The following is a 123,695-nucleotide window of genomic DNA, read 5'->3' as shown; positions in this document are numbered from 1 at the left end:
AACATAAAACAAAATTGCACTGCCTTAGTTGTTAGTTGAGTGACTGATGGGTGGCTTGTGCAATATGTGCATGCAGCGTGTAGTATGATATTTCCATGTGACATGCCCACTGCGTGCACAGGCTACCAACAGAAATGCCACAGAGGGGCCAAAAATACTTATAACAATGAAAATACATAGTGTGCAGTCAAATCGGGTTTCGGACCCCGGACCTATAAACACTGTTATTATAAGCATTACTACATATTATGATTACGACAAAGAGATTAAAGAAATTATGCAACAGAATCACAAATAATAAAATTGGATAGATTTGTAAACAAAGGAAAAAAAAAAAACCCAGGCCCTGCAGGCTGCATGGGCCCCGGGAATTTGTCCCAGCTCTCCCCCCCTCTTGTCGGGTCTGTCAATGATATTGATGAAGGTGTAGCAGGATTAATTTCCAAGTTTGCAGATGATGCAAAGGTTGGCAGGGTTGTTAATGACAGTAAAGACAGTATGCTACTGCAACACGATCTAGAAAAGTTGAACAGATGGGCTGAGAGGTGGCAACTGAAGTTACAAATGCAAAGTACTGTATATGGGTTACTGCTAAACCCCAGATTAACACACCAACTGTGCAGTACTAAATACTCAGGTAGTGGAGAATGAAAAAGACCTGGGGTAATTGTGCAGGGAGATATGAAGTTTTCTAAGCAGTGCAGACAAGCTGCAAGAATAGCTCATGGGGTTTTGCCAATGAAATATATAGGAATTTTGCTAGCAGGGATAAGGAGGTGATTATCCCCTTGGCAATGGGCAGGCCACACCTTGAGTATTGCATACAGGTCTGGAGGCCTCATTTTAGGAAAGATGTTGAGCTACTAGAATGAGTACTGAGAAAGGCAATGAGATGGGTGAGTGAAACAAAGGGTTGCTTACCAAGATAGGCCTTGAATGGTTTGAGCAAGCTCAATGCTGATGGGATTCTTCCTTTTGCTCAGATTCAGCACCTGAGGAAAGACAGTTGTAGAATAGATGTGCAGAAATTTGCCTTTAGCCAGTGGGTGGTTGATTGCTGGAACAAGCTTCCATCTGTCGTGGAAGTTGACTGCTTAAACAAATTCAAGGCTGAACTAGACAAACTTTTGGAATGAATGGATGGGTGAAACAGGAAGGGTTTTTTTTTTTTGTGGCTGATGCTATATAAGCTTGCTATCTTGCATCATATACCTCTACTAATGCTAATGCCAGAAGAATCAAAAATAATATTTAATAACTTTGCTGGAGAAATATGACTGATACTTTTCTGTATTTTTAGTATTAGTATTAGCAATGGCCACATGGTGCAAGGAAGCCTATCGCTTATGCTGCACCAGCAAAAAAAAAAAATAATAATAAATAAATAAATAAAATAAGAAGAAAAATTTTAAAAAAATAATAAGTGAAAAGGAAATAGACAATCTATGAGTTTCCCTCCTCCCGTATCCAGCTGACCTTTGAATTTCCCCAAACTGTCAGCCTCTACCGCCTGTAGGTAACTTATTCCAGTAATTTATAAATCGTTGGCTAAAATAAAACTTCCTGCAATCCAGTCTAAACCCCCCTCCCCATAATTTGAACTTATGGCCCCTAGTTATAGAATCATAACTGTGAAAATTTCATCCTCATTCATTTTACTTATGCCCCTCAGAGCCTTAAACACCTCAATCAAGTCTCCTCTAAGGTGCCTAGTTTCCAAGCTCTGCAACTCACATATTCAAAGTCTTCCCTCATATGGACGTCCTTTTGCCGATCTCACCAGGCAAGTTACTGATCTTTGGACCCTTTCAAGAAGCTAAATGTCTTTCTTTAAGTGCGGTCTCCATACTTGAACACGGTATTCCAAATGTGGTCTAACAACGGTCTTATATAATGGGATTATGAAGTCCTTATCTCTACTAGCAATTGTTCGATAAATCATCAAGTCCCTTTCCTCCACTACCGGCTTTAGTTCAGCTCCACCAAGTGTATAAGTTATTTTGGGGTTACTGTTCCCAAAGTGAACCTTACACTTTGCTGGATTAAACACTGACCATCCCTGAAGTCTATCTAGGTGACTCTGAAGAAGCTTTGCTTGGCGATGATCATGAACTACTCAACCAACCTTTACATCATCTGAAAATTTAGACATCATGCTCTCTATCCCTTCATCAATGTCATTTATGAAAATCAAAAGCAACAGTGGTCTCAATACTGGTCCCCGGGGAACCCCAATTTTTACATTAACCCAATCTGAAGTATAACCATTTATCACAACCCTTTGCCTCCTTCTCTGAAGCCAATCAGCTATCCATCTAAGGATTTTTCCCTGTGATTCCAACCTGTTCTAGCTTATAAAGTAACCGCTCATGTGAGACTGAGTCAAATGCTTTGCTGATAAACAACATCCAAAGTATTCCCTAAATCCAGCTCACGAGTAACCCTGTCAAAATAGCTAACCATATTAGTTAAATGTGATTTTCCCTTTACAAAACCATGCTGAGTATCCTTCAGAATTCCATTTCTATCTATATGGTCCTGAATTCCACCCTTGATCACTGTCTCCATGATTTTCCCTACTACTGAAGTTAGACTAACCGGTCAGTAATTTCCCACTTCACTCTTAGAACCACCCTTATGAATTGGAGATACATTGGCACGTTTTCAATCCAACAGAATTACTTCCGAGTCGAGCGATGCTCTCTTAATTAGCCTCAATGGTTCAATACACTCATTTGCCACCTCCCTTAAGATTATAGGGTATATGCCACAAACCCCAGGAGCCTTACTTGCCTGTGGGCTTGAAAGTTTTTTTTTATTAAATATGAAGTGAAATTTCAACATCATTAATTACATTTTTTTAAACTTCACTCCCATAATTTTTCATTGACACAAAGGGTTTTTCTTCTATTAGTATCAGTAATGGCAAATGATGATGCAAGAAAGTATGCTTATACAGCATCAGCGAAAAAAGAAAAAAAATCCCCGCATGACCTGTCCATCCCCTCCAATAGATTGTCTAATTCGTACTTGAATTTATTCAAACTACTCACTTTTACGATGGATGGAAGTTTATTGCAACAATCAAGTACCCACTGGCTGAAGGCAAACTTTCATACATCTATCCTGCAACCATCTTTCTTCGATTTCAATTTATGTCCCCTCATATGTCCTTTGTCTCAGCAAGAGGAAGAATGCCATCATAATCGAGCTTGCTCAATCCAATTCAAACCCTTTAAACACTTCAGTCTCACTAGACTGCAGTGTGCAGAACTTAAGCCTTTCTTGGTAAGATATCCCTTTGCTCCCCTCACCAATCTCACTGCCTTCTTTGCAACCATTCCAGCAGCTCTGCGCCCTTTCTAAAATGAAGCCTCCAGACCTGTATGCAGTACTCAAGATGCAGCCTAACCATTGCCTTATACAATGGATAATCAGCTTATCCCTGCTAGCAAAATTCCTGTATATCATTGACAAAACCCTATGAGCTGTCCTGGAAGCCTGTTTACATTGCCCAAAGAACTTCACGTATACAAATATTCCCACCCCAAGGTCTTTTTCATATTCCACTACCCTGAATGTAGTACCACACAGTTGGTATGTTAATCTCAGATTATGCTACCCATATGCAGTACCTTGTTTAAACGTGGATAACAATTTGAAACTCATTTAGGAATTTGGAACAATTATTGCCATATTAGCATCATGCATCTTTCTCAACTCTAGCATCATGCATTTTGGTAAATCTCCTCCTACCACACCAAACATATTCCATCCCATACCCCCCTTTGTCTTCTGACAAAAAGGCCTTAGAAGAATCTTCATCGACAGTCTTGATACCAAGAAGTTTCCAGGCCCTAATAATATTCCTTCACTTGTTCTTAAAACCTGAGCTCCAGAGCCTAATGCCAATTTTGTGTTGCCTTTGTACAGTCTCTTACTCAATTGGTATTTTTACCTTCTGAAAAAAAAATACCACCTTCTGGAAATTTTATTAATATCTAGCCAATTCCTAAAAAGGGACAACAGAACCTTCCATCAAATTATCATCCATTGCACTTTAACTCTTTCCAAAGTAATAGTAAAATCTGTCAATAATGTTTTTTTATAAGAAGTTGCCTACAGAAGAAATAGCAAAAGAAGCAGTGCCTGGTGCAGTGCACGAGGATAAAAAAAATCCAAAGGGAGAATCAGAGTAGCCAGCTGCCTTGCTCCACAAATTGTTGCTTTTTGTCATTGGTAAATCAACTAATCCTAGAGTTTTTAAAAAATATATAAATTGTTCATTTTTATCGTTTACTACCACTAACAAAAATCAGCATGAGTGACTTTGCATTATTGACAGAATGGTTTTCGTGAATTTGTAGAATTTTTAGTTTATTTTCAAAAAATAAACTAAAAAGGCTATCTTGTTTCTGCACAATGCTCTTTCATACCCCAACTAGACTTCCATCCCTTGTCGTGGAAGTTATAGCCTAAATAAGTTTAAGGCTCAGCTGGACAGGTATTTCGAACGAACAGAGGGGTGAAGTGGAAGTGGTTATTTTCTATTTATTTATTTTACTTTATTTATTTATTTTTTTTTTTTTGGCTGATGCTGCATAAGCTTGCTTTCTTGCATCAAATGCCTCTACTAATGCTAATGCTAACTATGAAGAACTTAAAGACAGGGAACATAAATGTCATGTTTTCTTCACACTGAATATAATATTCTTGATTCAGCCTATGGATCAAGAGGAGTTCTAGAATGTCTAAAGAGACAGCACAGGCAAAAGCTTTTGAGTTCAAGTTTGGAAACAGTAGAAGAGACAAATATAGTGTCTTATAGAATTATTAAAAGTCATAAATGTGTTTACAATATAATACTAGCATAGAATGAAATTCTTAAGTTCAGTATTTATTATAAGTCTTGAAGAAAAATGTGGCCCAAGGTTGACAACACTAATACAAGGGAAAGTAAATAAGTATTTACTCTCACCTAGAAATATTTGAGTTAGGTATTTGATATTACATGCTCGGTGCAAGCCAAATGTTACCAGACTTGCCACATGGAGCACTAACCACATGTAATATAGAAGTTCACCATTAGATACTGCTGAAATAATTCATTGTGAGTTATTGTGGTGAGTTCCACAGTGTGCTTTTGTGCAATTGGTGTTTAAGTGTGTCCTGCAATTTTTGTAGCAGAGTAAGATGGCAGGTGTTGAGGAACATGAATTTGCAAAAATTTTGTCATAAACTTGAAAAACACCTTTGGAGATTAACAAAATGCTTAAACAAGTGTTTGGTAATGATGTTATGGGAAGAACACAACTTTTAAATGGTATTTGCATTTCCAAGGCAGTCAAACTTTGGTTAAGGATTAGGAAGTGTGCTTAGGTCATCCATTGTCAAGTCAGACTGATGAAAATGTTGAAAAGGTGCATCAAGTCATCCATAAGGACAGATGGTATACAATTAATGATACTTGTGACATTCTAAGCCTATTGCATAGTACATGCTGATGCATTTTAACTGAAAATTTAAACACGAGATGGATTTGCTACAAAATTTGTGCCCCTTATTCTGAGTGACAAACAGAAACAGAGCTGTCTTTCTGTGTGCAAGTACAGTACAGACACTTCCTTTCCAAAGTTATAACTGAATGAAAGTTGGGTTTATGGTAATAAACCAAAAAATGTAGCAGTCCTCTCAGTGGAAAAGCCCATCCCCACATCCAAAAAAGAGGCAGGCAGGTCACACATCACGAGCATTCTGTTTTCTTTGACAATGAGGGAATTATTCATCAAGAGTTCCTTCCACCAGGAAAAACTGTAAATCACCAGTTAAACATCAGAGGTCATAAAGCATTGAGGGAGTATATTAGGAGAAAACACCCAGCCAAATGGTGCTCAGAATTGGCTTCAGCATCACAACAATGTGCCAGTCCACATGGCTTTATCTGTTTTCTTTGACAATGAGGGAATTATTCATCAAGAGTTCCTTCCACCAGGAAAAACTGTAAATCACCAGTTAAACATCAGAGGTCATAAAGCATTGAGGGAGTATATTAGGAGAAAACACCCAGCCAAATGGTGCTCAGAATTGGCTTCAGCATCACAACAATGTGCCAGTCCACATGGCTTTATCAGTCAGGTTTTAGCCAAGAACAAAATGGCGATGATCCCACACCCTCAATATTCTCCTGACTTGGGCCCCTGTGACTTCTTCCTGTTTTCCCAAAATGAAAATTCAGTTAAAAGGATGAAGATTCAAAGACATCACTGAGATTCAAGATGAATTACAGAAAGTGCTAAACAGCATTACAAAACCGAAGTTTTGTAATGCCAACGTTCTTCGTCTTCCCTAAAATGAAGAAACCATCAAGGAATTGCAGATTTCAGATTGATGAGGAGGTAATGAAGTGGAAGCCTGGTTTTCTGCTCAGAGTGAGGCGTAGGCCTGAAAGAGCTTATCACCTTCTAGATCACATTTTTCCCAAGGGTGGGAAAAATGTGATCTAGAAGGTAGCTATATAGAGAAGGATAAAATTGCCAGCCAAGTTTCAAATCCCTAACTCAAATAATTCTATTTATTGGCTGCCCTTGTAAAAAGTTCTGAACTACAAGAAGATAATGAAGAACATAGTTTATTAACTGATTTCAGGCAAATTGAAAGTTCCAAAGATTTACACCACGAAGACGTACAACAATGGATTTAATAATGTTTTCCAACATATCTGATGATTTGTTGGAAAATGAAATTATGGATGATGCAGAAATCATTTGTACTGTGATGAAACAGATGGCCCTGAATAAGAAAAAATATTAGCATTATTAAGAGCAAAACAGATGCATCTATGTGTACGAAAATACTAGGAGTATAGTGTAAACAAATGTGGTACTGGTTAGGTCATCAAACAGACATTGTAGGGTTATTGGAGACTTGGTGCCACTCAGACATAACAATATAAAACTTGAATATGATGAATACAATTGTATACAGAAAGAATGGAGGGGGGTTCATTTCCTGTTTAAGAAGCACTTAGAAGCTAAGACAGTGCACCCAGGTGACATGGTTGGTCAATGCAACATTGAGTAAATTTGGTGTGATGACTAATGACTGTGATGAGTATAATGAACAACTATACAGATAAACACAGTGGGGGCCACTAAATCAGAGTGTCTTATAATGGGGCATTTTAACTTTCCAGATGTGGGATTTACTTAAAGTTGCAACTTCCATCAAGGACAAAGAGAAGGGCTTTTGTTGTAGTAAAAGTGACTACAGTGGCTTCAGACAGTTTTTAAATTCTATACAGTGGGTTTGTTTGTTTGTTTGTTTGTTTGTTTGTTATTTGGTTTTTAGGAGCATTAGCAACTAAGGCCATATTGCTCCAGGGATATGCGGTGGTCATTCCCTGACCTTTCTGCATCCTCCGTATTCGGTGGTCACGGGCTCGAACCCCGGTCTAATCAAGAAGCGTGTGCTACGCACTGCTGCTCCTGTCCACCTGGCTACGGAGGCGCCCAATACAGTGGGACCAACTGATGATGTTGCCAACTGTAAATTCTAAATAGGAAGCAATATTAGAAACTATGTAGCTTTTTCTGCCAGCCAAGTGATTGTCAAAGACTTAAATGGATGTCATATGAACTGACGAGACTAGTGGCAGAAAATAAAAATGCGTGGGATGCATATAAGCTTTTTTTATGGGTGCAGCATATTGTTTTCCGAGATGTAGCATGTATTCAATATTAAACATTATTTTAATTCCTCTCCATTTATCCAAGCACTCAAGTAGATTTTCAACTTTACATTTCTTCCATTCCAAATAAGTCTATAATTTCAAGATTCATTGCCTGTGACACCAGATATGAGAAGAGGCTTTCCTTGTTAAATATAAAAAAAAACCTTTAAAATGTTATATAGCAGTAATTGAAATTGCTTGAGAAACACCTAGAAAACTTGTATCAGTTATGTCACACACACAGCTACAAAAAAAAAAAAAAAACACCTTATCATATTCATGTTATGCACAGACTTAAAAAAATTGACAGGGCAAAACAATTACATTATTGTGAATGGTTTCATTCATTCGTTGACCAAAATGGGAGTAGGCATGCTGGATAATACTCTCTTTAATTATAAAACATGGTTCCAGCTAAGCTTTGTGAACAACCAAAGCAAAATACAGCATAGTGAAAATCCATGTGTCTCCCATAAATTTCCAAAAAAAACATGTAAAAATCTGGGTTGAGGAAAGCAAAGTCCAGCAACTTGCCTGGCCTGCCCAAATTCCACACCTAAATCTCATCAAACTGCTTTGAGATAAATTTTAATTAACAAATATGTTCCTCTTCGACAACTGACAACTACAATGAAAAAGGAATGGACACAGATTTCTGCAGTCTGCTACAAAGAACTGCACATATTCTGCAGTAGATTGGTGCTGTCGCTAGGGCCACAGGTGGGCTAACACCTTATTCATTTTTGCATTAAAACTTGGGTTTTTCCACAGATGATATCCAAATACTTTTGATAGGGTGTAGTATATATTATATTGTTTTTTAACCCATTCAGACGAACGGGTTAAACAATTTACCCATTCAATGAAACTAAACTTCACTTGTAATGTCTATACCAATTTAAAATTACTCACAATATCACATTCTTCTCCTTTGGTGTAGTGCATTAAGTTATTAACTGTTATATGTGACGATGCAATGAGAAGGAAACTTAAAAATTTTGCATCCTTTCCACAGTTTGCACTTCCCCTTCATAATCCATACTGCTTTATTGCCCATGAAAAGCAGTCAGCACCAAGTTTCAAGGCTGCAAAAGACAGGCTAATGCTTTCTAAGTGCCAGAGACATTTCTGCTGGGCACAAATGTCTCTGGCACTTTAAAATTTAAACCTATGTTGGTGTACCATTCACAGACACCTCATGCTCTCAAGGGCCTAAACAAAGCCACATTGCCAATCTACTGGAAATGAAACAGGAAGACTTGGGTGACACAAGAAATCTTGGATTGATACACAAACTATTTTTGCCTTACTGTGCTCCATTTTTTTTCAAGAGAATGAGCTACCAGCCAATGCTTTTCTTCTCTTGGACAATGCTCCTGGCCATCCCACAAACCTTACTGAAGTCAGAACGTCTCTGGATGTCAATGTTGTTTACATGTCACCAAACAATTGACCAGGGGGTAACAGCAACCTTTAAAACTTATTACCTCCACCAAACCTTCATGGAAATGGTGAGAGTTTAGGATAGGTGAGACAAAACTATCAAGGATTATTGGCGCTCATTCAACATCTTGAAGGGCATTAATAACATCAACACAGCTTGGGAGGAAGTGTCAGTGAACTGTTTGAATGGAGTGTGGCACAACTTCACAGGATTAGAGCAAGTGGAGAACACTGTTGAAGATGTTAGCAGGCTGGCACAAGAGGCAGGATTGACAAGGTTGAACAAGGCTGAAGATGTAACAGAGCTGTTGGATAGCCAGGGACAGCAGCTTTCCAATGAAGAATTGGCTAAAGAACTAAGCCAACAGAAGCAAGGAGTAGGAGAAAGAAAAAGATGAAGAGCCTTCTCTAAAATCAATGAATACAAGCAATCTACAGCACATCCTTTCAGCTATGGAAACCCTCACTGATGAGCTCTGTGAGATTGACCATGACTGGGAGCAAAGTGCAAAAGTGAAAAGGAGCGTAATTGTATCCATTAGCCTTATTCTGAGATTCTCACAGAAAGAAAGAAAATCTCAACAGTCACCACTGCATGTGTTTTTCAAAAAAAGGGAAGATCCTCAACCATGAATTTCGTTAGAGAAGTAAAATCTCTGATGAATGCCACTGTCAAAAAAGATTTATACACTGGTAATTACATGGACCTTACAGTGGTAATTACAAAAACTTTCGATCTGGGCTTCAAACATCAAAATACATGTAAATTTTTATTTAATTAAATTTAGTTTGGTTATTTTATATTGTATTACATTTCATTGATTTATATTCATAAAAATACTGTTTTTACATTCAGAGCATTAATTTAAAGCTCTGAGCTTTAAATATAATAATATTATGTTACTTATGTCAATTTTGAGAGGGGCCTGGAACATAACTCATTGACTTACATTATATAATTAGGTTCATTTTACACTGGTTTTTTTTTGCGACAGTTCCTTTTGGAATGCAACCCATTGTAAATTGAAGGCTACCTGTACCGAGATGGTCTATCATTGATTGAGAATAGAATAATCCAAAAATGCTACTATAAATAAGAATGTGTTCAGTAACACCAAACAATAAACACATTTGTTACATTTGTTAGCAGAAAATTTTTGCTTTTTAACAACTCACACATCTGGTGCAGACTGTTAAAGATCATGTACATGGATTTGTGCTCATTCTGAATCAATACAGTTTGAACAGAAGTCTGTCAGTTTATAAATTTTTAGTACTAAACTAGAAAAAAAAAGCCAAAACTTTACTGAATGCATAAATTTCATATTATCCCGTAGAATTTGTTATACAGGAATACCTCCCATAGCATTTTTGAACAGCGCAGGTTTCGCTATAGCGTGGTTTACAAATTGAAAAAAAAATTAACTGCGTTACGCACCAATACATTTGACATGTATGTATGTATTATAATGCCAGCACGTAGGCCAATGCGTTATGGATTCAAGGCCACGCTGACTGTTGTCGCAACTCCCATTATATACGGACTCTGCTAGCATTCATACATTAGTAAACACTCTAGATTCCGAGCGGTGAGGTCGTTCACTGTGTGTAAGCTGTACAAATATTTTTTGCTGTGTATTTTTATTAAAGATTATTTTTTTTAAAAAGTTACATGTTTATACGCAAATATGAGTGGAAAGAAGAAATGTAACGGCGCTGAGAGTTCTAGATCTAAACATCGAACGAGGTATGAAAGTAAGGCAGGCGTTGCAAAATGACATTCTTTGTTATAAAGAGATGTATGCAGATAAAAAGAAGAAAAAAAAAACTGTGCAAACTAAGCTGATCAGTTATTTTTCAAAATAAAATAACAGTACATACTTCACTTATATTCTTTTGGTATGTACATACTACAGTAAAAATCATTTGTGCTGTACTTACTAGTATTTTTCATTTTTATCATTTTAATTTCTTTTTTTGCAAAAACTTCGTGTGCATCAATTTATGATAAACAAACACCTATATATTTTTGCAACTCGACCCATATAATCAAATTGTTGGAACGCATCACATTAAAATACATACTAATAATACCTCAACCAGCATGGTTTCGCATAGCGCGGTATTTTTTTGGCACGAATTCCTGTGTACAGGAATACAACAGGTATTCCTGTACACATAAAGACAAAAAGATATGCTATTGGCAACTTTTAACAGTTTTATTATGATAACATCTTATTCTGTATGTTTTTATCACAAACAATGAACACACCTAGCAATGGTGGTATTTCAAGAAATAAATTCATCATGGTAGAAATTTTGATTTCAGTATGTAAAACTACTAGTGAAAAAGCTGTCTTATGAGTTCTTTAATTTAAAGCAGACACAACTGTATGAGAAAAATTCTTCTTACAAGAATAGATTAATTCACATGATGCAAAAATGTATAAAAAATTCTTAAAAATAAAAGGTTCATTAGCCAAAAATAGGAAACTATTATGTAATAAAAATTCTTTAAGCAGAATTATCAAAAATTAATTTAAAAATTAAAATTTAGACCCCATTTCAGTGATACCATACTAAATAATAATTATCAGTTTTTGAAAGTTGGAAACTGATGTAATTATTGCTATAAATTTAAAAATTTAAATATATATTTAACGAGTAGTAGTATTAAACTGTGCATAATACTCTTCAGAAGGCTGATTAGTATAAACTATGTTATTAAGGTAACTTTTCTTAATTTTCTGTTCTTTAGCAAGTTCATAGTTATCTTGAAGTCTTTCTCTTTCCAGCTGTTTACGTTGTCTCTCTAAATCACGCTGCAAAAGAAGTGCTTGTCTGGCTTGTGAAAGACGCAAGTCATCCCACTTCCTGGCTTCTATTGCTGCTGCTTCTCTTTTTCGCTATTAAAAAAAAAAAATAGGTCTTGATATGTATTCTTTGAAGCCTAATATAAAAAGTATGGAATATAATGGCAAAAATAATAGCAAATAAAAGCTGAGTAAATAAAAACATAGTACATTCAAAAATTTCCCAGAATCACATGCATGCTAAGTAGGAACTAGCTTGACCATTTCATTTGTGTGTGACAGCTGACTGCTTGCAGAATGTTGCAGTTTAAACAGCATGTTGACATCAAGTTCTTTAAACTTGGGAAAAGTGCCACAGAGATGATGCAAGCATTAGAGAAAGTTTATGGAAAAGGTGCAAGCATTACAGAAAGTTTATGGAAAAGATGCAAGCATTACAGAAAGTTTATGGATATGATGCAAGCTTGTTGTTGTTTGTTATTTGGTTTTTAAGAGCATTAGCAACTAAGGCCATATTGCTCCGGGGATATGCGGTGGTCATTCCCTGACCTTTCCGCATCCTCCGTATTTGGTGGTCACGGGCTTGAACCCCGGTCTAATCAAGAAGCATGTGCTACGCACTGCCACTCTTGCTTTGAAGAAAACAGTAATTCATAAGTGGTTTAATTGTTTAATTGATTTAAAAACAGACAGGAAACACTGGAAGATGAACCTCACAGTGGACGCTCTTCGACCCTCACTGTGAAACAAAGAAAATGTCAAGAAAGTGAAGGAACTTGTGCAAAATGACGGATCAATGACCTGTTACGATTGCTTGTGAAGTTGGACTGTCTGTAGGCTCACTACACAAAATCCTAATGCAAGATTTAGGGATGCATTGCGTGTGTGCAAAGCTATTTCCACTTTGCTGTCAGACAAAGTGGAAATAGCTTTGCCATCATGGTTCTTGGCTGCAAAAAAAAAAAAAAAAATCAGCCAAGCAGCAGCTATCCTACTCCCGTGATCTTGTACCATCTGACTTCTGGCTGTTCCCTAAACTGAAAATGGGGCTTCTGGTTATCATTTTGCTACAGTGGAAGACATCAAAGAAAACGATGAAACAGCTCTACATGCATTAAAAAAACACAAGTTTAAAGAATGTTTCAAATCTTGTGAAGGCTGATGGAGTGAGTATGTGTGCAGAAAGAAGGTACTTTGAAGGCGATTATGACAGTAAGCCCAACTGTTCACTCAATAAAACTTTTATAGTAAAATTACGGGAACTTTTTGAACGTACATCTATGTCCATTACCAATATTGGAATTGTTAAACCAAAGATTTGAGCAATGAAGAAATTAAGTTCCAATTTTATATCAGCAGATACATTCAAATATAATCATTTTTGCAGAAATTTGATAATGGTCCCAAATCAGAAACCTTGACTTTCTGTATAGAGGGAAAGTTAATAACTATGGATCCATTTTATAAATTATTTTCATTACATTTTATTAATTAGATAATTCAATATTTGAAAAAAATGAAGACATATGTGGTGTTAACTAAAGATTAACAATTTCAACTAACACTTTTTATACCACCTGGGAATTTTGCTACCAACTGCAACAGAATGATGCTTGAGAGGTGCTACAGCTAACTGCAATCATGCTGTTTGCTCAGCCTGAACAACAGAAAGCCGACCGAGCTAGCCAGGTGGGTAAAGTGCCTGCATGGCAACCCAAAGGTCACGGGTTCAAATCCCGCCTCGGGCTTGAATCAAAGTACTGCAAAAACCTTGGGAGGTGCACTATGGCCACAGAAGCCAATGCGCCAACAACTACCAAGAAAAACCAGAAAAGGCTAAAGAGAGAAAATGAAACTGAAAGCCAATACTCAAAACAGAAAGCACAACTGTGTACAGTCCTGCAATTGCAGCCAGAATAAGGCAAGGACTTCAAACATGTGCAAACCTAAAGGCAAATATCAATCCCCACTTCAGGCAGAAAATGAGGAAAATAAAGATAACAAAAGAAGGAACAGGGAAATGCAGTAACCTTTTCATCAGGGTGGCATTAGCCACTGTAGATACCAAATTTCAGACAAGGTCTGCTTATAAGAAAGCGATCTAGCCACAGATGCCCCTAAATAACTGAAAAAAAGACTGACAGTCAAGAACCACATGTTTAAATACAGAAGACCTGAAACAACTCAGAAAGTGAAAACAAAAAATTATGTAAACAAAACTAAATGAGTAAGCAAATTGAAAAGCAAGGCAGAGTAAAGTTATAATTTCAAATTTTGGAAATTAACTAAATAAAAATAATAAAACATATAAGAATGAAATTGAAAGGCAATGCAGTGCAAGTGCAACCAGAATAAGGCATGGACTCGAAACACATGCAAACTTAAAGACAAATATCAGCCATCATTTCAAGCATAAATGGGGAAATTATGAAAGATAAAAGACTTTGCAAAACCTGAAACAACTCAAAGAGAAAGAGAAAATGGTTTAAACAAAAGAAAATGCAAGAGCAACTGTAAAACAAATCACAGTACAGCAATAAAATTAAAATAAACTCAAAATCTGGAATTGAAATGGCTGAAAAACAAAGCCAAGGGCCTCCATACTGGAGAATATGAGATAAAAAGGAGAGGGCTAAAGAAAACAAAATTCCTACAATGCTAAAATAGGAAAAGGACTGTGTGTGGTCCTCTTTAAGACAATATTTGAAAAAAATGAGGGCATACGAGGTGTGGCAATAAAGTTCCTGAACTGGTGCAATAAAAAGAACACTTTTTGCAATAAAAAGAACTGGCGCAATAAAAAGAAAAGTGAAGGAGTTCAAAAATGGTTTTATTTTTATTCAAAGTAATCACCACCTGATTGAACGCACTTGTTACACTGTTCTAATTGTTTCTGAAAAGAGTCAGCGAAGGTGTTCAGTTTTCAGTGGTTATGTTTTTCTTTATGTCCTCAACATCTTGAAATCTCTTTCCTTTAAGGGCAGTTTTCACCTGGGAAAGAAGTCCACTGGTGCTAGATTGGGAGAGTAGGATGGATGGTTGTTGATCTACACCATGCCATGCCATATTTCATCAGAAATGTTTTCACAACAAGTGCAGAATGGGTGGGGGCATTGTCGTGCAACAAGAACCAGTTGCCTTTCTCTTGAAATTGCACTTTAATAGTCTTTGAAGTAGCATAGAATGCATAACATAGAATGCAGCATTGACTCTCTGTCTCCCCCCTTCAGGTACAAATTCCTTGTGAATCACACCATTTTTCGAAAAACATGATCAGCATCATCTTGAACCTGGACTTCTATAAACAAAACGTTTTGGATCTCTGTGATGATTTTGAAGTGTATACTGCAAATTCTGATGCTTTTTCTCTGGTTTGTACTGAAATGCCCAACACTCATTTCCAGTGAAAATACAGTCAAGGAAATTAGGATTGTTTTGACAAGTCCAGATAAAGTCTTTGCATAATGATACTCTGTTGTTTGCGCTCATCCATGAGGCTGTGCAGCACATATTTTGCATAGACCTTCCTTTTCCCTAAATCATTAACCATCATTCTGGGGATCAAACAACGATCTCTTGCCAAAATTTCGTAAAATTTTACAACTCTGTCCTCAGAGGTTGACGGATGCCCATTTCTTGGATCTTTGCAAACATCCTAATGTCCATCTTTGAACCACTTACACCATTCAAACACACTGGTACAGCTTACTGTTCCATCACCATAAACAGTTTTTAACATTTCATACATTTCTATAGCAGATTTTTCCAGTTTAAAGCAAAATTTGATCATTTGTTGCTCACTGCAAAATGATGACATGGAATGTTAGCGCTACTAATGAAACTGATCATTACTTGACATCTGTGAGACTACAAGACAATGTCTGTACCAGCATATGTTGCAGGAAGTTTGAACTACAACATACGACTTCCATTTATTTTCAAATTTATTGAACATGACTGCAACAGCACCAGTCTAGCAACTCTATACATGGCATTAACAACTAGAGCTTAATTACAGCTAACACTCTGTTGTAACAGGATGATGCTTATGAGGTGGAACAACTACTTACAATCATGCTGTTATTGAGCAGCCTCAACAAAGAAAAAGGCTAAAGAGAGAAAAAAATAAAAATAGAATGAACCTGAAAACTGATATGATAAACACAGACCTGTAGATTTTGGATTTGAAAGGAAACCTACATCTCTGTAGAGTCCTGTACAATGCAGGTGCAACAGCCACAATAAGCAGTCAGCTTTCAACTTCATTTGAGATAAACTAATAGACCAAATAATTGATTTACAAATGTCATTTTCACTTTGTCTAAAAGCTGACAAATGAGGGCTGACAGAGCCAAGTGGTTATCATGGACAACAGTAGCACTTGCATTTATGTTTGGTTTGGATTATGTGACTGCTAAATACAGTTAACTGCATTTTTGTCAGACTAATTAATTGTAAACACCTGCGACTTATGTGGTCATGCTGTAGTACAGATAGAGTGTCATGTAAGTTTGGTATTTAAAGAAGTGTGTGTTGGCATGATGAACTTATGTGTCAGCTCATAAAGATTTTGTGAAAACATGACTTAGGTTCCAAGCTTGCAAAACATCAGCTTTTAAGTAACTCTTATCACCATCAAAAGAATCTTTACAGAACCAATTGATAGCTAAAGCTTTATGTATCAATAACTTATACTTTTTGTATACTTTGAATGTAATTTGATTACTAAGATTTTAATTTCAGTTTTCATCATTAATCTTAATTCTTCATATTCCTCGAACAACATGGATTCAGAGATGACTCTAAAAATATATAAACCCTTACTCTTTCAATCATATGATTATTCATCATGAGACTTCAGGCATTTCTTATAAATATTACATGGCTTTAATTATAATGAAACCATTCCCTTATCTTCGTATTAAATGCTCTTTATCATAATCTTTCCTCAATTTAATATCCACGCAATTGAGGAAAGATATGATAAAGAGCATTTAATAGGAAGATAAGACAATGGTTTTATTATAATTCAAGCCATGTAATATTTAAGCCATAATGAATTAAGATTCAGCTTACAACGTGATTTTAGGTAAATCCTTATTTAGCATTAGCAGAGGCATATGATGCAAGAAAGCAGCTTATGCAGCATCAGCCAAAAAAAAAAAAAAAAAAACACTTTCATTTCACCCCTCCGTTTCTTCGAAATACCTGTCCAGTTGAGCTTTAAATTTGTTTAGGCTATCAACTTCCACAACAAGGGATGGAAGTCTGTTCCACCAACCAACTACCCGCTAGCTAAAGGCAATTTTCCGCACATCTATCCTACATCTGTCTTTCCTCAATCTGAATTTATGCCTTCTCAGGTGATTATTCTGAGCAAGAGGAAGCATCTATCCTACATCTGTTTTTCCACAATCTAAATTTATGCCCTCTCAGGTGATTATTCTGAGCAAGAGGAAGAATCCCATCAGCATTGAGCATGCTCAAACCATTCAACTCTATCAGATCGCCTTGCCGGTGCCTAGTCTCCAGACACTGTAATTTGCAAAACTTAAGCCTTTCTTTGTAAGAGAAACCCTTTGATCCATTCACTAATCTTGTTGCCCTTCTACTCGTTCCAGCAGCTCTACACCCTTCTTGAAATGAGGCCTCCAGACCTGTATACAGTACTCAAGGTGTGGCCTGACCATTGCCTTATACAAGGGAATGATCACCTCCTTATCCCTGCTAGAAACATTCCTGTATATCATTGACAAGACACTATGAGCTACTCTTGCAGCCCATCTGCACTGCTCAGAGAACTTCATATCTGCCTGCACAATTACCCCCAAGTCCTTTTCATTCTCTACCACTGTTAGGGTAGTACCACAGAGTTGATTCATCGCTTTGGGATTGCTGTTTCCCATATGTAGTACTTTACATTTGTCAATGTTAAACTTCATTTGCCACCTCTCAGCCCATCTGCTAAACCTTTACAGATCCTGTTGCAGCAGCATGGCGTCAGTAGTGTCCTTAACAACCCTGCCAACTTTTGTATTGTCTGCAAACTTGGACATTAAGCTTGATATAGCATCATCAATATCTTTTATAAATACAGAAAACAATAATGGACCCAATACTGAACCCTGAGGGACTCCACTAATAACATTAGTCCACGATGAGCAGTGTACATTGATTACCACTCTGTCTTCTCCCCCTCAACTACCCCTTTATCCATTGCAGCAAATTGCCTACAATGCCGCACTGTTCCAATTTGTGCAGCAGTCTTCCATGTGCAACAGTATCAAAAGCCTTTTTAAGATCCAAATATATAATATCAAAGTTATTCCCTGCATCCAGTTCTTTTGTGAGGATATGCGGCGATCATTCCCTGAACCTTCCGCATCCTTCATATTTGGTGGTCACGGGCTCGAACCCCGGTCTAATCAAGAAGCGTGTGCTACGCACTACTGCTCCTGCCCACCTGGCTACGGAGGCACCGACTGCATCATAGTATCCAATCAAATTGGTCAGGCAAGATTTTCCCTTAACAAAACCATGCTGTGTCCGAGCTATAACTGAAGTCTTGTCTAGATGATCCTGCAGTGCTTCTTTAACCAGTGCCTCCATTAAATTTCCTGGAACAGAAGTTAAACTCACAGGTCTATAATTACTTGTGTCAGCCTTTGATCCCCCTTTGTGAATTGGGGTCACATTTGCACATCTCCAGTCTATGGGTACCTCCCCTGAGTCCAAGGAAGCTCTCATAATTATATGGCTAAGGGTTTGCTTACTTCCTTTGCTGCCTCCTTTAATATAACTGGTTAGAGCCCATCCACCCCGGGTGCCTTTCTTGTGTTTATCTTCAACAATTTCTCCTCCACTTTACTCTCAGTTATTACAAGATTATCTAGCTTACTGTCAGAGTTGAATACACCTCTGGCATTCCCCTTGCTGAATAACTCATCATGTGTGAATGTCGATGCAAAATTTTCATTTAGTTTGTTAGCTACCTGAGCAGGATCATCAACAGTTGAACCATCCATATTAAGTGGACCAATCTGATTCATACCCTTCCTTCTAGAGTTTACATAAGTAAAGAACTCTTTGCTGTTTTTCTTTGCATCCTTTGCCATATTTGACACAAACATGAAATCCACAACTTTTCTCCACATGGTTGCTATCAGTAATCTCCCACCTGTAAAGCTAATAGCCATTAACTGTATGGTGGTGGTGATAAACTTATGATAAGGAATTTGCATGAGTGGCTTCTAGCATTTCTATAGCACATTACAAACAGATCACTTACAGAAAAGATGTACAAAACAGAGAATCCTGAAAGTATGAGATCCAGATCAGCATATGAATGTAATTTTTCTGAAATTACTTTCATAAAATTTTTATGAAAGTAATTTGTATGCTGAAATGGAGAGATTATCAATATGCTGAATGAGGAATGGTTGTGAGTGCAAAAGACTAGTCATTTTACTCTCCTGACCTCAGTTCAATTCAGCAAGCATGGAATATATACTGGAAAGATATATTTGCTGCTCAATTAACACAACTGTGAATGCCCTCAATAAAAAATGAAGGATTCTGCAAGATCTCAACAAAGGATTAGTTTATTGACTGACCAGTTTGTCACAGAAGTGCAAAACATCTACAGGGATGGGATACACTTAAATAGAAAGGGTGCAAGAATATTTGCTGATGCTATAGATGCAGTGTTAGGTGGATCGCAAAACTGCTAGCTTGGGGGGGATACAAGGACTCATAGATTAACAATAGTCCCTGGCAGAGGTGAAAGTGATTCTTGCACTGCTTCTATTGGAATGAGCAGCAGCCTGGAAAACAAGATGCAGGATATTTCAGAGACTGCTGGGAGTCATTGTGGTATAAGTAAACACATGGGTTGTGTTAGGGTAACTAAGAATAGACACAGGTGCAGGTATACTTGCGTGTACACCAATGCTAGGAGTTTAGTAAATAAATTTGATGAATTTGAGGTATTGCTCAAAACATCAAAGGCAGATATTGTTGGGATATCAGAGACGTGGTGTCACACAGATATAAGGAATGCCGAACTGGAATTTGGGGAGTACAATGTGTACAGAAAGGATAGATAGGATAGAAAGGGAGGAGGGATTATGCTATAGTTAAGAAACACATTAAATCCAAGGAAGTAAAGCCAGTCAACATCACTGGACAGTGCAGTATCGAGTCAGTTTGGTGTGACATAAGCATTGGGAGATCAAAATTGAGAGTAGGAGCGTGCTATAGGCTTAATGACGCTGATGAGTATAAAAAGAAACTGTACAGGTAAATAGAGTAGGCCAGTAAATCAGAGATTCTTATAATGGGGGATTTTAATTTCCCAGATATTGACTGGAATTTGTGGGTTGGTCACTCACACACTAGCAAGGCTTTTGTGGATTTATTGGATGATTGTTTTCTACATCAGCATGTTCGGGAGGAAACTAGAGGGAGTAATACTCTTGATCTGATTATCAGTAGTGATTCTTCATGCATTAAGAATCTGCAGATAAAGGAACCACTAGATGGCAGTGATCACAGTGTGCTGAAGTGGGATTTACTCAAAGAGGTATCTACCATCAGGGGTAAAGGGAAGGGTTTTTGCTTTAGTAAAGGCAACTACGATGGTCTGAGACAGTATTTAAATTCTGTACAGTGGGACCAACTGATGATGTTACCAAATAGCAAATTCAAAATGGGAAGCATTCAAAGAACTTATCTTGGAAACTACTAGGCTTTACATACCAACTAAGAAATATTGTTCAAGGTTTAGGCCTAAATGGATGTCAGATGAACTAATGAGACATATGGCAGAGAAGAAAAATGCATGGGATACATATAAATTAATGGGTGACATGGAAGACTATGATATATATATAAGCTGGTCTGTAACCAAGTCACAAAGGAGATTAGGCAGGCAAAGGCAGATTATGAGAAATTCTTGGCAAAGGATGCAAAGAAAAACAGAAAAGAGTTCTTTACCTATGTTAACTCTAGAATGAAAGGGATGAATCAGATTGGTCCACTGGATATTGATGGTTCAACAGTTGAGGATCCTGCTCAGGTGGCTAACAAACTAACCGAGTATTTTGCATCTACATTCACACATGAGGAGTTATTCAGGAAGGGGAATGCCAGAGGTGAAGTAAACTCTGGCAGTGAGCTAGATGATTTTGTAATAACTGAGAGCAAAGTGGAGCAGAAATTGTTAAAGATAAACATAAGAAAAGTATATGGGGTGGATGGGATCTATCCAGTTATATGAAAAGAGCCAGAAAAGGAAGTAAGCAAACCTTTACCCATTAAGAGAGCTTCTTTGGACTCAGGGAAGGTACCAATAGACTGGAGATGTGCAAATGTGACCCCAATTCACTAAGAAGGATCAAAGGCTGACACAAGTAATTATAGACCTGTGAGTTTAACTTCTGTTCCCGGAAAATTAATGGAGGCACTGGTTAAAAATGCACTGCAGGATCATCTAGACAAGACTTCAGTTATAGCTCGGACACAGCATGGTTTTGTTAAGGGAAAGTCTTGCCTGACCAATTTGATTGGATACTATGATGCAGTCACAAAATAACTGGATGCAGGGAATAACTTTAATATTATATATTTGGATCTTACAAAGGCTTTTGATGCTGTTACACATGGAACACTGTGGCACAAATTGGAGCAGTGTGGCATTGGAGGCAAATTGCTGCTATAGATAAAGGGATGGTTGAGTAGGAGAAGACAGAGAGTGGTAATCAATGGACACTGCTCTTATTGGACTAATATTATTAGTCGAGTCCCTCAGGGTTCAGTGTTGGGTACATTGTTGTTTTCTGTATTTATAAATGATATTAGCATTAGCATTAGTAGAGGCATTTGATGCAAGAAAGCAAGCTTATGCAGCATCAGCCAAAAAAAAAAACCCACTTCCACTTCACCCCTCTGTTCGTTCAAAATACCTGTCCAGCTGAGCCTTAAACTTATTTAGGCTATCAACCTCCACCACAAGGGATGGCAGTCTGTTCCACCAACCAACCACCCGCTGGCTAAAGGCAAATTTCCGCACATCTATCCTACATCTGTCTTTCCTCAATTTGAATTTATGCCCTCTCAGGTGATTTTTCTGAGCTAGAGGAAGAATCCCATCAGCATTGAGCATGCTTAAACCATTCAAGGCTTTATACACCTCTATCAGATCACCTCGCTGGTTCCTAGTCTCCAGACACTGTAATTTGCAAAACTTAAGCCTTTCTTCGTAAGAGCACCCCTTTGTTCCATTCACTAATCTTGTTGCCCTTCTCTGTACTCGTTCCAGCAGCTCTACATCCTTCTTGAAATGAGGCCTCCAGACCTGTATACAGTACTCTAGGTGTGGCCTGACCATTGCCTTATACAATGGAATAATCACCTCCTTATCCCTGCTGGAAAAATTCCTGTATATCATTGACAATACTCCATGAGCTACTCTTGCAGCCCGTCTGCACTGCTCAGAGAACTTCATATCTGCCTGCACAATCACCCCCAAGTCCCTTTCATTCTCTACCACTGTCAGTGTAGTACCACAGAGTTGATATGTTGCTCTGGGGTTGCTGTTTCCCATGTGTAGTACTTTACATTTGTCAATGTTAAACTTCATTTGCCACCTCTCAGCCCATCTGCTCAACCTTTCCAGATCCTGTTGCAGCAGCATAGTGTCAGTAGTGTCCTTGCCAACCTTTGTATCATCTGCAAACTTGGACATTAAGCTTGATATACCATCATCAATATCATTTATAAATACAGAAAACAATAATGGACCCAACACTGAGCCCTGAGGGACTCCACTAATAACATTAGTCCACGATGAGCAGTGTCCATTGATTACCACTCTCTGTCTTCTCCCCCTCAACCACCCCTTTATCCATAGCAGCAATTTGCCTCCAATGTCACACTGCTCCAATTTGTGTAGCAGTCTTCCATGTGCAACAGTATCAAAAGCCTTTCTAAGATCCAAGTATATAATATCAAAGTTATTCCCTGCATCCAGTTCTTTTGTGACTGCATCATAGTATCCAATCAAGTTGGTCAGGCAAGACTTCCCCTTAACAAAACCATGCTGTGTCTGAGCTATAACTGAAGTCTTGTCTAAATGATCCTGCAGTGCTTCTTTAACCAGTGCCTCCATTAATTTTCCTGGAACAGAAGTTAAGCTCACAGGTCTATAATTACTTGTGACAGCCTTTGATCCTCCTTTGTGAATTGGAGTCACATTTGCACATTTCCAGTCTATGGGTACCTCCCCTGAGTCCAAGGAAGCTCTCATAATTATGGCTAAGGGTTTGCTTACTTCCTTTGCTGCCTCCTTTAATATAACTGGTTAGATCCCATCCACCCCGGGTGCCTTTCTTGTGTTTATCTTCAACAGTTTCTCCTCCACTTTACTCCCAGTTATTACAAGATTCTCTAGCTTACTGCCAGAGTTCAATACACCTCTGGCATTCCCCTTGCTGAATAACTCCTCATGTGTGAATGTCGATGCAAAATATTCATTTAGTTTGTTAGCTACCTGAGCAGGATCATCAACAGTTGACCCATCAATATCAAGTGGACCAATCTGATTCATCCCCTTCCTTCTAGAGTTTACATAAGTAAAGAACTCTTTGCTGTTTTTCTTTGCATCCCTTGCCAAGGATTTCTCGTAATCTGCCTTCGCCTGCCTAACCTCCTTTGTAACTTGGTTGCATATCAACTTGTATCTATCATAGGCTTCTGTGTCATGTGTTAATTTGTAAGTATCCCATGCATTTTTCTTCTCTGCCATATGCCTCATTAGTTCATCTGACATCCATTTTGGCCTAAACCTTGAACAATATTTCTTAGTTGGTATGTAAAGCGTAGTAGCTTCCAAGATAAGTTCTTTGAATGCTTCCCATTTTGAATTTGCTGTTGGTAACATCATCAGTTGGTCCCACTGTATAGAATTTAAATACTGTCTCAGTCCATCGTAGTCGCCTTTACGAAAGCAATAACCCTTCCCTTTACCCCTAATGGTAGTTACCTCTTTCAGTAACTCCCACTTCAGCACACTGTGATCACTGCCACCTAGTGGTTCATTTATCTGCAGATTCTTAATGCATGAAGAATCACTGCTGATAATCAAATCAAGAGTATTACTCCCTCTAATAGCCTCCCGAACATGCTGATGTAGAAAACAATCATCCAATAAATCCACAAAAGCCCTGCTAGTGTGTGAGTAACCAGCCCCCAAATTCCAGTCAATATCTGGGAAATTAAAATCTCCCATTATAAGACTCTCTGATTTACTGGCCCACTCTATTTCCCTGTACAGTTCCTTATTATACTCATCAGAGTCATTAGGCCTATAGCACACTCCTACTCTCAATTTTGATCTCCCAATGCTTATGTCACACCAAACTGACTCAACACTGCACTGTCCAGCGATGTCGACTGGCTTCACTTCCTTGGTTTTTATGTGTTTCTTAACTAATAGCATAACCCCTCCCCCCTTCCTATCCTGTCTATCCTTTCTGTAGACGTTGTACTCCCCAAATTGCAGTTCTGCATCCCCTATATCTGTGTGACACCACGTCTCTGATATCCCAACGATATCTGCCTTTGATGTTTTGAGCAATACCTCAAATTCATCAAATTTATTTACTAAACTCCTAGCATTGGTGTACACGCAAGTACACCTGCACCTGTTTCTATTCTTAGCTACCCTAACACAACCCATGTGTTTACTTGTACCGCAATGGCTCCCAGCAGTCTCTGAAATACCATGCATCTTGTTTTTCAGGCTTCTGCTCATTCTAATAGAAGCAGTGCAAGAATCTCTTTCACCTCTGCCAGTGGCTACTGTCAATCTATTGGTCTTTGTCTCCCCCCAAGCTAGCAGTTTTCCGACCCACCTAACACTGCCTCGATAGCATCAGCAAATATTCTTGCACCCTTTCTATTTAAGTGTATCCCATCCCTGTAGAAGCAATCTCTCCTGTTAACAAGTACAGTCCAGGCTGAAAAAAATTCTACCCCTTGAGCCTTGCACAATCTTTCCAGGGCCGAATTGATCGACAAGGCTCTCATCATATACTCCCTCCTATCGTGTCTGGGCAGAATTGCAGACACTTTCAAATTCAACCCTAATTCTCGGCTTTTGTTCAACAGTGACCTGTACTTGTTAAGTAATTCTGCCGGTCTCCTACTCTTAATATTATTAGTGCCAACGTGTACAACTATATCGCCTTTTGTGCCCTTAAAAGATGATATTCGCTCTACAACGTCATCAACCTTTGCCCCTGGCAGACATACCCTGGTCCTGTTCCACCTATCTTTTTTACAAAGCATGTTCCCCGTTTCCCTGACAATAGAGTCACCAACAACTACTAGTTCCTTCGGGACCAGCGCATTCTGCCTTGGGGGTTGTCTGTGTCACACGATGCCCAAGTGCAAGCTCTGGCGTTGATGTGGGCAGCTGAGAGCTTGATGGGCCCCTCAATTCAGTTCCTTCGAGGGCATCCACCCTGTCCTTCAAGCTCTCATATAGGCCCACAAGAATGCCGAGTTGTTGCCTGATATCGATACACTCCTTGCATCGCGCACACACAAAGACATCCCCCTTGGCAGTATCATGTCCCGTACCCGATTGCTCTGCAAACATCAAGCAAACAGTGCATTTTATAAGGCTGTGAGTCAGAGGACAACTGCCCCCCTCAGTTCTGCTCTGAGCCACAGCGCTTCCATTAGCTTGAGCCTTTTGCTTTGCTGCTCTGGTCTGAGTCATGATTCTATTAATTAATTATAATTAATTATGTTAAGTTATTAATTATGTTATATATAATTAATTATATTACGTTTGTAATCTAAGTCGTTATATGTATTTATTTAAACGTACAATTTAACTGCTAACGAAGTTCAACTAACGCTATCTAGTACGGCATACAACTATCGTATCACAATGGTGGGAAATTTACGAACGGTATCGGAGGTGAAACACGTGGAAACCTTTACCGATACTTTTATGCAATTACAAGGCCGAGTAAAGAATAAATACACCAAGTTAATCAGAAAATCACAAAATAATGTTATACTACTAAATTTAAATCAAAGTTTTAGAAAAACAATAATTTCAAATCAATAAATAAGAAAAATCCACTTAGCGGCTTGGAACACGACCGTCTCTAGTCAGCAGAATCAAAAGGGATACGATGTGTAGAACCTAACTAACCAACGGTGTCAACATATTGTTGATGGTATATCAAGCTTAATGTCCAAGTTTGCAGACAATACAAAGGTTGGCAAGGTTGTTAAGGACACTACTGATGCTATGCTGCTGCAACAGGATCTGGAAAGGTTGAGCAGTTGGGCTGAGAGGTGGCAACTGGAGATTAACATTGACAAATGTAAAGTACTACATAGGGGAAACAGTAACCCCAGAGCAACCTGTCGACTCTGTGGTACTACACTGACAGTGGTGGTTGTTGTTGGTTTTTAGGAGCATTAACAACTAAGGCCATATTGCTCCGGGGATATGCGGTGGTCATTCCCTGACCTTTCCGCGTCCTCCGTATTTGGTGGGCACGGACTCGAACCCCAGTCTAATCAAGAAGCGTGTGCTACGCACTGTTGCTCCTGCAGAAGGATGTAGAGCTGCCACTGACAGTGGCAGCTCTACATCCTACAGAGGTGCCACTGACAGTGGTAGGGAATGAAAAGGACCTGGGGGTAATTGTGCAGGCAGATATGAAGTTCTCTGAGCAGTGCATATGGGCTGCAAGAGTAGCTCGTGGTGTCTTGTCAATGATATACAGGAATTTTTCTAGCAGGGATAAGGAGGTGATTATTCCCTTGTATAAGGCAATGCTCAGGCCACACCTTGAGTAAGTACTGTATACAGGTCTGGAGGCCTCATTTGAAGAAGGATGTAGAGCTGCTGGAACGAGTACAGAGAAGGGCAAAAAAGATTAGTGAATGGAACAAAGGGTTGCTCTTAAGAAGAAAGGCTCAAGTTTTGCAAATTACAGTGTCTGGAGACTAGGCACCGGCGAGGTGATCTGAAACTCATTGGTGAGGTGTATAAAGCCTTGAATGGTCTGAGCATGCTCAATGCCAATGGGATTCTTCCTCTTGCTCAGAATAGTCACCTGATAGGGCATAAATTCAAATTGAGGAAAGACAGATGTAGGATAGATGTGTGGAAATTTGCCTTTAGCCAGCAGGTAGTGGGTTGGTGGAACAGGCTTCCATCCTTTGTTGTGGAAGTTGACAGCCTAAATAAATTTAAGGCCCAGCTGGACAGGTATTTTGAATGAACGGAGGGATGAAATGGGAGTGGGTTTTTTTTTTTTTTTTTTGGCTGATGCTGCATAAGCTTGCTTTCTTGTATCATATGCCTCTACTAATGCTAATAGTTAACATCTAGTGGCCAAAAGAAACCATACGTTGTACCAAGCATGCACCTTCATGATGCCTACATGGGTTACTATACATTGCACAGTTTGTATTTTTCTCACTTTCACTTATCGGTTATTACTGTTAGTTTTCTATTGTCTGATTTTCCATTGAATAAACTGAATATTAGTCCAATCTTGCAGAATGGGGTTAATCTTTGAGTTATCTTCCAACTTTTAGCTATATGCAGATTGTTTCAAAACTATGTGTGAAAAATTCTCTGAGGTATACTAGAGTGAAAAATAATAAAGAAAAGGAAGTCATATAAACATGTATGTGTGAAAATGCTTCATTTCAAAGTTATTACACATGAAAGTTATTTACGATAATCGCTTAAAGTCAAGTCTAGAATCCTGGTTTTATAAGTTTTAGTTTTTTCTGATGGAACAGACTTCATATGGGATATTCATCAATTCACACAACTTGCATGAGTAGACAGAAGAAAATTTGTAGGGTCTAATGGAAAGGGCCCACTAAGAGCAATTCCCTATTAAAATCTGGTGGTGGTGGTGGTGGTGCAATCAGTTAATTAGACACCACTTGTTCTTCTACGGCAAGTGACTGGCCAGACAATGATATTTTAATGGCCAGTAGCATTGAGGCCAATAAGGGCTGACCTCAATGCTACTTATCCCCTCAGATGAATATGCACGGAAGGCTCTATTGACAACTTACTGTGGTTAATTTAAAGAGCCTAGAGTATGGAATGGTAGTTCCAGATATCACAGAACTGCAGTGATGAATATAATGTGGCTGTGAAACAACCTGCACCAGAAAATGTGGGAATGTTAAAGCACATTCAACAGTGACTAAATTAGCAGCTGAAGTTTGTGTTCAATTGCAAAGTCATCAAACAATAATTGTAAAATGAGTACACGAACCTTAAAAATTAAAGATTGTTATGTCAGAATACTTTTTTTGAAAGTTTAATGTAATATCTCTGAAATAAAGCATTTTTGGACAGTGCACATTTATATTACCTTTTTTTTTTTTTTCCTTCTTATTTTGGGTGGCTTGCATTACAGATCTCTATGTCCAGAAGTTTCTGCACATAATTTTTAAAACAACTTTTATATAATATTCACAATTTAACTAGGTAATATAATTAAATTTCTAAAATTAAACTATTTTAGATAGACAAATATCAATACAGAAAGGAAATAAATAACATTAAAGATCATTACTTTGATGGCTCCTTCCTTTTTGTCTGGTTCATAAGTGCCATTCACACTAAAGTAACAAAATAATGCAATATACTCTGAAACACAGAGAGAGAATATTATTTAAATTAACAACTCATGAGATTTTCTGTTTTTACCTGATTCTCAACAATCTGATCTTTCTGTCCTTGATAGTATTCATCTTCCAAATGTTTCTTACTCATTCCTTTCCACCTATCAGGAACAACACGATGGCTACCATATGCACTCTTTGCTACATCAGGATTTTCTGTCAGCATATCTCCATAAAAATTGTTGTATATTTCCTGCAATTTCTCTATTTGTTCGGCTATTTTTTCTTCATTTCTTTGTTGCTTTTTCTCTTCAGCCTAATGTAGTAAAAACTTTTTATGAAGGACAAAACAATTTTATTAAGTATATTTTATTTTTCACATTTCAAAGTATTCATTTAAATCAATAGCTGTTAAGCCAATGAATTTTCAAATAAAAATCACTAATTTTCAATTTTTATTGGTGGAATGTTGGTTTAAATGTTATTTAACCCAAGTAAATATGATTATGAATTATTGACTTTTGATCTGCACCTCTGATTTTGTTTTGTCTGTAAAAACATCAAATCTCAGTTTTAGCCATTCTTTGTATGCCTATATGCCAATTCAATAGATTTTTAAGCCTTGGTTGAGAATGCCATGATTGGTAGCAAAAATGAACATTACAGGTCACAAAAATTACTTCTACAGGGAGGATGTGGATGTCTAATATTAATTTATTTTTGGTTTTGATTTCATATCTTACACATTATTGTTTCAGTTTGATGTGTTAGTTGGATTATAATTTTCTGGTGGATTATAGTTTTTCGTCACTATTATTTGATCGACTATTGTTTTACTGCTGTTAGTGGACTTTACATTTTGCACAGCTCATAATGTAAGTAGAATTCTTAATTTAATTTTGTTTTACCATTTTTTTAGTGCTAGTGTTCAGTTAGCACAGTTTGGCATGTCAAATACAGCCGTCACTAGAGTGATGCTGATATGACATGAAATTTCCAAATGCATTTGCACTTCAATTCCACAAGTGGTCTTGTTATTGTCCACAGTACTAAAAATAAAATATTAAACCTTTAAAATTACCTCACCATACAATATTATCAATTTCATTTACAGATTTATTTATTTTAAGCTGTTATTTGCTATTACTATACTATTAAGATAATGAATATATTAAGTGCCCAATTTTAAATTATTTATTGCCTTTAAACCAAATATTCCCATGGTATTATATGTGCAAGCTAGTGGGTTAAAGGTTCCAGTGAAGATGTTGTTGTTGTTATTTGGTTTTTAGGAGCATTAGCAACTAAGGCCACATTGCTCTGGGAATATGCAATGGTCATTCCCTGACCTTTCCGCATCCTCCGTATTTGGTGGTCATGGGCTCAAACCCTGTGCTACGCACTGCTGCTCCTACCCACCTGGCTACGGAGGCACCTCCCAGTGAAGAGGAAATAATACTAACCCCAATTATCATTAAATAAGTTCAGAGTTGTGAAGTCATTACAGCAATTGAAATGGGAGGGAAGGGGTGACGAACACTAAGTGATAGCAATAATAGCTTCCTTTCCTTTGAGTACACTAACAGCTGAAATGCTAAAAGTAAGTGAAAGAAGACATCGAAAAGCTTATACCTGGTATACTGGGAGTGTAAGGTTCGGAATGCTTCCCATAATCACTCCCAAGGATCTATCTTAATCTCTAAACTATCACTATTTTTTATTTTTAAAATATCATTATTTCTAACCTGCTTACTTAAGCACTATTTTAAAATTGTGCTTACTATAGTAGTAGTAGTAGTAGTGGCATGTATGCAAGAAAGCAAGTGTATGAGCTTATGCAGCATTAGCCAAAAAAAAAAAAAAAATCACACCATTCCCTCCTTAAATTTATTCAACCTATCAACTTCCACAACGACAGATGGAAGTTTGTTCCAGCAATTAACTACCCGCTGGCTAAAGGCAAATTTCCGCACATCTATTCTACATCTGTCATATCTTAATTTGAATTTATGACCCCTTAGGTTCGTAACCTGAACAAGTGGAAGGATCCCATCAGAATTCAGCATGCTCAACCAATTCAGGGCCTTATACACCTCAATCAGATCACTGCGCAGGTGCCTAGTCTCCAGCCACTGCAATTTGCAGAACTTAAGCCTCTCTTGGTAAGAGGATCCCTTCATTCCCCTCACCAATCTTGTTGCCCTTCCCTGTACACGCTCAAACAAATCTACATCCTTCCTAAAATGAGGCCTCCAGACCTGTACGCAGTACTCAAGGCGTGGCCCGACCATTGCCTTATACAGAGAGACAATCACCTCCTTTTCCCTGCTAGCAAAATTCCTATACAGTAAACCCCCGCTATTCGTGGGGGTTACATTCCTGAGAAATGCCACGAATACTGAAAACGCAAATACTGAGTTATGGCTCCCATAGTAATAAAGGGGTTCCGTTCCAAAGTATGAAATGTATAAGAAAAACTAGTCTAAAACTTTGTCTATGTATGTATTATATGTATCTTCATAATATGACTATGTACATAGACAGTACATAGTGAAATGCAAGCATATGGAATCGAAATGAAAATAAGAAACAATTTAATATTAAATGTGATATTTATTAGAAATTTGAAATAAATCTTTCAAACCAGCGCCTTTGTTAGCTAAAAAACGTATCCCGCCAGTGCTATCACCAGTTTCCCTAAAGTGTTGATAAAGGAGTTTTGCCTTTTCACGAATGATGAGTGAACTTAACGGAATTTTATTTTGAGTTTGGTCTTCTATGCACAGATTTAAAGCTTTTTCCATTTTTTCTAATTTAACATCACAAGTTACAGAGCAAATTTTTGAAGCAATTAGCGCGTTTTCACGGACACTACGGCAGATTTTTTTCTTCCGATTTTTTGATTGACCGGACCGTTCACTCATTGATTTTATAATGTTTTGCCACTGAGGAGACACTTTCACCATTAGAAATTTTGTCTAATAACTCAATTTTATTTGCTAATGTCATCACCTTTGATCTTTTCACATTTCCCTTGTTATTCGTAGCCATATTTTTGTACGGATTAGAAAGAACTTGTCCACAATAAAGTCACTTTCTTCCGTTAACACACTCGAAAAAGTCTGTTTTACACTGAAAAACGGTAGATTTATCACTTTTGTAAGCATATCAATTTATAAATTGATAAATTTATTCAATTTATAAGCATATAAATTAAAAGCAAACAACAAAACTTTCCATGACAAGCGCATAACACATACTGAACAAGGATTAGCGAGAAACATCCACGCTCGCGATTTTGTCACCCCTCTCCCCTCACCCACTGAGTGCTGTTTTGACCAGGAAAGATAATTTTAGCCACGCCCATGTTTTTTATGGCGGAAAATGTTCACGGCGCTTTAAAATTCACATTTTTTTAGGTTTCATTTTATATTAAATCAGCGACCGCGAATACAGATACCGCAAATAGCAGGGGTTTACTGTATATCATTGACAAAACCCCATGACCTGCCTTGGCAGCCTGTCTGCATTGCTCAGAAAACTTCATATCTGACTGCACAATTACTCCCAGGTCTTTTTCATTTTCTACCACCTTAAGTGTAGTACCACACAGTTGGTACGTTTTTCTGGGGTTACCCATATGCAGTACTTTGCATTTGTCAAGGTTAAACTTCAGTTTCCACTTCTTAGCCCATCTGCCCAAATTATCTAGATCCTGTTGCAGTAGCACACTGCCATTACTGTCATTAACAACCCTGCCAACCTTTGTATCATCTGCAAGCTTCGACACTAAGCCTGATATACCTTCATCAATATCATTGATAAATATACAAAACAACGGTGGACCCAACACCAAACCCTGTCGGACTCCACTAATAACATTAGTCCACGAAGAGCAGCACCCATTGATTACCACCCTCTGTCTTCTCCCACTCAACCATCCTTTTATCCATTGTAGCAGCTTACCCTTAATACCATTCTGCTCCAATTTGTACAATAGTCTTCCATGCGCAACAGTGTCAAAAGCTTTCCTGAAATCCAAATATATGATATCAAAATTATAAGCAATGTTAGCATAATCATGTCTTTCTGTTCAAATGCAGAAGGGTGTGTGTGTGTGTGTTATGCAGAGCAATTCAAAAAGAATGATACACATTCATACATTTATTGTGAAGTAACGAATGAGAGCCTACAATCATGTAATATGCACCAAATGTTAGAAAACCTCTCAAAGTTAATACCTTAATGTTATAAACTTTCAATGTGGGCATCCCATATCACATGTTATATATCAAATCAATAATCGAATTCTACCATACTTTCTCCAGCATATCCTTGTTTATAGCTGCTACCACTGTGATAATGCATCATCTTAGTTCTCGAAGATCATGTGGGAGGGATAGTCTACAGAGAATGTCCTTCACATATCTCCCAGAGACAGAAGTCGCATTGGGGTTGGGTGAGGTCTAGAGACTTGAGAGGGCAATTATGGAAGGGCAGGGTCAGGCTGGATTGGATGTAGCAGTAGCATATCCAATTCAGCAGTATAGGAGAGTTTCATTAAGGTAATGGCAGACTTCACAATGAAAATGATTCCTCATCCTGCTGGAAAAGGCAGTTGTCTGAGTCTTCCTCCAACCGAGGGAAAAGCCAGTTGTCTGAGTCTTCCTCCAACCGAGGGAAAAGCCAGTTCATCATCATGTCCTAATAGATAATCCTGGAGATCTTATTTTCCATAAAGAAAAAGGGTTGTATATCTTCTTTTGTGAAAGATTTCACCTTCAGTGAATCCTGTTCATACTGTATGATGTTATACATATTTTCAGTGTCCAAAATGTGCACATTATGATGATTTACTTTACTGCTTAAGTGAAATGTTGCTCGATTACTGAAGATCAGGTGGGTGGCAAATTCATCATCTTCATGTCAGCTTGCATCTGTATGGAGAAATCACATCACTTAACTTTATCATTGGGTTGTAGGGATGTACCAACTGCTTCATGGATAATCATTTGCATAGAATGCACCATACAGTTGTCTCGGGCAACTATAACTTGTGACTGCCTTCATACATCAATTTCTGTAGACCTCAATGAAAGGCTTGTTGAATTCTGTCTACATTCTCTTCCACTACATTAGAATAACCAGTGCTTTTCCTTTTGAAACTATAATCATTTTCTTTAAACTGCTTATACCGGGTAAATGTTACTCCTATTTGGCAGATCAATTCTGTAAAATGATGTCATTTGGTGTGCAACATGTAGCACTATAAAGAATGTGATCTAGCTAGTGCCCAAATCAGTTCATTGGCAATGGGGAAACATACAGGATCTCAGATGTTCAAAGAGGTATAATTGTCAGTATACATTTAGCAAGCACTACAGCAGAGAGGATGGCCATACTTTGTGTTCAAGGACTTGTATAATTAGTCTTTCACAAATGGAAAAATGCCCACAAAACATCTGTGAACAGGCGAAAAATGTAAGGTGATGGAGTGAGATGTTTGTCTTTGGAGCACATTATTAAGAATAATGTGCTCCATCACCAAAATATGGAACAATTAATTTCTGCATTTAATTCTGGAGAATTACATGACATCAAAACGCACACCATGGGAGGAACTCTACAAAGAATACATGACAGAAGCATTCTTTCCAGGGAATAACAGAAAAGGAAAAAGGAAACCACACAAGGCACTGAAGCCATTCTGTTGTGTACTGATCATTTGTTTATCAAACAGATTACTGGAAGAGGTGTAATATTTCCTTGGTCACTGATCCAACTGGAGGGCATGGTGTATGCCAGAGCATATCTGAACCATATTGCAGACCAGGTACATGCAGAAATGTTGCAAATTTAACCCTATGGACAAGAGAAATCTCAAAATAATAATGCTACCACCTGCAATGCCAAATGTGTGAGAAAATTCTTTGAGGAATATGAGGAAGATTTCAAGCAGCTACCTTGGCTAGACCACTCCTCAGCTTTCATTCCCATTCAACATGTATGGCTCTTACATGATGTGGGCAGATAAATGTGCTGGCACAGTTCTCTGCCACATCATTCCAGAGGACAGTTTTGTTACATGAATGGCTGAATATTCCTTGTGTCACTTTTCAACATTTTGCTGACTCTATACAGGGTGTCTCAAAAATACACGGCATAACTTCAGGAATGTGTTCCTCATATGTAGACAATAAAAATATTTTATATCCACATAGTTCCGGAAATGCTTGGTTTCCAAGTTTTGAAGGTCTGCCTATGACACTTACTGTTCACATCACCTTATCGTAATTGTTCAAAATGTCCACCTTCTGCCTGAATACAGGCCTTACATCGACATCTCATGGACTCGCAAAAATGATACCAAATTCCTGGCATGTTTCGTAATGTATCACAACCTGCCACAATTCGATTGCAGAGAGTTTCCACATCAGCTACCGGAATCGAATACACCAATGACTTTAAATGGCTCCACAAGAAGAAATCTAGTGGGTTTAAATCAGTGAGCGTGGAGGCCACACAGCTGGGCCACACAGCTGGTCCACCTCTACCTATCCACTGATTCAGGTAATTGCGAGCTAGGCAGCTGAAATGTGCGGGAGCGCCATCGTGCATGCTGTGCTTGTTGATGAATGATCAGTGGCATGTTATCCAAGAAATCATGCCTGATTTCTTGGACAACACGCCACTGATCATTTGTTCAGTTTCTGTATGCCTGCCTTTTGAGTGAGTTTGTTTGGAAGTACATGGAGCCCAAATAACTTATCACCAAAAACACCCGCCCAGATGTTGAGGCTGAACCACTGTCGGTGATGTGATGGAAGAATTGAATGTGAGTTTTTCTCAGCCTGTACATGCTGATTGTGAAAGTTTTGGATTCCATCTCGTGTGAACTGTGCTTCATCTGTGAATATCACTAAGGCAGGAAAGTGAGGAGTTGTATCACACTGCTGCAAGAATCACTGGCAGAACATTACTCGTGCAGGGTAATCTGCTGGTGAAAAGGCCTGTGCCCGTTGCAGATAGTAAGGATACAGTTGGTGTTCTCGCAACACTCTCCAAATAGTCAAATGTTGAACAGCCAGTTGCATTGCTATTCTGCATGTGCTGATTCCAGGAGTGGCATGCACAATATCCAAAATCTCCTCCTCTACTTCAGGAGTCGTAGATCTTGGTCGTCCTCTGTTGGCAGCATGAGGTGTAAAGGTCCCATGTTCACAAAGGCGGCAATGGATACCTTCAAATGTTTTCCTGTCTGGACACCTTTCGTGGTACAAACGACAAGCTTCCAGAGCATTCCCGTCTGCCAAACCATACACAAAGTGCATATCCGCTTGCTCCTGATTTGAGTACATCGTCAAAATGGAAAACCACCAGATTCTGCCAGTACCAGATGAAGGAAATCACCTGCGGGAGATAAGACATTCCGGTTAATAACTGGGGAACCAAGCATTTACGGAACTATGTTGATATAAAATATTTTTATTGTCTACATATGAGGAACTCATTCCTGAAGTTATGACATGTATTTTTGAGACACCCTGTATATGCTGTTGAAGCAATTACCGAGCTAATAGCAGGTCAACATGTGATTAGCTAATGGTTCTACTAGAGGATTATGAGCCAAGCTGTGTGTGTGTGTGTGTGTGTGTGTGTGTGTGTGTGTGTGTGTGTGTGTGTGTGTGTGTGTGTGTGTGTGTGTGTGTGTGTGTGTGTGTGTGTGTGTGCACATTATATATATATATATATATATATATATATATATATATATATATAAAGTAAATTAAAACATTTAAGTTAAGAATACGTTAGCAATTCAAGAGGAGGTGAAAGTGGGTGTAGAGATAACTAAATTAGCAATAGAGTGATGCAGAATGAATACATTCCTGAAAACAACAAAAAGTAATAAGTTAGTTAATGGCCAATATAAAAAATTTAAAAGCCAATAAAAATTTAGGCTGGTGCTTCCCTGATGCCAATGAAGATGAATAACATGAAATCACTACCTGATAAATATTACTAACAAAGAAAACTAAAAACTTACTCCAACAACAGGACCAATTTTATAAAGAAAAATAAATTAAAATGGGTAGACCACTGAGCCCATCTTGTTGGAAGACCATAAGGCAACGAGAGCCATGGAATCATTACATTTCAAATTTAAAAATCAATGTATCATCAGATAAACTAATCAGAGAGATGGTTGGTTGATTATTTGCTGTTTAATGGAACATTTGGGGCCATGGGAAATATACTGTACAAAAAGGATAGGTGGAATAGGATCAGGATAGGTCTGACAGGGGCAAAAGTTGACCACAATGTAGAGCAGATATCACCTTTTAAGGACACAAAAAGGTGATATTGTTCAACATGTTAGCACTAATGACATCAAGAGTAAGATATCTGAGGATTTACTAAACAAGTACAGGTCGATATTGAGAAAAAGCCACAAGTTATGGTAATATTTGCCATAGTGCTAACCTAACCTAACTAGGTGGTAGATGACTCTCATCAACTGGTGCAATACCACCACTTTGCTTATTGGAGGCTTGAAGTGGTGAACCCATGTTTAGTCTCTAGAGCTAACTTCCGGTCAACCCTTCCCTATCTCTTCCATCATGCAGTATGATTGATGACTTTTGAGGTTATGATGAACATCGTGGCAAGATCCAATATTCCTTACATTTTGAGTGTACAGCTCTAAAACGGTGTTCGCAGGCCAGCTGCTAGTTAGTACACCGGACCGAACCTATTGGTAACTCTCTAGGAGGCTTCTGGATCAGCTAGTGTATAATCCTGCTACCTGGACTCTGCCAGATAGTGACTGGAGGGAGTCCGAGTAATGTGTATGCGGGGAGCATTGTCGAGGCCACATTATGTCAAGGATCTGGGTATATTCTTACCACGTGTACGCCATATCCAAAAATTTCATTACTTCATACAGCATGTCCCACCCACTTTTTCGTACTATTGAATACACAATGAATTGTCAAACTAATAGAGCAAGCTTATCTGGGAAAAGATCTAAACCTCGCAAGCACTTCCTAATTCATTTCACAAATATACATGGTCTCAATTCTAATCTCAACAATGTTCATTTCCACTTGCAGTCTGCCAAACCCCATGTACTTTTTCCTGACAGAATCCCAGTTATCGGTTGATTCAACTACTGCTCATCTCAGATGCCCAAATTATTCGCTGTATGATTCCTTTCGCCTCAAAGGTGGTAATTGTGCATATGTCCGTTTTGATATTCCCTGTCAGAGATTTGGCAATTTGCAATCTCCTCTCTTTGATCTTCTCTGGCTTAAAATCTCTCTACCTCATTGTGTCAAATTCATCTGTTGTCTCTACCGTTCTCCCAACTCCACTAATCACTTGGAGCTCTTTGACTTCCTTTCTTTGCAACTTGACTTTCTCCAGTCCAACTTTGCTAACAGTGAGGTAATTTTTCTTGGTGATTTTAATGTTCACAACTCTAGCTGGCTTCCGTTTTCTAGTCACACCGACCCAGCTGGTCGAGATACTCAGGCTTTTGCAATTACTAATGACCTTACACAGATTGTTCATTTACCTGAAAGAATACTGGACAACTCTAATCATACAGCCAACACGCTTGATCTTTTTTTCACAAACAACCATTCTAAGTACACGGTCGAAGTGAGAGGCCCTTTAGGCACTTCAAATCACAACTTGGTGATTGTCTCTTCTCCAATGGAGCCTTTATCTCATGGCTATTCCCAACCTCGTGTTGTTTGGCATTACAAGAATGCAAAACGGGATGACCTGCGAGATTTCTTTTGTTCTTTTCCTTGGTTGGATTACTGTTTCAAAACTTCTGATCTCAACATTTCTCAGATCGTGTCAGTGAAATTATTCTTGCAGGAATGGAATCCTTTATCCCACATTCCACTTTAAAATCTCGTCCTTTATCTAAACCTTGGTTTTCCAATAAATGTGATAAGGCTATTCAAGAGAAGAATGTTGCATATCGTAATTGGACTGTTTCTAATTCTTCAGTTTCATTTTCTGCCTACACCAAACTCGCAACAATTGTAAAGCAGTTATTAATCAGTCCAAACTAGAGTTTGAACAGGCTAAGAGTAGAAAACTTGCCTTCTTGCCCTAATGGTAGCCGAGCATTCTGGTCTCTTGCCAAAGCTACTGGCCGCAACTTTTGCCCATCTCTGCTCCCACCTCTGTCCAAACCAGATGGTTCTGTTGTCACTTCAGCCAAGGATAAAGCTGATCTGCTATCATCCCATTTTTCTTCCAACTCATGTATTAAATATCTTGGTAAAACACCTCCCACCATTACCAACACGCTCCATTCAATGCCTCCTGTGGTCTTCCGTCAAAAGGATGTCAGAAGGATTTTGACGAATTTTGATGCTGAGAAAGCTCCAGGTCCAGATGGTATTTCTCCACTTGTTGTCAAAACCTGTGCTCCTGAACTTACTCCTATTCTTTGCCAGCTTTTTTCACTTTTTTATTCCAAAGGTATTTTTCCTTTTGCTTAGAAATTTGCTCATATCCAGCCAGTTCCTAAAAAGGGTGACAAATCCCTCCCATCCAAATATAGCCCCATTGCAATTACTTCTACTCTTCCTAAAGTAATGGAGAAATCAATTAACCGCCATCTCTTAAACTATCTAGAAACCTTCCATCTGATCAACGATCGCCAGTATGGATTCTGTCAGTGTCAATCCACTGGTGATATTCTGACTTATGTTACTCATTTATGGACTAATTCAATGGAAAGGTTCGGTGAAACAGGAATAGTTGCTCTTGACATCTCAAAGGCTTTCAATCGTGTTTGGCATAAAGGTCTATTGGTGCAAAGACAACTTAGTTGATTTCGACCCTTTTACAACTCAGTCTTGTCTTATATCTCGCAAAAAGGATTCTTCTGCTCCTATGCTTATCTTTAGTGACAATCCAATTTCTAGGCAAAATGATATATCTTTTTTGGGGATTACCCTGACTTCTAATCTCTCTTGGCACAAGCACATTACAAATATTGCTTCCTCTGCATCTAAAAAACTTGGTTTTCTCTTTCCCTCTCGGCGTTACTTTTCTTCCAAACAGCTGCTCACTCTGTATAAATCGCAAATCCGCCCTGCCATGGAATATTGTTCCCACATCTGGGGTGGTGCCCCCAAAACCTCTCTCAGGCTTCTTGATTCCATTCAGAAGAGGACAGTTAAGTTAATTAATGATTCATCTCTAACAGAGTCTCTCCACTCACTGTCTCATAACTACTGTTTCTGCTGCATGCCTCTTCTACAGATACTTCCGTGGGCACTGTTCTTCTGAATTGGCTTCTATTATTCCCACTCTCTCTTTCAAAACAGTCCAAACACATGCAGCCACCAGCCAACATCCATTTACTGTGCAACTTCAAACTCACAGAACCAACTTTTCATCTTCCTCATTTATTCATTCAACTGACGTTTTCTGGAACAACCTTACTTCATACGTATTTCCTGAAAATTACAGTCTACAGAAGTTCAAGTCCAATGTCAACAAATATCTTCTTTTGTCTTCTCAACCTCCAACCCAAGCACAGTACTAAGTACTATCGGTTCTAATACCTCTCGTGTTTTGGGGTTTACATAAAAAAAAAAATTATTTTATCTTATTTCATATTTTTTTCTAATCTGGGACAACCTTTCTTTATACGTATTTCCTGAAAATTACAGTCTACAGAAGTTCAAGTCCAATGTCAACAAATATCTTCTTTCGTCTTCCCAACCCAAGCACGGTACTGTTTGTTTGTTTGTTATTTGGTTTTTTAGGAGCATTAGCAACTAAGGCCATATTGCTCCGGGGATATGCGGTGGTCATTCCCTGGACCTTTCCGCATCCTCCGTATTTGGTGGTCAAGGGCTCGAACCCCGGTCTAATCAAGAAGCGTGTGCTCTTTGCACTGCTGCTCCTGCTCACCTGGCTACGGAGCCGTCTAAGCATGGTACTAAGTAATATAGGTTTTAATACTTCTTGTGTTTGGGGTTTACATAAAAAAAAAAAAAAAAAAAGGAAGCCACAGGCTTTTGCTGCACTGGTGCAAAAAAAAAAAAAAAAAAAAAAAAAACAAGTAGATCAGAAAATACAAATTATATGCTTCCCTCCTCACATAGATGACTATCCAGTTGAACTTTGAATTTATTCAAACTGTCAGCCTCAACTAACTGTGAAGGAAACTTGTTCCAACAATCAATAACTCCCTAGCTAAAAGAATACTTCCAACAATCCAATCTAAATCTCAAACCCTGTAATTTGAATTTATGGCCACTAGTTCTGGAATTCTTTATAACAGTGAGTATTCCACCTTCATTCCTTTTACTAATCCCTCTCAGAGCATTATAAACCTCAATCAGTTCACCTCTGAGGTTAGTTGGTTTTTTTTTTTTTTTTTTTTTTTTTTTTTAGGAGCATTAGCAACTAAGGCCATATTGCTCCGGGGATATGTGGTGGTCATTCTCTGACCTTTCCGCATCCTCTGTATTTGATGGTCAATGGCACGAACCCCGGTCTAATCAAGAAGCATGTGCTATGCACTGCTGCTCCTACTCACCAGGTATGGAGGCACCCACCTCTGAGGTGTCTGGTTGCTAAGCTCTGTAGCCTGCATAACACTGAACAACAAATTTTGGGTCATACCTTGTTACAGGCATGAAACTAAGTTTACTTTATAGCTTTTTAGGTGCTAAACACAGAAATAGTGCTTAAAATGGCAGATTGGCTCTTGTTTTCAAAAAAAAGTAGTTTTTTTATATTTATACAAGGTATTTTTTATTTATATGGCAGTAAGATGTAACTACAAGCCTATCTGTATCAAACATGGGACCTTTCGCTTGTATTCAGCTTTGGGGGGCATTCCTTTTCACTATCCAACAATAATCGGCTAATATGGCAGCACTCCATTTCCTTTTGTATCTTTGTTCCATTGCTTGATGGAAGTGCTCACCATGTTCATCACTGATGGCACCACAGTTTGGCAGGAAGAAATCCAGGTATGATTGCAAGAAATCAATTCAATGTTGCACCACATTTTTTCGTAAGAAGTAAAGAGATCTTCCACAAGCCGCCTGTAGTTGCCAGCTTTAACATTTCCTAGAAAACCAGTCGAAACATTTCGAAAGGCTTTCCATGCTGATTTCTCACTAAGAACACATTTGAACTGTTCGTCTTTGAAAAGTTGCCTTATTTGTGGACCAACGAAAACACCTGCCTTAATCTTCTCTGTACTAAGTCCTGGGAATTTATCTTGCAAGTACAGTAAACCCTTGATTTAATGGACCCCGATATAACAGATTTCAGATTTGGACCAGACAAATAATACAGTAATGCACACATTAATATCGACCATATTATTATTTTTAGATTATACAAGACTTCAGTGTTATCATCAATTAAAAATTAATAATAATTACCTATTTCCATTATTGTTTTGATAATTACCTACTTTTATTTTTATAATCAAATTCAGGAAACCGTTTTTTATTCTTTCTGAAAACATATTCAAATAGCTGTTTTCCCAGATAACAGATAAGAACAGGCGGTGACTTGCAAGCTGAACGTGACTCGGGTCACTAAACTGCAGATCTACTGACTTGCTTTGTTTCGATCTCAGTCTGCCTCAACTTATTGTGCAGTCAGGTTGTATACAGAGTGTTTCTGCGATTTCTGAATTGTGACTTTATTTATTACATAATTTTGCCATCCTTAAAATTTAAAATGGAATCAAGTGATAGAGGAGGTAAAAGAAAGCGTGTGAACTTAAATGTGGCACAGAAATTAGAGCTAATTGAGAAATTAGAACAAGGTGTCTCAGTAGAATGTGTTTGTGAAATTTATGGCATAAAAAAACAAACTGTTTCTGATATCCGTAAATCAAAGGCCAAATTGCAACATAATTTTATATTGTACAGTACTGTATATTGTATTAAAGCTTTTTTTTTTTTACATTAAGAACAATAAAAATGCCCACCCAGGTTACATTTGATTTAATGGACACCCCTTCTCTCCTATTAGTCCGTTAAATTGAGGGTTTACTGTAGGTGAATGCAGGACTGTTCACTTCCAAAGTCTTCATGAAATTTTTCATGAACCCCAGTCTGATGTGGAGTAGTGGAAGCAATACTTTATTTGGATCTACCAGAGGTTCAAATGCTACATTCTTCATGCCAGGTGTTAATGATTTTCGTTGAGGCCAACTCCTCTTCTTGTAGTGCATATCCTTGGCATGACTGTCCCACTTGCAGAGAAAGAAATAATAACTTAGTGAAACCCTTTTGCAGTCCTAATAAATTGGCAATTACTTTTAAATCACCACATTTGCCACTGATACTTCTGATAGCGTACACCTAAGAGGATGTTCTCCATGTTTGTGTATGTTTATTTTTTGTGGACGGCATACACAAGAGGTATTGAAGGCAGCGTATTTCCATTGTATAATCACACAGCCTTAAGGCTATGTGATTATACAAAGGCTATGTGATTATACAAAAGTATAATTATACAATTATACACAGCCTTAGAAGCATCTATAAATAGCCGCCATTCTTCGGGAATGTGCCTCATGTTCATTGCTGCCATTAGACATCAACATCTTTACAAACAGTGAACATCCTTACAAACATAAAAATGTTTTTCAGGCGCATATCATACATGGTGAAATAAGAAATATTTCACCATGCATGACATGTATGATATTTCTTATCTCACAACGCATGATATTTCTTATCTCACAACGCATGATATTTCTAATCTCACAATGCATGATATTTCTTATTTCACCATTAATTATAATAAATGAAGAAATAAAATACAAAAATTGGGATTTTCCTACATTATATGAATCATAAAAAAAATAATAAAATAAAAGTGCAGTCAATTCATAAGCTGACAAAGTGACCAGGGTTTTTAATTTGAATCTAAAAAAAATATATATACATACAGTAGACTCCCAGTTAACCGGCACCCATGGAGATTGGTAGATGCCGGATAACTGTAGTTTCTAGTTGCTTGAGAGTTAGTATTAAAAAATACTTGACTATTATACTAAGCGCAATACTTAGAAAATTAAGACAAACATAGACAAATTTTACTAAAGAAACTGAGTTTTATTATAGAAACCACTTTTTGAATATAGTAACTTACAAAAAAAAGCACTCAAAACTGTTGCAGTAGGTAGAGAGTTTACTGGGTAGCATCGCATGAAGATAGTCAGGATCTGCTGATATAGCTGGGACAGGATCAGGAGGGTCTGTAGATGGTTTTGGATCTGCATCAGTAGATGATGTTGTGCTGCCAAACTTGCTTTCAGCATTCTTCAAAAATGAACGAATATCACCTTGCTTTGAGGTCTTATGTCTCTGAGACAAAGTCAAGTTATGCATGATGTGGAGCTGCATAAGATGCTGAGAAGTGAAGAAGGGTTGCTGTTCTGCAAAAGCTATTAAAGTTTCAAATGCTGCAGTTGTTCTCTGCCAGGATACTTTTCCCACCTGACACACATCATCATTGCTTTCTTTCTCCTCTGCAACTTTCATTTTTCCATGATTCACAACAGCTTCTATAATGTCTTCCATATTCAGTGTATGAGTTACTGGTATATCTTCATCCACAACAAACCAGCCGTAGACTTCATCTTGAGGCAAATTCATTTTGTCAACTAATTCACAGATTTCATCATAAACAGTGCTATTGACAGCTGTACTACTGCCTGGAAACTCCTCAAATTCGACGGAGGAGGACTTCTCAAATATCACAGCTGGCCACAACTTTCTCCAACATTTCTGTAATTTCATTTCTCACAGAGTCCCAAGCACAAATGATAGTGTAGATAGCATCTTTGAGGTTATATTTCTTCTGTAAATCCAGAATTGTCCTGTCAAAATTAGTCGTTTTCCACATGAAGTTGTGCCTGTAAAACATTTTCAAGTTTTGCATCACCCCCTGATCCATTGGTTGGATCAGACTTGTGACGTTAGCTGGAAGATAACACATGAAAATGTTGCCATTAACTAGCTCTTCAGCAGGAGGATGTGCGCGACAGTTATCCAAGAGCAACAAAACTTTACTATTCTCTGGTAATCCTTTCTTTCGTAAATTTTCTTTAACACTAGGGACAAACGAATAATGAAACCACTTGGTAAAGATTCCTACGTTCATCCAACTGTTACTCTGTGCATGATAATGTACAGGAAGGTTACTTACGCCTTTAAAGCACCTTGGTTTAGCAAATTTGCCAACCACACACAGCTTTACCTTATGATTTCTTGATGCATTTACACAAATGAGCACAGTTACATGCTCTTTATTTTGCTTAAACCCATGAACTACCTTCTCATTACCACCAGACAAAATAGAATTAGGCAGACACTTCCACATTAGTCCTGTCTCATCTGCATTATAAATCTGTTCTGGATTCAAGTCATTTTTTTTCAACTATTTCACTAAACACCTCGCGAAATGAAGCTGCAGCCTGAAAATCAGCCGATTTCTGCTCCCCTGACTGTGACGAACCTTGAATCGAGTAAGCCAGCCACTTGAAAATGAACACTTACCTTCAATTTTCATTTTCTCATGAAATTCTTTCGCTTTTTTTTCAACATGGGTCTAGAAATGCAACCACCCTCGGATCTTTTCAGCAAAAACCACTCATGCAGGGCCGGGTCAAGCACTTCCATTCTCAGTGTATGAAGAGTATGATGCTTCTCTACACTCTTGTCACTCTCCAACTTGACATAAAACTCTTTTATTTTCTGAGACTGAGCCTTAACATAGAGCATTGACAAGCCAACATTAAATTCTTCCATGAGCACTGCATGACTTTCACCTTTCTCAAGCCTCTTGCATATTTCCATATTCTGCTTGAGAGTAAGCGCTACCTGTTTCGGCATACTAGGGATTGAAAGAGAACACAGAATTTGAATAACAATAAATCAACCAGCATATTTACACAGTGAATTGTTGGGAGTGAGAGACAAACATGTGATGAGGGACGTGCATGTGCGTACTCACAGCGCAAAGCGGTGCACCAAGTTTGAATCATTTTATCTAGAAATTAATATGTATCATTTTAATTTTTCAACTACCTACTATTTCCAAGATTTTTTTGCCGGTTGCTTGAATTCTGGTTGAATTCTGTGTTCCTTGAATTCTGTGTGTGTGTGTGTGTGTGTGTGTGTGTGTGTGTGTGTGTGTGTGTGTGTGTGTGTGTGTGTGTGTTTGTTATTTGGTTTTTAGGAGCATTAGCAACCAAGGCCATATTGCTCCGGGAATATGCAGTGGTCATTCCCTTGACCTTTCCGCATCCACCGTATTTGGTGGTGACGGGCTCGAACCCCGGTCTAATCAAGAAGCGTGTGCTACGCACTGCTGCTCCTTCCCACCTGGCTACGGAGGCGCCCGTGTGTGTGCGTGCGTGTGTGCGTACACAGGGTGTTTCAGAAGTGATGGTCAATAATTTAAAGGTGAACTGTACAGACTACAATATGCAAAAAAAGCCTAGTAAACATGGGTCCTTAAGTGAATTGTTTTCAAGATATTGCACATTTCTAGTTGGGATCCACCACTGACTTGTTTGTTTAGGTTAGGTTATACTCATTCTCTCCCTTTCCCCGTGCTCTGAGACAAAGCAGGCATATTAGTACTTGTCCAAGGATAGTCAACATGCACTTCATGTACGGTAAAGCCAACGGCAGTGCACTTGAGGCTGCATGTTTGTATCAAGAAACATTTCCCCGCCAAAGGCAGCCCAACAGGCACTCATTCATCAGGGTACATTAATGCCTTAGAGAACATGGGCACTTAGCACATGGAGTACAAGCAGGTAGGCCCAGAAGCATAATACCTGATGTTGAGGAAAGGGTGTTAGAAAGAACATTATTATTATTATTGTCTTTGGTGGCCCCTAGACGTCCAAATCCACCTAATATCCCTGATTTTATTATCCTTATACAGGATACCCAGCCACCAGAGAGCAGTCATAAATACTAATAAAAAATAACATTTACAAAAAAAAAAAAAAAAAAAAAATTTATATATTAATAAAATAAACTAATAAATCTCTCCTTCCTGCACAGGTATTCAGGAATCAAAGCTTCCTACTCCTATGGGCAGAGAGAAAAAAAAAAATAAATAAATAAAATAAATAAAAATAAATAAATATAAAAAAAACACCTTCCTGGCCCACAATCACGCACTTAGTTACTTACTACATAGTACCCGAAAACACAACAAAAAAATAAAATAAAATAATAATAATAATAAATAAATAAATACTAAATAAAAAAAATAAATAAAAAGACCAGGGTGGTAGGGAGGGGGGGGAATCCTCTGCCCCCACTCAAATCTCACCTTGGCAATTTATTCCGCACTATGTTAATTTCCACAGTGCCAGCTAACAAAAAAAAAAAAAAAAAGTATTAATAAACTAAATAAATAAATAAAATAAATAAAAAAAACAGGATAAGAATAGGATGGGGGGAGAGAGAAAAAAAAAAAATCTATACAGTAAACAGCTATTAGTTTACAAATATACAGACTGATAACTGTCTTCTTTTTAGAAATACAGAAATAGCAAACCTCTGAAAAGCAACAAACTTATAATCTGACAAGTAGCTATTTTCATTTACATATCTCAAATCACTAATTACATTCTTTAATTGAGCTCTGTAATTCTCATACAACAAACAATCATACAATACATGCAACAAGTTTCTTCAACACCACATACACAGTAAGGGTTTGACTTTAAATCCAAAATAATATAATTTACTATTCAAAGAACCATGCCCTGTTAACAAAAAAGAAGTCTCCATACTAGGAAAAAACCACTTATTCAGTTTAAAACATGAAAAAGAAACATTTGGAATAAAATGTCTGGTGACCGCACCAGTAATACTATCCATCCATCCATCTGGCTTGCCAGATTTCCATTAACTTCGCATATATTCTTTTCTTTTCAACCTTAGAGTGAATGTTAAGGTCACACACAATGTTTAAGCACGTGAAATTATTATGCTTCCTAATATGGTAACAGAAAGCTCTATATATTATAAAAAGATCTAACGGCATGTGGCCCGCTAATACCTGCAGGGCATTTGTTGACACTGTTCTGCAAGCCCTCTGAATTGCCAACAGCATTGTTCTTTGCACAGAATTTAACTTGGCTTTAAACTTAATCTTATTCACACAAGTTACCAACACTGATGATACATAAGTCACTATTGGCAGAAAAACTGCCGTATAATAAAGATTTAAAACTGATCTACATAATCCCCACTCTGATCTAGAAATCCATATTACTGCTGCACTAAAACGCTTAATTTTATTCATCAAATAATTCAGATGTGGAACTAAAGTTAACCCAGCAACTAATAAAACACCTAGATACTTTAGTTTGGGTAACAAATTTAATTTGCTTACATTTTAAAAAACTTTTCTGTGGTCGATTGATATCAAGATGACCTTTAACTAACAATCATGACTGTTTTTCCTTCTGAAACTGTTAATTTATTTACAGTAGCCCATGATGTTAGACTCTGAAGAACCATTGCAGCCTTCTCTTCAATATCCCTTCTTGAGTTACCAGGCACACAGATAAGCAGATCATCCGCAAATGCTATTTTATGGCAAACTGTTTGTCTCAATTTAAGCCATTAGTTCAGAACCAAATTCCAAAATAGGGGACCCAACACAAATCCCTGTGGGCATCCCCTAGACACTAATTTCCTATAGGTTAAATGCTGTGCCCTTACAATTATCTGCTTTGAAGTTAAATAGCTTATTACAACCCGGTATATTTTCCCTGTAAAATGGAGCCGTCTTAACGAGTAAAGAATACTCTTGTGCCAGACTGAATCAAAAGCTCCTGCAAAGTCAATGAACAGAGCAAGAACATATTTACTGTCTGCATTTTTAACATAAAGCACTAAATCATTAATCATGTCCTCAGTAGATTTGGATTTTCTAAAACCATACTGAAATGGCAACTCAATGTGGTGCAAATTCATGAATTCACTTAATCGCTGGAAAATCAATCTCTCAAACAACTTGCCTAGGTTAGGGAACAGCGATATTGGTCGAAAGCTCCTGGGGCTTGTTTTTTCTTTACCTGGTTTTTGCAACAATTTCAGAAGGGCACATTTCCAGAAAACAGGAAATGTGCCTTCCAATAGACATTTGTTATACATATTAAGCAGAACTGGAGGGTATATCTCTGATAAGTTACTGATACTATTGTTCTCAATTAAATCAATCCCCTGGAATCTTATCAACATTTATCTGTTTACTGACTAAGTAACTCCTCTGCTGTAAAAAGAGAGAGATATCCTCATCGTTGACATAATCTCTATTATCTGCTCTTATCTCACACTGTTCAAGAGTATCATTACTTATACAAGAGTATATTACAATCCTCAGGAAACAGTTTGTCTATGACAACTTTAATAGTTGTCTCCCAACTAACTGTTTCCCTACCATCTACTATTACTGTGTGAAATACATCCTGCTCTATCTTTTTTTAGTAATGGTCAACTAATACAGTAGTTCCCAAGGGTTACTGTTTCCTGCAGTTCTTACCAAATTCTGCCATGATCTTAACTTAGAAAGAACAGAACAAAATCCAGGAATTTTGACAAGGAGGGTTGCTCTGCAAGAGCGTGTACTGAGTCAAAGCAGTGTGTGGTGAATTTTACATCGCCAATTACTGTACCCCTACCATATCCAGCATGTACAAGGTCTCAGCAATACAGACTACCCTCCCAGAGTGCTCCCATAGTCAGTGGCAGATCTTAACAGAAAATGTGCATTATCGCGAAAAGGGTTCATTTGCAGCCCGATGTTCACTGGGACTTTTTTGCTTATTTTAGTTTGTACTTTTCACCTTTAAATTATTGACTATCATTTTTGAAACGCCCTGTGTGTGTGTGTGTGTGTGTGTGTGTGTGTGTGTGTGTGTGTGTGTGTGTGTGTGTGTGTGTGTGTGTGTGTGTGTGTGTGTGTGTGTGTATATATATATCATCATCACCACCTTCAACCATTTTCAATCCACTGCAGGATGAAGGTCTGCTCAACAAGTTTCTAGCAACTGTGTGTTTTCTGTTGCCATTATACACCAGAAAATTATTTCATCGATCCACCTCATCTTTGATCTTTTTCATGGGCAATTGGAAATAAAGCAGTATCCATTCCAAAATTAATTTGATCCATCTATCATCAGTTTTTCTTAATATATGACCTGCCCATTTCCATTTTAAGCACTTTGTTCTTTCATTGATGTCACAGACCTTGGTTTGTTGGCAAATCCATGCACATGCTTTTGGTCTCTTTTGGTTATGTTCAAAATTCAGCGCTCTATACTTCTCTGTGTGATCCTCAGTCTTTGTATTGCTTTGGTATTCAGTGTCCATGTTTAACAACCATATGTTAGGACAGGGTGGCTACACTGATCCAAAACTTTTCATTTGAGACAGAGTAGCAAGTTTGTCTTTCCAAATACTTGCCAACCCAATTTTATGCACCACTCAATTTCCATCATGTTTCCATCTGTTGAAATTTCTTGTCCAAGGTAAACATATCTTTCTACTTCTTCCAGTTCTTGTCCATCAACCATAAGTTTCTTTGGTCCGGTAAATTTGTTGAACATAACCTGTCTTTTCTTGATATTCATCTTCAAACTGAATTTCTTGCTTTCATGTTACAGTTCTTTACTGTTTTGCCGCAATTTTTCTTGATCATAGGCAAAGAGAATGATATCATATCATAAGCGATTCAGGTAATCTCCATTTATCTTGAGCCCTTTATTATTTCAATTTAGTGTGCAAAAAATTTCTTATAAACATGCAGAAAATAGTTTTCGAATGGGATGAGGAATTGTCTCTCCTTATCAGATGTCTTTTTCTATGTTGATCTGAACTTTATCATTGTTGACCTGCATTGATGCAGTCACCTTTTCACATAATTATTGGAAAATATTACTGATGTAATATTGATACTACATCAATATTACTGATGTAGTCATCAATACTATTACATCAATAGTATTTATGACTAATCAAAAAGTTAATTAGGGCATTGATTATTGCTTGTTTTGTGACTGAGTTGAATACCTTTTCATAATTGATGAAGGCTATACATAACAGAAGGTTGTAATCACTGTGTCACTCTAACTTTCTGCACTGTTTAGATGCGATTTATTTTACTGAAGCCACTTCTGAAACCTGCTTGTCCTTTGGGTTGTTCTGCATAAAGTATTATGCCTATTCTTCTTGAAAATCATCTTTGTGAAAACCTGTGAAGACAGAATAGGCTTATCGGTCAGTTGGTTTTAAACTTGCCTTGTCACCTTTTTTGTATATTTTGGATTTTAATTTCTCAGATATTGAATGGAACTTGTGGGTTGGTCACTAACACACTAGCAAGACTTTTGTGGATTTATTGGCTTCTGCATTTCTCCATGCTATAGGCACTTCGTTAAGTAAAAAGCATTTTGAAAAGAGAGTAGTTATAGCTCTACACGGATGGAATATACTTAACTAGAAAGGGCACAAGAATATTTTGCTGATGTTATCGAGGCAGTGTTAGGTGGGTAGGAAAACTGCTAGCTTGGGGAGATTCAAAGACTAACAGATTAACAGTAGCTGCAGGCAGAGGTGAAAGTGCTTCTTGCACTGTTTTTATTAGAATGAACAGCAGTCTGAAAAGCAAGGGATTTCAGAGGAATCCCAAGTCATCATGAAACAAGTAAATACATGGGCTGTGTTAGGGTAACTAAGAGTAAGAACAAGTGCATGTACACCAATGCTAGGAGTATAGTAAATAAATTCAATGAATTTGAATTGCTGGTCAAGACATTGAGGTGGATATTGTTGGAATATTGGAAACATGGTGTCACACAGATATAAGGAATGCAGAATTAGAATTTAGTGAGTACAATGTGTATTGAAAGGACAGACAGACAGAATAGGAAGGAAGGAGGGGTTATGCTGTTAGTTAAGAAACACAAAATCTAAGGCAGTGCATCCACTTGACATGGGTGGACAGTGCAATTTTGAGTCAGTTTGGTGTGACATAAGCACTGGGAAAGCAAAGTTGAGAGTAGGAGTGTGTTATAGGCCTAAAGACTCTGAGTACAATGAACAACCATACAGAGAAACGGAGTGGGCCAGTAAATCAGAATGTCCCAGATCTGTCGTTGTAGAAGTTGACAGCTTAAATAAATTCAAGGCAGAACTAGACAAACATTTGGAGTGAATGGATGGGTGAAATGGGAATTTTTTTTTTTTTTTTTTTTTTTGGCTGATGCTGTATAAGCTTGCTTTCTTGCATCATATGCTTCTACTAATGCTAATGTCTTATAATGGGGATTTTAACTTCCCAGATATTAACTGGAACTTGTTGGTTGGCCACTACCACACTAGCAAGACTTTTGTGGATTTGTTAGATGACTGTTTTCTATAGCAGCATGTTCAAGGGGCAACCCAGAGGGAGCAATACCCTTTATCTGATTATGAGCAGTGATTATTATTATTAGCTATATGATGCAAGGGAGCCTGATGCTCATGCTGCACCAGCCATAAAAAAATTCCCAAGTTACCCTGAGAGAGAGAGAGAGAGAGAGAGAGAGAGAGCATTTATTCATGTACAGTGGATTCTGGTTATTTGGGCTACCAATTAATTGGGGCAGCCGTTTATTTGGGACAAATCTTAAAGAACAGAACCCACTTGAGAAAATAGCCAAGGTTTACTTTGCTTAATTGGGACAACATGCCTTTTAATCGGGGCAGGAGACCACAGCACTTGAGATTACCCTACAATTGTCTTCGACCATACCATGTGCTCCAGTCGGATTTCTGGAGGTCACAACCATAAAACAATTAGCAGTCCTCCATTTATTGTGCTTTTCTGTTAGTGCAACCTATTATAAAGGATACTAAACTCAATCTTGTTGAATTTGCGATAATATTGACAACTGGAATTCTGTGGGTTATTATGGTGCATTGTGTTTACACTTTCATGAAATCTTCAATCATATAAAAAAATAAATTTTCAGAATCTTCTCTTCATTCCCAATTTTTAAGCTTCGGAACTTTCTACTCCATTCTCACTTGCACATTGCGTTACTTGCAATTTGTGTATGTCGTGTTCTTTGTTATTGTTTGCTTATCTTTTTTACTGTTTTAAATTTTAACCCCTTCCCCAAATGTCAGTGAACAGAAATATCAACTACTGTAGTTAGTATGTACATATTACAGTATGTATTAATTAAGCTATGCACATAGGAGTAAATTTATTTTTATTTTGCTAACCTGTGGAAAATATTCTTCCAATTTTCATATATCATTTAATTTTTTAATTGGTAAGGTAATAAAGTGCAAATTTGTACTTTTTTATAGCTTGTGGATAATATTCCTCCTATTTTTGCTAATTAGAATCGCAGTTTAATAGAATTAAAATTAAATTTACAAACGTGATCATGATGACTGACACTTACTACATATTGTATAGCGAACGTTACTTTGCTATGGTGAGTCCATCGTAACGTGATTTGATTGTACAGAGAATCAATCGTAAAGCGCGGGTCCATTGAAGTTTTAACTATTTAAATGAAACTTCGCATAATTGAGGCAGTCGCTTAATCAGGCCAAAATGCACTAGTCACGAAGAACTCCAAATACCTGGAATCTACTGTATTAAAAATTTTCAGAGTAAGTAACCACTACGTGTCAGTGATCACATACTGATGTGGGATTTACTTAAAAATGTAACTACCATCGGGGATAGAGGGAAGGCTTTTTGCTTTCATAAATGTAACTACAGTGGTATCAGACAGTTTTAAATTCTATACAGTGGGACCAACTGATGATGTTACCAACAGCAAATTCTAAATGGAAAGAATTCAAGGAATTAATTTTGGAAGATACTAGGCTTTTGATACCAATTAAGAAATACGGTTCAAGGTTCGGGCCTAAATAGATGTCATACAAACTAATGAGACTCATAGCAGAGAGGAAAAATGTTTCGGATGTATATAAATTATCAGGTGACACAGAAGCCTTTGGTAGATATAAACTAGTTTGTAATCAAGTCACAAAGGAGGTTAGGCAAGCAAAGGCAGATTACAAGAAATTTTTGGCAAATGATGCAAAGAAAAACAGCAAAGACTTCTTTACTTATATAAACTCTAAAAGGGAATGAATCAGACTGGTCCACTTGATAGTTCAAACAGAGCATGGGTTTGTTAAGGGGAAGATCTTGTCTGACCAATTTGATTGGATACTAAGATGCAGTGACAAAGGAACTGGTTGTAAAAAATAATTTTGATATCATATACTTGGATTTCAGGAAAGCTTTTGATACTGTTTCACATGGAAGACTGCTGTACAAATTGGAGAGGTATGGCATTAAGGGTAAGCTGCTACAATGGATAAAGGGATGGTTGAGTGGGAGACAACAGAGAGTGCAGAGAGTGGTAATCAATGGACACTGCTCTTCAGGAAAAAATGTTATTAGTGGAGTTTTCTCAGGGTTCGGTGCTGGGCCCATTGTTGTTTTGTGTATTCATTAATGATATTGATGAAGGTATATCAGGATTAATGTCCAAGTTTGCAGATGATACAAAGGCTGGCAGGGTTGTTAAAGACAGTAAAGACAGTATGCTACTCCAACTGGATCAAGAAAAGTTGGACAAATGGGCTGAGAAGTGGCAACTGAAGTTTAACATTGACAAATGCAAAGTACTGCATATGGGTAGCAATAACCCAAGAGAAACGTACCAACTGTGTGGTACTACACTCAGGGAGGTGGAAAGAGAAAAAGACCAATTGTGCAGTCAAATATGAAGTTTGCTGAGCTGTGCAGACAGGCTGCCAGGGCAGGTTATGGAGTCTTGTCAATGATATATAGGAACTTTGCTAGCAGGGACAGAGAGGTGATTATCCCGTTGTACAAGGCAATGGTCAGGCCATATCTAGAGTACTGTGTACAGGTCTGGAGGCCTCATTTTAGGAAGGATGTAGAGTTGCTAGAACAAGTAAAAAGAAGGTCAACAAGATTGGTGAGGAGAACAAAGGGGTGCTCGTACCAAGAAAGGTATAAGTTCTGCACATTGCAGTGCCTTGAGAGTAGGCACCTGTGAGGTGATCTGATTGAGGTATATAAGTCCTTGAATGGGTTGAAAAAGCTGAATGCTGATGGGATTCTTCTTCTTCTTACTCAGATTAAGAACCTGATGGGACATAGATTCAAATTGAGGAAAGACAGTTGTAGAGATGTGCAGAAATTTGCCTTTAGCCAGCGGGTGGTTGTTTGATGGAACAGACTTCCATCTTTTGTTGTGGAAGTTGATAGCCTAAATAAATTTAAGGCTGAGCTGTATAGGCATTTGGAACGAATGCCTATACAGCTCATTTTTTTTTTTTTTTGTTGATGCTGCATAAGCTTGCTTTTTTGTATCATATGCCTCTACTAATGCTAATGCCTTTTTAATCTGATACGTATTTTTATCAGCATAAATTTAAGAATAACATAAGATACAAAGTTAAAAATGTGAAATTATATCTTTAATAGGGCTTGCTGCTTGGAGGCAATGAACAAGAAAGAGGGGTACACTGAGAAGTTTCCCATTTCGTGGAAGCCCAATCCATCCACGAATATGATTGTTGCAAAAAAATCAATGGGTCATTTGTCATTTGTGACAAATCATTTGTGAAAAACAAGAGCTGGTTTTTGTTGCCCAACAATGCATCTGTGAAAGCTGCATTAACTGATTCATAGATTTCTTGTAAAAAGGGCTAGTCTGAGATTAATCCCCCACCCCCATTCACCAAATTTGATTCCAGCTGGCTTCTTTTTTTTTTCCGAAGTTAAAAATGAAGATGAAAGAGAAATTTCATACCATCCAAAACAACCAAAAGAATGTGACCAACCATCCCAAGGAGATAGCAATGGAGGAATCTGAAGAATGCTTTCAATGATTGAAAGAGAGGCGCAATGAGTGTAGAGAGTCCGATGGGGACTATTCTGAATAATTTTCATAATAAATTGTTTTTTTGAATATTTGTATTTTTTCCCCCACAATTTTTGAATCATTACTTTTCATATGCACTGTTGTGTGTGTGTGTGTGTGTGTGTGTGTGTGTGTGTGTGTGTGTGTTTATATACATACACACATGTATATATTATATAAATATAATAAAAGATAAAAATAGCAAAGAAAACAGCTAAATTAAAATTCTAACTTAATGCATACACTGCAATGCTATGGAAATCAAAAGTCACATAATATTTTTATACATATAACCAAATATTGTATAGTTTTACGAATGAAGTCTCATTAATTGTAAGCTTAACTAAGAAGGGTCTTTCTTGGCTAGGCTTAGAACTCAAGAAGCAATATCAGAATCAGTTCTAGGTTACTTCTCAGGATAGTCTCCTTGTAATGCACTTGATTCAGCAGTGCTGACATGCTTTTATCCCAAATATTAAGTTGTTGCTAAGATTGTTCAAATCGTGATCCACAGTAGCCATAACTTTGTCATCATCCAGAAAATGGATAAAGGTCAAATTTTTTTGAGGTTTGGAAACAGCTGGAAGTTGGGGGAGAACTGGATCAAATCAGGTGAATATGGAGCTGATGAAATAATTGAAACCAGTGCTTATGGATTGTAACCATATGTGATAGTAATTAATGTGCAACTTGGCACATTTCTTGGCACAGTGCTTCTTCTTGATTTAATCTCATAATCAAATCAGAAATAATAATATGATAATATTTGATAACAGTTTCTGATAATAGTTTCATCCTTTTGGAAGAAATAAACCAGCTCCATTCCCTAAAAATCTCAAAAGACTGTTGCCATCATTTTTCCCAGCTGAAGGAACAGACTTAGTTTTTTTTTTGAAAGGAGGAGTGCTTCTACTGTTTCGAGGACTGTTTAGTCTTGGGTTGAAAGTAATGAACCCATGTTTTGGCTACTGTTATGAAAAAACAGAGGAATTCTGCTGGATCTGTCATGAAGTAACAGAGTGGTCAATGAAGGAGTACATATGCTTGAGTTTACCATTTATCATGGTTCAGGCCCATATGACCACTATGATATGTGGCATGGTATAATCATAATATTCATCAAAATGATTACTTGTAAACTTCTCTGACCTATGTAGTTGATGCCAGAGTATAAACAGAATAGGTGCATATTTTCCCCTGACACACTGAATCTGAACCAGCTTTTATTCAGAACTCGAAATCCTAGTGTGCAGAAACTGTTCTCATCCTCATATGTCCTGTTGAAATTGAATTAACTGTTGCCTTTGGCAAGTTTACAAACTTATCAATCTGCCAGATTGTCAACCGATGGTGACACACAAATTCACAACCTACTGGTGATGGTTTTTGGGATGTGATTTCAGAAGGCCTCCCTGCTTGAGGTTCTCACTTCCAGTTTCTCCATTTTCAATGCAGTTAGTCACTTTTCAAGTCTTGTGAAAGAACAAATAAATGAATTATCAAAACAAAATTTGCTGTGTAATTATAAAAATAATTGATTATTATACGATATCAATTTAATAAATATATAAACATTTTTTCCTGATTGATTTAGAACTTGTGGAGCACCCCACATATTTATTGATTCTAACCAAATAAAAAATACATTATTTCAACTTAATGTATAATATATCCACAGGTAGTGAAAACACAAATAATAAAAATATACCAGCATTAAATTGTAGTCCTTAACTTCTTTGTTCATTCTTCTGAAAGTTTCTTCCTCAGACTTGCCCATATTTACAGCATGCATATCAAGCTGCAATAATTTTTCTACCATTTTCTGATGCTCATGTTGATATTTTTCTGTTCTTATTCTTTTTTCCTCCATTTGCTGTTGTACCCAACTAGCCAACTGCTCATGCTGCTTCTTTTTTCTTTCTTTATATTTGATATCTTCACCTACAAGTCTGAAAATAATAAAAACCACAAATATTTTTAGTATCAATTGAAATTTATTAACAGTCAAACATTGGCTTAAAAATTTACTAATTATTTTGACACACACACACACACACATTTTGTTATTTGGTTTTTTAGGAGCATTAGCAACTAAGGCCATTTTGCCCCAGTGGTCATTCCCTGACCTTTCCACATCCTCCGTATTCAGTGGTCACGGGCTCGAACCCGGGTCTAATCAAAAAGGTGTGCAATGCACTGCTGCTCCTTATTGTTTTCTGTATTTATAAATGATATTGATGATGGTATATCATCAATATCATTTATAAATACAAAGTTTGCAGACGATACAAAGACGATACAAATACTGCAAAATACAAGTTTGCAGACGATACAAAGGTTGGCAGGGTTGTCAAGGACACTACTGACACTATGCTGCTGCAAAAGGATCTGGAAAGGTTAAGCAGATGGGTTGAGAGGTGGCAAATGAAGTTTAACATTGACAAATGTAAAGTACTACATATGGGAAACAGCAACCCCAGAGCAACGTATCAACTCTGTGGTACTACACTGACAGTAGTAGAGAATGAAAAGGACCTGGGGGTTATTGTGCAGGCAGATATGAAGTTCTCTGAGCAGGGCAGACAGACTGCAAGAATAGCTCATGGTGTCTTGTCAATGATATACAGGAATTTTTCTAGCAGGGATAAGGAGGTGATTATTCCCTTGTATAAGGCAATGGTCAGGCCACACCTTGAGTACTATATACAGGTCTGGAGGCCTCATTTCAAGAAGGATGTAGAGCTGTTGGAACGAGTACAGAGAAGAACAACAAGATTAGTGAATGGAACAAAGGGATACTCTTACGAAGAAAGGCTTAAGTTTTGCAAATTACACTGTCTGGAGACTAGGCACCAGCGAGGTGATCTGATAGAGGTGTATAAAGCCTTCAATGGTTTGAGCATGCTCAATGCTAATGGGATTCTTCCTCTTGCTCAGAATAATCACCTGAGAGGGCATAAATTCAAATTGAGGAAAGACAGATGTAGGATAGACGTGTGGGAATTTGCCTTTAGCCAGCGGGTAGTTGGTTAGTGGAACAGACTTCCATCCCTTGTCGTGGAAGCTGATAGCCTAAATAAATTTAAGACTCAGCTGGACAGGTATTTCGAACGAACGGAGGGGTGAAGTGGAAGTGGTTTTTTTTTTTTTTTTTGGCTGATGCTGCATAAGCTTGCTTTCTTGCATCATATGCCTCTACTAATGCTAATGCTAAAGAAACACATAAAATTTAAAAAGAAGAGCATCCAGATGACATGGGTGGACAGTGCAGTGTTGAGTCAATTTGGTCTGACATAAGCACTGGGAAAGCAAAATTGAGAGTAGGAGTGTGCTATAGGCCTAATGACTCTGATGATTATAATGAACAGCTGTACAGGGAAATAGAGTGGGCCAGTAAATCAGATTGTCTTATAATGGGGGATTTTAATTTCCCCGATACTGACTGGAACTTGTGAGTTTGTCATTCGAATAATAGCAAGGCTTTTGTGGATTTAGTGGATGACTGTTTTAGCATTAGCATTAGTAGAGGCATATGATGCAAGAAAGCAAGCTTATGCAGCATCAGCCAGAAAAAAAAAAAAACAATAAAACTTCCACTTCACCCCTCCGTTCCTTCGAAATACCTGTCCAGATGAGGCTTAAATTTAGGCTATCAACTTCCATGACAAGGGATGGAAGTCTGTTCCACCAACCAACTACCCGCTGGCTAAAGGCAAATTACCGGACATCTATCCTACATCTCTCTTTCCTCAATTTGAATTTATGCCCTCTTAGGTGTTTATTCTGAGCAAGAGGCAGAATCCCATCAGCATTGAGCATGCTCAAACCATTCAGGGCTTTATACACCTCTATCAGATCACCTCACCAGTGCCTAATCTCCAGACACTGTAATTTGCAAAACTTGTTGTTGTTGCCTTGTTGCCCTTCTCTGTACACGTTCCAGCAGCTCTACATCCTTCTTGAAATGGGGCCTCCAGACCTGTATACAGTACTCAAGGTGTGGCCTGACCATTATTTTATATAAGGAGATAATCACTTCCTTATCCCTACTAGAAAAATTCCTGTATATCATTGACAAAACACCATGAGCTACTCTTGCCACCAGTCTGCACTGCTCAGAAAACTTCATATCTGCCTGCACAATTACCCCCAGGTCCTTTTTATTCTCTACCACTGTCAGTGTAGTACCACAGAGTTCATTCGTTGCGCTGGGATTGCTGTTTCCTATATGTAGTACTTTACATTTGTCAATGTTAAACTTCATTTGCCACCTCTCAGCCCATCTGCTAAACCTATCTTGATCCTGTTGCAGCAGCATAGCGTCAGTAGTGTCCTTAACAACCCTGCCAACTTTTGTATCGTCTGCAAATTTGGACATTAAGCTTGATATACCATCATGAATATTATTTATAAATACAGAAAACAATAATGGACCCAACACTGAACCCTGAGGGACTCCACTGATAACATTAGTCCACGATGAGCAGTGTCCATTGATTACCACTCTCTGTCTTCTCCCCCTCAATCACCCCTTTATCCATAGCAGCAATTTGCCTCCAATGCCATACTGCTCCAATTTGTGCAGCAGTCTTCCATGTGCAACAGTATCAAAAGCCTTTCTAAGATCCAAGCATATAATATCAAAGTTATTCCCTGCATCCAGTCCTTTTGTGACTGCATCATAGTGTCCAATCTAATTGGTCGGGCAAGACTTTCCCTTAACAAAACCATGCTGTGTCCGAGCTATAACTGAAGTCTTGTCTAGATGATCCTGTAGTGCTTCTTTAACCAGTGCCTCCATTAATTTTGCTGGAACAGAAGTTAAACTCACAGGTCTATAATTACTTGTGTTCAGCCTTTGATCCTCCTTTGTGAATTGGGGTCACATTCGCACATCTCCGGTCTATGAGTACCTCCCCTGAGCCCAAGGAAGCGATCATAATTATGGCTAAGGGTTTGCTTACTTCCTTTGCTGCCTCCTTTAATATAACTGGATAGATCCCATCCACCCCAGGTGCCTTTCTTGTGTTTATCTTCAACAATTTCTCCTCCACGTTATTCTTAGTTATTACAAGATTATCTAGCTTACTGCCAGAGTTGAATACACCTCTGGCATTCCCCTCGCTGAATAACTCCTCATGTGTGAATGTTGATGCAAAACATTCATTTAGTTTGTTAGGTACCTGAGCAGAATCACCATCGATATCAAGTGGACCAATCTGATTCATCCCCTTCCTTCTAGAGTTTACATAAGTAAAGAACTCTTTGCTGTTTTTCTTTGCATCCCTTGCCAAAGATTTCCGAAAGCTGCCTTCGCCTGCCTAACCTCCTTTGTAACTTGGTTACAGATCAACTAATATCTATCATAGGCTTCTGTGTCATGTGTTAATTTATATGTATCCCAAGCATTTTTCTTCTCTGCCATATATCTCATTAGTTCATCTGACATCCATTTAGGCCTAAACCTTGAACAATATTTCTTAGTTGGTATGTAAAGGCTAGTAGCTTCCAAGATAAGTTCTTTGAATGCTTCCCATTTTGAATTTGCTGTTGGTAACATCATCAGTTGGTCTCACTGTATAGAATTTAAATACTGTCTCAGACCATCGAAGTCACCTTTACAAAAGCAATAACCCTTACCTTTACCCCTAATGGTAGTTACCTCTTTGAGTAAATCCCACTACAGCACACTATGATCAGTGCCACCTAGTGGTTCCTTTATCTGCAGATTCTTAATGCATGAAGAATCACTACTGATAATCAGATCAAGAGTATTACTCCCTCTAGTTGCCTCCCGAACATGCTGATGTAGAAAACAATCATCCAATAAATCCACAAAAGCCTTGCTAGTGTGTGAGTGACCAATCCACAAATTCCTGTCAATATCTGGGAAATTAAAATCCCCCTTTATAAGACTCTCTGATTTACTGGCCCACTCTATTTCCCTGTACAGTTTCTTATTATACTCATTAGAGTCATTAGGCCTATAGCACTCCTACTCTCAATTTTGATCTCCCAATGCTTATGTCACACCAACCTGACTCGGCACTGTACTGTCCAGCGATGTCGACTGGCTTTACTTCCTTGGATTTTATGTGTTTCTTAACTAATAACATAACCCCTCCTCCCTTCCTATCCTGTCTATCCTTTCTGTACACATTGTACTCCCCAAATTCCAGTTCTGCATTCCTCAAATCTGTGTGACACCACGTTTCTGATATCCCAATAATATCTGCCTTTGATGTTTGAGCAATACCTCAAATTCATCAAATGTATTTACCAAACTCCTAGAATTGATGAACACGCAAGTATACATGCACCTGTTCTTTTTCTTAGCTACCCTAACACAACCCATGAGTTTACTTTTACCGCAATGACTCCCAACAGTCTCTGAAATATCCTACATCATGTTTTCCAGGCTTCTGCTCATTCCAATAGAAGCAGTGCAAGAATCACTTTCATCTCTGCCAGTGGCTACTGTTAATCTATTAGTCCTTGTATCCCCCGAAGCTAGCAGTTTTCCGACCCATCTAACACTGCCTCGATAGCATCAGCAAATATTCTTGCACCCTTTCTATTTAAGTATCCCATCCCTGTAGAAGCAGTCCCTTCTGTTAACAAGTACAGACCAGGCTGAAAAAATTCTCTCCCTTGAGCCTTGCACAATCTTTCCAGGGCTGAATTGATCGACAAGGCTCCCATCATATACTCCCTACAGCAGCAGTTTTCTACAACAGCATGTTCGGGAGGCAACTAGAGGGAGTAATACTTTTGATCTGATTATCAGTAGTGATTCTTCATGCATTAAAAATCTGCAGATAAAGAAACCACTAGGTGGCAGTGATCACAGTGTGCTGATGTGGGATTTACTCAAAGAGGTAACTACCATCAGGAGTAAAGGGAAGGGTTTTTGTTTTCGTAAAGGTGACTACGAAGGTCTGAGACAGTTTTTAAAGTCTATACAGCAGGACCAACTGATGTTACCAACAGCAAAATCTAAATGGGAAGCATTCAAAGAATTAATCTTGGAAGCTACTAGGCTGTTCATACCAACTAAGAAACTAAGAAATACTGTTCAAGGTTTCAGCCTAAATGGATGTCAGATGAACTAATGAGACATGTTTGTTTGTTTGTTATTTAGTTTTAGGAGCATTAGCAATTAAGGCCATATTGCTCCGTGGATATGCGGCGATCATTCCCTGAACCTTCTGCATCTTCCGTATTTGGTGGTCACGGGCTCGAATCCCAGTCTAATCAAGAAGCGTGTGCTACACGCTGCTGCTCCTATCCACCTCGCTACGGAGGTGCCAATGAGACGTGTAGCAGAGAATAAAAATGCATGGGAAACATATAAATTAACAGGTGACACAGAAGCCTATGGAAAATATAAGCTAGTCTGTAATCAAATCAGAAAGGAGGTTGGGAAGGCAAAAGCAGATTATGAGACATCTTTGGCAAAGGATGCAAAGAAAAACAACAAAGAGTTCTTTACTTATGTAAATTGTAGAAGGAAGGGGGTGAATCAGATTGGTCCATTTTATATCGATGGTTCAACTGTTGATGATCCTGCTCAAGTAGCTAACAAACTGAATGAGCATTGTGCAACTACATTTACACATGGGGAGTTATTCAGAGAGAGGAACACCAGAGGTGTATTAAACTACAGTAATGAGTTAAATGATTTTTTAATAACTGAGACCAAAGTGGAGAAGAAAATTTTGAAGATAAACATAAAAAAGGCACCTGGGGTAGATGGGATCTATCCAGTTATATTAAAGGAGGCAGCAAAGGAAGTAAGCACACTCTGAGTCATAATTATGTGAGCTTCATTGGTCTCAGGGGAGGTACCCATGGACTGGAGATGTGAAAATGTGACCTTAATCCACAAATGAGGATCAAACAAGTAATTACAGACCTGTTAGTCTTTAACTTCTTTTCCTGGGACATTAATGGAGGCACTGGTTAAAGAAACACACATCTAGACAACACTTCGATTACAGTTCGGACAAAGCATGGGTTTGTTTAGGGAAAGTATTGTCTGACCAATCTGATTGGATACTATGATGTGGTCAAAAAGGAACTGGATACAAAAATAATTTTGATATCATATAATTGGATCTTAGGAAAGCTTTTGATACTGTGGAACATGGAAGACTACTGTACAAATTGGAGCAGTATGGCATTAAGGGCAAAATGCTGCCTGGGATAAAGGGATGGTTAAGTGGGAGAGGACAGAGAGTGGTAATCAATGGACACTGCTAGTTGTAGAGTCCCTCAGAGTTCAATGTTGGGTCCATTGTTGTTTTCTGTATTTATTAATGATAGTGATCAAGGTATATCAGGCTTAATGTCTAAGTTTGCAGATGATAAAGGTTAGCATTGTTGTTAATGACACTAATGACAGTATGCTACTGCAACTGGATCTAGAAAGGTTAAGCAGATGGGCTGAAAGGTGGCAACTGAAGTTTAACATTGACAAATGTAAAGTACTGCATATGAGTAGCAGTAACCCCAGAGTAACATATCAACTGTGTAGTACTACACTCAGTGTGGTAGAGAATGAAAAAGTACTGGGGATAATTGTGTAGTCAGATATGAAGTTTTCTGAGCAGTGCAGACAGCCTGCAAGAGTAGCTCACGTGTCTTGTCAATGATATACAGCAAGTTTTCTAGCAGGGATAAGGAGGTGATGGTCAGACCACACCTTGAGTACTGTATACAGGTCTGAATGCCTCATTTTAAGAATGATGTAGAGCTGCTGGATCGAGTACAGAAAAGGGCAACAAGATTAGTGAATGGAACAAAGGGTGTTCCTTCAAAGAAAGGCTTAAGTTTTGCAAATAACAATGTCTGGAGACTAGGCACCTGCGAGGTGATCTGATTGAGGTGTATAAAGCCTTGAATGGTTTAAGCATGCTCAATACTGATGGGATTCTTCCTCTTGCTAAGAATAATTGCCTGAGAGGGCATAAATTCATATTGAGGAAAGACAATTGTAGGATAGATGTGCGTAAGTTTGCCTTTAGCCAGTGGGTGGTTGATTGCTGGGACAAACTTCCATCTGTCATTGTAGAATTTGACAGCTTAAATAAATTCAAGGCAGAACTAGACAACCAATTTGGAGTGAATGGATTGGTGAATTGGGAAGGGGTTTTTTTTGACTAATGCTGTATAATTGCTTTCTTGCATCATATGCCTGTACTAGTGCTAATGGTAAGGTGTTGAGGATCACAGCTTTCTGGAGAGTCACATAAGCATTCTCTGGGAGACTTACTGTTCCTAAGTTGTTATTTTAGTTGCTCTTTTGACTGACATTGTGATTGGGATGTTATTACTTGTTGCATATGCCACATTTCTTTGACTTTCTTTATTAGGTCTGTGCACTTACTGATATTTTCCTTGTAGGTTTTCTGCAGGTTGCTGGTATTATGCACCACTACGTTGATCAGGTAGGTAGCCATTTCCTTCTTGTTGATGAGGGTTATGTCTAGTCTGTTATGTGGAATCATCTAGTCCACTCTTATGGCTTGGTCCCAGTACAGTTTGTGAGTAGGGGTCTCTAGTACAGCCTGGGGTTTGTTCTCTAATATGGTACACTTTCTTTGATCAGTTGGTATATTTTTTGTACTAGCTTCTGGTGTATTATCATTGTGACCTGGTCATGTCTATAAGTGTAATGAGTCTGGGTGATTACCTTGCATCCCGCAGTGATGTGTTGGATTATTATTATTATTGCTTTCTCATTTATTTTGTTGAATATTTTGTAATTGAGTTTAGCAAACCATAATTAAAAGAATACTATTTTCAATTTCAGTAAAGAAACTAAAAAATTATATTGTTATAATAAAAACAAGAGTAGGCATCTCATAGATGCCACACAAGCAGATTAAGTACTGATTAAGTACTGATTAAGTACAGATTAAGCAAATGAAGAAAGAAAGGAAATGCTGTACAAAAATACTGTACAGCATTCACAAATTAACACAGATTACAATTTTGAAACTGATGTTTTAACAAATAAAATAGCTTGCCTAACAGAATTTAAAAAATATAAAGGAATAGTTTCTTTACAGCTATCCCATTTAAAGATAACTTTTAATATAATTTTTTAAAATAAAATATTTTTATAGTCTATCCAGTGGAAGAAACAAATGGGATTTTTAGTTATCAGAGTCTTATTTCTATTTAGTTATTAGTTATTCTATTAGTTACTCCTAAGCTTACCTTCAATAACTATCATTCAGTGAGATGCCATATTTGACTATATCTGAGAAAAAAGTTATATGATAAGTTGGAATTAGGAGTAAAATTATCCACTAATCAAACAAATTATCCATCAAACATTATGAAATATATACTTTCAGGAGAAAAAACAATGAGTGTTATTACTCATAACAAAGGAATGTGATATACTTTTCTCACAAACAACCCTTCTAGGTACACGGTCGAAGTGAGAGGTCCTTTAAGCACTTCAGATCACAACTTGGTGATTGTCTCTTCTCCAATGGAGCCTTTATCTCATGGCTATTCCCAACTGGTGTTGTTTGGCATTACAAGAATGTAAAATGGGATGACCTGCGAGATTTCTTTTCTTCTTTTCCTTGGTAGGATTACTGTTTCAAAACTTCTGATGTCAACTTTTGCTCAGACTGTGTAAGTGAAATTATTCTTGCAGGAATGGAATCCTTTATTCCACACTCCACTTTAACATCTCATCCTTTATCTAGACCTTGGTTTTCCAATAAATGTACTAAGGCTGTTAAAGAGAAGAATGTTGCATATCGTAATTGGCTTGTTTCTAATTCTTCAGTTTCATTTTCTGCCTACACCAAAGCTCGCAACAATTGTAAAGCAGTTATTAATCAGTCCAAACTAGAGTTTGAACAGGCTAAGAGTAGAAAACTTGCTTCTTGCCCTAATGATAGCCAAGCATTCTGGTCTCTTGCCAAAGCTATTGGCCGCAACTTTTGCCCATCTCTGCTCCCACCTCTGTCCAAACTAGATGGTTCTGTTGTCACTTCAGCCAAGGATAAAGCTGACCTGCTAGCATCCCATTTTTCTTCCAACTCATGTATTAATGATCTTGGTAAAACACCTCCCACCATTCCCAACACGCTCTATTCAATGCCTCCTCTGGTCTTCCATCAAAAGGATGTCAGAAGGATTTTGACGAATCTTGATGCTAAGAAAGCTCCAGGTCCCGATGGTATTTCTCCACTTGTTCTCAAAACCTGTGCTTCTGAACTTACTCCTATTCTTTGCCGCCTTTTTTCACTTTCTTTCCAAAGGTGTTTTTTCTTTCTGCTTGGAAATTTGTTCATATCCAGCCAGTTCCTAAAAAGGGTGACAAAAAAGGGTGGCATTCCCCTTGCTGAATAAATCCTCATGTGTGAATGTCGATGCAAAATATTCATTTAGTTTGTTAGCTACCTGAGCAGGATCATCAACAGTTGACCCATCAATATCAAGTGGACCAATCCGATTCACCCCCCTCCCTCCAGAGTTCACATAAGTAAAGAACTCTTTGCTGCTTTTCTTTGCATCCCTTGCCAAGGATTTCTCGTAATCTGCCTTCGCCTGCCTAACCTCCTTTGTAACTTGGTTGCATATCAACTTGTATCTATCATAGGCTTCTGTGTCATGTGTTAATTTGTAAGTATCCCATGCATTTTTCTTCTCTGCCATATGCCTCATTAGTTCATCTGACATCCATTTTGGCCTAAACCTTGAACAATATTTCTTAGTTGGTATGTAAAGCCTAGTAGCTTCCAAGATAAGTTCTTTGAATGCTTCCCATTTTGAATTTGCTGTTGGTAACATCATCAGTTGGTCCCACTGTATAGAATTTAAATACTGTCTCAGTCCATCGTAGTCGCCTTTACGGAAGCAATAACCCTTCCCTTTACCCCTAATGGTAGTTACCTCTTTGAGTAAATCCCACTTCAGCACACTGTGATCACTGCCACCTAGTGGTTCATTTATCTGCAGATTCTTAATGCATGAAGAATCACTACTGATAATCAGATCAAGAGTATTACTCCCTCTAGTTGCCTCCCAAACATGCTGATGTAGAAAACAATCATCCAATAAATCCACAAAAGCTCTGCTAGTGCGTGAGTAACCAGCCCCCAAATTCCAGTCAATATCTGGGAAATTAAAATCTCCCATTATAAGACTCTCTGATTTACTGGCCCACTCTATTTCCCTGTACAGTTCCTTATTATACTCATCAGAGTCATTAGGCCTATAGCACACTCCTACTCTCAATTTTGATCTCCCAATGCTTATGTCACACCAAACTGACTCAACACTGCACTGTCCAGCGATGTCGACTGGCTTCACTTCCTTGGTTTTTATGTGTTTCTTAACTAATAGCATAACCCCTCCCCCCTTCCTATCCTGTCTATCCTTTCTGTAGACGTTGTACTCCCCAAATTGCAGTTCTGCATCCCCTATATCTGTGTGACACCACGTCTCTGATATCCCAACAATATCTGCCTTTGATGTTTTGAGCAATACCTCAAATTCATCAAATTTATTTACTAAACTCCTAGCATTGGTGTACACGCAAGTACACCTGCACCTGTTTCTATTCTTAGCTACCCTAACACAACCCATGTGTTTACTTGTACCGCAATGGCTCCCAGCAGTCTCTGAAATACCATGCATCTTGTTTTTCAGGCTTCTGCTCATTCTAATAGAAGCAGTGCAAGAATCTCTTTCACCTCTGCCAGTGGCTACTGTCAATCTATTGGTCTTTGTCTCCCCCCAAGCTAGCAGTTTTCCGACCCACCTAACACTGCCTCGATAGCATCAGCAAATATTCTTGCACCCTTTCTATTTAAGTGTATCCCATCCCTGTAGAAGCAATCTCTCCTGTTAACAAGTACAGTCCAGGCTGAAAAAAATTCTACCCCTTGAGCCTTGCACAATCTTTCCAGGGCCTAATTGATCGACAAGGCTCTCATCATATACTCCCTCCTATTGTGTCTGGGCAGAATTGCAGACACTTTCAAATTCAACCCTAATTCACGGCTTTTGTTCAACAGTGACCTGTACTTGTTAAGTAATTCTGCCGGTCTCCTACTCTTAATATTATTAGTGCCAACGTGTACAACTATATCACCTTTTGTGCCCTTAAAAGATGATATTCGCTCTACAACGTCATCAACCTTTGCCCCTGGCAGACATACCCTGGTCCTGTTCCACCTATCTCTTTTTACAAAGCATGTTCCCCGTTTCCCTGACAATAGAGTCACCAACAACTACTAGTTCCTTCAGGACCAGCGCATTCTGCCTTGGGGGTTGTCTCTGTGTCACGCGATGCCCAAGTGCAAGCTCTGGCGTTGATGTGGGCAGCTGAGAGCTTGATGGGCCCCTCAATTTAGTTTCTTCGAGGGCATCCACCCTGTCCTTCAAGCTCTCATATAGGCCCACAAGAACGCCGAGTTGTTGCCTGATATCGATACACTCCTTGCATCGCGCACACACAAAGACATCCCCCTTGGCAGTATCATGTCCCGTACCCGATTGCTCTGCAAACATCAAGCAAACAGTGCATTTTATAAGGCTGTGAGTCAGAGGACAACTGCCCCCCTCAGTTCTGCTCTGAGCCACAGCGCTTCCATTAGCTTGAGCCTTTTGCTTTGCTGCTCTGGTTTGAGTCATGATTCTATTAATTTATTAATTAATTATAATTAATTATGTTATGTTATTAATTATGTTAAATATAATTAATTATATTACGTTTGTAATCTAAGTCGTTATATGTATTTATTTAAACGTACAATTTAACTGCTAACGAAGTTCAACTAACGCTATCTAGTACGGCATACAACTATCGTATCACAATGGCGGGAAAATTACGAACGGTAACGGAGTTGAAACACGTGGAAACCTTTACCGATATTTTTATGCAATTACAAGGCCGAGTAAAGAATAAATACACCAAGTTAATCAGAAAATCACAAAATAATGTTATACTACTAAATTTAAATCAAAAGTTTTAGAAAAACAATAATTTCAAATCAATAAATAAGAAAAATCCACTTAGCGGCTTGGAACACGACCGTCTCTAGTAGCCTCGTCAGCAGACTCCAGAATTAGTCCATAAATGTTACCCATTTATGGACTAATTCAATGGAAAGCTTCAGTGAAACACAAGTAGTTGCTCTTGACATCGCAAAGGCTTTCGATCATGTTTGGCATAAAGGTCTTCTAGACCAGCTTCCATCTTATGGTTTGCCAACTGTTTTTAGTAATTGGTTATCCAGTTTTCTCTCTGATCGCTCACTGAGGGTGATGGTAGATGGCTCTCTGTCTTCTAACTTCTTCACTAATGCCGGTGTCCCCCCCCAAAGTTCAGTTCTTTCCCCCACTCTTTTCCTCTTGTATATTAATGACCTTCTTCCATTGACTGGAAATCCTATCCATAGTTTTGATAGTTTTGCTGATGATAGCACATTGCATTCTACTTTCCATTTTGAGAAACCTTGCCCTGCTCTATCAACTTCAACTTCTCGAAAATCTGCTACCAATTCCTTAAATGCCGATCTTCAGGTAATTCTCCAGTGGGGCAAAGATAACTTAGTTGATTTCTACCCTTCTAAAACTCAGTCTTGTCTTATTTCTCGCAAAAGGATTCTTCTGCTCCTATGCTTATCTTTAGTGACACTCCTATTTCTAGGCAAAATGATATATCTCTTTTGGGAATTACCCTGACTTCTAATCTCTCTTGGCACAAGCACATTACAAATATTGCTTCCACTGCATCTAAAAAACTTGGTTTTCTCTTTCGCTCTCGGCGTTACTTTTCTTCCAAACAGCTGATCACTGTATAAATTGCAAATCCGCCTTGCCATGGAATATTCCCACATCTGGGGTGGTGCGCCAAAACCTCTCTCAGGCTTCTTGATTCCATTCAGAAGAAGGCAGTTAAATTAATTAATGATTCATCTCTAACAGAATCTCTCCACTCGCTGTCTCATAGACGTAATGTTTCTGCTGCATGCCTCTTCTCTACAGATACTTCCATGGGCACTGTTCTTCTGAATTGGCTTCTATAATTCCTGCTCGGTCTTTCAAAACAGTCCGAACACGTGCCGCTACCAGTCAACATCCATTTACTGTCCAACTTCAAACTCATAGAACCAACTTTTCATCTTCCTCATTTATTCATTCAACTGACGTTTTTTGGAACAACCTTACTTCATACGTATTTCCTGAAAATTACAGTCTACAGAAGTTCAAGTCCAATGTCAACAAATATCTTCTTTCGTCTTCTCAACCTCCAACCCAAGCACAGTACTAAGTACTATAGGTTCTAATACCTCTCATATTTGGGGTTTACATAAAAAAAAAAAAAAAAAAAAAAACTGACTTAAGTTGAAGTATAATAGTATATCTTATGAGTTCAGAAAAAGAAGAGAAAATTTTGCTTCTAAAAGCACCATTTATGATGATATTAATATGATGATTTAATTTATCTATAATTCATCATGACATTTGCAATACATATTGTCTAGATTAAATTCCATCAATTTAATGTCACTTGAGCACATCCATTTATCAAACATTTTAACCAATAAATATGTCATCTCAGCGTAAGTGTTATTAGATGAACAACCATGATATGTTCAATGTCACATAACAAGTTGGTTCTTAATACGGGACAGACTATAGCAAGGCAATGTATATTTTAAAATTTATAATTTTTTAATAGTTTAGAATAGTAAGTTACCTTTGACACCCTGCAATACTACAAGTAGGGTCGTCATCAGAAATCCTTGGTGGTCTGTCTTTTTTAAGTCCATCAGGATCATATAAATCAAATTCTCTCCTATCTTTAGCCTGCTGTTCTCTGAAACGGAACTCATTTATTGCCTCATTGAGAGTTCTTATTTGCTGTTCTTGTTCTTTCTGAAGTAGTTGTAGCATTTCATCATAATTAACCAACTGTCTAGCTAAAAAAGTATTTTTATATTTTCAAAACTATTAAATTAATGCATGTTCAAAATGAAATATTATTAGTTTTTTTAAACCTAACACTATTACAGTAATATTTAAACCTATTGAAATTCTAATACAGCTTAATGAAACATGACATGTAATCAAAAAGTTTGAAAACTGTATCTTGAAACTGCAGTATCATGGTTATGATACTGCAGTTTCACAACCATGAACATCTTCTGTTTAATATGCATTAAACAGAAGGTGTTCTGTGTGTTTTGTGGAATTTTAAAATGAGTTATTTTACTGAGCAGTGGATTTGCAACAATTTGTTTCTAATTAGGGATAGGTACAACATACGTAGCCAAGTGGTCAAGAGTGCGAATGCAGTAGCACACGCTCTTTGAGTGGACCGGGGTTCAAGCCCGTGACTACTAAATACGATTAATATTTGTATTGATTTATTTATTGTAAACTCCACTGACCTGGTGGTCGTGCCGCAATATAAACAAGAACATTTTTTAAATCCACAAAATATTAAAAACAGCTTTAAGAGAAGATATGTGTCATTCAAAGGCTTTACATTGGTTTGCAAAGTTTAAAGAGGACCACTTGTCTCTCAAAGATGATTCTCACTCTTGCCCCCCTTCAATTTCAAAAAACCAATGATTCTATTGCTTGTATTTGTGATCTGATCAGGAGTGATAAGAAAATAGAACTCTCAAATCAGAAAACTATCCAGGAAGTTGCTAGTAAAACTGTTATTTCTTATGGGACATGTCACTTAATTTTAACAGAAGATTTGGGAATGTGACACATTTCAGCCAATTTTGTGCCATTCAACCTTCACAGAAAGCAAGGAGTTCTTGCATGTCAGGATCTCTGTCAAAGTTCTGCTTCTACCCACACTTTACTTCAACACTTTTGGTGACACACTTATGGCTGTGATCCAGAAAAAAGGCTAATGGTAGTGTCTACTCTACTCCTGATAAGAGTTTTTCCATCTTCTCTGAGATAAACAACAAGACAATCTTGATTAAATGTGAAGATCATACTTATCTTATTTTTTGACACACAGGGCACTGTTCATTATGAATTTGTCCCACACAGTCAAACAGTGAACCAGGAATACTGCAAAACAGTTCTACAATGACTGCTCAATGCCATTCAGAGAAAACTTGAAAAAGTGGGATTCAGGGAATTGACATTTGCATCATAACAATGCCCCTGCACACTTGGCACTTTCCACTCAAGAATTTCTTGCAAAGCAACTATCACTGTGGTTCCCCATCCAAGCTTCATCACTTCACAAATATTAGTTCAGTCTCCAAACTTTTTTATTACACCTTGCATACTTTGATCTACTTCTGCAATAATCTAATTGTCACCCCCAAATACATAATGTGATTCTTTTGGTCTGATACACTGTCTGTTGCAGGAGCATATTTGAAATCATGTGAGAATCATCAAAGTAAAATGGGCAAAGGGGGTGCACAGAATTAACCAGTTATTCTATTCAAAGGAGGTATCAATTTCATTGCTTGCAGATTTCAGTAGGTGATGAACAAACTAAGTTACTGTATTAAAATTAATAATATCTGAATCACATATAATCTAATGTACCTTAACTTAAAAAAAAAATTAATAAATAAATAAAAAATAAGTAAAATTATTGTTCTTTTGGACATACTGATTTAAGCATTTGGTATATTACATATTTCTATATTAATTTGATAATAGTAATTTTCTAATTATCGTGTTCATAAATAAATTCATAAAAAGCATATTTTCCTTTGTTCCAGCTTTCGTTTCAATTGCATGAAGCACAAATGTCACAGATACCATTTTAACAGTGTGCAATACCTTCAATAACATAACTTTATAACCATTTCTTAAAAGCAGTTTTACCATTTTGATAATTATATTTTTATTTTTTTTATCTGGTGCTTATTATCTCCACCAAACAGAGTGAAAATATGTTTCAATATAAGTGTGGAGATTATATATATAAACGTGCGTGCTCTTAGAGACAGCCTGATGAAAAACCCAAGTTAACTTAGGGAGGAATAAATACTATATCTCCATCTGAGACCATCTTATTACAGTCCCAAGTAGGCAAAGCATTTATAGAGAACTGCTCTAGTCTGCAACTGGAACTGAATATAGACCTCCCCAGATGAGTGATGTTTGACAAAGCCGCTTTTTAAAATAAAAAATTATTCCATGTTTCCATCTCTATTCAAGTAAAAAAAGAGAAAAATGAAACTACAAATGCAGAAAAGTATACACATCAGAATTTATATCACCGTTCCATTTCTTGATATTTATATTTGTAACATGAAATCACGTGGGCATTAGGTGAATGTATTATTGAATTTTCCTCTCCAAAGGCAATATAACACTGTCTGATCCTGCCCAAGGTATGTCAGTCTCCTGGACAAAGTGTATAGTTTTGATCGTCAAGTGGCACCAGGGGTTCCCCCAACTTTGCATCTATACACTCTGTGTCACAGTACAAACTCTGTAAAGGCCAGAGATAGTGTGAGTTTTAGTGTAGGTCTGTTGTACTTCCAGCCATTTGGCTACACGATCCCATAACCCCACATTACCTATCCTCTGCCTCGAGGATGAAGGCTGGTAGCAGTATGGAACAGAAAGGTCTCTGGCAGGGGCAAACGCTAAACAACACCTGAGCTTGCCAGGGAGGAACCCCGGGAAAAGGGGGGGGAACCTATGGAAAGTGAAAAAGGGAGCAGAGGGAGACAGATAAGTAGGAAAGGAACAGATGAAGATAAAGATAGTGGATATAGGAAGTTAAAGGGATAGAGAGGCACCTCACGTGGCAGAAGCCCATCCTCCACTTGGTGGTGGGGGATTGTTAGGAGCAGGAAAGTATTTGTGGTGGTAAAGTCCCCCAGGTGAAAAGGTTGGGATGGGAGGTGGCAAAAGGGAGACAGGAGTTGTAGGGAATTAAAGTCATAGGACCAGAGCACCCTATGTGGGAGGGGAGGAGATCATACTGTAGAAATGCAGGATGGGGGATTCCTGGTAGGCTGCCCCAATGCAGTATAATTTGGGAGCCTCCAAATTAGACTGCACTACACCAAATCAGTCTCCTGGACAATGACATTCTAGCTTACCTTTAATAGAGAAAATGCACACATTGTACTGCACTTATAATATACAGATACAAATGGGAGAATGCCCTTGTGACTTCAGTTCTTCAGGCTGTTGAATGGTACCTTGGCACAATCCTGAAAACAATGCATCTCTTATTATAGAATTAAAGAATTTTGCCAGCATGGACTGAGGGGTGATTATCCAATTGAATAAAGCAATGGCCCAATTGCATCTTACATACTGTGCACAAGTTTGGAAGCATCATTCTAGGATGTAGATGTGTTGGAGAGAACAGCAACAAGATTAGCTGGGACACAAAACGGTACTCTTAGTAAGAAGGACTTCAGTTTTGTAAATTGCTGTATCTGGAAATTAGTCACCTGCAAGGAGACCTGATTGAAGTGTTTAAAATGGATTCAGTAAACTAAATATTAATGATATACATAAGGAATATAAATTTAAATGAGAAAAGAAAATTTGCAGTATAGATGTGAAGAAATCTGCCTGCAGCCAAAGAGCAACTGATCCTTGGAATAAACTTCGACCTGGTGTTGTGAAAGTGAGTAGTTTAAATAAATTTAAAGAAGAATTTGAAAATTATTAGCAAACAAATTTTTTTTTTACATTGATGCTATATAAGCTTGCTTCCTTGCATCATTTACCTACTACTATTTGTTAATGGCACAATTGAAACATTTTTATTCTTTTATTCTAACCTGATACTAAACCAGAAATTGTCTTTCTGTTAAGTAGAGGTTATTTCTGTACTTTCTGGATTTCTTAGGAAATGCAGAAGTGTCCAGTAGGATCCACTAAGTATGATGCCATCAATATCATTAGACTATGGACAGATCTAATGATACTTAGTGGATACTACTGCACACAAACATACTGCTAATGATACAACTCTGTGGTACTACACTGACAGTGGTAGAGAATGAAAGGGACCCGGGGGTGGTTGTGCAGGCAGATATGAAGTTCTCTGAGCAGTGCAGATGGGCTGCAAGAGTAGCTCATGGTGTATTGTCAATGATATATAGGAATTTTTCTAGCAGGGATAAGGAGGTGATTATTCCTTTGTATAAGGCAATGGTCAGGCCACACCTAGAGTACTGTATACAGGCCTGGAGGCCTCATTTCAAGAAGGATGTAGAGCTGTTGGAACGAATACAGAGAAGAGCAACAAGATTAGTGAATGGAACAAAGGGATGCTCTTACAAAGAAAGGCTTAAGTTTTGCGAATTACAGTGTCTGGAGACTAGGCACCAGTGAGGTGATCTGATAGAGGTGTACAAAGCCTTGAATGGTTTGAGCATGCTCAATGCTGATGGGATTCTTCCTCTTGCTCAGAATAATCACCTGAGAGGGCATAAATTCAAATTGAGGAAAGACAGATGTAGGATAGATGTGCGGAAATTTGCCTTTAGCCAGCGGGTGGTTGGTAGGTAGAACAGACTTCCATCCCTTGTCGTGGAAGTTGATAGCCTAAATAAGTTTAAGGCTCAGCTGGACAGGTATTTCGAATGAACAGAGGGGTGAAGTGGAAGTGGTTATTTTTTATTTATTTATTTTACTTTATTTTTTTTTTTGGCTGATGCTGCATAAGCTTGCTTTCTTGCATCAAATGCCTCTACTAATGCTAATGCTAACAATGAAATTCTTTGTATTCTGACACTAAAGCAGATATACTGGATGACATACTAGAACAAAAATTGTCTTCCATTTAAACAAAGATTCTTCACACACTAAGTCAGGAGATCTCAAATTCTCAAAAGCAACTGGGAGGGGTCCATAAAAGTTTTTAAAATTTTGCCTCGGGTTTTAAATTTGATTGTTTATTTTCAATGAAATGGTTTTATTTTATAAAACTATAAGGATCTATCACTGTAATATAGAGATTAAAATTTAATTATCAAAAGTAAGTGGTATATTTACTGCTTGCCCAACTCCAACCCAGATGAAATCTAACTTTATTAGCAGGGAACACAAATTCATTTATCATTTTAGCAGGTTGCAGTATTACAACATTTGAAAACCCTGTATACAAAAGCAAAGAAAGCTGCTTTCTCCTCCAAATTTATGACAAATATATGAAATTCATAGAAATGCTGATTTATATACGCATTTATGTTCATGACTGACACATAATATCCTGCCTTTCATAAGAAGAAAGTAAATCTGACCAGTTTGTGACCTCATATGTGACCTTCAATCTGATCTTCAACTTTACATTACACTGAATTCTAATATGTGGGCTTACAAATATAAGAGAATATATATATAAACTGAAGCTATTTTATTTACATATTGCTTCATCTCGTTTTTTTTCATGAGCTTCTTTTAATTTTCTGTCATAAACTTGATCATGAAGGGCTTCAACATCCACCTGTAATAATGAAAATGTAAAAATTTTTGTCAATTTTAAATTTAACAAAATGTTAGATACACAACATTAGGCTAGCAGTTAAAATCTACTTAAAGTACCATTTCAGCACCAAGCAAAATCTTTATATAAAATTAAGAACTCTGATACAAAATTGAATCAATCAAAAACAAAATAGTAACGAATGGGCCTAGTGTACTGGGGTCCATGGTTGAAATAACATACACGTATAAGTTATAAATCCAGTTTAATGTAAAAATACAAATATATACTAACAGGCAGTAGCTTTTGAGACTGGTGTGTCTCTTCATCAAATGAAATTCAAATACAAAATACAATGGATAAGTGCAATGAGCTGAGTGAGGCATGTTAATCATGTGCCATTGTTGTTGCACGGACATGCGCTGCTTTTACTCCACTGATCATCTAGCATTAAAACGGTTGTCTCTAGGATGGGGTGTAGACGTATGCCTTTGTGGCGGTTTATTGCCTTTGGATTGTTTAATATGTTAAGTGACTCTAGCCATAGGTGGTGGCGAAAGTGTCGTGAGTGGTCTACTACTTCAAAGTCACGTTTGGGATCAAGATCGTGGTTGGTGGCCCAAAAATGTTCCGCGACTGCGGACTGGTCACTCCACGGCTCCAAGCCCTGGAGAATAGGGTGTGGGCAGTGCTATTGAGATGACTTGTTGCGTGGCCGGATCTGTAGTTAGTGAATTGACCACACCACATAGGTTTGCGGTATACTGAAGTCTCTAGATGTGGCCTACGCGATGCACTAGGACATCCAAGAACGGGAGCACATCGTTGACCTCCAACTCTATAGTGAACTTGATGAAATTAGATAGGGAGTTGAGGTATTCCAGTAGTGCTGTTTCAGAGCCACGTGGTATAACGGTAAAAATATCGTCAACGTAGCTACACCCATGTTGTAATAGGTGTAGGTGGGTTCCGGTGTATCCGCGCCTCCAGATCCTCCATGGCGATGTTGGCTACTACGGAACTAACAGGGGCACCCATAGCAGTGCCATGTACCTGCTGATAGACTGAATCCTCAAAAGTGAAGATGCTGCTTGATAAGCATATATTGAGGGCATATATTCAGTCTATCAGCAGGTACATGGTACTGCTATGGGTGCCCCTGTTAGTTCTGTAGTAGCCAACATCGCCATGGAGGATCTGGAGGAGCGGATACGCCGGAACCCACCTACACCTATTACAACATGGTGTAGATACATTGACGATATTTTTACCATAATACCACGTGGCTCTGAAACAGCACTACTGGAATACCTAAACTCCCTATCTAATTTCATCAAGTTCACTATAGAGTTGGAGGTCAACGATGCGCTCCCGTTCTTGGATGTCCTAGTGCATCGCATAGACCCACATCTAGAGACTTCAGTATACCGCAAACCTATGTGGTGTGGTCAATTCACTAACTACAGATCCGGCCACGCACCAAGTCATCTCAATAGCACTGCCTGCACCCTATTCTCCAGGGCTTGGAGCCATTCCAGCACTGATACAATTAGGAGTAACAAGATCTCCCATGTGAAGGCGGACCTAACCAAATGTGGTTACCCATCCCATGTGCTAGGCAGGTGCCTATTACAGGCACAAGAACTCACATCCCACCCAAGACCACTGAACCAAGACGGTATATCGTCCGCCTACATTCCCTATTATCCAGGCGTGTCAGGACGGATTTCGAAGGTCCTTAGAAATTACAACATCAAATGCGTGCAGTTACCCTGCAGGAACCTACGTTCACTTGTCTCCAGTGTGAAGACCCCTGTCACACCTGTCTTACGCAGCAATGTAGTATATCGCATCACCTGTAGAGACTGTGACAGTTGCTACATAGGAGAAACATCAAGGCGTCTCCAAGATTGCCTTACGGAACATGACAGAGCAATCCGGCTTGCCGAAACTGACCAGTCCGCAGTGACGGAACATTTTTGGGCCACCAACCATGATCTTGATCCCAAACGTGACTTTGAAGTAGTAGACAACTCACGAGACTTTCGCCACAGCCTATGGCTAGAGTCACTTAACATATTAAACAATCCAAAGGCAATAAACCGCCACAAAGGCATATGTCTACACCCCATCTTAGAGACAACCGTTTTAATGCTAGATGATCAGTGGAGTAAAAGCAGTGCACATCCGTGCCTCACTCAGCTCATTGCACTTATCCGTTGTATTTTGTATTTGAATTTCAGTTGATGAAGAGACACGCCAGTCTCGAAAGCTACTGCCTGTTAGTATATATTTGTATTTTTACATTAAAAACAAAATGATATATTCAGTTCATATTTAAATTCAAACAATGCAAAAAAATAAACTGTAGAAAGGCAGCATTACAGATTAAGGTGATGGTAAGTGGTAGGAAAATTGAGGCATTTGAAATGTGGTGTTACAGGAGAATACTGCATATTTCTTATTTGGATCAAAGAACAAATAAGTGGGTATTGAATAAAATTGGCAGGCCTAAAATTCTTCATAGCATCAACAAAAGAACACTCAAGTTTTTTGGTCATATAGTAAGAAGGGAAAACTTTCTGTTGAAGAATATAATGGAAGGAAAAATCGAGAGGAAGAGGTGCAGATGAAGACCTGCAACTAGGTGGAAGGATGGGATTGCTGAACTTCTGGCCACGATACTTTGTGATGCCACTCATAGAGCATATGATCAATGCAGTTGGGGGAATTTGCTGGTGGCCAAAACAGCTCCTCAGGGAGCTGTGTGACTGGAAGAAGAAGAAAAAAGTGGTAGGAGACAGAGAGTAGTTACAAATAGCACTGGTCCCACAGGAGCTAGTCATTGTCAGTGACTCTATGGTCAGGGAAATGAGAAATCTATTGTACAAAAAAGGATAGGTGAAATAGGACAACGGTATGTCTGCCAGGGGACAAAAGTTGATGTTATAGAGCAGATATCATCGTTTAAGGTAACAAAAAGTGATATTGTTGTACACATTGGCACTAATAGCATTAAGAGTAGGAGATCTGCACATTTACATGAAAAGTAGAAATCAATGATCAAAAAAAGTTGCAAGTTAGGATGTGCCTTTGAAAGTGTCTGCACTTCTGCCCAAACATGATAGGAGTATATGATGAGAGCCTTGTCAATCAATTCGGCCCTGGAGAGAGAGAGAGACTGTGCAAGGTTCATGGGGTAGAATTTTACTCAGCATGGTCTGTGCTTTTTAACAGAGGAGACTGCGTCTATGGAGATGGGATACATTTAAATAGAAAGGGTGCAAGAATATTTGCTGATGCTATCGAGGCAGTGTTAGGTGGGTCAGAAAACTGCTAGCTTGGAGAGATACACAGACCAATAGAAGATTAACAGTAGCCACAGGCAAAGGTGATTCTTGCACTGCTTCTATTGGAATGAGCAGCAGCCTGGAAAGAAAGATACTGAGGATTTAAAGAACAGCTGGCAGTCATTATGGAACAAGTAAATACAGGCACTCCACGGCTTACGTAATACTAGACTTACAGAAATTCGACTTTAAGTAAGTTTTTGCAGGCTGGTGAAAACTTATTTTGCATCCAGTAGGAATAAATGGAGGTATCATGAAAATATCATATGAACCCAATAACACATTTTTTTTTTGGTAATTCATTCCAAGACCTTGGAAGTTGAAATTTTCATATATAACTAAGCTTTTTATCTCTCTAAAAGATCATTTTTATAATGAAAATTGCACTACACTATTTTTATAATGAAAATTGCACTACTTTTATAATGGAAATTGCACTTTCATCATTATCACATGCTCCATTATAAGAATCAATTTTGAACGCCTTTGTGATATTTTTCTAAAACACATTACTGGAGGTCTACCAGAAAACAATAAAGACAATTTGCACTTTCAGGTTTATTGTGCTTTCACAATCTATTATAAATGGGTAATAAACTCTATCTTATTGCATTTGCAAAAATACCGATAACTGGAATTCTATTGGTTTTTACATTACGGTATTATATGAAATGTGCTCCCCTTCATTAAAATCTTCAATCATATAAAAAACATAAATAAATTTTCAGAAACTTCTCTTCATTCCTATTTACTTATTACAACGGAAAGTGCAAGTGGTGGCAGGGCTAGGAAATGGAACAAAATTGATTTAGAAATGAAGATGAAAACGATTAAAAGGCAGGACAAAGTTTGTCATCTATTGCATGGGAATTAGGTCTCGCTGCTTCAACAGTCAATGCTATTTCAAAGGACAGTGCACGTATAAAAGAACATATTAAACATTCAATGCATTTAAGAACAACATCGTTCAGATGCTATATCGAAGATGGAAAAGCTATTAATAATACGGATGGAAAATCAGATTCAGAAGCGAGTGCCCCTGAGTCTAATGGCCATTCAGGCAAAAGCAAGAAGTATTTATGAAGACATTAAGGATAAGTACAGCAAACCCCAAGCCAAGTTCGTGGCAAACAACGGGTGGTTTAATAGGTTCAAGCATCGAGCTGGTTTCCAAATCATTAAAGTATGCGGTGAAGTCGCCAGTGCTGATTCTACAGCCGCAGAGAAATTTTGTGATGTGTTGGAAAAAACACCTTCTAAATCTCCACAGCCCTCAACTTCTGCAGCAGTGTACTTATAAGCTAGAGAGTTAATTTTGGCAACAATGCTCGAAAGGCAAAACTTGCTAACGTTATGCCTGTCTCCTCTCTCTCTTTTTGTAATTTTATAATTATGAAATTTTTGTAATTTTGTACACTTTTATAATTTTTCCTGCACATGAGATAAAAAAATTTAATAAATAATTCTATTTAAATATTCGTTGAACATTTCTTTTTTGCTTCAATCAAATTCAGTGCACATAGTTGCGAGTGCTGCACAAGCATTTAGGGAAATTCTGACTTACATAAATTTCGACTTATATAGAGTTCCGCGGAATGCAACCCTTGCATAAGTCAGGGAGTGACTGTACATGGGTCATGTTAAGGTAACTAAGAGTAAAAACAGGTGCATGTATACTTGCATGTACACCAATGCTAGGAGTATAGTAAATAAATTTGATGAATTTGAAGTGCTGGCCATCAAAGATAAATATTGTTGGGATATCAATGATATGGTGTCACACAGATATAAGGAATGCAGAATTTGAATTCAGGGAGTACAATATCTAGGGAAAGGATGTATTGTGTATAATGTCAAGCAGCACCGGGGGTTCTCCCCCTACAACCCACATATTATACATTGTGATGCTACAAACTTGTAAATGCCGGAGATAGTGTAAGTTTTAGTGTTAGTTTGCATAGTGTAGCGTTGGGTTGTTGTTCCTCTGGCATTTAGCCTGGGGACCCTAATGGTCCTCGCATTGCCTGTCCTTGCTTTGAGGAGGTAGCCAGGTATAATACAAGTAGAAAGTTCTCTGGCAGGAATGAACCCTGGGCCATGCCTGAATTTGACAGGGAGAGCCCTAGGGGGGGGGAAAAGCTAGAAGAGGAAAGTGTGAAACAGGATGACAGTGAAGAGGGAGAGAACAGATGAAGAAGATTAAGGTGGACAATAGGAAGGCCGTCTACATGGAAATAGGAAGTTAAAGGATATCCCTGTGGGAGGAGCCCCATTCTCTATTATGTGGGCCATCCTCACACGAGGATGGCTGTTAAGGAAAAGTAAAAGTTTTGTCGGGGTAGGATCCACTAGGCGAAATGTTGGGATGGGAGGTAGGGGAAGGGAAGATGGGAGTGTGGGGGAAAAAGTCATAGGGTCAGACGCCCTATGTGGCGGGGGGGGAATCTGTTCTGTGGATACGCAGTACAGCTCTACATGAAATCCCACACTGGCAAGACTAGCTGTAGTCAGTGTCAGCAATTCTCATGCCATGCCTCAAAAGAGAGGATGCGTGGTGTCAGCAAGGCAGGGATGGTTCCCTGTGGGTTACCCCCACTGCAGTCCAAGTAGGGAGAGGGGCCTGCAAGAACACTACACACACTCTTCACATGTTCAAACCTTATGCACACTTCCACTCTTACAGATACATAGGGATACACACTTTTTTTATTATTGTTACTCATTTAGGGGCAGACTAGTAGACAACAATCACTCACTCATATGCCACATTTCTTGCATCATCGTACACTCAGAGACAAGATACAGGTACCACTTAAATAAACGCAACTGTCAAGACATTTGCACTTTTTTTTTTTTTTTTGACTCATCACAACTACATTCACTCGATCACCACAGTTTCACAGTTGACTTTACTTGCATTCACATCTGTACATCTTAACCTGAAAAGAAACTTTTATTTATTTATTTTTTTTTTCATTTATATAGTTCTATCAAACTGTAATATTTAAATTCAGATCCATGCTGTGTATCTTATGTCTGTTAACTGATGTGTTCTATGGTTGATTTGTCTGTTTTGTTTGACGAAAAACCCCAGTTTTTGGGGACAAAAAAATTGCAATCTACGCCTTGTGTATTCGCCCTGAGACCGACTAACAGCCAGAGTGAAAAAAAACCCATTAGAGTTCCTCATGTCATCGATGGGATTCGAACCCGGGCCTTTTCCACCAGGTGTGGGAAGGGCAGTGACGATACCACTGTGCTATCCACGGAGAGCAAAGAATAGTTAAAATAATAATAATAATTAAACAAAAATATAATAATAATAAACTAAATTTACAGCAATGAGTAACATATATCAGTATCACAAACTGGACAACATTTGACAATTGCCGACTTCATGGATCATTCATAATGTAAAATAAACCAATGAAAACTTAAATAATATATTTACTTACTAAAATCTTTAGCCTTTCTATCACAAGTTTGAACAAAATGCAATCATGCTGGTTCACACTGTTTTTCTTGCTCTGAGAAACTTGAATATAGAATAATAGTACACGATGCTTGATAACAGCTGCAGAACTTTTTTTCTTTGCCCATAAAGCAAATGAAAATCTTGTTTAGTGAAATTCTTCTATATCATTGACAAAACCCCCATGAACTATTCTGGCAACTGAAGTTTAACATTTACAAATGCAAAGTACTGCATATGGGTAGCAGTAACCTCAGAGTAACATACCAACTGTGTGGTACTGCACTCAGGATAGTGGAGAAAGAAAAAGACCTGGGATAATTGAACAGTCAGATATGAAGTTATCTGACAGTGCAGACTGGCTGCCAGAATAGTTCATGGGGTTTTGTCAATGATATAGAAGAATTTCGCTAATAGGGATAGCACACTACAATTTTCAGAACTGATACCTTTCGTGGTGGGAGCATCCCTTTATTCTCCTCACCAATCTCGTTGTGCTTCTCTTTATCCATTCAAGCAGCTCTATATCCTTCTTAAAATGAGGCCTCCAGACCTGAATGTAGTATTCCAGATGTGGCTGACCATTGCCTTATACAATGGGATAATCACCTCCTTATCCCTGCTAGCAAAATTCCTGACAAAACCATTAACTGTCCTGGCAGGCTGTCTGGACTGCTTAGGGAACTTCATATCTGCCTGTACAATTGATGATATCCAGCTCAGGACCCTGGTCTAAATATCATCATTCTTCTCTTTTTGGCGATTCCCTTCTACTTCTCTCTCTCTCTCTCTCTCTCGGGGTAATTCAATTTTTTTTTTTTTTTTGGCTTGTGCAGCAAAAGCCTCAGGCTTCCTTGCACCATACAGCTAATAATAATATTGGTGGATGGTCAAAGTTTTTTATAAAGTGAGGATTAATTGATTCATAATTTATGCTCTAAACCATTTCTTTAAAACAAGTGTATCTATTTGAATAATTCAGACATAATGAAATTTTGGGAAAAGATAATATTCTTATTAATTCTGCAGGGGAGGGGAGGGTGAACTCTCCGTGGTCTCCTCCTCTCCTAGATAAAATTATCCAGTTACTTTTATGGCCATACCCTGTACATACACATAAGTTTCAATGTCTATGATTATTATTATTATTATTACAAATAATAATAATACTTAACTGAAAATTTAAAAAAAAATTCAGACCTGTTAACATGTGGACAGTTCTTTGCAGTTATAAATCTTAATTACAAAAAATTCCCAGTTCTGGGAATTTCCAATGGAATAAAGACAGTCCTCACAAGGAGGAATACAAAAAGTAAAAAATTGTGTTGCATAATTTGTGGATAGTATTAGTATTAATTATGGGAAATAATGCAAGGAAGCAGGCTTATACTCAACAAATTGTCTTATCCTAACTTAAATTTACTCAAACTACCCTATCCTGTAACTAGTTTTCAATGTAATGTCCCCTATGTGTGTTGTCTGAGAAAGAGAGTCATCTGCATATAGTTCACTCAATCCATTTAAAACCTTAAACAATCAGGTTTCCTTGCAGGTGCCTAGTTTCCAAGTGCTACAATTTGCAGAACTGAAGTCTTTCTTGGTACGAGTACTTTCATATGTCCTGATTAATCTTTCTGCTGTTCTCTGCACCTTTTTAACCTTCATCTGGTAGAAATGAATCTGAAAGAGACCACTTTTTTAAATTTTTCTGTTTTTTTTTAAATCTCAAAATAAAATCAGATTATCCCATATCTTCCCCAACTGCTTCTTTAATTGCTTATACTATATTTCTGTATTTTCATTTCTATGTACTATGAATTATGTGACATTAAACTTTTGTTTGAGATTTAGGAGATACCAGGTGAGCAAAAGTGTCATCCTTTGTTCTAGGCAACTCCCATTCCCATGTGGTACCTGTGTGACGGCAGCAATAGATGCCTAATCTTGCCACCTAAATGCAAACAACTGACAAAAATACAAACATTAACATTGCATCTGCCAAACAAGCATCTGAGTTTTGATCTGGGGGTCAGTGATCTTGAAAATTCTAAAAAAAAACAAACTAAAATACAATAAAAACTTTTTTATTATTATCGTCAGTTTCTCTCTCTTATTTTTGTTTGATATTTTCAAACATTTTAAACATCAATATTTTTTGAAAATCATAATAAATATATAGTACTGTTTTCAATTCAATTAAAAAAAAAAAAAAACTAAAACTTATTATTAAAACTAAGCAGGGGAGGTTTTGACATTAGATGAATGCCTTTCTTGCAACTGTGGGTGTGAGTGAAGATTAAAATGGGACTTTCAAACTGCTATGCAATTCTTAAGTTGTGGCTAACCTATAATGATTAGCCACATTGCCTTATGTGTTGGCTAGCAAAGTTTATGGTAAAATTTCGGCATAGCTCCTGAACTATTTAATCAATTTTTAAATTAACTTTTTTGTTTAATTATATATACTGTATATATATATATAGTTAAATTTGAATAATATTGAATATGAAATTTTACTTAGTAAAAATAAAATAGAAAAGTGCAAAGCACACATCAAAGCACACATTGCTGGCATTATATAATTTTTATGCTAATCATTATATATATATATATATTTTTTTTTTTTTTTTTTTTTTTTTCAAATTAGTAAATCAGCCCTTGCAAAGTGAATAGGGGCTCACACCTGGTGAGTATGGGCTTGGTACACCCAGGGTCCTTAGCTGGATATCATCATTGTTCTCTTTCTTGGTGATTCCCTTCTACTTCTCTCTCTCAGGTTACTTCGGAATTTTTTTTTTTTTGATGGTGCATAATGTCTCAGGCTTCCTTGCACTATATGGCTAGTAATAATAATAATAATAAAATTTTGGTATCCCTCCCACCCCGGAAAGGCAAAACTATATAATCAGGCTTTTCATTGTGTGTGTGTGGGGGGGGGGGGTTGTCATTTTTGTTAGCAACCATACCCACTGTCAGGCCTTCTGATTCTTTTTACACCCCCTTCCTCCCCCCCCACATCCTCGCATTGGAGCATTTGGTAGCATGGTAGTTTTGGAATTGGTATCACCATTTTGGCTCTCCTAATCAGCGGAGAACTACCGTATCGCCAGATAAGCGGGTAACGGGAAGAATTAGAGGGTCAAGAAAATGACTTGAATATAGTTATTAAGGAAAAACAAATACAGGATTTATAATTTGGTCTCCATTTTATAATACTACCTTTTTTTTTTTTTTTTTTTTTTTTTTTTTTAAGACTACATCAATGCTTACGCCTATTAGACGTCTTCTTGGATCAAATATCCTCCTTTTCCGTTGTTCTTCCAAAAGTCGTCGTCGTTGAATTTCCGCTGCTTCCTTTTTGTCTAACGGTAAATCCAGAGTAAACATTTTGAATATCCTTAAACCTTTTTATATCTCAGGAAAATAATTTAGTACAGTTGGAAATTCATTCACTTTACACACAAAAACTTTTTTGTCAAAGAACAATAATTAACGTCTACTATTTTAACCTAATCTTTTAACAGTTTCCACAGGTACAATAAGAGTTCAGCTTAATTTTAAATGAATGAACTTCAATTTAAAGTTAACTTTACTTCAATAACCCTGCTAAACTTCAACAGTGGTTTCTAGAGTGTAGTATGTTTCTGACAGCATTTCGGAAAGCGTTCTCTGTTACTATGACAACAGTGCCAACCAAAGAGGGAAAAAAAATAATAAGTATTTTTCCTCATCTAATACGGAATATTCGGAATTATGAATACAAGATGTCCAATTAGAAAACTATAAAATATAACTATTAAAATGAAGATATATACGGTAAAGCAGTGGCGAAACTACCATTCATTCTATGTTTTTGTATGTTTTAGTAGTTCATACGTAAGTAAACATAAGAAAGGAGATAAATCAGAAATTGGAAATTATAGGCCAATTAGCTTGTTATCCCACATCTACAAGTTGTTCACAAGGGTCATTACAAACAGATTAGAAAGAATACTTGATGAGAATCAACCGAAAGAACAAGCTGGCTTTAGGACAGGATTCTCAACTATGGATCACCTTCACGTAATCACCCGAATCACGCAATGTTTCGGGCACTAGAAAGACAAGGCATAGATACCCCACATATTATGATTTTGAAGAAAATATATGAGAGTGCTACCTCCTTTATTAAACTAGACAAACACAGTAGGAAATTTAAAATCGAGAAAGGAGTTCGACAAGGAGACACAATATCTCAGAAGATGTTTCCTGCTACCCTTGAGAAAACTTTCAGAAGATTAGACTGGTGGCAGAAAGGAGTAAATGTGAACGGAGAGTATCTAAACCATTTACGATTTGCAGATGACATTGTGGTCATTAGCCACGATCCCAAAGAATTAGAGGAAAATCTTAATCAATTATGCACAGTTAGTAGGGATACTAACTGCTTTACCGTATATATCTTCATTTTAATAGTTATATTTTATAGTTTTCTAATTGGACATCTTGTATTCATAATTCCCAATATGCTGTATTAGTTGAGGAAAAAGTAAGGCCCCTGAGTAAGTTAGTAAGGCCTCCGTAGCCGAGTGGTCAGGAGCGGGAGTGCAGTGGCACACGCTCTTTGAGTAGACCTGGGTTCAAGCCCCTAAATGTTAAGTACGGTCGATCTGCCAACCCGCACTGGACCAGGGTGGCAGATTATGGTCCATTTCCCTCAGCATGAATTGTTGAGGAGGCTTCCATCCTGCAGTGGGTTGATAATGGCTGCAATTTACTTTTACTGGTAAGGATTTAGGACTAAAGATGAATATGGCTAAAACAAAAGTAATGATGAACAAGTATGCCACAGAAAGGGATATAATCATTGAAGGAGCAGTAATTGAAAAGGCGGAGTCATATACTTATCTGGGACAAGTTATTAGCTGTAATAATGATAAATGGCTGGAAGTCAAGAGAAGAATAAATTTTGGATGGATAGCATTCAGGAAATATAGTCACATACTGAAGAGCAATATCCCAGTTTGTCTGAAACGTAAAATAATGAACCAATGTATACTCCCCACCATGACTTATGGAAGTGAAACTTGGGCACTCACCAAAAGAATGGAAGAGAAGCTGACAACTACACAGCGAAGAATGGAACGAATTATATTGAGAATCAGACTGTTAGATAAGAAGAGAAACACATGGATTAGGCAGCAAACTCAAGTAAAGGACATTCTTATCAAAACTAAAGAACTAAAATGGTCTTGGGCAAGATACATAGCTCGAAGACATGATGACAGATGGACTAAAAAAATAACAGAATGGTACCCAAGAGGAGCTAGAAGTAATCCTGGAAGACAAAGGTGGAGATGGATAGATGAAATTCATGAGGTGTGGGTAGTAAATGGATGGCCAGTGCTCAAAACAGAAGGAACTGGAAAGTTGCTGGAGAGGCCTTCATCCTGCAGTCGATTGAAATTGGCTGATGATGATGATGATGATGATGTAAGTAAACATATTTTCTGCAATTAGCTTGTTAGATTCCTCTGGATGCGAGTAACAGGAACCGTATCCTTGTAAAATTTTGCGAATAAAGAATTTTATTATTATTATTATTACACTGCCACATCTCTACCTCCATAGGGTAGGGAATTCCCAGAGCCGAGGGACGTAAAAAATAGTATGGTATGATTGTTGAACATTGTGTGTGTGTGTGTGTGTGTGTGTGTGTGTGTGTGTGTGTGTGTGTGTGTGTGTGTGTGTGTGTGTGTGTGTGTGTGTGTGTGTGTGTGTGTGTGTAAGGGGGGGATGGCATTCGTCAATTTTTCAGGGGAGTGTCTAGGATTTTTTGTAGCTTCACTATTACAGTGAGGCATCCTCACTTCAATCTGGCCACGAAATTTTAAAACTCCCCTTTGGGGAGTTTTAAAATTTCGTGGCCAGATTGAAGAGTTTGTTTGAGAAGTCTAGTAACATGTTACCAGTGCCGTACCTAGACTTCTGCCGCAAAAATTAAAGGTGGTATTCGTAAAATAAAAAAAATAATAAAAAAAGGAAACACCCAAAAATTATTCAAATCATAATTATTTATTTCAACTTGAACGACTAGTACATTATTTATATGAACTTAATAAATGTTTCCCCATGATTACCTTACGATATTTACTTGACATCTGTAAGAAGATATCAAGTAAATATCAAGTTTAACATTGGCAAATACAAAATACTGCATATGGGTAACGATAATCGAAGAAAAATGTAGCAACTCTGTGGTACTACACTCGGGGGAAGTGGAAAGTGAAAAAGACTTGGGGTAATTGTGCAGTCAAATTGTGATACGATAGTTGTATGCCGTACTAGATAGCGTTAGTTGAACTTCGTTGGCAGTTGAATTGTGCGTTTAGATAAATACATATAACGACTTAGATTACAAACGTAATATAATTAATTATATTTAACATAATTAATAACATAACATAATTAATTATAATTAATTAATAAATTAATAGAATCATGACTCAGACCAGAGCAGCAAAGCAAAAGGCTCAAGCTAATGGAAGCGCTGTGGCTCAGAGCAGAACTGAGGGGTGCAGTTGTCCTCTGACTCAGAGCCTTATAAAATGCACTGTTTGCTTGATGTTTGCAGAGCAATCGGGTGCAGGACATGATACTGCCAAGGGGGATGTCTTTGTGTGTGCGCGATGCAAGGAGTGTATCGATATCAGGCAACAACTCGGAGTTCTTGTTGGCCTATATGAGAGCTTGAAGGACTGGGTGGATGCCCTCGAAGAAACTAAATTGAGGGGCCCATCAAGCTCTCAGCTGCCCACATCAACGCCAGAGCTTGCACTTGGGCATCGCGTGACACAGAGACAACCCCCAAGGCAGAATGCGCTGGTCCCGAAGGAACTAGTAGTTGTTGGTGACTCTATTGTCAGGGAAACGGGGAACATGCTTTGTAAAAAAGATAGGTGGAACAGGACCAGGGTATGTCTGCCAGGGGCAAAGGTTGATGACGTTGTAGAGCGAATATCATCTTTTAAGGGCACAAAAGGTGATATAGTTGTACACGTTGGCACTAATAATATTAAGAGTAGGAGACCGGCAGAATTACTTAACAAGTACAGGTCACTGTTGAACAAAAGCCGTGAATTAGGGTTGAATTTGAAAGTGTCTGCAATTCTGCCCAGACACGATAGGAGGGAGTATATGATGAGAGCCTTGTCGATCAATTCGGCCCTGGAAAGATTGTGCAAGGCTCAAGGGGTAGAATTTTTTTCAGCCTGGACTGTACTTGTTAACAGGAGAGATTGCTTCTACAGGGATGGGATACACTTAAATAGAAAGGGTGCAAGAATATTTGCTGATGCTATCGAGGCAGTGTTAGGTGGGTCAGAAAACTGCTAGCTTGGGGGGAGACAAAGACCAATAGATTGACAGTAGCCACTGGCAGAGGTGAAAGAGATTCTTGCACTGCTTCTATTAGAATGAGCAGAAGCCTGAAAAACAAGATGCATGGTATTTCAGAGACTGCTGGGAGCCATTGCGGTACAAGTAAACACATGGGTTGTGTTAGGGTAGCTAAGAATAGAAACAGGTGCATGTATACTTGCGTGTACACCAATGCTAGGAGTTTAGTAAATAAATTGGATGAATTTGAGGTATTGCTCAAAACTTCAAAAGCAGATATTGTTGGGATATCAGAGACGTGGTGTCACACAGATATAAGGGATGCAGAACTGCAATTTGGGGAGTACAACGTCTACAGAAAGGATAGACAGGATAGGAAGGGGGAGGGGTTATGCTATTAGTTAAGAAACACATAAAAACCAAGGAAGTGAAGCCAGTCGACATCGCTGGACAATGCAGTGTTGAGTCAGTTTGGTGTGACATAAGCATTGGGAGATCAAATTTGAGAGTAGGAGTGTGCTATAGGCCTAATGACTCAGATGAGTATAATAAGGAACTGTACAGGGAGATAGAGTGGGCCAGTAAATCAGAGAGTCTTATAATAGGAGATTTTAATTTCCCAGATATTGACTGGAATTTGGGGGCTGGTTACTCACACACTAGCAGGGCTTTTGTGGATTTATTGGATGATTGTTTTCTACATCAGCATATTCGGGAGGCAACTAGAGGGAGTAATACTCTTGATTTGATTATCAGCAGTGATTCTTCATGCATTAAGAATCTGCAGATAAATGAACCACTAGGTGGCAGTGATCACAGTGTGCTGAAGTGGGATTTACTGAAAGAGGTAACTACCATTAGGGGTAAAGGGAAGGGTTATTGCTTCCGTAAAGGCGACTACAATGGACTGAGACAGTATTTAAATTCTATACAGTGGGACCAACTGATGATGTTACCAACAGCAAATTCAAAATGGGAAGCATTCAAAGAACTTATCTTGGAAGCTACTAGGCTTTACATACCAACTAAGAAATATTGTTCAAGGTTTAGGCCAAAATGTATGTCAGATGAACTAATGAGGCATATGGCAGAGAAGAAAAATGCATGGGATACTTACAAATTAACACATGACACAGAAGCCTATGATAGATACAAGTTGATATGCAACCAAGTTACAAAGGAGGTTAGGCAGGCGAAGGCAGATTACGAGAAATCCTTGGCAAGGGATGCAAAGAAAAACAGCAAAGAGTTCTTTACTTATGTAAACTCTAGAAGGAAGGGGATGAATCAGATTGGTCCACTTGATATTGATGGGTCAACTGTTGATGATCCTGCTCAGGTAGCTAACAAACTAAATGAATATTTTGCATCGACATTCACACATGAGGATTTATTCAGCAAGGGGAATGCCAGAGGTGTATTCAACTCTAGCAGTAAGCTACAGAATCTTGAAATAACTGGGAGTAAAGTGGAGGAGAAACTGTTGAAGATAAACACAAGAAAGGCACCCGGGGTGGATGGGAACTATCCAGTTATATTAAAGGAGGCAGCGAAGGAAGTAAGCAAACCCTTAGCCATAATTATGAGAGCTTCCTTGGACTCAGGGGAGGTACCCATAGACTGGAAATGTGCAAATGTGACCCCGATTCACAAAGGAGGATCAAAGGCTGACACAAGTAATTATAGACCTGTGAGCTTAACTTCTGTTCCAGGAAAAGTAATGGAGGCACTGGTTATAGAAGCACTGCAGGATCATCTAGACAAAACTTCAGTTATAGCTCAGACACAGCATGGTTTTGCTAAGGGGAAGTCTTGCCTGACCAACTTGATTGGATACTATGATGCAGTCACAAAAGAACTGGATGCAGGGAATAACTTTGATATTATATACTTGGATCTTAGAAAGGCTTTTGATACTGTTGCACATGGAAGACTGCTACACAATTTGGAGCAGTGTGACATTGGAGGCAAATTGCTGCTATGGATAAAGGGGTGGTTGAGGGGAAGAAGACAGAGAGTGGTAATCAATGGACACTGCTCATCGTGGACTAATGTTATTAGTGGAGTCCCTTAGGGCTCAGTGTTGGGTCCATTATTGTTTTCTGTATTTATAAATGATATTGATGATGGTATATCAAGCTTAATGTCCAAGTTTGCAGATGATACAGGGGTTGGCAGGGTTGTCAAGGACACTACTGACACTATGCTGCTGCAACAGGATCTGGAAAGGTTCAGCAGATGGGCTGAGAGGTGTCAAATGAAGTTTAACATTGACAAATGTAAAGTACTACACATGGGAAACAGCAACCCCAGAGCCACGTATCAGCTCTGTGGTAGTACACTGACAGTGGTAGAGAATGAAAGGGACTTGGGGGTGGTTGTGCAGGCAGATATGAAGTTCTCTGAGCAGTGCAGACGGGCTGCAAGAGTAGCTCATGGAGTATTGTCAATGATATACAGGAATTTTTCCAGCAGGGATAAGGAGGTGATTATTTCATTGTATAAGGCAATGGTCAGGCCACACCTTGAGTACTGTATACAGGTCTGGAGGCCTCATTTCAAGAAGGATGTAGAGCTGCTGGAACGAGTACAGAGAAGGGCAACAAGATTAGTGAATGGAACAAAGGGGAGCTCTTACGAAGAAAGGCTTAAGTTTTGCAAATTACAGTGTCTGGAGACTAGGCACCAGCGAGGTGATCTGATAGAGGTGTATAAAGCCTTGAATGGTTTAAGCATGCTCAATGCTGATGGGATTCTTCCTCTAGCTCAGAAAAATCACCTGAGAGGGCATAAATTCAAATTGAGGAAAGACAGATGTAGGATAGACGTGCGGAAATTTGCCTTTAGCCAGCGGGTGGTTGGTTGGTGGAACAGACTGCCATCCCTTGTGGTGGAGGTTGATAGCCTAAATAAGTTTAAGGCTCAGCTGGACAGGTATTTTGAACGAACAGAGGGGTGAAGTGGAAGTGGGGGTTTTTTTTTTTTTTTTTTTTTTGGCTGATGCTGCATAAGCTTGCTTTCTTGCATCAAATGCCTCTACTAATGCTAATGCTAATTCTAATGCTAATGCAAATATAAAGTTTGCTGAGCAGTGCAGATGGGCTGCCAGGGCAGGTCATGGAGTGGGGACAGGTAGGTGATTATCCCGTTATACAAGGCAATCATCAGGCCACGCCTGTACTTGTATACACGTCGGGAGGCCTCATTTTAGGAAGGACGTAGAGATGCTAGAATGAGTAAAAAAGAAGGCCAACAAGATTGGTGAGGGGAACAAAGGGGTCTCTTACCAAGAAAGGCTTAAGTTCTGCAAATTGCAGCGCCTGGAGAGTAGGCACCTGCGAGGTGATCTGATTGAGGTATATAAGGCCTTGAATGGGTTGAGCACGCTGAATTCTGGTGGGATTCTTCCACTCGCTCAGACTACGATCCTAAGGGGGCATAAATTCAAATTGAGAAAAGATAGTTGTAGAATAGATGCGCGGAAATTTTCCTTTAGCCAGCGGGTGATTAATTGCTAGAACAAACTTCAATCTGCCGTTGTGGAAGTTGATAGCTTAAATAAATTCAAGGAGGAATATATATTACTATAACGTCTGATGGTCTGCGCGGGTAGTACAGTGGTATCGTCACCGTCCTCCCCACACCGAGTGGAAAAGGCCGGGGTTCGAATCCCGTCGATGACGCGAGGAACTTTAATAGGCTTTTTTCAATCCGTGGCTGAGTTAGTCGGTCTCAGGCGTAGACAGCAAGGTTTTTCTCCCAGTAACTGGGGTTTTTTCGTCCAACAAAACAGGCAAATCGATCATAGAACATATGCAATTTACAGACACAAATACGGGTTAATGTATTTAATTACGGGCAACCCTAAAATAATAATAATAACGTCTGATGTTTTTATATCTTTTAGTACATTTTATATTGACATAATGGTCAATATAAAATGACCATTAATTCTTTCTTGGCCAACTGTTGCTCCTGAATATGTTTTAATCATATTGAGTCTTGAGAAACTCCACTGTACAGACGGAACCGTAATTGGCAATGTTAATAATATCCGAAGAGAAATGGTAATGTTGCAGTGGCGTAGCTACCATGTAGGCAGGCAAGGAATTTTCCTCCGGGCCCGTTAGGCTCCCGGCTCTTTGGCTGTCTCCTGTTTTTTCAATTTTCGTTAATTAAATACAGGGACTGATTTATGTTCTTTGCCTCCGGGCCCGAAAAACGGTAGCTACGCTACTCTAATGTTGGGATATAATTCAACTAATAAAATAATTCAATCAACAAATAAATGTCAATAATTCTAATCAACCAGATATTTTTTTTTTTCTTTTAAAACATGTTGCAAAGATTGGATTTCTTGACGAAACTCTTTGGCATCGATGTCGCTGCTTCCGTCTTCGCCAGTGAGAATTCTTTCAAAGTGTAGACATTTCGTGTCTATTGCACTTTCAAATAAATTAATGAAGTTTTCTGATTTTAGAATAAGATGAAAACCGAGGATATTTAATTCATCTGATAAAATCTTTCTTGTAAGCTAACGATAACTACATCGATCATTATATTAAAAAATTCCGTTTCGAACCTTTTGGTTGGATCAATAGGACGTTCATCTAATAAAGGTTCACAGGTAAACTCGGCCTTTTTTCTAGACACTCGCGCTTCAAGGGTACTTCGAGTACTTCCAAATCAGTTGCAATGACTATGGCTTTATGAATGCACAATAATTTAAGTCCTGAGATCTACAATTTAAGTCCGGAGATTGACTAAGATCAATATAATAGCAATGTTCATATCAATTGTACTACTTTGCATGGCTTTACTTACTTAATTTATAATACTCAATGTCCCATACCAAACAATTACACTTATTATTATTATTGTTGTTAATCTTATATTATTTCTCCCTGATTGGGGGATTCCACTCAGTGGCGGGTACTGCTACCAAGTATACAGGTACTTGGTAGCAGTACACCAGACATTAAAACCACGTGACGGTACTGCTACCAAGAACACTGGTACTTGGTAGCAGTACCCGTCACGTGGTTTTAATGTCTGGTGTTACTGTTGGTCGAGGAACTCTCTGACTATCCTAGAGGTGTTCAGGATTACCACTTTCTGGAGTTCCTTGTAGGTGTTCTCTGGGAGATCTATTGCAGCTAGACTGCTATGTAGGGTCTTAGGTACCATACCGGTGGTTCACACGATGATGGGGATGGTCGTTGATTCTTGCATATGCAACATGTCCTTGACCTCATGTCTCAGGTTCTTGTACTTCCTAATTTTTTCCTCATGGGTTTCTTGACGTTGCTAGTGTTGGGCACAGCAATGTCAATCAGTTAGGGTGGTTGTAATGTAAAAATGTAATGTAAAAATTTACAGCAATATAAATAAGGTAATATGGAATTTCTTTTATAATTAAAGTATTATATTAAGAAATAACCATGGGTGCTGGCAGCATGGTCAAGATGGTGCAAGTGCACCACTTTGGACTTCGAAGTAATACACAATTTTAACAAATGTACAAGTTTGTGAAATTGCATCATTTCAGTACATAGCCAACTACTTAAGTAGTTATAAATTGGCATCATTAAGTACTAGGAAAGTTTTGCAATACAGCTTTGTTTATTTAATTTTTTCAAAGTAATTTCCTCTACATTCAATACACCTCTCCATCCTCCGAAACCAATCTTTAAACCAGTTCTGCCAAGTTTCACTAGGGAGTAAAGCACACTCGTTGTCCCAAGCCCGTAGAAGGTCCTCATCACTGGAAAACCGCCTCCCTTTTAGCTTCATTTTCACATGCGGGAACAGTGCAAAGTCGCAGGAGCAAGGTCTGGACTGTAGGGAGGGTGCTCGAGAAGTTTCAGTCCTGTCGTGGTCAAATATTCGGTGCAGGCTTTGGCGCGGTGAGCTGCAGCATTATCGTGATGGAGGTACCAGGTGTCCATTCTTGACTTTGGCCGCAGGTTCTTCATAGATCCAATGACTTTAGGCAGGCATTGTTCAGTATACCACTTAGCTGTGACTGTCTTCTGCGTGTCCAAAACGACACGTTCCACAATTCCACTCGATTTGAAAAATACAGCTATCATTTTCTTCTTTACAGATCGGGATTTTCTGACAATTACGGGTGTGTCGTCATCATCAAAGACCCAAACTTTGTTTTGAGCCTTGGTCGGCAGATCGTAAGTACAGCCAAGTCTCGTCACCTGTCACGATGTTGTTCACATACCGAGATTGTCCCTTATCAAACTTTTTTAACATCTCCCGGCACCAAGTCACACGTCGTGTCATCTGCTCTTCAGTCAGTTGATGCGGCACCCAGAGAGAACAAAGTTTCTTCACGTGCAAATGATCTTGCAGAATCGAACGAATTGCTGGTGCATTTAGGCCCAAAGTATCCTCTATCTGTTGGTAGGTCACTCGCCTGTTTTCGTCAAGCATTTTCCTCACAGCAGTAACGTTTTCCTCCGTAACTGACGTTCGTGGCCTTCCCCGGCCTCTCAGAATCCTCCAGAGTGAAATTTCCCCTTTGGAATTCTCTATACCACCTGAATATCGTTGTACGATGTGGACAATCATCATCTAGTGCAAGAGTCATTTCTTCTAAGCACTGGTCTATGGTTAAACCACGCACGAAATTATACCGCAAAACTGTCCTTATCTCATTTCGTGACCACGATGCCATCGCAAGCACTTTACACTCTCACTACTAATGAATAACTGAGCCCATCGACTTGGCGCGGCGGCTACTATGCACGTATGAACATGTCTCAACATGCAGCAACAAGCAGCTTCCTATGATTCATTGTTGCGTCATATTGCAAAACTTTCCTAGTTCATAACGAGTTGCCATGATATTGCACTACCTCGAATAAGTAATACTTATTGTTGTTATTTGATTTTTAGGAGCATTAGCAACTAAAGCCATATTGCTCCGGGGATATGCGGTGGTCATTCCTTGACCTTTCCGTATCCTCCGTATTTGGTAGTCACGGGCTCGAACTTCGGTGTAATCAAGAAGTGCGTGCTACGCACTGCTGCTGCTCCTGCCCACCTGGATACGAAGGCGCATAAGTAACACTTCACCATAGGAGAAGACTATTGTTATTATTCTCAGCGGATACCATCACCCATACGACACCATTTCGCAACTGGGTTGACATCATTGCATCACCAGTGTACCTACCCACCCACCCACTGATGAGGAGTCAATAAGCTCCGAAACGGTGCCGTATGGGTGATGGTATCCGCTGAGAATAAGTAACAATAATCTGCTGAAATTTGGGCATCTGCTTCGCCCTCACTTCAAAAACCGGTGTTCTCATGTGAATACTGGACCCTGAAATGGGCCACAAATAAGCATCGTCGATCCCCTCAATTGAGAACAACTGACATGGCTGAGCAGCTAAATGTACCCAGGATCCCGAGGTTAATTGACAGCAGGCGTTTAATGACTTCAGTAAAAATGTACACAGGAGTAATAAACGCCCCAAACATCTGGGATTTCTGTCAGTGGCACAATCCTATGCCATCCTTGAGGTCAGAGCCCAAACTAATCCTCAAATACAACCGGCTGAAACTGTGTAGTCGGTTCCTACCTGCCCAGGCACTCCCCAAAATTCAGGCACTGCTCCGTCTTGGAGTCGACCTTCAGAAATTATCTACCGACTACAAATACCGTCACATGCTCCTCGAGTGGATTACATCTGAAGAACTGGGATAGTTTCCTCCATATGACGGGCGATCGCTCGGTTCGCTTGTACCTAGGTACGGCACTGCATGTTACTTTTCAACATGATCCCTTTAGAATCGATACACTTCTGCTACAATACGATACATCTTGCTGGAACCAAGGCGAAGATTGGTTCCAGCGAATGCGAATTGATTCCTACATAGTGACACAGTGTTTTTTGACAAGCGGCACCGGTGCTTTCGCACAACTCCGCATTTGAATCTCTTGTGAAGTAAGACAGTACAGTACTGTCAAGGCCAGATAGCATATGTTAGTGCATTTGATCCTGCTTAGTGCGGGTTATGTTGTTCATCTGGCCGCTTAGCCTAGGGTCCATGGAACACCACAGACCGCTAGTTACCGTCACTGGCACTGGGAGCCGGACCAGGTATGTGGGAAGAGAACTCTGGCTGGCTGACCCTGGGGTTCGCCTGAGCTTCCCAGGGAGAGCCAAAAAAAAAAAAATAAAATAAAATAAATAAATAAAAAAATAGAATAAAATAAAATAAAATTTAAAAAATAATAAAAAAAATAAAAATAAATAAATAAATTAAAAAAATAAATAAATAAATAAAAAAAAATAAAATAAATAAATAAAAATATTTTTAAAAAAATAAATTAAAATAATAAATAAATAAATAATAATAAAAAATAAAATAAATAAATAAATTTAAAAAAATAAATAAATAAAAAAATAAAATAAAAATAATTTTTTTTTTTTGAAATAGGAGAAGGGGTGAGAGATTGAGGTGAAGAAAGAAGGTAAGCAGAAGAAAGAGGGCGAAGTAGGGTGGGCTCCCCCAAAGGGGGGAGCCCACCCTACTTCGCCCTCTTTCTTCTGCTTGGGGGAGCCCACCCTACTTTTCTCTTCTTCCTGAGGTAGGGTGGGCTCCCCCAAAGGGGGGGAGCCCACCCTACCTCAGGAAGAAGAGAAAAGATTGTGAGGTCAAGTGACCCACAAAGTCAGATTGCCTAATAGCATGATCCTGCATTTGATGTCAAATACCAGTCCCACTCCCAGAGGAGTATTTATATGAGTTCCTACACAAGTAGGAAAATCAGATATTGTCCTACAACTTGAAGAGAAGAGGTGCTGGCAAGTGAGTGGGTCCCACATTGGGCAAGGGGCCCAGTGTCAGCAATTTAATCTTCTTCATCCAAGGGTGACTTGTAGGCAATGAGCAGTGTCCCACACTGGGTAGAGGACTTGGATAATCTTCTCTTAGGGGATGAGAGGAGGCACATGGATTCATGAAGTCGAGGATTGCTTGGAGTTCTTGTGTCTATTGTAGAAAAGTCCTTTTTGGGTTCGTGGGTTTGTCAGATAGTTTCCTTTGTGAACGTCGAGAGATTCCTGTTAGATCAGGATAAAGATCAATATCCTGTTTGTGTTTTCTTTGATTTCATTCAGGATATGTTCTGTGAATTGAGTTTTGGGTTCATTATAAGATGGGGGTGCGTTGAACAGTTTGCTGTAGGTGAATTTGGCGTATTTCAAATACAGTCTGGGCAAAAGTAGTGAAGGCTTTGTAGTTGGTTTCGTCAATTATGTAGAGATGTTCCTGCCTACTTGGTATATTTCCAGTTCTGGTAATTAGGAGACTTCTGGGTAATTCATAAAGAGGGCAATTATACATGAGGTGAATCCAGTCTTCATTGTCACCGCATGTGCAGAGAGGAGAATCGGTGAGACCCAGGGCATGCAGCTTGGCCCGAAACGATCCATGACCAGTGAGGAAGAACGAGACGTGAAGGCCTGGTGAGTACCATGGAGGAGGTTTTGGTGCAGTTATCATAACTTGTGGAAGAAATCTTTTAGTTGTTTCACCTTTGGTTGTTTGCTCCCAAGATCTTTGCCAATGCTGGGAGAGCTTAGAGTAAATCTGTTTCATTTCGTTTTTTGGATCATTAGCTAGATCGAGTGTTATATCCAGAATGGTGGTGGGAATTCCTCTCTTTATGCGGTATGCAAGGCCGCGACGAATAACCTCCAGGTCCAGAGGAAGAGTACCTGCTAAGACCTGCAGGGCAGGATTACTGACTGTGCGGCAAGCTCTAGTCACAGTGAGTAGGATATTGCGTTGAACTGTATGTAGCTTTGCTTTATTACGGGCAATGATGGCACGAGGGAACCATATGGCTGCACCATAGCACACAGCTGGTAAGAAGATGGTTTTGTAAAGTAGAATGAGAGTCCTCCTCTTCAAACCCCAGTCTGCTCTGCTAATTCTTACGATCATGGCAGTATAACGACGTATTTTGTTGGAGAGGTAATTAAGATGAGGTAAGAATGTTAATCGGGAGTCGAAGGTTACTCCTAGATATTTTAGTTCTGTTTTGAGTTGCAATGTCTGCCCAGAGATTTTAATTTGGGGCAGTCTTCTTATGTCCAAGGATCCTTTGAGGAGGATAGTCTTCGTTTTTTCCCCAGAGATGACTAACTTGTGGTTGTTTGCCCAATTTTGGAGGATCGTTAAGGCAGGGGAGGCAATTTGCTCAAGCTGAGTTCTAGAATCAGCTTTGATAAGGAGGATGAGGTCATCTGCATAGGCCATGCAGTCCATAGGACCTAGATCCATAAGAAGGAATTCATCTAGTAACAAGTCCCAGAAGTAGGGCCCAAGAACTGAGCCCTGTGGACACCCTCTAACAACTGGTCGGGAGGTTTTCTGAAAATTTGTTTGAACAGTTACTGAGCGGTTGAAGAGGTAGTTCTGGAGACAGCGGTAGAGGTACCAGTTGCGAAGAAACTTTTCTCTTGGGCCTCGTGGATAGCACAGTTGGTAGGATCGCCGTCCTCCGCACACTGAGTAGAAATGATCTGAGTTCGTATCTCATCGGTGAGGCAAGGCATTTTTATGGGCCTTTTTCACAATGTAGCTGAGGTTAGTCGGTCTCAGGCGAAGGTAGCATGTTTTTTCTCCCAGAAACTCGGATTTTTCTTTCAGCAAAAAGAAAATCGACCACTCAATTTGCAGACAATATGCAGGGCGTAATATTGTCTTAGTCGTTGATGCTCCTAAAACTAAATGCCCTACAACAACAACAGCCTCCGGGATGTATCTATTTCAGCAATGACGTCGCTGTCCATGGGAAAATGGATACCTGCCAGGTATTTTTTCAAATTAGGAAATAGTTGAAATCAATAAGGAGATGGTGAGTAAGGGGTTCAAGATTTCAACGCTCCACTCATGCAGTGCAGTTTCAATCATGCTCGATGGTACTGACAGACTTATTGAGCAGGTAGTGTTTTTCTGGTGGAACAAAACTTCTTTGTTGAGTTTTCCCTCAGAATTTGTCTTTGTTTTCAAACAAAGACTCACCAAGTCTGCGTAATACAATATGTTCCTGTGACAGTCTGGCATTTCTTTAGGTAATCAACTAGCATCACTCCACCAGCATCCCAAAATCTGATGCCATCATGCCCTTTCCAGCGGAAGGAATCAATTTCAGGAATTGATTTTGATTTGATTTGATTTTCAGGAATCAGAAGGAACCAGCAGGAGGAATCAAGGAAGGAGCCAAGGGTAGCCTGTGCGGGCGTAGCTTTTTGCCGCTCCTGGAACAGATAGGTTTTTTCTGATTTATTTTCTGTTTTATTGGCTTAAATTGGCATATTAACTTATTTTCTAGAGTCGCTTTATATTCCTATTTACGATACTTAGTTTAAAGTAACTTAGAGGTTGTCTGTTTCCTTTTCTTTTATTTTTTTAATTATTTACGTTATTTAATTTTATTATTATTATTTTACTTTTTTTTTTGTCGCGTGCAGCATAAAACGTTAGGCTTCCTATCACCATATGGCCATTACTAATACTAAATACTAATGCTAATTTGCTGCTATAGAAAAGAGTCATCCAATAAATAATATTAGTAGACATTCCCATGATCTAACAAACCCATCCATGCCACAAATTAATTAAAATATAAAACGCCTTAATTTCAAAACAACTGGATATACAGCACATCAAATTGTTTGGCAGGTAGTAGAAACGTAAACGGTTCTCAGTTCAATTTTTATTATTTATTATTTTTTTAACGGCACTGGAATTTGTAGCTCATATCTGTATTTTATTTTATCTGTATAAGTATAAATTTGGAAGACGGTTTTGAAATCACCATCCTTTACAACGAACTCTAACTAACTGTTAGGGCAACTAGCCTACCAAAATGACGAAACCACTATACTAGCATGTCCTTCACTGCAGGGTAGGAAAGACACTCGACGGTCGATTGGATATTGTTAAAGAGAACGAAAGCCTGTTTGAGTGGTCCTCCAGGAGCGTACACAATTTGTAGTCCGCTACTGACCACCTGAGACCATCAAATCATCTCATCCTCCCCACATCGGGTGGCAAAGACGTGACATCCAGCCCCGTCGATGAGGTGAAGAATTTTTATGGGACTTTTTTACAACAGAGCCGAGTTGCAAAAAATTCTACGCCTCACTGTTATACAATGAACTACATAGCAGTGCTACATATGCTAGATCAAACGGTAACCTTGGTACTATTACCAAGAAGCTACTAGCTATGCAAAAAAAGTTAAAACTTAATAACTACAACACTAACTTTCCTTTTTTGTATGGTATACCCATGTTTCATAAATAGCCTATCAGTTTCAGATTTATAACTTCATGTAGAAATAGCTACTCAAAGGTCCCGCATTGTAAGCTAGTTGAACTGCTTAGGATTATCTTCAATACTATAGATTTCACTAGAATTATTAGTAATAATAGACCTATTTTAACCTTTATAAAGAATAATAAGCATAACATCAAACACATAAATACATATGATTTCAAAAACTTATTCACTAGCATCCCACATGATAGTTTAAAATTGGTTTTAAATAATTATTTCAAAAGAATATAGCGAAATTTTACCCTGCCAACGTAATTACTGGGATAACCTACTTAACCTTTGTATTTCCAACAGCTATATTTACAATGGTAGCAATATTTTCATACAGCATACCGGCATAGCTATGGGGGCGTGTAGCTCGTGTCTCATTGCCAATCTATATCTACACCATTTTGAAAACAACTTCGATAAAGATATCAATATGTTCAGATATATAGATGACTTAATTGTATTCAACTATACTAACTTTCATACAGAAGCAGTTAAACACTACCCGCAGGATTTGGTTCTAGAGGTCACTAACAAGAGTGACTCTTGTAAAGCTGCATATCTGGATATAGACATTCATATTAAGAATAATAACCTAACTACCAAGGTATTTGACAAACGCAAAGAATTCAATTTCAAAACTATAGACCTAACCAGTTGGGGTACAAATATCTCAATACGTATCCTTAAAAACATAATAGTGACACAAGGTATCAGAAGATTATATATCTGTAATAATAAAAGTGATGTTATAGACGCACTGATCGATCTTAAGCATAATTTATTAGATAACGGTTTCCCACATAATTTCATTAAGAAACATATGTGTACTGCCTTGTCCATAGCCCTAAAAATATACCACGATGATCTAAACCAGTTGGATACCATGGAAGCTATTAGGCATACCATATATTGAATTATACGTACGGGGTATAGTTTCTCTGTTTTAAAGGAATTATTATCTGGTATAGTTTCTCGGTTTTAAAGGAATTATTATCGGTTTTATACATCGGTATCTATGGAACAAGTTGTTTACTAATTAGCCTTTGTATATACATGTACATACTGTACTAGGTACTACTGCATAAACACGCTATATATAGCTTACGCCTTAGAAAAGTGGTACCTATATGTGTTTTTACAGTAGGAATTAATTCGTTTATATTTTACTAAGATTTCTCTTCGACATCTGAGAATTATTGGTTTTGTTTTCTCTACTATAGAGGGCGCTATTATACTTTTGGTTCATCCCAAACTTGGCTATTATTGGACAAACTTAGGTGGCGCAGTATACGCGGCAATTATAAACGTCTAGTGCGTTAGCTGCAGGCCTTTAGTTTTTTTCCCGCCTTGGGCTACGGTAATGTAGATTCTTTGATGGGAACATACTGGTTCTACGGTATTCCGTCCTTTGTTGTTTAACGGCATTCCCTCCTTTGTTTTTTAACTCTTTACATAAAGTTCGCCACTACTTGATATTTTGAAGTTAGATTTATAATAAATTCTTAGGAATTAGCCATTCCGTTTTTTCTGTTTCTTTTCGCATTCTATTGATATATTTTACCGGCTCTTACTACTTAACCAGGATCCCTACTATTAGGGTCGGCAAGTTACACTCCCGGTTATATCCGATGTAATATCGATAAATTGCTTTTCCTTTACTGTTTCACTTTTAGCTATCCTCTTGCCTTATTTTTTCATATCTCACGAACTATTAGAGTAATTCGAGGGGGAGTGAGGTACTATTGCTTTAACTACACTGCTTTCCGTTCTCCTTTAGTTAGCTAATTTAGCCATTTTTCTGCAAATTGTTCAGCAAATATTAATAATTTCTCAGTTGTGCTTATAATGTTGCAGCAATCGGTCGGGCTAAATATCATCCAGTCTTACAAATTATGGTTAGACATACCCCCTTTTTGGACGGCTAGATTTATACTGATTTATAGACTTTACAATAACCTAATTTTAATTAGATGAATTATCCATTATTATGGATATTTGGATTTGGCATACAGGCAGATGACAACAGAAACCGATGGCTCAGTCTAACATGGGTTGGGCATTTTGTAGGGGTTTAGCCCTCGACAAAGTCTCTTGCAGAATGGGTTCCCATGTAAGGCTTATTATGTTAATTAACCTAATATTTTATATTTTTGATGTATTTTTCATGTATACTGGAGGTACGGTTGGCCAGTGGTTACATCGATTTTCAAACTATGGAGGTACTTACATTACTTATTATTAACTTATCTAATTTGGATATACGTATATATATATATATATATATATACATATTTAAAAAAAAAAAAAAAAAAAAAAATATATATATATATATATATATGTAAGTAAGTAAATAATAAAAACTAGATAATAAAATCCTGTCTCTCGGGCAGCCAGCAAAAACATAAAAGTAAATAAATACAAATAAAAAGTGGGAAAAAAAATAAATAATAAAAATTTAAAAAAAAAATAAAAAAGGATAAAATAAAAAATAAATAAAATTTAAAAAAAGAGAGAGAGAAAAAAATAAGGGGGGGGGATATATTATTGTTGCTCTTATATTATTTCTCCCTGATTGGGGGATTCCACTCCATGACGGGTACTGCTACCAAGTACACAGGGTGGTTGTAATGTCTGGTGTTACTGTCGGTCGAGGAAATCTCTGACTATCCTACAGGTGTTCAGGATTGCGACTTTCTGGAGTTCCTTGTAGGTGTTCTCTGGGAGACCTATTGCTGCTAGGCTGCTATGTAGAGTCTTTGCTACCATACCGGTGGTTGACATGATGATTGGGATGGTTGATGCTTCTTCCATATGCCACATGTCCTTGATCTCATGTCTCAGGTTCGTGTACTGGACACGAACAAAATCCGAGCTTCTAATTGGTACGCGTGTACGTACGTTTACGTGTACCTTACCACATCGCAATATATGTGAAACACGTTCGTTAGCACAGATAAAGCGGGGGTCAGGGAGTAGCCCGCGAGGGAAGGGGTTGAAGCAGTCAGCCAGTTAGTTTAGGGACCAAGAAGGGACATGTACAAACATTAATATTACAGGTCTTTTGTAATCTGATGTACCAATGAAAAAAATCCAGATTTTTTAAGGTCGATATCTCGAAATTGGCTGATCAAGAGTTGGTCAACCTAGTCAGAGTGTACATTGTACTCCCTGAAGCCTAAATTTCTTGTATTGTGGCGCTTTTTTCAGAGAGAAAATGACGCATTTTTTGTGAATTGCATTTCCGCCTCTTTTTGTGAATGTACCTGCTGACAAAAAATCCTGGCTACGCCACTAAACATCAACCACCTTCTAAATCTCGGACGCTTTTCCGGATTTACCATTTTCTTAAATATTCAGCGAATAATGGAGTGTCGGGAAATGATAACTAGATCTGGCAAGTACAGCTTTTTTTTTTTTTTTAATATAATTTAAAATTGTATAATTTTTAAACGAAAACGAATATAGTAATATGTTTTATGATATTAATTTTTACTGGCGAATTACTACAGTTCTCATTATAATTCTGTATTTTCAAAATAGTGACTTTTCTGTTAGGCAGAGGCATAATGTGATTTTTGTTTCGATCCCTCCTCCACGCAAAATATAAAAGGGGGGAAGCCCGTAAGAAATCTAAATTAGGCAAACAGAAGCCGAGTTTTGAGTGTGCTTTTGTGGTCTCTTTTGAATAGAAAAAGGCCTCCGTAGCCAAGTGGTCAGGAGCGGGGATGCAGTAGTAGCACCGCTCTTTGAGTAGACCGGGGTTCAAGCCCCTGACTGCTGAATACGATCGATCTGCCAACCTGCATTAGACCAGCGTGGCAGATTATGGTCCATTTCCCTCAGCATGAATTGTTGAGGAGGCTTCCATCCTGCAGTGGGTTGATAATGGCTGCACTTTACTTTGAGTAGAAGGGCTGCTTTGGACCTTACTAACTGAAGGCTCAAAACAACGGAACAATGTAAATTGTTCCGTTGTGGAGTTATTATTATTATTATTAGCCGTATGGTGCAAGGAAGCCTGCGGCTTATGCTCCACCAGTCAAAAAAAAAAAAAAAAAAATTGTGAATAACCCCGAGAGAGAAGCAGAAGGGTATCACCAAGAAGAGAAGAATGATGATAGTTATTAGTTAAAATAAATTTAAAGTTATTCCATATTAAAGCATTGTAAACACTGCTTCCATTTGGAAATGGTAGTAGTATTGCTAATACAGTATTAAGCAGATATCAAAATACATAATCAAAACTTACTAGCTCAGTCAAAGTTTACATAATCGCAATCATATCATAATCAGTCATAATCAACGGTTACATAATCAACCTTTCCTATACAAATTGGTACAGGAGGGAAAATTATTTTGTTTTCTTTACAGAACCAGTCAGCTTTTCTGTGAGAAGGGGCGATATCACAGCAATCATTCGTGTGATTGGGAATAATTCAAAATAAGCTTGAATTATTTTTCTTGAAGTATTTGCTTGAATTTATTCAAAATATTTTGCTCGAATTTATTTCCCTGAACACTACAAAATGAATTGCTAAATGAATGCACCTGTTCTTGTTGTAACAGTTAAAAAAATTCGTTATGGAATAGTTATATTAGTATATTTATACATATCATTCGTGTCATCTCTGTTAAAAAAATCTTCTTTTAAACAGAATTTAAAAAAAAAAACTTTTAATGAAATTTAAAAAAAAAACTTGCTTTTTATTCCCGAGTAGAAACCTTGAGGCTCCAGGCTACTTGTTATATGAACCAGTTTATGGGAAAACTTGTATTACAGATTTATGATTCAATTTATAGAAACACTTTTTTTCCTAAGAAACAGGGCCGGCTTAAAGCACGATCGAGCGGTTCCCCGTAACAGGACGCCAAAATTTAGGAGGCACAGAATTTCCCGAAAATTCACTGATTTCCTGTAAATTTCAAGTCGGAGAGGGCGCACCAAAAAATCTGGCACAGGGGGCTGATAGACCTGGAGTTGCTTCTACAAATAAAATCTTTATTATATTAGGATACAAAATCCTAAGATAGGAAAATAGACGTATCCGAAGCTGCCATTAATGCGTTTATACTTTATTAAGGATGGAGAATTTTAAGCCCTATCATGGCCACAAGTATTGAGGGGAGGGAGGCTGATCTGGAAGAGAAAGGCGGCCAGTGCGGCTGCTATTCCCAAGTATGGCCATACAGGCAACAAGGCCAGATATTCAGGTTAAAATAACGCAATTACTCCAGGACGATACGTCCTGGAACCGAGCGATTTCTGTTATTAAAAAAATAAAATAATAAATTTTCTGTTTATACTCCGGGACGACCAAACGGTCAGAGGAGTTCACAAATAGACAGAATACAAGAAACAGCACCGTATTCAGCAGTCACGGGCTTGAACCCCGGTCACTCAAGGCACGTGTACTTATGCACCCGCGCGCCTGACCACTAGGCTACGGCGGCCTATTATTCAACCACTTCCCCGCGACCTTAAAATATCGGTCTTTAAAAATATGTGCGCTAAGTCCCAAAATGGTATCAGACAGTTTTTAAATTCTGTACAGTGGGACCAACTGATGACGTTATCAACAGCAAATTCTAAGTGGGAAGCATTCAAGGAACTAATCATGGAAGCTACTAGACTTTTCGCACCTATTAAGAAATATTATTCATGGTTTAGGCCATTTAGGCCTAAACCATGAATAATAAACTAAATGGTTGTCAAATGAATTAATGAGACTCGTGGTAGGGAAGAAAAATGCGTGGGATACATATAAATTATCAGGCAACATAGAAGCCTATGGCAGATTCACAAAGGAGACTAGGCAAGCAAAGGCAGATTACGAGAAATCTTTCGCAAAGGATGATGCTAAGAAAAACATCAAGGATTTCTTTACTTATATAAACTCTAAAAGGAAGGGGATGGTTCAGATTGGTCCACTTGATATCGTTGATTCGACTGTTGATGATCCTGTCCAGATAGCAAACAAACTGAATGAGTATTTTGCATCTACATTCACACATGAGGAGTTATTAAGGAAGGAAAATGCCAGAAGTTTATCAAATTGTAACAGGGTGATTAATGATTTTGTAATAACTGAGAGCAAAGTGGAGAAGAAATTGTTGAAGTTATAAACAATTTCTTTCAGTTATAACATAAAGACACCTGGAGTGGATGAGATCTATCCAGTTATACCCTCCTGACACTTTGCCGTCCCGGGGTAGTTTTCTTTACTGGAATAAACAGATGATAATAATAATAATAATATTAAAGGAGGTGGCAAAGGAAGTAAGCAAACAATTGGCCATAAATATGAGAGCATCCTTGGACTCAGGGGAAGTCCCCACGGAATGGAGATGTGCAAAGGTATCCATTCCCCACGGAATGGAGATGTGCAAAGGTATCCCGAATTCACAAAGGGGGATCGAAGGGTGACACGAGTAATTACAGGCCAGTTAGTTTAACTTCTGTTCCGGGTAAAATAATGGAGTCACTGGTTAAAGATACATTGCACGATCATCTAGACAAGACTGCAGCATAGGTTTATCAAGGGAAAGTCTTGTGTGACAAATTTGATTGGATACTATGATGTGATTCCAAAGGAACTGGATGCAAAAAATAATTTTGATATCATATACTTGGATTGCAGTAAAGCTTTTGACACAGTTGCACATGGAAGACTACTGTACAAATTGGAGCAGAGTGGTATTAAGGGTAAGTTGCTACAATGGATAAAAGAGTGGTTGAGTGGCAGAAGATAGAGGGTGGTAATCAATGGACGCTGCTCTTCATGGACTAATGTTATTAGTGGAGTCCCACAGGGTTCGGTGTTGGGCCCACTGTTGTTTTGTATATTTATCAATGATATTGATGAAGGTATATCAGGCTTAGTGTCGAAGTTTGCAGATGATACAAAGTTGGCAGGCTTATTAATGACATTAATGGCAGTGCACTACTGCAACAGGATCTAGAAAATTTGGGTAGATGTGCTGAGAAGTGGCAACTGAAGTTTAACGTTCACAAATGCAAAGTACTGCATATGAGTAGAAGTAACCCTGCAGGAACGTACCAACTGTGTGAACTACACTTAGGGTGGTAGAAAATGAAAAAAATCTGGGAGTAATTGTGCAGTCAGATATGAAGTTTTCTGAGCAATGCAGACAGGCTGCTAGAGCAGGTAATGGGATTTTGTCATTGATATACGGGAATTTTTCTAGCAGGGAAAAGGACGTGATTATCCCTTTGCATAAGGCAATGGTCAAGCCACGCATTGAGTACTGCGTGCAGGTCTGGAGGCCTCATTTTAGGAAGGATATAGATTTGCTTGAGCGTGTACAGAGAAGGGCAACAATATTGCTAAGGGGAATGAAGGGATCCTCTCTTACCAAGAGAGGCTCAAGTTCTGCAAATTGCAGCGACTAGAGACTAGGCATCTGCGAGGTGATCTGATTGAGTTGTATAAGGCCTTGAATGGGTTCAACATGCTGAATTCTGATGGGATCCTTCCACTTGTTCAGATTACGAACCTAAAGGGGCATAAATTCAAATTAAGAAAAAACAGATGTAGAATAGATGTGCGAAATTTGCCTTTAGTCAGCGGGTGGTTAATTTCTGGAACAAACTTCCATCTGTCGTTGCGGAAGTTGATAGCTTAAATAAATTCAAGGAGGAAATGGAGAAACTTTTAGATGGAATGGTTTTGAATTTTTTTTTTTTAATTATTATTATTATTTTTTATTTTTTATTTTTTATTTATTTTTTTTTTTTTGGCTGATGCTACATAAGCTCATACGCTTGCTTTCTTGCATCAAATGCCTCTATTACTATTCACTACTTATATTTACTATATATACTACCTATAGGTAAAAAGAAATCCAAAGAAGAAAAATTAGTCAAGAAACACTTTTCATGATGAACTGAAGACGACAAATAAAGAGCAAGATAAACACTGACAAGAATAAAATTGAGTATACTGAGTTATGCAAAGCCATTAGAAAGAGACTCAGAAAGGACATAAGAAGATTTAACACAAGAAAAGTAGAAAAAACATTAAGGAAAAACAAAGGATTTAAATCAGCAGCCATGAGCAGTAATACAGAAAGACAAATGATACTGAAACTGAAGAATAGCGATGGTGTACTTATAAACAGCAGAGAAGGCATAATTCAAATAGCAGAAGACTCCTATAGAGAATTATACAAGGAGCGAGGGAATGATGCCAGCAGTGGGGAAGATGGATTGCAAAGTAGCAACACATACGACATACCCGATATTCTTCCTGATGAGGTAGAACATGCATTGAAGAAAATGAAGAATCGGAAAGCCCCGGGGGAAGATAAAGTTACTGTAGAGTTGTTAAAATTGGGAGGAAGAGACATAACACAAAAATGCAAGGCTCTTCACAAAGTGCATTAGAAAAGGTGCGAAGCCTAAGCAGTGGAATAATGCAATCATAGTTTTGCTGTATAAGAAAGGAGATAAATCAGAAATTGGAAATTATAGACCAATTAGCTTGTTATCCCACATCTACAAGTTGTTCACAAGGGTCATTACTAACAGATTAGAAAGAATACTTGTTGAGAATCAACTGAAAGAGCAAGCTGGCTTTAGGACAGGATTCTCAACTATGAATCACCTTCACTTAATATCACAGCTAATGGAGAAAGCAAATGAATATAAAACACCATTATGCCTGGCATTTGTGGATTATGAAAAGGCATTTGACTCCATACAGCATAAGGCAAAGTTTCGGGTACTGGAAAGACAAGGCATAGAAACCCCATATATTATGATTTTGAAGAAAATATATGAGTGCTACCTCCTTTATTAGACTAGACAAAGGCAGTAGGAAATTTAAAATCGAGAAAGGAGTTCGACAAGGAGACACAATATCTCCGAAGCTGTTTACTGCTGCCCTTGAGGAAGCTTTCAGAAGATTAGACTGGTCACAGAAAGGAGTCAATGTGAACGGAGAGTACCTAAACCATTTACGATTTGCAGATGACATTGTGGTCATAAGCCACGATCCCAAAGAATTAGAGGAAAATCTTAATCAGTTATGCACAGTTAGTAAGGATTTTGGACTAAAGATGAATATGGCTAAAACAAAAGTAATGATGAACAAGTATTAGCATTAGCATTAGCATTAGCAGAGGCATATGATGCAAGAAAGCAAGCTTATTCAGCATCAGCCAAAAAAAAAAAAAAAAAAAAAAAAAAAAAAAAAACACCCACTCCCATTTCACCCCTCCGTTCGTTCGAAATACCTGTCCAGTTGAGCTTTAAATTTGTTTAGGCTATCAACTTCAACAACAAGTGATGGAAGTCGGTTCCACCAACCAACCACCCGCTGGCCAAAGGCAAATTTCCGCACATCTATCCGACATCCGGCCTTCCTCAATTTGAATTTATGCCCTCTGAGGTGATTATTCTGAGAAAGATGAAGAATCCCATTGGCATTGAGCATGCTCAAACCATTCAAAGCCTTATACACCTCTATCAGATCACCTCGCCGGTGCCTAGTCTCCAGACTCTGTAATTTGCAAAACTTAAGCCTTTCTTCGTAAGAGCAACCCTTTGTTCCATTTACTAATCTTGTTGCCCTTCTCTGTACCCGTTCCAGCAGCTCTACATCCTTCTTGAAATGAGGCCTCCAGACCTGTATACAGTACTCAAGATGTGGCCTTACCATTGCCTTATACAAGGGAATAATCACCTCCTTATCCCTGCTAGAAAAATTCCTGTATATCATTGACAAGACACCATGCGCTACTCTTGCAGCTCGTCTGCACTGCTCAGAGAACTTCATATCTGCCTGCACAATTACCCCCAGGTCCTTTTCATTCTCCACCACTGTCAGTGTAGTACCGCAGAGTTGATACGTTGCTCTGGGGTTACTGTTTCCCATATGCAGCACTTTACATTTGTCGATGTTAAACCTCATTTGCCACCTCTCAGCCCATCTGTTCAACCTTTCCAGATCCTGTTGCAGCAGCATAGCGTCAGTATTGTCCTTAACGACCCTGCCAACCTTTGTATCATCTGCAAACTTGGACATTAAACTTGATATCCCATCATCAATATCATTCATAAACACCGAAAACAACAACGGACCCAACACTGAACCTTGAGGAACTCCACTAATAACATTAGTCCACGTTGAGCAGTGTCCATTGATTACCACTCTCTGTCTTCTGCCACTCAACCATCCCCTTATCCATAGCAGCAATTTGCCTCCAATGCCACACTGCTCCAATTTGTGCAGCAGTCTTCCATGTGCAACAGTATCAAAAGCCTTTCTAAGATCCAAATATATAATATCAAAGTTATTCCCTGCATCCAGTTCTTTTGTGACTACATCATAGTATCCAATCAAATTGGTCAGGCAAGACCTGCCCTTAACAAAACCATGCTGCGTCTGAGCTATAACTGAATTCTTGTCTAGATGATCCTGCAGTGCTTCTTTAACCAGTGCCTCCATTAATTTACCTGGAACAGAAGTTAAACTAACAGGTCTATAATTACTTGTGTCAGCCTTTGATCCTCCTTTGTGAATTGGGGTTACATTTGCACATCTCCAGTCTATGGGCACCTCCCCTGAGTCCAAAGAAGCTCTCATAATTATGGCTAGGGGTTTGCATACTTCCTTTGCTGCCTCCTTTAATATAACTGGATAGATCCCATCCACCCCAGGTGCCTTTTTTATGTTTATCCTCAACAATCTCTCCTCCACTTTCCTCTCAGTTATTACAAAATCATCCAGCTCACTGCCAATGTTTACTTTACCTACATCATTCTCCTTCCTGAATAACTCCTCATGCGTGAATGTAGATGCAAAATACTCGTTTAGATTGTTAGCCACCTGAGCAGGATCCTCAACTGTTGAACCATCAATATCCAGTGGACCAATCTGATTCATCCCTTTCCTTTTCGAGTTCAAGTATGTAAAAAACTCTTTTCTGTTTTTCTTTGCATCCTTTGCCAAGGATTTTTCATAGTCTGCCTTTGCCTGCCTAATCTCCTTTGTGACTTGGTTACAGACCAACTTATATCTATCATAGGCTTCCATGTCACCCATTAATTTGTATGTATCCCATGCATTTTTCTTCTCTGCCACATGTCTCATTAGCTCATCTGACAACCATTTAGGCCTAAACCTTGAACAATATTTCTTAGTTGGTATGTAAAGCCTGGTAGCCTCCAAGATTAGTTCCTTGAATGCTTCCCATTTTGAGTTTGCTGTTGGTAACATCATCAGTTGGTCCCACTGTATAGAATTTAAATACTGTCTCAGACCATCATAGTCGCCTTTACGAAAACAAAAACCCTTCCCTTTACCTCTGATGGTAGTTACCTCCTTGAGTAAATCCCACTTCAACACACTGTGATCACTGCCACCTAGTGGTTCATTTATCTGCAGGTTCTTAATGCATGAAGAATCACTACTGATAATCAGATCAAGAGTATTGCTCCCTCTTGTTGCCTCACGAACATGCTGATGTAGAAAACAATCATCCAATAAATCCACAAAAGCCTTGCTAGTGTGCGAGTGACCAACCCACAAATTCCAGTCAATATCTGGGAAATTAAAGTCCCCCATTATAAGACTCTCAGATTTACTGGCCCACTCTATTTCCCTGTACAATATCTTATTATACTCATCAGAGTCATTAGGCCTATAGCACACTCCTACTCTCAATTTTGATTTCCCTATGCTTATGTCGCACCAAACTGACTCGACACTGCCCTGTCCATCGATGTCGACTGGCTTCACTTCCTTGGACTTTATGTGTTTCTTAATTAATAGCATAACCCCTCCTCCCCTCCTGTCCTGTCTATCCTTTCTATACACATTGTATTCCCCAAATTCCAGTTCCGCATTACTTATATCTGTGTGACACCACGTCTCTGATATCCCAACAATATCTGCCTTTGATGTTTTGAGCAATACCTCAAATTCATCAAATTTATTTACCAAACTCCTAGCATTGGTGTACACGCAGGTATACATGCACCTGTTTCTATTCTTAGCTACCCTAACACAACCCATGTGTTTACTTGTACCGCAATGACTACCAGCAGTCTCTGAAATATCCTGCATCTTGTTTTTCAGACTTCTGCTCATTTCAATAGAAGCAGTGCAAGAATCACTTCCACCTCTGCCAGTGGCTACTGTTAATCTATTAGTCCTTGTATCCCCCCCAACTAGCAGTTTTCCGACCCACCTAACACTGCCTCGACAGCATCAGCAAAAATTCTTGCACCCTTTCTATTTAAGTGTATCCCATCCCTGTAGAAGCAATCTCTCCTGTTAACAAGTACAGTCCAGGCTGAAAAAAATTCTACCCCTTGAGCCTTGCACAATCCCTCCAGGGCCGAATTGATCGACAAGGCTCTCATCATATACTCCCTCCTATCGTGTCTGGGCAGAATTGCAGACACTTTCAAGTTCAACCCTAATTCACGGCTTTTTTTCAACAGTGACCTGTACTTGCTAAGTAATTCCGCCGGTCTCCTACTCTTAATATCATTAGTGCCAACGTGTACAACTATATCACCTTTTGTGCCCTTAAAAGATGATATCCGCTCTACAACGTCATCAACCTTTGCCCCTGGCAGACATACCCTGGTCCTATTCCACCTATCCTTTTTACAAAGTATGTTCCCCGTTTCCCTGACAATAGAGTCACCAACAACTACTAGTTCCTGTGGGACCAGCGCATTCTGCCTAGGGGGCTGCTTCTGTGTTGCCTGATGACCAAGTGCAAGCTCTGGCGTTGATGTGGGCAGCTGAGAGCTTGATGGGCCCCTCAATTTATTTCCTTCGAGGGCATCCACCCTGTCCTTCAAGCTCTCATAAAGGCCCATAACAACGCTGAGTTGTCGCCTGATTTCCTTGCACTCCTTACATCGTGCACACACAAAGACATCCCCCTTGGCAGTATCATGTCCCGTACCCGACTGCTCCGCAAACATCAAGCAAACAGTGCATTTTAATAGACTGTGATTCAGAGGGCAACTGCCCCCCTCAGTTCTCCCCTGAACCACAGCACTCCCATTAGCTTGAGCCTTTTGCTTTGCTGCTCTGGTCAGAGTCATGATTCCGATTTAATTCAATAAAATTCAAAACAAAAATTAAATCCTTAAGTTATATCCCAAAACAGTTATGTTATATATATATTTTTTTCGGTATCTAGTGTTTTCTACGAGTTCCCTTTATACAACTTCCGTATCACGTGTACCACTATAGTTATGTATTAATTATTTGTTACGATTAAGTCGTTATATATATATATATATATATATATATAGAGTTAAAAGTACAATTTAATTGACAATAAAGTTTATCAAGATTAATAGATTTACTGATTAATTGACAATATTATATTATGCACTATACGACACTAAGCTTATGCTATCGTGTAAAAATGGCGGGAATCACGAACGGTATTTCTACGGACTCGTAAGTATTGATTAGCTTCCAAATCTCGCTATCTCAATTTAGAATAAACTAAGGATCCTGACTAGGTCTATAATCTACTTATAGATGATAATTTGATATAACAGTTGGTTAATAAATCGACTAAATTTGGTTAAAAAAAAAATTTGGTTTGTGACACGTGGATTTGATACCGTTACCGATACTAAGTAATATCTACGAAATCTCTGTCTAAGTTAAACTTTAAACTAAGTATCGTAACTAGGAATATAAAGCTACTCTAGAAAATAAGTTAATATGACAATTTAAACTAATAAAGCAGAAAATAAATCAGGAAAAACTTCTCTGTTTGAAGAGCTTTAAGGAGCAATGTCCGCACAGGCTAACCTCGCACCCAGACTCACTATAGAAAGGGAAATAATGATTGAAGGAGCAGTAATTGAAAAGGTGGAGTCATATACTTATTCGGGACGAGTCATTAGCTGTAATAATGATAAATGGCTGGAAGTCAAGGGAAGAATAAATTTTGGATGGATAGCATTCAGTAAAATTTAGTCACATACTGAGGAGCAATATCTCAATTTGTCTGAAACGTAAAATAATGAACCAATGTATACTCCCCACCATGACTTATGGAAGTGAAACTTGGGCACTCACCAAAAGAATGGAAGGGAAGCTGAGAACTACACAGCGAAGAATGGAACGAATTATATTGGGAATCGGACTGTTAGATAAGAAGAGAAACACGTGGATTAAACAGCAAATTCAGGCAGTAAAGGACATTATTATCAAAACTAAAGAACTAAAATGGTCTTGGCCAGGACACATAGTTCGAAGATATGATAACAGATGGACTAAGAAAATAACAGAATGGTACCCAAGAGGAGCTAAGAGAAAACCTGGAAGACAACGGCGGAGATGGATAGATGAAATTCATGAGCTTGTGGGTAGTAAATGATGGCCATCGCACAAAACAGAAGGAACTGGAAAGTTGCTGGAGAGGCCTTCATTCTGCAGGGGATTGAAAATGACTGATGATGATGACTTGTATTTAGCATTTCCATGCAGCAATTGTTGTCTGCTTGTATTCATCGATTTCTAATGCATACGCATTTCATTTAAAAACGTCAATTTAATTTGTCAATTCCGGTTAATTGTGATTGTTAAAGTGGCGATCTTGAGATCATAGATCTTTCAAGGTCACTGCCATACACAGTCTATTTGGAGAGTAGAGGGATTAGTGAAGTTCGGAAAAAGAGGGTATATGCAGATATTATATTTATCATAGAAATGAGATCAAAGTCAACGCTGCACATTATTTTCGTTATACATTTATATGTTACTGTTGCTTTAAATTAATCTAAAAGTCAAAGTAGCTTAATCATCCTGTCTCCCCTATACTTTTAAAATACAGTATAGTACACTGCACTTAGCGCGGTAACCTTGAGTTCGGTCTTGTGACGGTGTGACTACAGTTATTTATGATTATAGTTAGTTAATGGCCACCGTAGCTTGCGTGGTTCAAGTTCGTGTTACTACCGTTGTTGTTGGGTTTTAGGAGCACAGTATCAGCAACTAAGGCTGTATTGCTCCGTGTAGTGTATACTGTCTGTAAATTGCGTGTGTTCTCTGGCCGATTTTCTGTTTGCTCTACGAGAAACCATGCTACCATCGCCTGAGACCGACTAATTCAACCACGTTGCGAAAAGGCCATAAAAATTCTTCGATTCATCGACAGGACTCGAACTCAAGTCTTTTCCACCTAGTGTGGGGAGAACGGCGATTCCACCAACTGTGCTACCCAGGAAGGCATATGACTACTAAATACGGTGATATTATTGTATTCTCTTTATGTTGTGAACTCATCTGATTTTATGTAACCTCCCGAAGTATAAACAGAAAATTTATGTAATGTATTTAGTATAGTAAGGCCAATAATAAAGTGTTCGATTTGTGTTTGGAGATTTGTTACCTCGATTTTTTGAAGTACTGACTAGTCATAGTACGCTAGTTTTTTTTTAGTGTATAACAAAGTGGTCTCAATGTAGGCAAGGAGAGCTTCTCCTGGCCATCCTTTTTCTCCAATATTATTTCTTGCACACGGCTCGCCTGAACTTTACGACCGACCCTGTCTATACAAGTGTGTACTCACAGAGTCGGTCCCAGAGTTGCATGTTCTTCTGGCCAAAAAACGCAAAGGGAAAACTACACTTTGACTACAAACTACTTTCTCAGAAGAAAGTAGGGATTATAGTAATTAATTCTCGATCCATTACTTTAATAATACTGTATTTCTCTTCTACTTCTCTAAATTCAGTTTTGTTTGATTCTAAAAATAAGTTTTCAAAATATGTTTTCAAATAAATATTATATGAATAAATATAAATTTTAATTAATAAGAAAACAATAGAAGTTAGTTAAACTAATTCCAGTGCTGTCCTTCAAGACATCAAAAGCTGGTAATGTTTTTAGCTATTAGATTGGAAAGCTAATAAATAAACTTAGCTAACTTGTTAAGATTTTTCAGAGGAACAGTTTGGTGCTGTTTTAAACTAAAAAAATTACTAAGAGAACAAAAGACAATTTTGATAAGTAAAATCAAAATTATCATCTAGCTTTCTCTCTCTCTCAAGATTCTTTGTCACAAAGTACACTTTCCAGAAAGAAGTAACTAATCATTCAAGAATACTCCTATGCTCTACATTTTAAGAGGCAGGGAGAGAGGAGAGGGGAGGGAGGAAAGGAAATGGACAAGAACTAACGGAACGCTATCAGTCTATCACACTTTGGAGTCTTCTTATCTACATCCCTGAAGTGGAGGTCAGAGTTCTCGACGAACTAGGATCAAATAACAAAATCGCTTGACCCACTAGTGTGTTCTTCCGAGCTACTGTGTGTGTGTCCTCTTTCAACCCCTCTCTTATTCCCTCCGAGCCGCAAATCCTGCCAAATTGCATTCTGCCCTTGCGTGTCAAGTCAGAAGGAAACAACACATTCTTTAAGCCCTTGGAGTGACCTGTTTCGTTATAAACTCTCCCTCGAACATTGTATTTAACAAATTATTCCGTGGTATTTCTAACGTAGTTAAAAAGTTTGTGAATATTACTAAAAAAACTACAATGACCTCGTTCCATTGCATATTTTGGAAAACTACAGCAGTAACGATAATTGTGTTGCTTAATTTTTCAACATCAGTAGGTAAGCTATCAGCGATGTTTTCGAACATTTTTGTTTTTATTTTATTTTATATACTGTATATATATATATATATTTTTTTTTACGCTGGTCAAATTCCGATTCTGACCTTATTTATTTAGTATTCAAAGCTAAATTTAAATTTTAAATGATAGATATGAGTGCAGTTTTAGCAATCTCTTAATTTTTTTGGATTCAGCTTATATTCTAATTGTTCTAATTATAAAGTATAGACAGACATGTTTTGTGATAAATTTTTCAATGGTACCAGGCTGTGTTGATCTGGAAGTGACTGCATCCAGTCAAAAACTCTCCGGGCCAGTAAAATGGAAGACTTTTCATGTTTGGGGTGGGAGCAACATGGTGAATCATGATGTCTCGCTGAAACGAGGCTAGAAAAAACACACAAAAAAAAAAAACTTGTGCTAAGAAAAAGAGAAATGATATTAGACTAACTAGAAAATCTTCTAAATAGTGATCATGATGAAACTGTTAAAAGTCAAACTAATTGAACCTGAAATTAAATTTAACGAGTTCTCCGCGACAGTATAAAGGAATAATTCAACCCCGCGGGTTATTCCGGATTTTTCAGTTCGGAATAATATGCGAATCGGCCCACGAGTACGCAGCTCTATAGACAAAATATACAGCCGACCGGGTTAGCCAGGTGGGTAAGGTGCCTGCCTGGCAACCCAAAGGTCGCGGGTTCGAATCCCGCCTCGGGCTTGGATCAAAGTACTGCAAAAACATTGGGAGGTGCACTATGGCCACAGAAGCCGATGCGCCAACAACTACCAAAAAAAAAAAAAAAAAAAAAAAAAAAAACAAAATATACAACGGAGCAACATAGTCTAGGTCGCTGATGCTTCTAAAAATCAACGACAACAAACTTAAAGCAAATAAAAGTATTATAAAGTACTGTATTTAAAAGCTTTTATTTATTCATATTTTGCATAAGGATTGAAATATGCAAACTGAGTAAGAAAAATGATAATAATAACGATGGTAGTTAAAAGACTAACACTTTAGCCAGCGGGTGGTTAATTGCTGGAACAAACTTCCATCTGTTGTTGTGGAAGTTGATAGGTTAAATAAATTTAAGGAGGAACTGAACAAATATTTAGAGGGGATTGTTTTGTAATTTTTTTTTTTTTTGGCTGATGCTGCATAAGCTCATACACTTGCTTTCTTGCATCACATGCCACTACTACTACTACTTATTACAATAAACCTAACAAGCTGGATATAATCATTCTTCTCTTTCTTGCTCGGTGATTCCTTTCAACTTCTGACTCTTCTCTCTCAGAGGATAACTCAGGAAATTTTGTTGGCTGGTGCAGCATAAGCCTCAGCTTCCTTGCATCATACGGCTAATAATAAAAATAAAATAAATAAATAAATTTTCTGTTTATACTCTGGAACGACCAAACGGTCACAGGAGTTCACAAGATAGACAGAATACAAGAAACAGCACCGTATTCAGCAGTCAAGGAAGGGTTTGAACCCCGGTCACTCAAGGCACGTGTACTTATGCACCCGCGCAAGTATCGGTAAGTTAATGTACGCAGTGAGTTATATCTCAGGCGCTTTCGATTTTTTCTTCTTACATCAATTTAATTTTCTTTCTTTTTTCTGTGATTAATAGAAATGAAAAGTAAATATAGTTATCTCCTTATCAATTAATTATTAAAATTATAACTTTATAGAACACTTAATAAAACTATAATTTTACGTTTTCTAAACTTGGTCCTACAATTGTATAATATAGTATTTATTACTCTTCTCCCATTACTTTAATGTGACAGAGGGATGGATTTTCAAAATTTTATATTTAACTCTCTTAGGAAGTCGAGCCATCCCAAATTTCATTGACACCTTCCATCCATATACTGACTGCTTACCACCAACTCGGTTGGTGGTGCTCTGCACTATTATTTATTTATTTTTATGTATAAATATTTATTGCATTTCATGATATTGTAACTGTTTAATATTTACTAATACAAAAACAGTGTATTTCAGTTTATTTTCATTAACTATTCGTATGAGTCACAATTAAAACACAAAACTAAAATGTTATACACCTAAACGTTAATTGAAAATGAAATAAAGTTTTAAAAATTATATAACTTTTTTTTTTATTAAAAAGGGGAAGCAAAAAAAAAAAAAAAACGGCAGCAATACATGCTGGAATGGCCCTACGTTTCTTAGACCAACAGTTTGTTGATGAGAGGGCGTGGAGTTGTAACTGGAATACGTCATGGGATAGCCATTGAATGGCCTTGGCCTGTCCTTTGCAGTTTTTTCTACTATTGAAACCATAGTTGTAAGAAATTCTTCAGCCGGTTCAAAGTGATTCACTGCCTTTTGCACGCGGTATTCACGCTGCAGCGTCCTGCTACAGCTGCCTCTTCTTATCGTAATTTATGTTCCCTTTTACCTGTTGCGTTATTCGGGTCTAGACGACGCATATTGGCAATATACGCAGTTACTCAAACGAAATTATGTACACAACATTCTGAAAGGGCTGCAAACACTTGTGATAATATCAGAGGAGGTTTTACGTCAACACCGCAGCTGAAACATGGGGTGTGTCAGAACGCATAGTTCATAGGATTTTTGATAAAGCAAGCGCAAAATGAGAAGAGGAACTCCATGACAACTCTGCATCCACTTTTTAGTCTCCAAGGAAAAAATCTCACGAAAGAAGTAGGTCATAGAACTGGAAGAATTTCAAAAAAAAAAAAAGTTATCCGTCGAACAGTTCAGGAATTTTATGATCGCAGATTATATCCTACATGTCACGTGCTAACGGAAATGTTAAAGGGAAAAATTGTTTTTTCGGACTTTATCATTTAACTCAGTAGCAAAACTACAATTTCTGGCCCCTTCACGAAATTCGCCACCACCCTCTTATCTATTTAACAACCAATCCAAACCAATAGTAGAACCCCTCGACCGCCCGCCCGCTATGGCGAATCTGGCTGTATGGTAGTTTTGCCATAGATACTGGAATTATTAAAAAATAATAATTTAAAAAAAAAACCGAATTTAAATAAAAATAGGTGTGATAATGGCAGACTGTTTTTAATCGAAAGGTATGATATACCGCAGGGGTGTCGAACCCGCAGCCCGCGGCCAGGTATACAGCGTTCAAATATTATGCGTCCCTCGAGTTTAAAACTAGCATATCAGAAACTGTAGTTTTATATTCACTTTTGAAAATATACATTTTTAAAAATATTCGATTTTCCTGTACTGCTCATGTTATATGCATATTCTTTAAAATTTAGCAACATTATTATTATTATTATAACAAAATAATAATAATAATTACTAGCGCACGCTTTTCTATGTAAAATGTACATAAAAGACACAC

The 123,695-nt window shown here is 38.2% G+C and overlaps 1 protein-coding gene across 1 annotated transcript; it reads right to left on the bottom strand.

Moving 5' to 3' along the window:
- Positions 1-11,829: 11,829 nt before the first annotated feature.
- Positions 11,830-87,340, bottom strand: LOC150086831 (RIB43A-like with coiled-coils protein 2). The gene is made up of 6 exons (XM_090372288.1): positions 87,219-87,340; positions 77,066-77,147; positions 71,433-71,655; positions 57,402-57,642; positions 28,754-28,984; positions 11,830-12,078 (listed from the first exon to the last, which is right to left on the bottom strand). The coding sequence occupies exons 1-6, from the start codon at positions 87,333-87,335 to the stop codon at positions 11,830-11,832; spliced, it is 1,143 nt and encodes a 380-aa protein (XP_090228414.1). The 5' UTR covers positions 87,336-87,340.
- Between the last annotated feature and the right edge of the window lie 36,355 nt (positions 87,341-123,695).

The sequence above is a fragment of the Mastigoproctus giganteus genome, chromosome 4, assembly GCF_048544385.1.
Source record: "Mastigoproctus giganteus isolate SK-2022 chromosome 4, ASM4854438v1, whole genome shotgun sequence".
In the NCBI taxonomy this organism is placed as follows: Eukaryota; Metazoa; Arthropoda; class Arachnida; order Uropygi; family Thelyphonidae; genus Mastigoproctus; species Mastigoproctus giganteus.
Note: the sequence above shows the minus strand (reverse complement) of the source record. Positions and strands in the feature narration are given on the sequence as shown.

Excerpts from the sequence above, each read along its gene's own strand:
- LOC150086831 (XM_090372288.1), bottom strand. The coding sequence starts at position 87,335 with ATGTTTACTCTGGATTTACCGTTAGACAAAAAGGAAGCAGCGGAAATT. Across the intron at positions 77,148-87,218 it reads CAAGAAGACGTCTAATAGGC|GTGGATGTTGAAGCCCTTCA; the intron begins GTAAGCATTGAT and ends TCATTATTACAG. Across the intron at positions 28,985-57,401 it reads AGGACTACAATTTAATGCTG|GCTGAAGAGAAAAAGCAACA; the intron begins GTATATTTTTAT and ends TTACTACATTAG.